This window comes from Castanea sativa, chromosome 5 (assembly GCF_040712315.1).
Source record: "Castanea sativa cultivar Marrone di Chiusa Pesio chromosome 5, ASM4071231v1".
NCBI lineage: Eukaryota > Viridiplantae > Streptophyta > Magnoliopsida > Fagales > Fagaceae > Castanea > Castanea sativa.
The window spans coordinates 74,478,408-74,622,586 of record NC_134017.1 but is presented as its reverse complement, the minus strand read 5'-3'; the positions used below and the strand labels follow the sequence as shown (position 1 = coordinate 74,622,586).

The following is a 144,179-nucleotide window of genomic DNA, read 5'->3' as shown; positions in this document are numbered from 1 at the left end:
AGAGAGAGAGACAGAGAGAGAGAGAGAGAGAGAGAGAGAGAGAGAGGAGTTATAACCTGAATATAAATTAACCCTTTTCCAAATCATTTGATGGATGAGGGTGGACCAACTAATTGCAAATGAAAGGGAAGTCCACCTTTTCCAGTTGCAAGTTATACTGAATATAACGGCTAAAATTATCGGTTTTATTTGGATTCTTTTATGTTCAGATTTCGTTTTTTCAACAAGGTTAATGTTTAACAATTCAAACTTTTTCAGTATAACTTGCTCAATGTTATCTAGGACCCTTATACGCCCCTCTCCCCACGCATTTGTTCTCAATGTTATATCATTTCCAACCACTCTTTGAGGTCATTGATTGTAAATGGTGGATAAAAAGAAATGGGACCATGTGAAATTGATAGGTAATTAGTCAGGATTTACCATGAGATATTATATATATATAATAAAATATGACTTTGTATTACAAGATATGCATAAAACTGAGATCTAGAGTTTGAATCATAATATATCTAAAATAGTAATGACTTTTGAAAAAGGCAATTTTGCCGAGCAAAGCTGTATGTGATAATTAAGTATTGGATATCAATAAATAAAACATCAATAAGAAAGAATGTTCTACACGAATATGACATAATAGAGATTAGAATAGGTGGAGTTGAATAAATTTTTAAATAAAATAGTTATTGTTGTTGATAAGTTTATAAATATGTTTACATTATGGTTATGTCTATAAATATGCTTATTAGACTGTGCTTATGTTTTTGCACAACCTTCCACCCTTCAACAGACGGATAGACATAATGAACTATTTAGATCCTGGAGGATATCTTAAGGCCATGCGTACAAGGTTCTAGGAAAAGTTAGGCTAATTATTTGTTCTTAGTTAGGTTTGCGTATAGTAATATTTACTAGTCTAGCATAAAGATGGCCCTTTAGACGGCTTTATTTGGTAGAGATGTAGGTTTGTTTGTTGGGAGGGTATCATTGGGTGAAAAATCTTGGGGCATATATAAATTATTTAGAGGATTTCTGAGAAAATTGATTAGACTCAAAAGATTAAAAATAACTTATAGTCAACAAAAAAGTTACATTAAAAATAGAAGGAAGCTACGAGATTTGGAATTCCAAATTGGGGATAAAATATTAAGTTGATCCTATGAATGGAGTTACGAGATTTAGTAAAACTAGATGATATCTCGCGTGATGAGCAGACTACTTTATAATTTCATTTGAAATCATTTTTATATATATTAAAATCTACGTATAATACTTAATACTTTTTTTTTGTATAATATTTATGTTTGCCCATAATATTGTTAAATATTTTGAAATTTGATTTTTTTTAATTCATAATTTTTTTAAAAAAATTGTATAACATTGTAGATTATAATATATTATAATATTTACCGTTAAATGTAGATTTTATTTTTCAAACTGATTAAATGATTTTGAAATCTACAAATAAGAATTTAAAATATAAAATATTTTTATATCCTAAAATTACATAAATTTAAGCAACCTACCAAACACTTTTTCAATCACTCTATTCTCACAATCAAATATGGAGACCTTGATCATAAACACCCAATTAATTAAATCAATGGAATTAAGGAAATCATTTGTAAGTATCAATATAAAGAGAACGTGATTAAATAAAAATAAATTTGCTAAAACACATTCATTTATCAAAATTCAATTGACTTTAGTTGGACTTCTGTATCCTTTAATAAAAAAGTGAAAAATACTTTTAAGTCACCATCGATTTTTGTTTTTACCACTATAGCTACATACAAAGAAACCTAGAAATTATAAATTCTAACACAAATTTTTTTAAAAAAAAGCTAACTTCATAAATAATCAATTAGAAGGTTTCCTTTTCTTTTTCTTTAGTTCTAAAATAAAATACATTTATAACTTTTCCAAATCAAAATCTCAACCGTTCAAAGACTCCATGCGAATCATAACATTCACAAAATCTACAATGTTTGACTTCAACATCAAAATTGTAAGCTACCGTCACTGAATAAAAAACGCAAGCTTCTTCCTTGGACCATAGACTACTCATACGGGTTACAATCAAATGATACTGCAACGTTGGTGTTATGTAGGTGTCATTGAAAGGTCGAAGCTAAATGCTATCATTTTTTGTCTAAGTGTATTTGAGATAGGATGATATGAAAGGCTATGGACATGTGTATATAAAGGAGTAAAAGTTAAAAGGATGAATGAAAATGCAAAGAGTTTTTTGCATGTGCGAGAAATGGAAGGTCTTGAAACATTAAACCAAATGAAATAAATAGTAGTTTTAAAACATTGAATACAAAATGTAACAAAAATTAGTCTTGAAACATTGAACGAAAGGAAATAAAGAGTCTCCAATTTTAAATTTGTTCTTATCTCTAATATGGCTTAAGGTATCTCAATTCTTTTTATAGAGTACGTCGCATGACAGAACCTCATGCTCTCTTGCATGAGATCTCTGCTTATATATATTGATTGATAAATATAACCCTAGGTATGTATAACACAACACCGCACCTTAATTCTAGTGTATTTGATTCTAAAAAACAATTAAAAAAAATCTAGTGTATTTGAAGGGTGACTCCGTTTTTTATTCTTTTGCGCCTAGTTTTGGCAAGTGTGGACCTGTTCTTAAACCAGTTAGGGCCACCCTATAAACTTTGTTATGAGTCCGCTACTCATCCCTTCTTGCAAGTAAAAGCCTAGTAGCCTACTTGTCTAAATATGTGGGTTTCACATCATTTGGGTTAAAGAAATTTGTGGCTGAGGAGTGAGGCTCATTACCAAAATGTTCTCTGTTTTTAATTTTTTGACTAAAACATTTCTCTTTAATGCTTGGATAATTGTAAAATTTATCATCTTGAGAAAGAAATTCATTTGTATGTTTGAGATTTTTTTTATTTTATTTATGTGGAATCTATTTTAGGCCTAAAAAAATTAGATGACATCGACCACTTCGCTAAAGAATGAGCTTGCAGCTGTTCGTATGTAGTTTTGGCTTTTCTCTATTAGTAAAAACTTCCACGTGATGAGTGGGAAAGTGTTACATAATTATTTTATAATAGAGTATAATATAAATTTTGTAGGTTAAACCGTTAAATAGTGTATGTGTTTTTTAAAAAAGCATTTTTTATTGGAGTAATTATCTCACCTTTCTTGAGGTTTAGGAGAATGACACTCCACTCCGAACCTAAAGGGGAAAAACACTCCTCCCTTGAAGGGAATGACATTCCATCCTTGAACTCGAACTTGAAGGAAAAAAACACTACTGTATATGTGCTAAATGTTCAACAATCACCTCTTGCTCAAGGTCACGTTTTGTCTTTCCATGGCTGGCTGTTCATTCATCTCCTTAAAGAGAAGTACCAGTTTCATACGACTTTGGAAATTTCAAGTAGAGAAACAGCACACATACTTTTGGAAGTCTGAATTCAATATCTAAAAAGGCTAGTGTTCATTGATCTTTAAAATAGAACTATAAAACCTTATACAAAAAACGTATTAGTCCAACAGCAAATGGCAATATTGCCATTTGATGCAGTGTGAATTCTTCGTATTGCCAAAATAAAATAAACAAGCAGCTACTCAAAGACCAAACCAAGATTGCAAGAGTGTATTTGTTATACTTTTTGTCCACAAAGCCATAAATGAGACAAGTTTTTTGCTTGGATAAAATCGCCCACCTGTAATTTGAATACATACATATCATAACTCACAAGCCCTCTGTTTGTTCTTTGTATAGTACTTTAATAATAAATTTGTAAAATTTGGGAGCTTATCTCCTACAATTGGTGAATATATGAAAAAACTACAACGTAACAACTATTCCAAAAGTGTGAAATGATTAAAAAAATAGACACAAGCTCCAATTGACAATTAACTTGTCAAACCTTAAAAACATTCATGACCCATTTATTGTCAACAACCAAATAACTCCAACTCTTAATAATCGTAATCAGCCATAGACTACCAAATTTGAAAAAAAAAAGTTTTCCCATGTAATTTTTTCATGAGAAACAAAGAAAAGAAAAGTTGTGATCTCTCTTCATAATTTGCTCTCATTTGTTATACCAATGGCATATAGTCAAGCAAAGAAGATGTCTTGAGGGACCTATAGGATCCATGACATGAAGTGGGTAGAGATTGTCTATGGCCTTATCATTTATAGATTGTGCAAATGCTTCTTTAACGATAACAATGTTTTGCTGAGAATTCCACTACAAATATCCATGGCTTAAAACCTGATAATTTCGTGGTGGCTTCTTGATGGGAAGGATTGGATTCTGCATTGGCATATGTTAGGGGATTCAGATCCTCTAGAGTTCCTAGGGTACTCTACCAAGTAGATTTCATTAAATCCTAACCACTCTTTAATGATTTAATGGTCTAGATTCTGCCATATCAGCATTTCATTAACAATCATCTTAATTATTTTGTTTACAACATTATTTTATTATTTTAAGAATATTATTAATGAAATGCTGACATGGCAGAATCTAAACCATTAAATCATTAAAGAGTGGTTAGGATTTAATGAAATCTACTGGTAGAGTACCCTAAGAACTCTAGAAGATCTGAATCCGTTGTTAGGCTAATAGAAACTTTATCTATGGAGGAATAGAAATTGCAGATATATACATATATATAGAAAAAATAATAAGTGGGTGTTTTATTTTCAATAGGCAAAAAATTTAATGTTTTGAAAACCTCTTGATCAGGAATAGGAAGAATCACAAAATAACCAAGAGACACAAATTTGAAAGAATGGCTGAATTAATGATCAATTAGTTTTAATGGAAAGGTAAAAATAAGGAAACGTTTTGTTGGAGTTAATGAGAAACATTATTTGATAGGTTTCTCTCTCTCTCTCTCTCTCTCTCTCTCTCTCTCTCTCTCATTGAAATGGGAAGTTGAAAGAACTCAAAGAAGAGCAAAAGTGCAAAACGTTAAGGGTTTGGCTTACCTTTGAACTTAAATTAAAAAAAAAAAAAAAAAACTGAACATCTCTTTTTATTTTAAATAACAATGGTAAGTAGTAGTGAGTTTCAATCTCTTTCTTTTATTTAGTTAGAGGGTGATGTGAAAGTTTTTCATTAAAACAAAAGAAAATTCCAGTTAAAAAAAAAATGACAAAATTTAGCTACAAAATTTGTTGTAACCTAAGGTTACAACCTTACTCAATATCTTTTTATTGGAGGTGAATTTTAATAAATCCACCATCAGATTACATTTTCTTCTAATATTCTCTATGCTTGTAAAATTTCTAGAAAATTAAAAATCAATAATTATGTCATCAATATATTGTTTAAATTGCAAGTTTTTGTAATTTAAAATTATGCATAAAATATAATCTTATAGATCATATAGTAAATAATATCCGATTAAGAGTGTAAAGTATATGTAATTCAATGGTTAGATTTTTGAAATATGTAATAAAGGTAATGATATTAAATAAGGTTGTAGAGTTGTAGCCTTAGTCTACAACCAATTTTGTAGCTAAATTTGTCCAAAACAAATATTGGAGATAAGTCAAACCCAAACGTTAAATACAAAAGAAAGAAATAAAAAAAGAACAAAAAATAAAAAGAAATGTGTGGATCTTACGTGGATGCTGATGCGGCTCTATTAGAGCACAACAACAATAAATACTACGCTTCAACTTGCAGATATATATAGATTTGTTATTCATTATATAATTATATATATATATATATATATATATGTGTGTGTGTGTGTGTGTGTGTGTATATATATATCAATTAATCAAAAGGAAGTTTTCCTTTTGAAATAACAACATCCGCGGACATCCAACTCAGAAATAAACTTTAATGTCATCTTCTTACAATGGCAGGTTTCTTTGGACTGGGTATTTTCCATACACGTTTAACTTATTGACCAGACTAAGTAGACCTAAGAGCATCTCCAACAAACTCTTCAAATTTTTGTACTGTTTAGAGAGTGAACAATTCATTTTATCTCTTGTCTACCTACTTTTTCAAATACACTTTCTAACAGACTCTCTATCCTTTTTTCTATCCCATTTAAATATTATTTCTTCATTCTTTCTTTAATATTTCTTTTTCAATCTTCTTTCATTCATCTAATTTTAATGAGAAATACTACCTTCTTACAATATTTTCACAATAAATTATATGGGGTAAGTTATTACTAATTTTAATTTGAACACATCACTTAAATATTTATTTTTTCATCAGTATTAGTTAATAACAACCAACTACTTAATATTTATTGTGAAAGTATTGTGAATATATTGTAGTAACATTTCTCTATTTTAATTTCTTATTCTTTATTTTTTTTCCTTATCTTTATTTTTTTTTTCATCCACACGTTTCTTTTCTTTTTCTTTTTCCTCTTTTCCTCCTCCACACCTTTCCTTTATCTCTATCTTCACGTTTGGAGCTCTCTAGTCTCTTAACTTTTTTTTTTTTTCTCTCTCTAGCACTTCCTCTAGAACTTTCTTCAATTTCTTTTTTCTTTTCTTCTCTAGCACTTCGTCTACTCCAGAGCATTGAAGAAGCTCTCTCTCTCTCTTTCTCTCTCTCACATCGTCGGTGGATGAAAAAGGCTAGAGGACAACCTTTTTTTCCCCTCCCACCACCGCAGGTCCTCCTCCCCACTGAGGCTCAGATGGGTCAGCTTTGCTCTTTTTTTTTTTGGTTCTAATTTAATTAGTTTTAAAATTGTGATTTGAGTTTGTATTTTGATTGAGAGCTCCATTGATTTTCTGCTCCACCATTGTTTTATGATGAGAAGCAAATAGAGAGTTTCTTTCTAAAGAGAAGCAAGAGAGAGAGGGAGTGAAGAAGAAAGAGAAAGGGAGGAAAGAGAAAAAAAAAGATTTTTTTTTTAAATTCAACTGGTATTATTTTAAGGGGAAATATTTTTTAGATATGCTATAGTGATTGTTACAGTACTCTCCATGTTAAGAGAGCTACTGTAGCAAATCTTTAAAAAAATGGAGATGGAGAGGCTGTTGGAGGTGTTTTCTTGTGTGTTTGCTCTCCAAATTAGGCTTTAGAGAGTATTGGAGATGCTCTAACTTAACTATCACTAATGTCATCTCAAGTAGTCAAATGAAGAAATGAGTTATCATTTTAATTAGTTCCATTCAATTAGGAATGGCAAAGTCACACGGTAAAGTGGGGACAAATCGTGGGTGTTCTGTCATCGTCTTGTCATTGAAAATTGATTTTTTTTTTCCGGCTAAAAAAAAAAGCCCAAATGTTTGGGAGGTGATGCTTGCTATTGACACGAGTTTGAATTTTTTTTGGAAGACTATATTTTTTCTTCACCTAATGCGGCTTTCCTCCCTCTAATTTTCTTTATGGTTCTTGGTTGGATATTGTACTAGGAAATTTAAATTAGTCAAGCCACACAAATTTGAATAGTGGACAACTTTGAATATTGTCTATTTTGTAGAAGGATATATTATGAAAAAATTAAATCATAGAAAAGGGACCACGTGTTTTGTAATGTTATTGTGCTTCATTTTTGAGTTTGAAAATTTTGTTCTTGACAATAGTCATTGGCAGGCTTATATGGAACACATAGCTCAAGGGCGGGGGTTATTAACAATATTGTATTAACTAGAATTTACCCAAAATTCTAGTTTTGAAATAATATATACCCAAAATACATATATATCTAGAATTTGTTTTAGATAATAATCGAAATGGGGAAAACGAGCTCTATTTCAAAACTAGATTTTTTTGTTTTGCTCAAATTTATTTCATCCTATAAGGTGGAAACCACAATGTTAGAAGTGAGGTTGAAGAAACAAAAATTTGAAATAGCATTTACCCAAAATAACATCAGAGTGGGTGAAGTACTGTTAGGACATATGTGATTCATGTTAGGAACATATGTTAATATTTTAAGTAATTGGCTAATCCTTTGACAAAATGCACTTGTATTTGGGTAGATCTAGGATGTGTTTAATATTTCAAGAAACATGTTGTTCAAACCAAGTATTAAAACCATGAAGATTGGACCAAGAAACAAGCGAAGAAGGGTTGTTCATTAAAGTTGGACAGATTCCTAATAGCTCTCGATAGATAGCTATCTATCGAGGTTTAATGAGTCTCAATAGCTCTCGATAGATTCTATCTATCGAAGTCTCGACAGCTGCTTGACAGATACTATCTATCGAGAATTACGAAAATCAGTTTTCCAGATATGATTTTCGGCCCATGCTTATGTATTTGTATAAGGTTTTTATTCTCACAACTCTAGACATATATAAGGCTTATTTTAAAGGCCATCATATATGAGAATAGAAGGAGAACACATGCAAAGGTGACCGATGCCTTATTCTCTCTAAAAGAAGTTACTGCGTCTTTGCACCTTAGGGTTTTGTAACCAAGTGCTTTTTGATCTTCATTGTTGATCAAGTGAAGAACTTTGCAGCCAACATTCTTCTTCCTCAAGTTGGTGAGTGAGTTACGTACTGGGATTCGTGCAAAGGACTTAGTCACGTACTCGAATTCGTGCATCAAAAGAGGTTCATATATTGAAGAGTTCAAAAATTCTGAAGCAGTAGAAGGTTTCTACTGTAAGTTTATCTACGAGGATTGTAGAATCTAGGGACAAAAGTTTTGTACTAGATCTGAAACTTCTTTTTACTATAGTAAATTGCTTTTCGGGAAGGTTTTCCCCCAAGTTTTTTTTACTGTGAAACTAGTTTGTTTCATTGGTTTTCTTGGGTCATCATATCTTGTCTTATTTATTTTTTCCGTTGCATGATATTGATATTTTTTTTTAAACAAGTTTTATTCATAATAAATCTAATTAACAACTTAGGTTTAAAGCTTGTTAATTTTATCAACTGGGGTCTAAATTTCTCAACAAGTACAATAAATGTTTAAGTAAAATAGTTATTCTACGGGCATCATATATGGGCCCAAACCATTAACTTTTGTTTACTTGAGAACTATGGGCCGTACAGCAGATAGTGGACCATGTCAATCCAAAAATCAACTGCAGATTGGGGCTAGACTGGTCGATAACAATAATGCCTTGGGGGAAATCTCTTGCTGAGCACTGTTTGGTAGACAAACCTCTCCCCAACGACTATTTAGTTCAGACCTAGAGGAGCGAGTTAAGTGGCCAAGTTGCAGATAGTCTCGGTTAGGCGCTCCTTTTGCCCGAGGATATGTAACACTATTCCAGCTACTGGGATGAGGATATTGCCCTTAAACTAAAGTGGCATACCATAGCTGTAAGTACCCTATGATTCCTTTCTAGTCCTATGTATTTGTTGTTATTTTTTTTTTTTTAATTTTTTATTTTAAGTGTTAGTCCTCGGGTCATGTTTAGCCATTCCTCTTTTTTGTCATCGCTCTAGGCCGCCCAATGACCCACATCCTCAAAGGTCGGCTTAAGGTTGCTGTGGAGGAAACGAACAAGGAAAAGGCCTTGAAGCAAATGTCTAAATCCACTCTAAATGATAAGGTCCTTGAGCTGGCCTCAATGGATCAAAGGGCGGTGGCTACCAAGAAGGCCCGGGATTCTGCCGAGTAGAAGGCAGGAGAGCTGTAGGGCAAACTAAGGGATGCCAAGTCCATGTTGGCCTAGGCTGAAAGCGTGGTCATAGGCTGTGATAAGGAGCTTGCTGACCTAAAGGAAACGATGAAGCAGTTCAAGCAAGTGTTCTACAACATGGGCTTCACCGATGCTGATAATTCATGTGGCCTTGTCGTCTTCGAAGCTCTGAGGCTTGGATTTTCTGAAGGCTAGATGGCAGTCGTGGATGCTCTGAACCTCCCTGCAACTTTTCCATTCAGGGATCTCGCCTAAATACCTTTGCCCAATGATTTTCCTGTTCAAGGCCTTATTGACGAGTAGTCTATTGAAGAAGATGATGAGGAAGGGGAAGATAGCACAAGTATAAGGGAGTTGGCCGATCAAATCGACTCTCAAGTGGAGGTGATGGGTCGGAACTTGAGGGCCTTTTTTTTCTCAAGAGGCAATTTCAAGAATCAGCCAACCAACAAATCCGTATCCCAGGTGACTCATAGCCTCCCTCTTGTCCAAATGAAGTCCATAAGCTTTTTGATTGATTCAGGGCGCAACGAAGCCAAATTCAATCAAGACAAGGGGCGACGATCGACGTGGATAACCCAACCTCCAACATTGCTACCGAGGGCCTGGGAAATTCAGAGATTAACTTGGCATTGACCCCCCCCCCCCCCCCCAACTTCTAGAGAAGCTTCCCCTATCCCTTCTGCAGTTGCCCAAGACCTCGTCCCTTGAACGCGTTTAATCATGATTTTATTAATGATGTCTCTCTCTTCTTCTTCTTTTTTAATTGTTAGCATTTATTCTACATTTTGTATTTGTTTTATGGATTAAACAGTGCCTTGGCTATCGAATTTTGGGAAAAAAAATTTATATATAAATGCTCGATTACTCTCTTTCTAGATAACTCCAAGTTTAGTTCTAAAAATTGTCTCAAGTGACCCTTTAATTCGAGCGATACATTATAAAGAATTCTAGATAAAGTTGCAAAATTTTGTTAACAATAACCATGGAAGTTTGGTAAATGTTCATTATATAATCAAAATATTTCATAAAAAATAATACAACACTTAGATTAATTAATCAAGATTTCCACCTAGTCGGTGTCTGAGGCTAGGTTTCTACCTTAGGGTAAATCCTTCAAGATTTCCACCTAGTCAGTGACTGAGCTCAAGCCAAGGCTAGACTTTTTTCATTAGAAAAATCCTTTAAGGCTTCTGCCTAGTCAGTGACCGAGGTCAAGCCAAGGCTGGATTTCTGTGCTTAGAAAAAATCCTTTAAGGGTTCCATCTAGTTGGTGATCGGGATCAAGCCGATGCTTGGCTTCTATCCTTGGTCCCTTCATAGACAAAACATGTAATGCAATTGGAAGAATAACTGCTACAGTTAAGGGAGAAACAATCATCTTTGTTCCTTCTTTTTTTACTCGGTTACAGCACAAGGCATCCATTATAACAATTACAACTAATGGTAATACTTCTTCAAATTGCTCACGTTCCAAGGCCGGGGGAGTGGTCTTTCCTCTATGTTCTTCAAGTAATATGCTCTAGCTCCCATCATTGTAGTGACTTGATATGGGTCCTCCCAATTCAGAGCCAGCCTTCTAAACTTAAATCCTTCATACTTCCCACCACCTTTCGCAGTACTAAATCCCCTGCAAAGAACTCTCTTGGTATTACACCTTGGTCATATCTCTGAGCCAATTTTTGTTTGTAATTCGCAAGTCTGATCAAAGCCATCTCTCGTCGCACTTCCAAGAGGTCCAGCGGCTTAGCCAAGATGGTGTCATTATTCTTCAGGGTGAAATCTAAGACAACAATACTATATAATCCTATTTTCATGGGGATCATTGCCTCGGCTTCATAAGTCATTGAAAAAGGCGTTACTCCTATAAACATTCTGGGCATTGTGTGGTAAGCCCACAACACATTAGGGAGCTCATTAGCCCATCTACCTTTAGCCCCTTCTAATCTCTTATTAAGCCCAGTAACTATCGCTTTATTTGTTGCCTTTGCTTGCCCATTGCTTTGACGATACGCAAGGGTGGAGTATCGGTTTTTGATCCCAAGGTCACTGCAATATTTTTCAGAAAGCCTTGCTGTCAAACTGTATCCCATTATTTGAAATCAGTGTTTCTAGGACCCTAAACCTTGTAATAATGTTCTTCCAAACAAATTTTTTTGCATCTATATCTCAAATATTTGCCAAGGCTTCAGCTTCGACCCATTTCGTAAAATAATTTGTAGCAACTATTGTAAACCTCCTGTTGCTAGTGGCCTGAGGAAAAGGCCTCGTCATGTCTAATCCCCACTAAGCAAAGGGCCACAAGTAAGAGATTGGATTCAGGTATACCCCCAGTTGATGGATATTTAGAGAATGCTTTTGACGTTGATCACACTTCTTTACATACTCGGTAGCATCCCTTTGCATTTTTAGCCACTAGAAAACATGCGTCGTTGCTCAATGCGCCAGTGATCTCCCTCCGATATGACTCCTACAGATTCCTTCATGCAACTCAACTAAGAGACTGTCCACCTTTTCCAGACCGAAACATAAGAGATACGGTCCTCCAAATAACCGTCGGTACAATCTCTTGTCTTTACACAGCCAAAATGAAGCTGAGTTTCTTCGTATATTTTTTGCCTCCTTTGCTTTGTTTGAAAGAATGCCGTTGGACAAAAATACTATAATTGGGTCCATCCAACTCAGACCGGGCACCAAAACTTAATACACATTTAGATGACATTATCCAAGGAACAAAATTGTCCACGAATGAAGCTAGGGTAGCCAAAGAATCTGCATGACTGTTTTTTCCCCTTGATACCTAAAATACCTTCACCTGCTGGAAACTAGCTAATAATGCACCTACCATCTTCAAATACTCGGCCATCCGAGGATCTCTGGCCTTAAAACTTCCTTCCACTTGGCTTACCACTAAGCGAGAATCTGATTCTCAACCACTTGTGGATCGAGCTTCTTAGCTACCAAGAGCCCCGTCATAAGTGCTTCATATTTGGCTTCATTATTGGAAGTCCTGAAGCCCAACCTCACCGAGCGCTCTAACCTTACACCTTCAAGTGATACGAGTATAACATTATTTTGGCCCCTTAGGCATTAGACGCCCCGTCCATGTATACTTACCAGGGCCTTATGGGACTTGAAAACCCGATCCGCACTATTCATCACGGGGTAAACTTGACAACAAAATATGCCAATGCCTGCCCTTTAATTGCATTCCTTGATTTGTACCTCATATCAAATGACCCAAGCCTTGTTCCCTATTTTGCTATCATTCTCGTGAAATAAGATCTCCTTAAAAGTGACTGTAAGGGGTGCTCGGTTAACACATAAACCATGTAAGCTTGAAAGTAGTGGGGTGATTTCCTCATTATGTGGACCAAAGCCAAAGACAACTTTTCCAATGGCAGGTACCATGTTTCTAAATCCACTAGGGTCTTGCTAATATAATACACTGGCCACTGCACACCATCCCAAATTATCAATAACACCGTGCTCACTGCATGATTAAAGACTGCCAGGTACATATATAGATCTTCCCCTAGCTCAGGTCTGGACAAGATAGGCGGGCTCATCAAATACTGCTTCAAATCTTGAAATGCCTCCTCACACTCCTCGGTCCACTGAAACCCTTTCCACTTTTTCAGCACTTGAAAGAATGATCTGCATCTCTCTGTTGACCTTGATACAAATTGATTCAACGGTAAAATCATCCCCGTGAGCCTTTGAACATATTTTGGTTTGCTTAGTAGAACTAGCTATTGTATGGCCTTGATTTGATCTGGATTCACTTCAATGCCCTAATTAATGATCATGTATCCTATGAACTTCCCGACCCCTACATTGAATGCACATTTGCTGGCGTTAAGGCAAAGCTTATGTCACCTAAGGATCTTGAATGTTTTGTTCAAGTCCTTGACATGCCTCTTCTCCTTCCTGCTCTTGACTACCATGTCATTGACATAAACCTCAATCGTGCTCCCAATATTATTCTTGAACATTCTTGTGACCATCCACTAGTAGGTGGCCCCCGCATTTTTCAGCCAAAAAAGCATCACCATGTAGTGATAATTTCCCTGAGGTGTTATGAAAGACGTCTTTTCTTGCTTCTCGGGGTCTAAGGCAATCTGATGGTAACCCTGAAAAATGTCTAATCCTTGGGTGCCCACAAGTGGCATCAACTAACTGGTTGATCTTCGAGACGAGGAAAGGATCCTTCGAACATGCTCAAATCAGATCGGTAAAATCCACACAAATTCTCTACTTCCCGTTCTTCTTCTTTACTACCATCGTATTCGGGAGTCATTCTAGGAAGAACACTTCTTTAATAGCCCCCACCTATTTCAGCTTTTCTACTTCTTCCTTCACAGCTTCGACATGTTTCTTTGCAGACTTTCTCAGCTTCTCTGCTTCAACAAGGGGTCCATATTCAAGTTGTGAGTAATGAAGTTAGGATAAACACCGGGCACCTTATATGGGCTCCACACGAACATGTCCAGATTCTGCACCAAGGTTAGAAGTATGGCAACTCGGTCCTCCGATGGTAGACTTTTCCAACCTGAATATATCTGTCCTTATTCGGTAGGATTCTAATCTGGATAAACTCCTTTGCATTATTAGCCCCAGTGTCCTCTACGGGTTCCATTAATTGCTATAACAGCCCGGGTTCCACTTGCTCTTTCAGTTTGATCTCGTAGTTGGTTGCAGCAACTAAGCATTGCCGTGCAACTTGTTGATCCCCTCTAAACATGGTGATTCCATCCTTAGTAGGGAGCTTGACTTTCATATGCAGTGTGGACAGCACTGCTCCCATGGACTGAATCCATGGTCGACCTAAAATTGTTGTATAATGAAAGAAAGCATTAACCACTATGAAATTTATCATATCTCCTTCCCTTCAGTTATAACATGGAGTGAATTTTGCCCCTCTCGGCCACCACCATTTTTTCATCGAACCCCACCAAAGGTGTATCATATTTGGTCAGATTCTTTAGCTTCAAACCCAGGCCTTTATAAAGGCTTGGATACATTATCTAAGCCTTACTGCCTTGATCTATTAACATCATTTTAATAAGAAAGCCCCCAATCCTCATTGCCACGACCAGAGCATAGTTGTGTGGCTGGAATATCCCCTCTAGGTCATCATGCCCAAAATGATCATCTCTTTGTTCGACCTCAGCCTCTTCTCTGGCCGACAACCGGCCTCCAACTCCTGTTGTGGGGTAATACTCAGAACCCCTTTTTTGCAACTTGCCCTCGTGCTGATGGAGGCTGCATGGATGACTTCAATAATCAACAAAGGTGGAGGGAGTACATTCCCTCGGTTTCCTGATGTTTTCCCTGTTGTACTACCACCTTGTCCGACCATGAACTCTTTTAAGTGTCCTGCCTTGACAAGATGTTCCAAATGATCCTTAAACACTCTACACTATTCGGTGGTGTGCCCCTTCTCTTGGTGATAAGTGCAATATAGGCTTTGGTTCCTTTTTTATGGATCCCCACTCATCTTACCCAGCCAACAAAAGTACGGTTCACTCTTTATCCACTCAAGAATCTTATGAACTAGTTCCTTAAATGCCACATTTACACCTCTAGTTTGAACCTTAGGCTCTGCTGCCTTAGACTCCCTCCTCGTTTTCTGCTGAAATCCCCCGAGCTGTGGGTCCTTGTTATACTGGGAGATTGCCGATGCCTTTCCTTTGCTTTGTTTCTAGTCATCCTCTATTCTTTATGCTCTTTGATCCTCCTCATGAGCTGATGCATGTACTCAGGGGGTCGCATAATCAAGGATTCCATTAATTTTGACTCCTGAGGGAGCCCCCGTCTAAATGTATTTGCTGTGACCTGATGTTTCCCCTGCCTATCTCATTGGATAACTCCCAATACTGGTTGGCATAAGAATACAAGATCTCCCCACTACCCATCTTCATATATAGTAGTGCATTGATGGGTTGAGGGACCCGATTACAGGTAATAAATCAGGCCCCGAACACCTGAATTAGTTCTCCAAAGTTGTGTATGGAGCCTTTCCTAAAATTGTTGAGCCACCTCATCGTTGTGGGCCCAAGGCTAGACGTGAATACTTTGCACATAAACCCATCATTTAGAGAATACAAAGACATCATCTGAATGTAATGGCTCACGTGTTCCACCGAGTTGGTTTCGCCATTATAGCAGGTAAACGGTGGATGATTGAAATGCCTCGGCATCTCAGTACGTTCTATCTCGTCGATGAATAGTGACCGGGCGGCTTTTTGAAGGGCTCAATCCATGGCATCCAAGGCTGCATTGGGGTGCCCGTGCCTGTCCCTGATCGTCGTGATTCACTTTGATGGGAAGATCCAGTTGTGCTGCCCTCGGTATAGTCGAGATCGCTAGACGACCCCTCACATTCCCTTCTACGGTGTTGGCCCTTAATCTCTATCTCCAATTCCCTGACTTGCTTTCGTAGGTTTTCATTCTCCTAGTCCCGTTCACTTTGGTACGAATGCTAAGGAATGTAAGAGACCGATCTTTCCCCATACGAAGATTCCTCATTTGAATTTAGCCTTGTCTCATGCCCATCTTGCATGCGGTCCTGCTCCCTTTTTCATTCCCTCTCTAATCTCCTTTGGCTTTGAGACGAGGCTCTAGAACGATTGCCTTTGGGCCTACCGACCCTTCTCCTACATGCGGCCCATCCATCTTAGGCAATGTTAAACTAGCTCTAAATCTTCACCTGAGTAGGAGTTTCCCACAAACGGCGCCAATTGTATGACCCTAGCCCAAAATCACCAAGTAGGCTTTGAGGTTAGGCCCTCAATTTACTTGTATGATGTGGGTAAAAAATTTCCTATAGTGGGAAGACCTCTTGAGGCCAACCTAACGGCCCAAGTGAAGGAGCTTAAGGCCTAGCCTGTAATCTACTACCTTGTGTATGTTTGCTGAGAAGGCTCGAGCTTAGAAGTGAGCTTCTCCTATTTAGTCGTTCCTCCCAGTTTTTTCGTGTGTGTCTATCTTACCTAGTTTTTCCAACCCCCTCTCTCACTCTTTTAGCCCCTATTTATAGACTTCCCTTAGTGGAGTTGTCATGATGATGGAAACAACTTTTTATGTTGGTGGAGTCCTTGAATATATTCTTAATCAGATAGGGCCCACTTTTTGTGATAGACGTGACTATCTGAAACTTGCACCCATTGCCAAATGGTGCTTGACAAATGATTTCTCCCAAGGCATTATCGTTACCAATCAGTCCGGTCCCCAATTTGTAGTTGATTTCTAGATTGACGTGGCCCACTATCTGCTATAGGGCCCATAGTTCTCGAGTACACATAAGTTAATGGGTTGGGCCCATATATGATGCTTGTACATATATTTTTGTTGTTATGTTTATAACTATGCTAAGGTATATATGTTTATAAGTATTTTTTTTTCAAAAAAAAAAAAAAAAGTTTATTTAAAATTAATATAGTTATATGTCTATAAATATGCTTATTATTTAGTTAATGAGGTTTTTTTATGTTTTCTTATTACGTTATTGTTCGATTTGTTTTAAAATATGAAATTGTTACCTTTATGTGTTTTAAGGTGTGCATTTAAGACACATCTCTCTCTCTCTCTCTCTCATAATTTATGAGATCATATTATTTATTCTTTTATGCTATAATATTATTTTTTATTAACTAATATTTATTTATTGTACTTTTTAATATTGTAATTAATATTTAATAACCATCCATTTATAAATATTACATTTGTAATAATAATTTAGATTAAAACTCAAAATAGAATTAAGTTTTCAATTTCTTCCATTTGCTGGCATGTGTTTCAGGCAACAAAAAATGTAATATAAATAAGACCATAGTTGAAGCAAATGCAATTAGGAAGATGCACTATTCTATCCTAGATTGTTAATAATATCAGACCACTCCTAATGACAGTTTAGACATTGAAAACATAAAGTTTTTCAAAAATTTAAGCTTTATAGTTATTTATGTTTTGAATTTTGGTTGTAAATAGCAATTGAAATAGAGGAAAAGATCTCTATTTTAAACCTAAAATTTGTTTGTTCAAATTTACTTCATTCTATAAGGTGGAGCCAACAATGTTAGAAGTAAAGTTGAAAAAGCAAAAAAAATTGAAATAATTATAATAGTTTAAAATACTTCTATTTAACTTCATCCTTGGTGGCTTCATAAAGAGAATTCTCTTATTAAATAAGTATTAAGGATATTAGTTGGAACTCAACGTCTTAATATATAGAATAGTAATTACTTTTTAAGTATTGGATTTCAATAAATAAAGCATCAACAAGGTAGAATGTTCTTCATAAATATGTCATAATAAACATCAGAATAGATGGAGTTGAATAAATGATTGAATAAAATAATTATTGTTGTTAATATGTTTATAAATATTTTTACGATTTATATGTTATTCAGTACATTTAAAATTAATATGGCTATATTTTGATAAATATGCTTATTATTTTGTAAATTCATTGTGTTATGCACAAACTTTGTGTATGGTTTTTGAACAACGTTACACCCTTCAAAAGACTGATGGGCATAACAAACATAACAATATGTAAAATAGTTAATTTTGTTGCTATGTTTATAACTATGTTAAAGTATATATGTTTATGATTATATCTAAAATTAATATAGTTATATTTCTATAAATATGCTTATTATTTAGTTAATGAGGTTTGTTTATGTTTCCTCATTACGTTATTGTTCAATTTGTTTTAATCTATGTATTTGTTACCTTTATGTGCTCTAAGGTGTGTATTTAAGACATCTCTCTCTCTCTCTCTCTCTCTCTCTCTCTCTCTTAATTATGAGATCATATTATTTATTCTTTTATGCTGTGATATTATTTTTTATTAACTAACATTTGTTTATTATACATTATTATAAATGTAGAATTTCTCATATATTATTGCACGAGTTAGCGGCTAATTTTATTTTATCTTCAATCAATCCATGTTCCCAACTTTTCCTATTATTTATTCTTTTTTATAAAATTCTTAAAACTTTAAATTTTGAAAACAAAATTTAGGAAGAGAGAGAGAGAGAGAGAGAGAGAGAGAGAGAGAGAGAGAGAGAGAGCGAGTCCTTTAATTAGAATCTCCCTTACCATGCTAATAGAAAATGAAATTGGAAGGATTTAAGCTAATTTCTTCTTACACTCCATACAAAATTACTGAACAACCCGTAATGACTGTTTAGTCATTAAAACACAATATTTTTCAAGAATTTAAGCTTTATACTTATTTATGTTTAGAATTTTGTTATAAATAGCAATTGAAAGCGGAGAAAAGATCTCTATTTCAAACCTAAAATTTGTTGGTTCAACTTTACTTCATCTTATAAGGTGGAACCAGCAATGTTGGAAGTGAAGTTAAAAAAAAAAAATGAAATAACATTTACCCAAAATAGTTATAATAGTTTAAAATACTTTTATTAAACTATATCTTTTGTGGCTTAATAAAGAGAATTCTCTTATTAAATAAGTATCAAGGATATTAGCTGGAACTCGGTGTTTAATATATAGCATAGTAATTCTTTTTAAGTATTGGATTTTCAATAAATATGTAAAGTTGTGATTTACTATTATGTTTTTTTTGCCTTTAATTCCATGTCAAATTTGATTGTATTTAGTTCAATTATTTCCCTGTATGTTTGTGGGATTTAATGTAAGGGTTGAATGTGAAAGTTTGGTGAAGAATTGAGAAGACAGTGAAGTTCACGATTGGCTCGCGAGTGGAGAACTTGCAAAAGACCACGTGAGAAGCACATGCTGGAATCTAAACAATTTTTTGCCAAATTGTATTTCACGAGTCACTTCGCAACTTGACCAACCCGCAAGTGACCCGCAAAACTCTCTGCCTGGATGTTTTTAATTAGGCTTTCCTCGTTTCTTTACCCATACTATATAAGCCCACATTACCCATGGAATCGTAAGGAGACTTTTAGGGAGAAAACCTTAGCAATACACTTGAGAGTTAGAGATTGTAAACCCACAATTATCTACACAATTTCTCTTAGTTTTCCTCTACTCCTACCTCTCCAATTACAAATCTTTGAGAGGTTCTTAGCCCAAAAACTTTCCTCACCCAATCTAAGTGTTGAGGGAAGTTTTGGTGTGTGTGGGAAGAATTGGAATAAGTCATTGATTGGCAAATGAAATTTGGAGCTGATTGCGAGATCTGAATAACTAGTGAAGACAAGACTCGATAAAGTTCGTTGGGAGCTGGAACTGAAAGGGTTCAAGTACTTTAGGTTGATAGGCTTGGAGGGTCTTTTTGATATCCACTGCAACTTTATTCACTAATGGATCATTTTGGCTTGGAGGGCAGCAGAGAGGTTTTTCTTTGAGTACTTCGGTTTCCTCTTCGATAACACATCTCGATGTTATCTCGTTGTTTGGATCTCTTTTCCCTTACTTTTTATGCTTTATACTTATTGTCTATTGTATATGCATATGCTTTAGAGTAGTTCCAGCCTTATTGCATTACATTTACTCTTAATCTGCACTTAGTTAAGTAGGGTAAAAACAATCTAGCTATGAGTTCAAAATTAGGAGTCTAAATAAGCAATAGTGTTTTACACTATTTGAGCTTTCAATTGGTATCATAGAGGATACACATATTGAGATTTGATTATCTTTGTGTGATCTAGACCCCGTTTGGGATGGATCGATCTCAATCCCTTAATGCACCTTTGTTCATTGATGGGAACAATTATCCGTTTTGGAAAGTACATATGCGTGCTTTCTTATGTGCTATCGATAAGAGTGGGTGGAACTTCATCTAGATTGGATGGGTTAGACTAGAAAAACCCAAGGCTGAATGGGATAAGGTTGCTATTGCTTTGGCTAATGCAAATAGCAAAGCCATTAATGCTATTTTCTGTAGTGTGTCTATTGATGAATTTCATAGGATATCACATGTAAAGACCACCCAAGAAGCATGAAAGATCCTTGAGATTACCTATGAAGGTACTAAGAAGGTCTAGGACACAAAGCTACAAATTCTCACTACTCAATTCAAGGAAGTGAAGATGAGTGAGGACGAGTCATTTGACTCATTTTATGGTAGACTCAATGAGATTGTCAATGCCAAGCTTAATCTCAGAGAGAAGATAAAGGACCCCAACATTGTGAAGAAGGTCCTAAGGTCTCTACTCGAAAGCTGTCGAGCCAAAGCCACTGCCATTGAAGAGAGTAAGGACTTGGATACCATCAATATTCAGGAACTTGTTGGCTTACTTCAAACTTATGAGCTCGGGCTACCATCTCACAAAAGTAGTAAGTCCCTTGCTCTTAAGACCATAAATGAGAGAGCTGATGAGTCCTAGGATGAGGATGATGTTGAGAAAAAGGTTGCTTACCTTGCATAGAATTTTCGGAAATTTTCGAAAATGAAGAATAATAGGAAGTCGTTTGGCAAGGGGAATTCTTCATCCATTGAGAACGATAAGAAATATTTCAAGAAAAAGGATGCTAAAGAGTCATCACCATCTCAAGGAATTGTTTGCTATGAATGCAACATGCATGGTCATTTGAAAAGGGAGTGCCCAAACTATTTTAGAGGGAAAGGTAAGGTGTTAACAACCACCTTTAATGATTCTGAGAGCTTAAGTTTAGATTCGGAAGATAGTTGTGATGGTGATGGTAATTATTCTGCATTTATGGCAATTACCTGGGTGGACACAAAGGGAGAATTAGAAGAATTGAATAAAATCCAAAACGTTTGATCACTTGTGTTGGAAATAAATTAAGATCAACAACAAACAAACAGTTTGATCAACATAGTTATAAATCACAACAAATAAAGTGAGATCCACAATAAAGTAATTGTTGATGATCAAACTGTGAGTAAAAATTCAAAATTGCATAAACAGTATAAAATCTAAAAAGCTTGATCGCTTGTGTTGTGTCATATCACATGTTGAGTTTGGCCTAGTACCTTCGTACTAATGGTGTGGTGTATTTACGAGCATAGCTTATCATGTATGCATATATATTGAATGTGAGTGAAATCTAAAAATTTATGTTTGATTGTTGTAAATAGATCTTCAAGCTTGTCATTATTAGGGTCATAATTACAAAATTTTATATAATTGGCTAATCTTTTGACAAAATGCACTTGTAATTGGGTAGATCTAAGATGAGTTTAATACATCAAAAAATTTGTTGTTCAAAGCATGTCAAGTGTTCATGTTAAACGTCATGAAGATTGGTCCAAGAAATAAGTGAAGACATTTTTTTCATTAAGTCTCGACACTTAGCTCAACAAATGCCTGCTATTGAGGCATAGTGCAAAACTTGATAGATAGCTCGACAAAAGCTCGATCTATCGAGAACTATGATTTTCAATTTTCTAGATCTGAAATTCGACCCAGACTTGTGTATTTGTTTAGGGTTTCTTTTCTGACAACCCTAGACATATATAAAGCTTATTTTAAGAGCCGTTGCACATAGATATAAAGACCAAGAGATTAAATTTTCTTTGTGAGAAGCTACTGCGTTTGTACATCATAGGGTTTTGTAACTAAGTGCGATCTTCATTGTTAAAGAAGTGAAGAACTTTGCAGCCAACAACATAGTTCAAAGTTGCTGGAGTTAGTCACGTACTGGAATCCATGCAAAGGGTTAGTCACAAATTGGAGATATGTGCATCAAAGGAAAGAAGGCTACTACAAGATCAAGTCCAATTGGGTATTGGAGCAAAGGTTCAACTATATGCTAGTATTTCGGGATCGCCAAGGTAGTTGGTAAGATTCCTTATACTTGTAATTGCTTGATTTTTTTTTAGTGGATTCTTAGGAGTGGTGATTAGACTGTACATTTCTTTTTCTTTTTCTTTTAAAGTTTTTAGAGTGATTGTATATCTTCCTTGACCGTACATCTCCATTAGTTTACACAGAAGGGCTAAATTAAGACTTGGAAATTAGTAGGAACATTGGTTTAGTCAGATGGGAAGATTGAATTCAAACTACAAAGCCGTTGTTTGCAAAGAAGTTGAAGAGTGTATGTTGTCCAAAGGGAAGCTTGTATGGAAGAAGAAAGTTTCTAAGTCAATCAGGGCATTGGCTTTCAACTTTCATCTACACGTGGAGGGGGAGAAGGAGAGTTTGTACGTAGGTTAGAGTCTTGGCTTCCATCTACACATGGAAATGATCATGCTTGAGTCATAATATGTAAGAGAATGAGTCATAATATGTAAAAGTGGGTTTAGGCTTTTTAGAAAGTTTGGCTTGATTTGGTCTAATTTCCAATAGTAGCCCATCTTTTAGATAACAATAAAAATAATTTAACCTGATCTTTTGGGTAATAATGAAAAAAAGTTAATGAGAAGAGGTTGGAGGCTAAATGCAAAATTAGAGCGCCGCATGGCAAGACCTTATACTCTCCTGCATGAGGTCTCTGCTTATATATATATTGATTGATTGGGTTAAATTAAGAGCAATGTTAATACCATAATATTTTAACAAAAAAGTAGTTACAACTTGTTATGTGACGAGTTGTAAGTAGTAGAGATGTAAACCCACATGGACCCATTATTTTCTCTTCACCACCCACAACTCGCCACGTGGTGAGTTGTGACAAATATTTGTATTAAATGGTGTGGAACTAGCATTGATCTTAAACTAAGGTCTTTTTCTGCTGCAATGTATCTAAATTATGATTGATTCTAATAAATAATTTATTCATTGATTCTAATAAATAAAGATTTTTTTTTTGGATTCCTGAACAATTTAGTGCTATAGGATTAGAGAATTTATTCATTGTTACAAGAGAACATCAGACAATCTGATAAATTTGTATGCTGAAACCAAACAGGTGGTTCAAATATTCAAATCAAGCTCATATTTTCAATTTTTAACTATTATCATCTTATGCCAAAGGCCTTGTAGCTGAATTGGCACCTCTCCATGCACAAAGTGCTTGGAGGTCTAGGAGGGAAATGGTTCGAGCTGTGGGGTTAGCATCATGTTGTAATTATGTCTAAAAAAAAAAAAACTACTATCATCTTACATGTGAGGGAAAAAAAACCCATTACCACATTTTGAAAATAGAAAACGTTCTCTGAGATTAAGATAGTTGAATATTAAAAATTAATTCGTATGACTAAGGATTTTATTTATTTATTTGAGAGCTACGTTGGGCCTAAAGCAACTTTTATTCATGAGAAATTAACATGTTATATTAATTTGTTAATTACAAGAGTCCCTACATTGTAGACCCCAATGTCTATTGTAAATCACTAAATTAACGACTTATTTTTACCCTTATTAGTTGTAGGTTCCATTTGAATCCTTTGGGATGAATGTAATCATTTTAAATTATTCCAACTATTTTTTTTAATTTGAAAATTATTTAAATTGAACAGTGATGAATGACCGAATGTGAATGTGTTTTTGAGAGCTACATCAAGAATTATTTAACTTTTATATGCATTTTATATAACTGGATGTTAATGCTAAACGAGTACATCAAGTTTCTATCGATGTCCTTGACCATCTAATAACGTAGGTAGGGAGTTTTCTAGGAAAGTGACTATCCAAGTCATTTAGATCCAAATGGAGAAGTCCATTTGTAGGAACAAACTTTCGCGTACATCCGACTTATGAATCAACTTAATGTCGTGGCATGTTTCTTGGACTGGGTATTTTTCCATACGTACGCTTAACTTATTGACTGAACTAAGTAAACCCAACTTCGCAATCAGTACTGCCGTCGAAAGTAGTACAAGTTGATAAACAAATAGTTTTTTACATCATGCAATAGAGCGGAATAAGGTAGGATTGGGTTATGAATATCCTGTCTCTATTTTGTTATCTCTTTGAAAAGGGAAAAGCCCATGTAGGGTGGGAGTGGAACGTGTTGGGGTGGAGTTGATTGGTTGTATTTTTTTCATTGCTAATGAGGTGACTTCAACAGTAATGAGATAGAGAAAAGAGAGAAAGGAGAGAGACAATTGCAAGAGTGCTGAGAGAAAAAAAAGTGTTTTGGGAATTATAATAGCAGATTTCTAACAAAATTTCACTCAATATTTTTTATGGATGTGAATTATAACAAATCCACCATTGAATTACATTTTCTTCTTATATCATTCATACTTGCAACATTTATAGAAGATCAAAGATCAATAACTATGTTGTCAATCAAATGTTTAAATTTCAAGTTTTTGAAATAAAAGTGCATAATAAATAATTCTATGGATCAAATAATAGATAGCATCTAATTGACACAAAATTTCGCATCGCATGTTAAAAATATAAAGAATATGTAACCTAATAGTCATAGATGGAGAGAGGGGGAGTTGTGGGGGGGGGGGGGGGCATGGCCCCCCTGGATTTTCCAAAAATGCCCCCTTTCCCTTTATTTAATCTTTAAAAAATTTTAATATTGAGTAAATTTTAGATGATGACCCCTTTTCATTTAAAAAAACAAAGTATAAATGCCCTTTAATCTATTGTTGTCTCATTTATTTTCCTTTTTAATATTTACTTTTTTGTCATGTATAAGTCATTAATTTTAGGAGCATTTAAAGTATAAGTTAATAAAAATACATAAGTAAATCTCTTTAGCAAAAGATTTTTATTGTTTTCCAAAAATAAAGTTATACGCATTTATATAGAGAGTTAAAGCTACCTAAATACAATAATACATTTGGCTTGGCACTCTCTGAGAAAACTTTTTGACTCCGCCACTGCCAATAACTAAATTTTTATAATATGTAGCCATGTTAATTTGTTTTTTAGTTGAAGTTGTAGCCAAACTTTATCTTTTTAGAATAAGTATTATAATAAATAACTTATATATATATATATATATATATATATATATATATATATATATATATATATATATATCCCACTTGTAAAATTTTAAATTGTATACACACACATAGAGTGTATTTGGATAGAACTTATTGCCGAAAACTGAAAAACTGTAGCAAAATAATTTTTAAATGTGTAAAAAGTACTGTTCATGCAAAAAATTACTGTTCATTGTCCTAAAATCATTGTTCATGGCCAATGAACTGTGACAGATGCAGTTGAAAAAAGAAAAAAAAAAAAAAAAAAGAGCTCAGACGTGGACGTGGACGTGCAAACGCGCTATCCCAACGTCACCATTTTCGGCGTGGAACAAGCAAAAGTTATCCCTATCCATTCCCCTTTTGGAGCAAGGAAAACCTACATAAAGTAGAGCGAAGAGGGCTGAAATTGTTGTCATCTTTACACTCAATTAAGATTAATAAGCAATTATTAAGTTTTAGACCCAAGTTCATGTTTACTTAGTAAATTAACCAATTATTTTGAATTATGCCAACTAAACAAGTATGTGAAAATTAGTTGAAGCATATGAGCCATATCAAATAAAATGTCACCAATCACATAAGTCAATCACAAGAACGTAACGACATGGTGATAAAGTGAAAAAATAATGGAGAACACTCCAAAAGGAAAACCACTTCCAAAGCAAACCGTCCCTAGCAAAACAATCCACTAGATAAAAATTTTCAAAGTTTCTAAAATCAACTATAAGGCCAAATTTTGGTAATTTCAACTTTCAATAAGAGGAACATAGAAGAAAAGATTTGACAATTAAGCATCTCAAGAATCAAGGGGAAGAAGAAACGTAAATTGAACTCTTTGATGAGAAAGAGAGAGAGAGAGAGGAAATGTCAATTTACTAATTCAATAAGGGGGGAAAAGAGAGAAATATAAGTGGAGGAGGAAGGAGTAAAATTGAAAGTGAGTGAACAAATGACTTTGACGTATTACAATAAGAGACAAGTACAATTAATTATAAATACTTCAATTAATATACTGTATAGATTATATGGTTGCTAATATTGGAAACTTCAATATGAACAAAATTCGTCATGGTTGTCTCAAATTTTATTGTTGTATTTATGTTTACACGTATGTTCTAGATAGTATTTTAAATGGTTTATTTGGAAAAAAGAAAAAAGAAAAAAGAAGAGAAGTCTTCTTGAAAGAAATGTATTAAAATTGAAAACTTTTATAAGATTTATATTTGCATGTGTGTGTGTGCGCGCGTGCACAAAACCCTAAGATGCACAAATGCAGTAACTTCTCATAGAGTATATGAGTTTTAGGTTTATGTTTCCGTGTATGATAACTTTTAAAATAAGCCTATATGACTAGGGCTATAAAAAGAGAAACCCTAATCATTTAAGTCATTATGGGTCGAATTTCAGATTTGAAATTTCTGAAATCATAGATCTGGATAGATCGAGATTGCGTCGAGCTTCTCCATTAATCTTTGATAGCACCATCTGTCAAACTTGTGTTGAGACTTAATGAAACAACTTTTCCTCACTTGTTTCTTGGATCAACCTTCATGTCTTTAATGATATTACTTGTTATGTTTGAACAACATATTTTTTTATACATTAAACCCAATTTAGACCTACCCAATTCCAAGTAAATTGTGTTTTGTCAAAGGATTAACCAATTGCATAGAAAATATGATCCTAACATTCAACATGAACAAAATTCATAGTGATTGTGCCTTAATTCTTATTGTTGTATTTATTGATGTTTAAAATCTTGATTAAAATAGCAACTTAAAAGGGGAAATAGAGCTCTATTTCAACTTTAGAACTTGTTTCCTCAAATGTACTTCCTATTATAATTTGAAACCAATAATGTTAGGACTAAAGGTGAAGAAAAAAAAATGGAAATAACATTTACCAAAAATAACATCAGAGTAAGTGAAGTTGAATAATTGTTTGAGTAAAATAGTTATTGTTGTTGATATGTTCATAAATATGCTTATAAACATACATATTATTTATTTTTATAAGTACGTTTCAAAATTGATATGGTTATATAAATAGTCATAACATACTATTTAGTAAATTCATTGTGTTATGTGTAAAATTTTCTTATGTTTTCTGCACAATCTTCCACCCTTATATTGACAAGTACTCATTAGATATTATTTAGATCCTAGAAAATTCCATAAGAGCTTGTGTACAAGATTCTAGAGAAAGAGAGAGAGAAACCTAAATATAACACTTTTCCAGGTCATTTGATTGTAAATGGTGGATGAAAAGAAATGGGATCATGTGAAATTAACATGTAACCAGTCAGGATTTATCTTGAGATATTAAATATACATAAAATATGATTTTGAATTATAAGATATGCAATCATGTAAAATTGATATGTAACTGGTCAAGATTTATCTTGAGATATTAAATATACATAAAGTATGACTTTGAATTATAAGATATGCATAAAACTAATATCTAGAGTTTGAACCATGATATATATAGAATAGTAATGACTTTTTAAAGAGGCAATTTTTCTGAGCAAAGCCGTATGTGATAATTAATTATTGGATGTCAATAAATAAACATCAATAAGAAAGAATTTTGCATGAATATGACATAATAAACATTAGAATAGGTGGATATTGGTTTTTAAATAAAATAGTTATTGTTGTTGATATGTTTATAAATATGTTTATATTTAACATGGTGATATCTATAAGTGTGCGTTTGGGTTAGGATTAAAAATTAAAATTATTTCACTATTCAACTTATTTTTACTACTATTCATGGCTCCATTGCACTTTTTGGTACTATTCATGGGCCTCACGGCACTATTTCAATTAAATTTTACTTTTATCTATAGTACTTTTAGCAATAATTTTTTAGATTCAGCAAAATAAGCAGTATTCAAACAAACCTTAAATATGCTTATTAAATTTAGCTTATGTTTTCGTACAACCTTCCACCCTTCAACAGGAAGATAGACATAATGGACTACTTAGATCCTAGAGGATATCTTAAGGCTAGGTGTACTAGGTTTCAGGAATGGTAAGGCTAATCTTTTGTTCTTAATGAGGTTTGTCTAAAATAATATTTACTAGTCTAGTATAAAGATGGCCCTTTATACGGCTTTATTTGGTAGATGCACGTAGGTTGGTTTGTTGAGATGGGTATTATTGGGTGAAAATTCTAGGGGCATATATAAATTACAAGCCTCGTCACACATGCTTTGCGTGTGTGATGAGGCTTTCTTTTTGTCTAAATGTAAGGTTTAGTTGTATTTCTGATTCACATAAAAGTCCATTCCAAAGAGAAAAATTATCTTATAAATAGTATAGATTTAAAGGAAGTATGAGAAAATTGATTTGACTCAAAAGATTACAAATAACTTATAGTCAACATAAAAGGTACGCTGAAAATTGAAGGAACAATTTGGAGTTCGAAATTAGGGGTAAGATATTCCTCAAAGTTGATCCTATGAATGGAGTTATGAGATTTAGTAAAATTGATAAATTTAACCCTAGTTATGTATGACACAACACCGCACCTTAATTCTAGTGTATTTGATTCTAAACAAAAAATTAAAACAAAATCTAGTGTATTTGGGGGGCGACTCCGTTTCCTATTCTTTTGCGCTTAGTTTTGGCAAGTGTGGACCAGTTCTTAAACCAGGTTGGGCTACCCTATAAACTTAAATATGTGGGTTTCATATCATTTGGGTTAAAGAAATTTTGGCTGAGGAGTGAGGCTCATTAACAAAATTCTCTTTTTTTATTTTTTTACTCAAAAATTTCTCTCTTTAATGCTTGGATGATTGTAAAATTTATCATCTTGAGAAAGAAATTCATTTGTATGTTTGAGATTTTTTTTTATTATTTTTTTTTTTGTGAAAGCTATTTTAGGCCTAAAAAAATTACATGACAGCGACCACTACTATAAAGAATGAGCTTGCAGCACTTTGTAGTTTTGGCTTTCTCTGTTAATAAAGATTTGTTATTCATCACCAAAAAAATAAAAAATTAAAAAAAAATTAAAAAATTAAAAAAAAAACTTTTATTCATGAGATTTTTCTTTTGTGCTTTTCTATCCCCGATTTGTTATATGAATATGGTTAATTACCAGAGTCCCTACATGGTAGGCCCCAGTGTCTATTGTTAAGCACTAAATGAACTTCTTTTTGCCCTACTTGGTTGTGGGTTTCGTTTGAATCCTTTGGGATGAAAGTAATCATTTTAAATTATTCAAATTATTATCCAACAATCAAGTTGACAATTATAAAGACATATCTATGAATTATTTACGTTTACAATTAACCAGTTAGCTAACATAATTGCCAAATATTAAGAAAAAGAATAAAAATTTCTTGTGATTAACTTCTAAGAGAATGTGTACAATCCTATGTTTCATTAGCTTAACTTCAATGTGAATATTATTTAACCATAAAAATTAAGGGGGGATAAGCATATGAAAGTTTAGGCAATGTTTGAACGGTAAGATAGAAGATGTTAAAATGTTTGAAGATACAGTTTAGAAATCTAAATCAATGAATGTAATTAGTTTAATTTTATTTAAAAAAAAAAAAAGAAAAAAAAAGAACAACTGTAAACGAACTCTCGATTAGTCACGGAGAGTTTGGATTTGACTTTGGCAAGTTTCTCTAGGAATGTTTAATATCACCTTCTTACAATGGCACGTTTCTTTCCATACACATTTCTTTGGGAGGTGATGCTTGCTATTAACACGAGTATTAAAATTTTTTTTTGAAGGACTTCATTTTTGCTTCACTTAATCCGGCCTTCCTCCCTCTCATTTTCTTTATGGTTCTTGGTTGGATATAGTACTAGAAAATTTAAATCAATCAAACTACACAGATTTTAATAGTGGAAAACATTGAATATTGACTATTTTGAAGAGGGACATATTATGACAAAATTAAGTCATAGAAAAGGCACGGTGTGTTTTGTAATGTTATTGTGCTTAGTTTTTGAGTTTGAAAATTTTGTTCTTAACAATAATCCTTGGCAGGCTATATGGAACACATAGCTTAAGGACAGGGATTATTAACAATATTACATAAACTAGAATTTAGCCAAAATTCTAATTTTGAAATAACATTTACCCAAAATACATATAATCTTAGAGTTTTGTTTTAGATAAAAATCGAAATGGGGAAAAAGAGATCTATTTCAGAATTAGATTTTTTTTTTTTTGCTCAAATTCAATTCATCCTATAAGGTGGAAACCACAATGTTAAAAGTGAGGATGAAAAAACCAAAATTTGAAATAACATTTACCCAAAAAAACATAAGAGTGGGTGAAGTACAATAAATGTTTGATTAAAATAGTTATTGTTATTGTTATGTTTCTAACTATGTTAAGGTATATATGTTTATAAGTATATTTAAAATTAATATAGTTATATTTCTAGAAATATGATTATTATTTAGTTAATGAGGTTTGATGATGTTTTCTTATTACATTATTATTGGATTTATTTTAATCTATGTAATTTTTTCCTTTATGTGTTGTAAGGTGTGTAATTAAGACACCTCTCTCTCTCTCTCTCTCTCAATTTATGAGTTATCAGATTATTTATTATTTTATGCTATAATATTATTTTGTATTAACTAACATTGATTTATTATACAATTTATATATGTAGAATTGTCTCATATATTATTGCATGAGTTAGCAGCTAGTTTTATTTTATCTTCAATCAATCCACGTTCCCTACTTATTCTATTATTTATTCCTTTTTTTTTTTGTTAATTCTTAAAAGTTTAAAATTTTGAAATCAAAATTTAGAGAGAGAGAGAGAGAGAGAGAGAGAGAGAGAAGGTAAGGAGGGAGGCAAAATTCTGCTTATCTCTCTAATGAAGCCTGAATGTGGTAGGTATTAAGCTAATATGTTCTTACACTCAATACAATATTATCAAACAATCCCTAATGGCTGTTTAGACATAAAAACATAATTTTTTTTTCAAGGATTTAAGCTTAATAGTTATTTATGTTTAGAATTTGTTATAAATAGCAATTGGAAGGGAAGAAAAGATCTCTATTTCAAACCTAAAATTTGTTAGTTCAACTTCACTTCATCCTATAAGGTGGAACCAACAATGTTGAAAAATAAAAAAATTGAAATAACATTTACCCAAAATAGTTGTAACAGTTTAGAATACCTTTATTAAACTTCATCCTTTGTGTCTTTATAAAGAATATTCTCTTATTATATAAGTATTAAGGATATTAGTTGGAACTCAGCATCTTAATATATAGAATAGTAATTACTTTTTAAGTATCGTATGTCAGTAAATAAAACGTCAACAAGAAAGAATGTTCTACATGAATATGGTATAATAAACATTAGGATGAGTGAAGTTGAATAAAATAGTTGTTGTTGCTAATATGTTTATAAATATGCTTAAGATATATACGTTTATAAGTATGTTCAAAATATCTATGGTTATATTTCTATGAATAATTAAATATACTTAGTTTTATTTAGTAAATTAATTCTATATGTTATGCATAAAATTCACTTATGGTTTTTGCACAACCTTTCACCCTTCAATAAATAGATAGACATAATAGACTATATAGATCCTAGAAGATATTTTAAGGGCAGGTGTACATAATTCTAGGAATTGTTAGGCTAATCATTTGTATATAGTGAGATTCGCCTATAATAATATTTACTAGTCTAGTATTGAGATGACCCTTTACTAGCCTTTATGTGGTAGAGATGTAGATCGATTTGTTGGGATGGTGTTGTGAGAAAAATCTTGGGTGGAAGTTTGCAAATAGGTTCTATTCAATCAAATAATTACGCTAGCAATAGAAGGAAGGAACCCTATGTATGCATAATACGACACAGCAACTTAATTCTAGTGTATTCGATTCTCATATAGTCGCTAACTTGTGCAATGTACGAAAAAACTATTAAGTTTGAGACTTTGAAGAATATATATATATATATATATATATATATATATATATATATATATTTACGTTGTTTACTACATGTAGCAATTATTCAAGATACTATTCAATCATTAAAAAATAGCAATAATGAATAACAATGTTCTATACCATCCAATAGACATTGCAACTTTAAATGAACAATATGTAATAAATTGAAAACAATAAACCTTCAGTCTCGATGTGGCGTAAATGAGTTAGCAATAAAACACTACCACGTCAGTCTTGTATTAAAAGAGTAATACACACAAGCACACACAATCACATCTCAATTAAACTCAAAATCCTTCCCATTCGATTCAAACCTGAAGTGGTCCTTGGGTTTAGGCGTTGGAGGAGTTGTCCTTCAAGTCTGAATCATATGGGGAGGATTTTGAGTTTATTTGAGATGTGATTGTGCGTGCTAGTATGCATTACTCTTTAAATACAGGACTGATGTGGCAATGTTTTATTGGCAGCGTAAATTAACTTGTTTACGTCACATCCAAACCAAAGGTTTACTCAATTGAAAAACACTATTATTTTTAAGTCTCCACAATTGCAGATAGTGGTGCAAGTTCCGCATTACAGTTTCTGCATAATTAGAGGAAAACTGATGCACTTTGATGAAGTCTACATAAATCTTTTCCGAATAAACATTTTTATATGTGGCTTTGCCAATTGTAGCGCCTTCACTTGTAGTGGGTCCAAAAGATGAGCAAGAATTCCACATCAACATGCCTCTTTTTTCAGTCCATCCACGTGGTTAAAGACCATTCACTTCTTTAGTTCCTTATCTCTTCATCTGACCCTTGCTTTTCCTTTTCACGGGCCTTATTAACTCACTTTTGAAACGAACCATGGCATACACTTTACTAATCATAGCACCATCGCAACAGTGTGTCTAATATTGCTTCGATGGGCTGATAAGTTCGAATGGCTATTGAGTTCGAATCACTGAGGTCAAACTTTTTGGGTCTACGGTCTCGAATTAAGCTTCGTGTGTGAGGAGACTTCATAGCTCGCATGCAATGAGATTTCATGGTGTGAGCTCGAACCAATTTTTGCCGGCTTGAGAGGTCAAACTTTCTGGGTTTACGGTCTCAAATTAAGCTTCGTATATGAGGAGGCTTTATGGCTCGCTAGAGGAGATTTTGTTGTTCACAGAGGCTTCGCAGTTTGCACTCGAAGTGGATTACTTTGTGTTCGAGCTTGCAGAGATTTCGTAAGGTTTTCACCATGTACAGTGGGTCTTTATTAGGTTTTCACTTTTGGGAATAACATACCTCTCATCTTCCTCCTTCTCTAAGGGGGTTGTCTAAGATAATTTTCTGAATTGGGTGAGAAGCTAGGTAGCAAGGAGAAATGTTTCACACAAAAAAAGTAGGGTAGCAAATTGAAGGAATTAAAATGCTGATTTTTTTTTTTTTTTTTTAAAAGGGATGATATCGGTTATATAATATTTATATTTATTTATTTTAGTATTGCTGACCTGAAAAACGATAGAGAGGTCAACTAAAAGTCAAATATTTCGGTTTTATATATACTAGTCACTAACTTGTGATTGCACGGGAACCTACCTATTTGTGAAGTAAACTAAAATAATTTTATAAAATCCTAAATTGATTTAAAAACTACACCATTACATAATTTGCTTTTGTATGACTTCAATTTGTGTTACAGTTTGATGAAGAAGCTATTACCTGAACGTGCAATAGATTATAAAAAATTTGTCAAACAATTTCAAATACTACAAAAAATAAATTTAAAATTCAGATTTGAAAACGTTGAAAAGACTAAAAAATATTAATGAATCAAATGGATCATGGCTCAGAAATAATTGAAACAAAACAAAATATATATAACTAAAAAATAAAAAATATATAAGAAAAATATTAGGTTTCATTCAAACGAATAGTCCATGATTATAAGTTTGCACCATATCATAAAATATCACGTTAGTGAAGTAGAGAGATGATAATAATAATAATAATAATAATAATAATAATAATATCAACATTTGAGTTTGAGTTTAAGTTTAAGTTTGACTTGTTAGAGAGATAAAGTTTCTCTCCTTGTTAAGTTTTGATTAAACAAAAATAATTTCGTTTTAAAAAAAAAAATGAGTTTGAGTTTAAATTGGCCGGACTTGTTAGAGAGATAAAGCTTCACTCTTGTTAAGTTTGGACTAAACAAAAATAATTTTATTTAAATAAAATTATAATGTTATTTAAATATTGTGTTGACGTAAAAAGTTGTGAGAACTTCAGAGATTTCGGTTTTATATATATATATATATATATATAGAGAGAGAGAGAGAGAGAGAGAGAGAGAGAGAGAGAGAAAGAGTTTTACTCTTTGTTAAGTTTGGATTAAACAAAAATAATTTTGTTTAAAAAAAATGATGAGTTTGAGTTTAAGTTGAATTTGTTAGAGAGATAGAGTTTTACTCCTTGTTAAGTTTAGACTAAACAAAAATAATTTTATTTAAATATTATGCTGACGTGAAAAATTGTAAGAGTTTTAAAAACTTTGGTTTTATATATATATATATATATATATATATATATATAGAATATTAATAAATTCTAGTGTAGTTGGAGGGCGTAAATCCTTTTCGGCTTTTTTTGCGCCTAGTTTTATCAAGTATGGACCGGTTCTTAAACTAGGTTGGGCCAACCCATAAACTTATGAGTCCATTACTGTAAAGCCTTTTAGCCTAGTCTAAATATATGAGTCTCACATCATTTGAGTTTAAGAAATTCGTAACTGAGGGCTGAGGCCCATTACTAAAATTCTCTCTCGCTCTCTTTATTTTTGGATTAAAAAAATTCTCTCTCTTTTGAACCTTGGATAATTCTAAAATTCATTATCGGGAGAAAGAAATTCATTTGTATGCCGGAGAATTTTTTTTTTTTTTAATGTGAAAGCTATTTTTGGGCCTAAAGCAACTTTTATTAATGAGAATTTTCTTTTGTAAGATGAGCCATGTTAACATGTTTGAAGATACAATTTAGAATCCAATAAAAAAATATATACAAATTAGAAATTTAAATGATTTTTTTAGAAATATAAATGAATGGATTTAATTAGTTTAATAACAAAATAAAGTAAAAGAATTCTCGATTTAAAATTATTAGAAAAAGTTTTACATGTAAACCTTTGTCTTTTTTGCCATATCATAGTGATGAAAGATGAATAGTTTGGCAGAAGAGATATTTTAGCAATCAAAAGAAATCAATGACTGATAAAACACTGCCGAAGTATCTAAGATTAAAACTAACGGCTAGATAAGAAATTAATCGTTAACCGGTGTGATATTTGGGATAATCACATAAAATTGGATATGTTTATATATCTTATGGTGGGAATTCGATTTTATTGTTCAATACTCACCACTGATTCCGTCATTCTTGAGCATTCCATTACAACCATCACAAACTAACAAATACACAACAACAAAAACTAACATAAATTTGTGTCAAACAAATTGCTTTTCAGCATAAATTATCAACCCCCACCATTATATGTATTCCAATTGCATTTTTGTAATCATAATCTCATGATATATGTATAGATAAGATCGAAGAATTAAATAAATAAATAAAATCATTTGACAATGCAAAAAAGCAAGTCAGTATCAGATACTCACAAAAAGATATCCAAATTTTAACTTTAGTGTGCATAAAATAGTTGTTTTGCAGTGTAAATTATTAAATCCACCAGTGTATTAGTACTCCAATGGCATTGTCACACTTGGAGTCCACTAATATGAAAGATCTGTGAGGGCATTCCACCTGATAATCTTGATCCAAGCATCCTCAGTGCAAAATTTTCTGCCAATGATTTTGAGTAAAAATCACACCCACCAGCTAGCCAAAATGTCAAGTCTTCAAAATTGGCTTAACTTAACTGTTTCTTCCCTCATGTTTCCAAACAAAGAATCAAATAAAAACTTGTAGCATCACACTTTTAACATAAATAAGTTATAACATATCATATCCAGATTATCTCAGTGACTCAGTCTCTGCAAATTTAAAGTCTTAACTAGTTAGTTATATGCATAAAGCATAATTCCGAACGCATTAAATATTCTAATGTTGCAAGTTGCAACTATTCACTAAACATACTGTGTATGCTAAGAAGAATGCATGAATGCATGCCTAAAAATAGATAGCCTCTAATTAAAGAGTGAGAGAGAGAGAGAGAGAGAACCAACTACAAGTCAGAAAGAACCAGTACAACACAACAAAAGAAAGGCAAACAATAAGAAAAAAAAAAAATCCATTATTCACTATTAACTTCCCAAACACAAAAGAAATTAATAAAAACTTTTAACAATATATATATATATATATATATATATATATATATATATATATTTGCATGCTTAACACTTAACAGCGTTCTTCATGGTGCCACGACGTCAAACAAACCACATGGTAGAAGAGAGTTTGAAGGTCAAGGTTTGAATTGGTAAAGTTATAGAGAGGGGAATTCAAATTTCTTCAGGAAGAAAGATGTAGCCCGAGTTTCTTGGTGAGGTTAGAAGCTAAAATATTGTTGTAATTAGTATAAAGCCATGCTAGAAAGGAGTCCAAATCTTTCTTCTCATATTTCCTACTCCACCCCATGCTCCACCAATAAATATTTGCCATATATATACTTATTTAAGTTAAATCTAATTTTCAGCCTTTCATTGTTTCACTTTCCTAATATACATCAAAAACCAAAAAAGTAAAAAACAAAAACTCAAATAATCCCCACCATCCACCACTACCGTTCCTCCACCACCACCAACTTCGCCGGTGCTACCTGGAGAAGATCACCAGTGACATCAACGGCTATCCACCACCGCTCCTTGTCTTCTAAATCCATGTCTAATATTAGTTTTATGACATCTTGTTGGTGGGTATCCACGACCACCATTCTTCAAATCCATGGCTGGTACCCAGACATGGCAGCTTTGATGGTGTCGCCATCTCTTCCTAGAGGCGCCTAATAAGAGTGGTGGACCAGTGGTGATTGATGGGGGATGTGTTGGTTTTTTTTTTTAATTCATTTTTGGTAACTGACAACCGGTGGTAGTGGGTGGCTGGCTGGCCGGCGGGGGTGGCTGGCCATTGACGATGTTGAATCTCCTCTTGATGGTGCCAACGAAGGTTGTTGGTGGTGGTGGGGTGGAGGAATAGTAATGGTGGCCGTGGGGAGGGTTTGGGTTTTTTGATTTATTTTAGGAAACTAAATAACAAAAAATCTGAAAATTAAATTTGACTTAAATAGGTGTACATATGACAAATATTTATTGGTGGAGCATGGAGTGGAGCAGGAAAGATGAGACAGAAGATTTGTACTCGCTAGAAAGCTACTGAATATATCTCTTTTTCCTTATTAATTTCTTCTGAATAATAGAATTGGCTGATAAGAATGCATAATATTCTATCTTTTTTGTGGACTTAATTGAAGATGCAATGGAGCACAAAATTCAAACTAGGAACACTATTAAGCTTCTAACTACTTAACGAGCAATTTAACTTACATAGGGCTTAAATTGTTGTCATCTCTACACTCAATTAAGATTAATAAGCGATTATTATGCTTTAGAGTGTGTTTGTTTAGAGGTAAAATAGGGCAGATGGAAAATTTTAGAAAAAAAATGGGAAAATAACTTTTTGGAGTGTGTTTGATTGGGTGGAGAGGAAGGAAAATAATTGGTGGAGTCCACGAGTTTTCTCCTCAGGCTGACCAAAAAGTTTTCTCCTCAAAATGAAAAGTGATGATGCCGAAAAAATCACCAGTAAGCTGTAAGCACTCCCAAATTGAAACAACACCTGCAAAAAAGAAAAGAGAAAACCTAACAGAGAGCACCGGTGTGATGCCGGCCAAAAATCCTCCAAAGGTCAAGTTAGAGTCCTTTACAACCCTAGAGTGCCAGAGTTGAGTTAATTATGCGTACCTTGATTTATGAGGGTTTTGGTGTATTTATAGTGGTGTAGGGTTAGCATCCACGCCTTGATTATGAAGTCCTTTCCTTCTAAGATTAGAACTCTTTCCTTTTGGATATCTTCTATTAGGGCTAAACGTGCGATGCAAGAATTCTTCTTATGCATGTTCACATGGAGATCAAGTAAGGCCACATCAGCCCTAATTATATAGCATGAATCCTTATTTAAGGTTTCTTGGAGATAATCCCGGAAGGATGATCCCTGCATCATACTCGTCCGTCCACTGTGGATCCGTCCTCCTTGGCCATGTTGTGGACCGTCATCCTTATGTCGTCATATCAACTAGATAAATTCGTCAAGCTCACTTTTATTCCCCTTCAAAAAGAAATCTGAATAAATAAAATTGGGCTGCTTAATAGAAAAAAAATGCCCTTATGCACTTACACATAGGCTTTGCACATACATTGCTGCTCTTCTCCACTTTTTTTTTTTTTGGATGTTGCCTGGCTTTTCTTTTTTTCTTTTTTTGTGGACATTTCCTCTTCTTTTATGTTTCTTGCCTATACATTGCCTCTTATTCTTCTTTTTTTTTTTTTTGTTCTTTTTTATCTTTTGATTTATTGGCTTCATCCCGTGTACGTTGCTCTTTTTTTTTCTTCTTCTTCTTCTTTTTGTTTTTTATTTTTTTGTGTTTTTTTTGGTTGTTTGTAACTTTTTTTTGTTTTAATTGGGTATCATTTTTAAAAGGGTACATGAGTAAATTTATACAAACTCATTTTTTCTATCCCTCTCCTTTTTCACTTCCAACCAAACAAAAATGAGTGAAATTAGAATATTTTCTATTCTCTACTTTTTTTATCTTCCTACCATTTTCTATCCTTCTATTTTTTCACTCTTCCAACCAAACAGACCTTAGACCCGTATTGATATACTTAGTAATTTAACTAGTTATTCCGAATTATGTGATAATTAGTTGAAGCATGCAAAGCATATCAAATAAGATGTCATTAATCACATAATTCAATTACAATAAGTCTTGTCACTTCACACTAAAGCCTTTAATAATCAAACCAACGGCTCATGATACCTCTTCTTAGACCAAACCCATTTCCTACATCTACTATTTCCTTTACTTTCTTTTTCTTCAGCTCCCAAGCACACCGATCTGCTATCTCGCATTCCAATCTGCCAGTACTCCAGCTGACTAAGAAGCACGGTGTTTTCACGTTCTCCATCTGAACACACACCTTTTGCTTAAAGCTCATAACCGAAGTCCTTGCCGTGACAACATTCCAAAGGCAATAGCAAAAAACAACAGAGAAGCTAAAAAGACCCATCAAGTTACACAATCAGAGAACAATTTTTTTTTCTGAAGGAAAAAAACAAAATAGATAGAGAGAGCGAGAGAGGTTTCCTTTACTTTTTAGCAAAGCTATACTGAAATCGTTGATGGGTATTTAGAACTTGCTTTTTGTTCAGAAGATTTTTTCGCTATTCTGGTTTTACAATCTTTGAAATCTGTCAAAAACAAATTTTTTTTTTTTTGTTTTTTTTTTTGGTTTCAAAGAAAAGAAAGAAATAAAGGGGACCAAAATCTGAAAACATGGACGCCAAAAAACATACTTGGAAACTGAGTCGGAAATTCCACGTGTCTCTTTGATCTAAGAAGCGGTAACTAACGAGGATAGTGTGGCCACCGATCTGGCTGAAAAGGGGTTGCCCAGTGCCCACCGATTTGATCAAGAAGCACAACACCGAAGACTAAGGTGGAGGAAGGAGGTGATCAGAGAATTCTGGGTTTGGTGAGTGGATGAGGATGTAGGCGAAGAACGGTGCTTTTGTGATCATTGACTTTAGGAATTGGGGGCTTAAAAAAAAAAAAAAAAAAAAAAAAAAAAAAAGCTCATACACCCCCTAAATTTTAATTACTGGCCAAAAGATCCCTTCAACTTTTTTATTGGCCAATTTACTCCTTAAACTATTCACAATTGCCAAATTAATACTTCAGTTAGTCACACGTTAAAACACTAACAGAATAAGCACATATCACTTACGTGACTTTAAAATGCAAACTTAAGAAAAACCCAAACGTCCAAAACGCAACGGAAAGAGGAGAAGAGAACTAGTTCCGGCAGAGAGAGAGAGAGAGAGAGAATCCACGCCATTCAGAGCCACTGCCGAGCTTCTCTTTGCCGTCTCGCCGTCCTTGTCCCGGTGGCGCCTTGGTAGTTCCGCCGCACTATTCAATCTGGGTATGTTTTCTTCTTCTTCTTCTTCTTTTTTTATTATTTTTTTTCCTTCTTATGTATTGCTATTGAAATCTTCTAAGAGCTTTAATTTTTTTTTAATCTTCATGTGCGAATAACCACCAAGGCGCCACCGGGACAAGGGCAGCAAAACGGCAGAGAGAAGCTCAACAGTGGCTCTGAACGGTGTGAATTCTCTCTCTCTTTGTCGGACATGGTTCTCTTCTCCTCTTTCCGTTGCATTTTGGACGTTTGGTTTTTTTTTTTTTTAAGTTTGCATTTTAAAGTCACGTGAGTGACATGTGCTTATTCCGTTAGTGTTTTAATGTGTGACTAACTGAAGTATTGATTTGGTAGTTGTGAATAGTTTAAGGAGTAAATTGGCCAACAAAAAAGTTGAGGGGGGTTTTTTGGCCAGTAATTGAAAGTTTATGGGGTGTATGAGCATTTTTCCCAAATAAGAAGTACGTAGAACTTTAGGAATAAGAAGTAATATTGGGTTTGGTGAGTTTGGTCAAGCAGGTAGCTATTCTGTAAAAGCTGCCCAAGTTAGGCCATGCGTCACATAAAAAGTTGACAATCTTGAATTTTTAGAATGAAAATGCAAGATTGAGATCTAGTGCAATTAACTATGCTGCGTGGGAGAGAGATGAAAAAATAAAGTATAAAAATAAAATGGTAAAAAGTTGAGGTTTAAGATAAAATTATTTAAGGGTTGAGATTAAAAGTGACTTTTACAACTTTTAATTTCAATCGTTAATGTCCTATTGTAAGGTATAATAGCCCCAACTATTGCACCGGATTCCAATCCAAAAATGCAACCGAATTTAAAGGCCAAACAGCCATGAGTATAAGTTAGGGATTTTCATGTGACAAAAATTGAGATATAGGATGATGAGTTTTAAGTAATGATATTTGAGTGATGAGTAATGAGATACCACTCACTCACCATCCAAATAGATCTTAAGCATCTCAAGTATCAAGGGGCAAAAGAAACATAAATTGAGTTTTTCTATGAGGTAAAAAAAAAAAAAAGAAAAAAAAAAAAGAGGGAATGTGAGGCTACAATTAAGTGGAGAGAGAGAGAGAGAGAGGAAATGTCAAGTTAGATATTCAATTAGGGGGGAAAGAGAGAAGATTAAGAGGGAGAGAGAGAGTAATGGAGGAGGAAGAAATGAAATGGAAAGTGAGTGAAAGAAATGACTAGCATATTACAATAAGAGACAAGCATTTCAATTATTATATAGCAAATATTTTATGGTTGCTCATATTGGAAACTTCAATATTAAAATAATTCGTTGTGGTTGTGTCTCAACTCTTGTTGTTGTATTTATGTTTAAATGTATGTTTCACATAATATTTGAAACGGTTTATTCTAAACAAAAAAGAAAAAAAAGAAAAAAGAAAAAAAAGAGAAGACTTCTTATGAATGAAATTTATTAGAAATTGAAAAAATTTGTAAGATTTATAGTTGTATATAAAAGTTTAGAATTTTATTTTAAATAGCAACTGAAATGGGAAAAAATATCTCTATTTAAATGCTTGAATTTGTTTGCTCAAATTTACTTAATCTTATAAGATGGGACCCACAATGTTAGTAATGAAGTTGAAATAACATTAACCCAAAATAACATAAGAGTGGGTGAAGTTAGTAAGTGATTAAGTAAAATAATTATTGTTGTTGATATGTTTATAAATATGCTTAAGATATATATGTTTATAAGTATGTTTACAACTATGGTTATATGTTTATAAATACTTTTATTAGCTAGTAAATTCTTTGTGTTGTGCATAAGTTTTGTAAATTCACCTTAAAGCGCATGAAAATCAGATAGTTTTGGAATTCTCCAAAGGGAATACATAACTTATAAATGGATATCACCACACTCAAGATACTTTGGGGAATTGATTCATAAAGATAGAGTGGAGTCATTACGTTAGACATTCTAATTCTGATTTAAGTTAGTTTTCACCGATTCAAAAAAAAAAAGAAAAAGTACTTTGGTATAGGAGATCTATATCGTTCCAATCATGTAGAAGGAATTGATGATCAAAAGCATTTTGTTCCTTCCAACCATATCATTCAAATAAACTGCCACTCCCAAACCCACAATAGTTATAATCAATTTGTATTTGATATTCCTTTCTCCATCACCATTAAAATTGTTTATCAGATAGCTTTGATGAAAGATAGATAGCAAAAAGGAATTAAGTTGTTCATGACCTCCAATGTCAGGAAGACGACAATGATGTTATATATTACATCTGAAGCTACCATCTTAAAGTAAAAGAGTATATGTATATACATTATGGCAAATTTTAGGAAAAGAAAAACTTGTTGAGTTTACAGTTATTGTTTTCTTACAATTTCTAGATTTCATCTGTTGGGTTAAAATCATTGTTATTGATTCCGTTCCGTTCCGGCCGGAACGGCCGGAATTTTTCGTTCCGGTATGCAAACCGGTACTGAGATACTTAACGTTCCACCTCGGGCCAAATTTCGGGCCATTCCGGCCAATTCCGGCCGAGATGTGAATTCCGGCCGGTACATGATTTGGCCTATGGAAAAAAAAAAAAAAAAATTATTATTTGATGGCTAATATTATGTTATAAATTTTGTTGGCTTATTAGTGATTAATTATTATGGGCTTATGTAATGAGTAATGACTTGTTATAAATCTTCTTATTATTTGATGTTGTATTGAAGTTTAAGACATAAGAGTTAAAACTAAATGTTTTGTATTATTTGATATTTAGTTATTGTCTTCTAAATCTTTTTATTGTGTGATGTTAAATAGATGTTATATTGATGTTTAAGACTTCAGAGTTAAGACTAAATGATTTGTATTATTTGAAATTTAGTTATTTATTTATTAGAATTGACAATTTTATGTTTTACAAGAATATATATAATTTAATTTTTAGGAACCCGAAACACCTTAAAACGGTACGCCGAAATCGGCCGGTAACGAAATATTCCATTCCACTAGACAAACCGAAACGGGGTCCGAAATGGTATTAATAACAATGGTTAAAATTGCTAAATTGGGATGCTTTATTTTTACTTAATGTTAATTTAATTCTATTTCAAGGCTAGAACATTTTGTTCAACTTTACTTCATCCTTTAAGTTGGGAACCAACAATGTTATAAGTAAAGCTGAAGAAACAAAATTTTAAAATACAGTTACCCAAAAAAAAAAAAAAAAAAAAATCAGAGTGGGTGAATTTGAAGAATTGTTTTGAGTAAAATACTTATTATAGTTGATGTGTTTATAAATAAGCTTAATATATATATTTATATATATGATTATAAGCATGTTTAAAATTAATATGGTTATGCGTTTATGAATATGTTTATAAATATGCTTTTTATTTACAATTGATATTACTCAAAAAATTGATAGGCACATTCAAATACGTTTCCATTTAGATTTTATTTTGATATAAACTCAAATTCTCACTTCCAAAATATCTAAGAATTAAAAGGAGAATAGAGTACATGTGATGGGGAACTCAAAAAACACACCACGAAAATGTATCAACTCAAAGTAGAGATACAAAAACAAAAACAAGAAAACAAAATTCATCAATCTAAAGTAGAGTTGCAAGAGAGAAGATGAAGTTTTTTTATATTGATGATTATTGGCCTAATTCTTACCACGCTAAGAGAGAACATTAAGTTCGTTCATAATGAAGATTATTGGCCTAATCCTTTTAGGATTCCATGCAACTTATAAGAGAGCTCATAATGACTACTTAGACATTGAATGCAAAATTGTTTTCCTAACGATTTAAGCTTTATAGTTATATAGTCGCACACCCACGAATTGCACAGGAATATATAATTATTTTGAGATTTGATATTATATATAATTTATTTTCTAAATTTTATTGTAAATAACTTGTTGTCCCTAAAAATTAAATAATTTTAAAAAATATTTTCCATCACTCTTTTTTACAAATATATAATTTAATAATTTTTATGTTTTTATTAATATTATTCTTTTTTGAATTGGTCTATATTCTTCTAACTATTGTTATTATGCATTATATTTTATAATTTCTTTTGGTACAACTAAAATTTTTAAGTGTTAAAATTATTATTTAAATTCTCATTATCTAAAGAAGATTATTATGATAACTAAAACTTATCATATAATTACAATAGATGGAAGGAACCCTATGTATGTATAACACAACACTACACCTTAATTCCACTGTATTTGATAATAATAATAATAATAATAATAACTAGTGTATTTGGAGGGCAAAAATCCTTTTTTGCTTTTTTTGCGCTTGGTTTTAGCAAGTGTAGACCGGTTCTTAAACTAGGTTGGGCCACCCTAGCTATAAATTTATGAGTCCATTACTCAACCCTTCTTGCAAGTTTGGGTACTGATGAAAGGGACGCATTTTGTGTTTCACTTTTTTTTTTTTCTTTCTTTTTTGAATAGCATTAACTAAGTTGTAGTGGGTTTTGTACACTGTTTACAGAACCTATAAACTTTTTTTCCAACAAAATTTTCATTAAAAATAGATCTTACGGTACTATTTACATATTTAAAAAGTTATTTTGATACAGTGTTTTCAGTTTTTAGCAAAATAAGCGTTATCCAAATACACCCTAAATATATGGGTCTCAAATCATTTGAGTTTAAGAAATTCATGGCTGAGGGCTGAGGCCCAATACCAAACTTGTCTCTTTTTATTTTTGGATTAAAAAACATTGTGTCCTGTTAAAGGGTGTTGTACAGCACCCGTTAAGAATGAATTTTATAATAGATAAATTACACGTGGCTATTTTTACTAAGGAAAGAGAAACGTTTTTGAAAAGTTAAATTTTCTATTTATAAGACAATAATACCCTTCTTCATTTTTAACTTTTCTCAACTTTTACACTCTACTATGTCTGAAGCTGCTCACTTCACTTTCTCCTTCTTGTCTCACTACTTCTCTCTCAGTCTTTCTCATGCTTCAATCCAAGAAAAAAAAAAAAAACACCACCACCAGATTTGTAACCCACCACAACCAATCCGTCTCACTCCCTCTCTCTGCTATTTTGGATTCTCTCTCTCATCTCAGCCATGGCTGAACCCTTGAGCTCCATCACCGTTTTTGGTAGTGGTGCTCACCTACGCACTGCGCCACCACCACCACTAGTAATCGTTGACCTCTCCTTTCTTTCTCTTCCTTTATTTCTACTTTTCCTTCCTCTCTATTTTTGGTTGTATCTGGGTTGTTTTGGTGACTGGGTTCAATTTGGGATGTGAAGAAGCTTGACAATATGGCTTGGGTTTGAAATTTGGGGGTGGATGTTTTGTAGATTTGGGGAAAAAAGAGAGTACAAAACCAAGTTGAAAATGTTAATAAAGGAATGGAGGAGGGAAGAACTTTCAAAGGGTATTTTGGCCATGTTGTAAAATGTGCGATTTTGTATGCTCTACTGACACTTTAATTGCTGCTTTACCATACTTTTTTCTACTCCCGAAAAGCAACAATACTTTATTAATAAAAAAAATCAATTTTAACTGGTGCTGAACAGCACCCATTAACAAAAGCCAAAAACATTATCTATCTTTGAAGCTTGGATATTTCTAAAATTCATTATTTTGAGAAAGAAATTTATTTTTTGTGTGAAGTTGTGGCGTGCCTTTGTGGTAAAACTCCTTTCCTTTTCCCTTGTGTGTGTATGTGTGTGTTTGTTTCTTAAGAGAGAGAGAGAGAGAGAGAGAGAGAGTTCATTTGTATGCCTAAGAATTTTTTTTTATTATTATTATTTTTTTATGTGAAAGCTATATTAGGCTTAAAGCAACTTTTTTTAATGAGAATTTTCTTTTGTAAGATGAACGATGTTAAAATGTTTGAAGATACAAATTAGAATCAATCAAATAAAAAAATATATGCAAATTAGATATCTAAATGATTTTTTTACTTGAGAAATATGAATGAATGAATTTAATTAGTTTAATAATTCAATACGGTAAAAGAATTCTTGGCTTAAAACTAGTAGAAAAAGTTTTACATGTAAAACTTTGTCATTTTTTCCATACCTTAGTGACGAAAGATGAATTGTTTGGCAGAAGAGAAATTTTTGCAATCAAAAGAAATAAATGACTGATAAAACACTGCGGAAGTATTTTAGATAATAAAACTAACTACTAGATAAGAAATTAATCGTTAACCTGTGCAATATTTGGGATAATCACATAAAATTAGATATATTTATATCTCTTGTGGTGGGAATTCGACTCTACTGTTCAATATTCACCACTGATTCCATCATTCTTGAGCATTCCATTACAACCATCACAAACTAACAAATACACAACAACAAATAAACTTACATAATTTGTGTCAAACAAATTGCTTTTCAGCATACATTAGCAACCCCCACCATTATATGTATTCCAATTGCATTTTTGTAATCATAGTCTCATGATCTGTTATGATCCTAGTATCCCACATGAATTAAATATAAGTTAACCATGTGTTTATTAGTTCTTGGACACCCTCCTCTTGCAAGCTAAGTTTCAAGTGTGAGTTTTGCCCATTAGTTTGTAACATGCATTGCGAGGGCATGCTTAACAGCGTTCTTCATGGTGCCGCAATGTCAAACATACCTCATGGTAGAAGAGAGTTTGAGGTTGAGGGTTGAATTGGTAAAAGTTATAAAGAGAGGAATTCACTTTTTTTTAAGGAAGAGAGATGTAGTCTGATTTCTCGGTGAGCTTAGAAGCTGTAATATTGTTGAGATTAGTATAAAGCAATGCTAGAAAGTTATTGAATAGATCTCTTTTCCCCTATTAATTTCTTTGAGTAATAGAAATGGCTGATAAGAATGAACAAAATTTTCATCTAAGATATCATTTTTGTGAACTTAAATTGCAGATGCATTGGAGCGCAGAATTTAAATTAGGAACACTGTTTAAGTATTAAGTTACTATGTGCTGAAGTTGGATACAAAGTCAATGATACAACATAAAGGCTTCCTGTGAATAAGGCAAAATGCTCAAGCTTGCTCTGTATCTGCTGCATTCCATATCCCCTCTCCATTGTCATCACATGGGAAGGAACTCAATTGAGGGCAGTCTACTTTCTCCACATAATTCAATTTTGGAAACAATTCTCGCAGTTTTGGCCACTCCATCTCTAATTTACTCAAGGACTTCAAGCGTAGACATTCAACGGCCCATGAGCGATCCACTTGATTCCCCGGAAGCGGCAGGTCAGATAGTTTTCCTCCCCTTATGTAGAGCTTCTTTAGGTTCTTCAGGTTTAAGCGCCTAAGCCAGTCAGGCATCTCCGAACCATGGAAATACTGGAGGCCTAGTTTGTGTAAATCAACAGGTTGTGATGTAGAACCTGGAGTAGTGGGCATTGATTTTTTCCGGCTAAAAAGTCTATGGATTTTTGCCAATGTTTTCAATGAGTTTTCCCTGCTCACGATTCTCTGGAATTTTGCCAATCCCACATTTGTAGTCGTGGAAGTGGCTGCATTGTAGATAGATGACCAGGCAACTGATAAAGACTGGAGCTTTCTAAATTGTGGTAATGAATTCAGCTCTTCCTCAGCTTCAGGACGTGTTCTATCTACGTGAATGCTCAACTTCCTCAAATGTTGCAATCTTGCCAAATCAGCTAGCTTACAATAGAGGCCAATGGGACTCTCTTTACCAATCACAAACCCTTTTAGGATTTGAAGTGCTAAGAGAGAAGCAAGTCCCTTGGGCATGTGACTAATCAGGAAACACTCAGACATGTCTAAGTGTGTCAGCTGCTTGAGTGAGCCTATTCCATCAGGAAGTTTCTCTAAATTATCACAGCCACTAAGGTTCAATATCCTTAGATTACTGAGCTTGCAAATTGAATTTGGAAGCTCAGTAATTCCAGAGATTCCCCTAAGGCTAAAGTACCTAAGCTCTTTCATTTTCTTCAAACCTTTCAAGAACTCAGTGTTCTCTACTTCAACAAGTTGCTTAGCAGAGGCCTTCCACCTTCCCAGCTGTAGAACTTTTAACTTCTTCATCTTTGAAAATCTGTCCACCCTGAAACTAAGATAAGGCTCGTTTACATTAAACAATGTTTCAATCTCTTCTCGCGGCAAATAATGATAAATATAAGTCAAATTGTGAAGCGAAGACCCTTCTTCAGTTTTCACTAGGCACACCCTCGGACAGGAAGAGAAATCAGCATTGGGATTTCCCTTTGAATCAAAACTGGCAAATTCATTTTTCTCCGCTAGCTTAATTATGGCAGCACGAATTGAAGGATGCATCTCGCAATTTTCTGAGTTCTGTCTGAGCTTTTGTTGAACAGGCTCAATGATGCCGTTCTTGATGAAGTTTTTGAAGTAGTCATTACCAGTCTCCTCTGCAGTCTTACCATCGCTATTCGGTGAGTCTATAAATCCCTCGCCAACCCACCAATGGATCAAAACTTTCTTCTTTATGGTTGCCATTTCAGGGAACACAGAGAAACAATGCAAACACTTCTTTTGTGTATCATCTAGACAATCGTACTCCTCCTAAATTCTTATCAAAGTTGAGCTCTTGGTGATCTTTTGATTATCGATGTTTACCTCTGGCTGCTTGTCTGGTCTAATGGACGAGCCGGAACGTTGAAGGCTCAAACTATCTGAAGAGAGTTGTGGGGATGACCAAATTTGGTTCTTTAACATTGAAACAACATCCTTGGTTCTCTTCAGTTTCTTGATTCTGGGGGAATTTGCTAGCGCTTCTTCCGTTCTTTCTCTGAAGGCATCGTCCAGACGTTGGAGAATCAATCTTTGAATTTCTTTATCAACGCGGTCTGCTGAATCCCTTAGTTTATGACAGGCTTTGTTGATGTAGTCGAGCTCCTTCTGGATCTCCTCAACCATTAAACGCGAACCATTGCAATTGGAGTCGTCCTCCTCCTCATCTCTTTCGGTCCTGCTGGTGTTGTCTCGGGTTCCATTCATATCTTCTGGAGGAAGGAGTTGCTTCAACTTTGATAAATGGCATTGAAATTCCGGCATGACCACATCGTTGAACACATGGAAGGGTGTCTTTTTACCAGAGTTTAAGTATGCAAGAAGATCAAGTGATACGTAAGGCGACTCAAATGAAGAAGTAGAAGAGATGTGTCTTGACATGGTTAATGTTGACAAATAGGTATGGCAATTTGAGTAGATAAGCAAAATAGCGAGCTAACAAACTCTTATGGATAATGAGCTAAGAAGAGATGGAACAATCAAATCAGGTAAATGAAGAGAAAATAAATGAGCCAAGAGCCTTTCACTTCATTGGGAGGAAAGATGGACGACACTATATATAAGCCAGCAAGTTTGACTGAATGGCAATTATGAAGACAAAAATGACCCAGGATCATTTGACTGAAGAGAAGAAATGACGTGGAAAGAGACTAAGAGATGTTTGGTGGAATAGTTCGAAATGAGATTTTTGTAATTTTTTTAAATACATATGGGTGAAAAAGTGTATAAAAATATGTGTAATGTTGTTTAAAATGTAAAAATATGAGTTTGAAATGGGAAAACAAACAAACCCTAAGAGTAGGTTTGTTTGGAAGTGAAAATAGGGTGGATGGAAAATTTTGGAAAGAAAATAAGATAAATTTTTTTTTGAGTATGCTTGGTTAGGTGAGGGGAAAGAAAATAAATAATGGGGTCCAAGTGTTTTCTTCCCAGACCCACCAAAAACTGAATAAGGATAAATTTTTTCTTAATTAACAAAAATACCCGATTGCACATTGTTTAAGTTGTATTTATTTTTTATTCTTTTTAGCTGGGTAGGACGTTGCCCTTTTTTTTTCTTCTTCTTCTTTTTCTTTTTTTCCTAGCAGCAACATTGTTTCTTCTTTTTTTGAGATATTATTTTTATTTTTTAATAAATTTGGATGATTGCTCTTCTTTTGTGGTTATTTGTCACTTTTTTGTTTTAATTAAGCATCATTCTTTAATAAGGGTATATGAGTAAATTTATTTAAATTCATTTTTTCTATCTTTCTACTTTTTTACCCTCAATCAAACAAAATAAATAAATAAATAAATTTTTTCTATTATCTTATTTTTCTATTTTTCCACTATTTTCTATCTTCTTACTTTTTCATCTTTCCAACCATGAATATGAAGAATAAGGGTTTCTATTCAATATCATTATTGACCAACCACGAAAGGACAAGGGTAGTAGAAGTAAAACTAGCCTATTAGATCAAGAAAAGTTGAATAATGCTAGTACCACATATGCAACAATTATCGTGGCAACCTGGGATTTATAGGGAAAAAAAGGAAGTGATACTGACAAACATCAAATCACAGTAGAATAACAGTAATAAAGTGTGTGTTTGTGCGTAATATTTTTATAATATTTTCACAATAAATTACAAGTGGTTAATTATTATTAGTTCAAATTTAAATCTAACACAAAAATGACTTTTTTACCCCAACAATAACAACCAGTACCAACTTATCACTTAAAATTTATTATAAAAATGTTATGGACGTATCATTTCTCAATTTAAAATCTCTAAAGAAATGAGTCACCTCATATCGACATGTTGAAATGGCAGGTCAAAATCAACCCTTTTTTCATTCAGCCAAAAAAAAAAAATCAACCCTTTTCTCGAAGAGATATTTTTTTCTCCTTATGTTTTGTACCCTTTTATTTTTCTTTTTTCTTTTTCTCTTTTCAATTCTTCTTCTCAAATACACTAATAAATTCTTTTTTTCATGAGGTCAAGGCTTGAAAGTTTTAGTTTAGTGAACCTTAGACGGTCTATACTTAAGAATTTTTTTATTATTTATTTTTGAGTATTACTGTTTATTAATTTCTTTCCTTATTTGTATTGAAGGGAAGAAAAAAGAAATTGTTAACAAGTTTTTCAATGTTTTTTTGGTATGTGAAAAAGAAAATAAGTGTCATTTGGGTTTGACCAAACCCCAAACGAGGTAAGGATCATAAGCTCTGCAACACATTTAGGAAGACACGTTCTTGACCTGAATTCAATCAACCTAACCTGTTTGTCGAGCAAAAATAAATTAAAAGTAGAATGTCCATAAGGAAAACTCAGAGAAATTTTTTGAAAAAATGGGTTTTGGCAAATGTTTAGTTGGCTATTTTTTAATTAAAATTAATGTGAGACCCACACGTCCTTTGAGGAGGGTCCAAATTGGAACACATTTTTTTTTTTTTTTGTGAAGAGATAAACATCATGTAGTTACTTGGCCAAAACCATTTAAGGAGTGAATGAGAAATTTACTTCTATAATGCTCACTTGAACATTTTTTTTATTATTGTTTTGAGAATCACTGAACAGGGCTTAAAGTGGTAAAATCTATGAGTCCAGATGGGAAAGAAATTAGACATTTTATAAATTATATACTTATGGGCATGGGTTCATGTGTGCTATGCAATATTAAATAATTAATATTTATTATATTTTTAAGTGTCTATTTAGTGAGTAATATTTATTTTATAAAGTTGTGATTTATAACTATTTTGTGTTGGCTTTAATTCCGTGCCAAATTTAATTGTAATTTTATTCAATTTTTTATACCCAGTATTTATTGTGGGATTAAATTGTAAGGGTTGTGTGATAAAGAGAGAGTGTGAAGATTCAAGCATTTGAAGACAGAAGAGTTTTTGCGGGTAGCTCGTGACTAAGAATCCCGCGAAGTGAAGCATGTGTCTTGCACATGACTGGAATGCGAAGAGTCATGACAGATAGTGACAGCTGGTTTTTCCGAGTGTCTCGCGGGTAAGGTATTCCTACAAGATACTCGCAAAGTAGTCTGTTTTGCTATTTTGTTCTATCTGCTCCACTACATCCTTTTACACACTATATATATCATCATTATCCACATATTAAGTAGAAAGCTTTTTAGAAAAGAAAACCCTAGCCTCAAACCCTTGAGAGTATGAGATTGTCATACCCACAATTCTATACACTATTCATTGTGGTTTTCCTCTACTCCTACTTCTCCATTTCTAAATCTTTGAGAGGTTGATAACCCAAATACTTACCACATCCATACTGAGTGTCCAATGAGTTTTTTGGTGCTACTGGGAATCATTGGAAGAAGCCAAGTTTTGGCGGATGCAATTGGGTGCCCATTGCGAGATCCGGAAAGTTAGACAAGACACGGTTCCGAGAAACCTTGTTAGAGTAGGAATTTGGAGGGCTTAGATGCATTGGGTAAACTAAGCTTGGAGGGTTTTTTGCTATTCGTGTATCCCAACTTATTGCCTAGTGGATCGATTTACCACTTGGAGGGCGGTGGAGAGGTTTTTCGCCGAGTTCTTTAGTTTCCTCTTCGATAACACATCGGTGTGTTATCTTGTGTTTGCATCTCTCTTCCCTACTCTTTTAGCTTTCATTTTATTGTTGTGTTTTAATGAATATGGCTTAGAGTAGTTTTTTTGTTTGTTCGCTCGCATTTACTCTATTCTGCACTTAGTTTAAGTTAGAGTAAAATCAACCAAGCCATAATCTTTTAATTTAGGGTCTAAATAGCTCTTGTGTTTTTAACACAAATCGGAGCTTTCATATTTATTATTATAGAACAATGTGTCTATTTATGTGGCACTATAATAAATAGTAGTGAGCCCCTCATTTATCATATATGTTAGTTTTAGTTTTTGCACTTCACATTTGTAGTCAAAGAGATAAAAAGAGACACAATTTTGGTCATCATAGAATTTAGATTGTTGTGCTTATTTTGTTTGTTATAATCATTGTATCTAAGGAGAAAGATGTCCAAGAGTCTCAAAGTACCGATTATGATAGGTAAAATTTGTGTTAAGAAGATTATGTCAAGCACAAACCTTGATCAGAATTGCATAATTTATTCTTTATGCATCCTATATGTGAGTAATTTATTTTATAGATTTCTTTATATTGGTTTATGTACAGATTCCTTTATTTCTTGTTTACATCATTTGCTTGTGTGTTTTATGATAAATTTGTTTGTATTTTTGTTTACTAATCACAAAAATAAATACTATTTTGCCATATGACCAACAAAAATAATTTGCTTAAAATTTTATTGATAATTGATTTCAATTTCATTTCACTACTTGGAGTTGGAGACCAATTTTAAATGCTCCATTAATTTAAGTTCTTACACTTGGAAATCTCCTTTTTCGCCAAAATTCACATGGCTCATTTTAATACATGTGGCCATGTGTGTTCATGAAGCTTTTTTTTTTTTTAATATATATAATAAATCCATGATTTATGGGAAAATACTTAGATAGTCCCTGAATATTGCTTTAAACTTCAAAAAATAAAAGGAATTTGGTATCAAATGATACCATGTCAATGATATCAAAATTCAATAAATGTGAGAAATATCTGCAATTGAAAAATATATGTTAATAGGTAGTTAGTTTGCAAACATATTTCTTGTTTATTCAATTTTGATACGAATGTTATGGTATCATTTGATACAAAATACTTTTTCCTCACGAATGAAATCGGTTCATAATGGGTCCCACATGTGGGGCACACACTCATTATGCGAGCTCGAGCAATACTCCGAGGCTATTCAAATAGGGAAATGCTAACGAATGCTCTTAGGGTATTGGTTAATAATCTATTTTAAAAAAGTTTTTATGGGAAAAGAAAATAAAGCAATTAATGTATTGACAACTTTTTTCATTTCCCATAAAAGTGATGTCAAAATTTTTCTAAAATGGATTGTTAATCAATGCCCTAAGGGCATTTATTATCATGACCCATCTAAATATATATTGACATTTATGGCATAAGTGTTGGTCATATACTTTTTATTTTTTTGTATTTACCATCAAGCTAGATGTCGAAGTAGAATAATAGATTAGGGTTGGAGTAGATTAGAAATCTAGAGCCCATTTGTTTAGAGATATTTAGGGCATGTTTGATACATGTGTTTAAATACATGTTTTTAATTTTTAAACAAAATTACATGTATTTTCACACATTTTTTTATTAACACGTATTTCTAAAAAAATTAAAAAATTTTATTTAAACACATGTACCAAACAGACCTTTAATATTGTTGTTTAAATATTGTGAAAATATATATAAGTTAAAATATATTATAAAAATATATATTTCAGTGTTCAAATATTGACTATTCCTATACCAAACACCTCCTATTTTTCGTTGAGAGGTGAGCATTTTTACCATGCTTTTGATTGTCCATGCGGAGGGTTTTGTCTTTTTATGAATCTCCATATTAAGGTTTGAGGATAAAATCGTGAAAAAACATTATCGAGTATGAATACTCGAGTTTCGATGCGATTCAAGAAAGGTGAAGTTACTCTCTGTCCTTCCTATTTATGAGGGGAGCCCGCCACCAAGAAACATTCAAAGTCTTTCTTAAAGAACAGTGATTACTTTCTTATTATTATTAGCTGGAGCTAGTGATTGTGAACCCACTTGGCAATTACCAATAAATAATTGTCTTTGGGGTTGGGGGCTGACTATTCTTGTCGCAGACATAATCATATTCAAATCGTATTAAACAAATACTGTATTGATATGTGGATCGTCAAACTAAAGACGACAGAGTTACTAGCTGTTTAGTAAACAAATTAATATGAACGAGACTGCATAACCCAACCAGTTTTGTATACTCTTGAGTCAATCGTGCTCGGTTAACTAAACGTGTTTTGACTAAGGCAAGAGAGAGAGAGAGAGAGAGAGAGAGAGAGAGAGAGAGGGGGAAGTTCAAAAAGAGTTGACAGAAATATTTGACTGGAATTTTTAGCTCAACTAGTCCCAAAATTTGATTTTTGATTTTTTTTAATGAAAAATGAAAGTAATAGATAAGACTTAGTTAGTCTTAACTTATTTCTAAAAGAGAAATGATATATTCATAACATTTTTACAATATTTTTTACAACAAATTTTAAGTGGCAGGTTATTACTGGTTGTTTTTGTTAGGGCAAAAAAAGTAATTTTAGTGTTAAGTTAAAATTTGAACCAATAACAACTAATCACTTGTGATTTATTATAAAAATGTTGTGAAAATGTTATGGACATAGCATCTCTCTTTCTAAAATGATGTGATTATTTTCTACAAAATATAGTTAATACAATATATTAGATTTTCTAAATTATGTGTTTTTTAAATTTTGTAAGTTTTTTTTTGGCATAAATGTACTTTTAGTCCCTAGATTTTGCATTTTTTCCATTTTGGTCCCTGCATTTTCATTTCACCACTTTTAGTCCCTAAATCAATTAACGCATTCTATTTTGGTCTTACTCACTTAACAAAAATTGTTGATGTAGTAAATTGAGTGCACTGTTGGCACATTAAATGCTAACGTGACCAATAAAATAATATTAAAAATGTAACGTCAGCATAAAATAATGATTAAAAAGACACAAGCATCCACATCAACTTTTGATTTTGAAAATTAATTTATATATTTTAACAAAATAAAAAAATGAAAAAAAAAAAAACAAAATTAGAACCTAAAATACATGAAGTTAGATTTGCCATCCTCTTCATCAAAAGGACAGAAGAGCACAAACCCAAAAAAAATCATACAAACCCAGAAAATCAAACATAAGAACACAAAAAAATCAAACCCAGAAAAATCATAAATGAATATTGTACAAACAAAACCAATCCGTTTATGTATATATACATAAACCAAATTATCCAAAACAAAATCAATCCACGTATACCAACACAAACCCAACTCAACCATACCAAAACAAAGTAAAATTAAAATTAAAATAAGAACACAAAACCTGATTAAACATAAGAACACAAACTCAGATTTTCTAGGATTTTCTTACCCTTTCTTGTCAACCAAACACAAACACAAACTGATCTCCAACAAGAACACCAAAACATCTCAAACCTAGCAATCAACGATCAATAAACCCACCCCACGACCCACTCCAACAACAAACCCACCCTTCGACCCACCACTGGACCTAATCGACCACTGCTTCACAACCATCAACCACCACCACTGATTTTTGTTTCACAACTACCACTACACCGATCACAGCCTCTCTTTAAACCCAAATCAAAACTATGGAAGGTTGTGAAGAGGGGAGGAAACAAGGAGGGGCGAGCAGAAAGAGGAATCGGGGAGGGAAAGACACTAGTCTAAGACAAAGAGACCCACTGAGAGAGAAAGACATCGATTTGAGCCACACACAGAGAGAGCAAAGCACCGATCTCAGTGAGGAGCTTGAGGCATTTAGGTTTGGGTTTGGGTTTGAGCAAAATCTAGAGATAAAGAAAATGGGTCAGTCAGAGAAAGAAAAAAAAGCACCACAACCAGTTGTGGTGGTGGCGATGGCGATGAGCAAGGAGGTAGAGCTCGAAGTTTTTGGCCATGAACATGTTTTGGAAGAGAGAGATCTCCGTTTTTTAGAAGAGAGAGAGGAAGCTTTGAATTTTGGAAGAGAGAGGAAGCTTGGAGAATGTTTTAGAAGGGTTAGGGGAACCGATTTTGATAAGGAAGTTTTGGGTTGAAGTTTTTTCTGGATTTGTGTTCATGTGATTGAATATTTTGGTTTTGTTTTCTTTCTTGTTTATGTTTAAGATGAGACCAGATTTGAATTCATGTGTATTTTAGGTTCTAATTTTTTTTTCATTTTTTATTTTGTTAAAATAGATAAATTAATTATCAAAATCATAAGTTGATGTGGATGCTTATGTCTCTTTTTTCATCATTATTTTGTGTTGACCTAGCATTTTTAATATTATTTTATCGGCCACGTCAGCATTTAATGTGCCAACAGTGTATTCCGTTTGCCACATCAGCAATTTCTGTTAAGTGAGTAACGATAAGGACCAAAATGGAATGCATTAATTGATTTAGAGACTAAAAGTGATGAAATGAAAATGTAGGGACCAAAATGGAAAAGATGCAAAATGTAGGGACTAAAAGTGCATTTACACCTTTTTTTATTCTTTTTTTTTTTAGGAAACATAATAAATTTTACATTCAATTATTATATAAGCCTATAAGGTAATATGTATTGACATTTATGCGAGTCCCTACACTCATTATGCGAGTCCGAGCAATATTCCAGGCTATCTAAATATATATTGACATTTATGGCGTAAGTGTTGGTTGTGTACTCTTTTTTTTTTTTTTTGTACTTACCCTTGAGCTAGATGTTGAAGTAGAATAATATATTTGGGTCTAATAAGGATAATGTAGCACACCATCATGATAATGATAAGGCTCATCATTTAGATAGAGATAAAGGCAAATTGTATAATGATAAGGCTCATCATTCAGATAGAGATAAAGGCAAATTGTAATCCGCTATGTAAACTATCTCTTATGTGTTTGTAATTATCAATTGTAACAAACCATTCTATATATACTACCACTTCTTCCCTTTCCTCTTCTACCTCACTATCAGCCACTCCCGCTACTCCCAATTTTTCTCTAGTCAACTTTCAATCCTTGGTGATTGTCAAACTCACCAAAGATAATTATATTCTCTGGCGTGCCCAAGTTACTCCTTATGTACGTGGTCAGCAACTATTTGGCCATGTTGATGGCACCATTATTACTCCCTCAAAATTCATTACTGCAATTGCACCATCTTCCACTACTCCAGTGCAGATTGAGAATCCAGCTTATAGTCAATGGTTTCAAAAGGATCAAGTCATCCTTAGCATTCTAATGTCTTCTCTGTCTGAAGGCATTTTAAGTCAAGTCATCAATTGCACCACCTTTTAAAAGGTCTGGTCTAGATTAGAGAGAATGTTCTCATCCACGTCCACTGCTCGAATGATGCATCTACACTCCCAATTGTCTTCCATAACAAAAGGCAACTCCTCTATCACGGAGTATTTTCAAAAGGTCAAGACACTTGGTAATAACCTTGCTGCAATTGGGCAACCACTTCCAGCCTATGAGATAGCCTCCTCCCTGTTCAATGGTCTTAATTCTTCCTATGATCCACTCATGGCCTCTATCTCAACTCACGTGGATCCCCAGACCTTGGAAGACATTTATAGTCACCTACTTAGTTTTGAACTTCGTCTTGAGCAACACATTACTACTGTTGAATTTACAGTGGGCTCAGCCAACATGGCCACTCGCAATGACAGTTCTCGCGGCTGTAATAATGGTCACAATTCCAATTAGCAGCTCAGCAAGCTGCTTCAGGTCGAGGTAAAAGCCGTAATCGTGGTTGTGGCTCATCTTTCTCCTCTGACCCTCATCTAACTTGTCAATTATGCAGCAAAACAAGTCATATTGCGACCAAATGTATTCATCGCTTGACATCTCCTACCAAGGTTTGTCTCCTAATATGTCAGCTTACTTTAGAGCTCCTCAAAATGCTATCGATATGAATTGGTACCCCCACACCAGCTCTAAAAATCACTTGACCAATGATCTTCAGAACCTCAATCTTCATTCTAAACCTTATAATGGTCATGATAACATTTTAGTTAGTGATGGGACAGGTTTGCGTATCTCTAACATTGGTTCTTCTACCATTACTTATCATACATCCTCTTTTTATTTACGCAATTTACTTCATGTCCTTGCCATTAAGAAGAACTTAATTTCAGTGAGCCAATTCACTCTTGATAATGATGTATTTATTGAATTTCATGCTGGTTATTTTGTTGTGAAGGACAAGGCAATGGGGACCATCCTTCTCCAAGGCAAGACTACAGATGGGCTATACTATTTTCCCTTTGCTAAACAACTTTCCAGATCTCTTCAAAGCTTCCTTTGCTACCGTGTCCCTTTTGAAGGATAACACTATTGTCTTGGCCATCCATCATATCACACTGTTCAACAAATTCTATCCAAGCACAACCTTCGAGTCTCCTCCGACAAGGAACCTACTTCTTGCATCGCTTGTCAACAAGGCAAAAGCCATAGACTTCCATTTAATTCATCTGAGTCTAAGTCTACTTTTCCCTTAGAATTAATTTTTTCCGATGTATAGGACCATCTCTTGTACTCTCAACTAGGGGAAATAAATATTATGTTTCTTTTATTGATCATTATAGTCGTTATGTTTGGTTGTTTCCTATCTCAAATAAATTTGACGTGCCTTCCATTTTTTGCGCTTTTCAAAATATGGTTGAACAAATATTTGATAGAAAAATAATAGTTGTCCAAACTGATTGGGGTGGTGAGTTTCGTTCTCTCCATAAATTCTTTGCCACAAAAGGAATCCAACATCGTGTGACTTGCCCCCACACATCTCAACAAAATGGTATTGTTGAAAGGTGACATCACAACATAGTTGAGATCGGTTTTTCCTTGTTATCTCATAGTTCTGTCCCTCTCAAACATTGGGATAATGCTTTTCTTAGCTACTTATCTTCTCAATCATCTTCCTACACAACCTTTAGTATCCCTCTCTCCATTTGAACAACTTTTTGGCAAAGCTCTAATTACTCCCTATTACGCATTTTTGGTTTTGCTTGCTATCCGTTTCTTTGACCTTTTAACCAACATAAACTTGATTACCAATCCAAACTTGTGTATTTCTTGGCATCAATAACCTTCATCGTGGATATAAATGTCTTGACCCTACCACTAGCAGAATCTTCATCTCTCATCATGTAGTCTTTGATGAAACTGTCTTTCCATTCTCCTTACAAAATTTGTCTCCTAATCAGTCTCCCTGAAACACTGTTCCTCTTCCACTTCCACTACATGTATCAAATCCTTCTTAACCCTCTTCTTCAACACCCCATCCATCCTTTCCCCCAACTATATCTCCCTCCACTTCTCAATCCTCTCAAATACCTCTATCTCATACTAATCCTTGCCCATCTTCAAGTCTGCCACAAAGGGGTATTCCATTGCTGCCTTGCCAACATCAAATGACTACTCGCTCACAAAAACAACATCTTCAATAAAGATGCTAAGTGGTGACATGCTATGGATGTTGAGTTCTCCGCCCTCATGAAAAATGATACCTGGTCTCTTGTTCCTAGGCGGGTAAACATGAACATTGTAGGTTGCCACCGGGTTTATAAGATCAAAAGAAAAGTTGACGGTACCTTGGAACGTTACAAAGCTCGGCTTGTTGCCAAAGGATACCACCAACAACAAGGTATTAATTTTGCAGACACTTTTAGTCCTGTAATCAAGCCCACTACCATTTGATTGGTACTCAGCCATGCTATTTCTCAAGGTTGGACCTCACGGCAAATTGACATCCAAAATGCGTTCTTTCATGGAAAGCTTCCAGAAGTTATTTACATGAGCCAACCACAAGGCTACATCCATCCACAGTACCCAAATAATGTGTATCAGCTCCATAAAGAATTGTATGGCCTCAAGCAAGCCCCTCGTGCTTGGTATTCTAGACTTAGTGAAAAACTCATGTCTCTTGGTTTCAAACACTCAAACACAAACACTTTACTCTTACATTTTTCAATGTAATGCCATCACCATATTTATCCTTATATATGTTGACGACATCATTATCATTGGTTCATTCAACTTAGTCATTGACTCTATTATTCAATCTCTCAGCCATGAATTTGCTGTTAAAGACCTTGGGTCACTTAGCTACTTTCTTGACATTGAGCTCTTGCTGCACAAAGATGGTCTTTTCCTAACTCAGCACTAATAAATCTAAACCTTCTCAAACGCACCAAAATGGCCAATGAGTCATTCACAATCAACAAAGTATGTCAATTCATGCATCATCCCACTAATATTCATTGGAGTACATAATCCGATACCTCAAAGACACCATTAACTATGGTCTTTATCTTCAACCCAGTTATTCCACTCAATTGTGGATATGCTTTGACGTAGATTGGGCTGGTTGCACAAATGATTGCAAGTCCACTAGTGGCTATTGCATCTACTTTGGTCACAATCTGGTTTAATGAAACTCAAGAAAGCAAAAAACTGTCACAAGGTCGAGTATGGAGGCAGAGTATTGGGCGGTTGCAAATGCTACTACAAAAGTCCTATGGGTTAAGCTACTTCTCAATGAATTGGGCATCTACGTCAGAATGGGTCTAGTGTTGTGGTGTGACAATGTGGGTGCTACCTACTTGATTGCGAATCCTATCTTTCATGCATGAACAAAGCACATTGAAATTGATTTTCATTTTGTTAGAGAACAAATTCAAAATGGGTTTCTACAAGTGCAATTTCTATCAAGCAAGGATCAAATTGCAGACATTCTGACGAAACCTCTTGTCTCCACCAGGTTTCATACACTACAAACCAAGCTCAACGTTCTATTACTGCGATTTCACTTGTGGGGGGATGATAAAGATAATGCAACACACCATCATGATAATGATGAGGCTCATCATTCAAATAGAGATAAAGGAAAATTATATAATGATAAGGCTCATCATTCAAATAGAGATAAAGGCAAATTGTATAATGACAAGGCTCATCATTCAGATAGAGATATAGGAAAATTATAATCTACTATGTAAAATGTAGGATTAAGATAGCTTGACTCTAGTTAATTAATTTAATTACCCAAGTTGATTATTTAAGTTCAATTGCATGCAAAATGTGAAAGCACTAACAAATCACCAAAAATATTGGGATCCGTGCAAAGGGTTAGTCACAAATTGGAGGTTTATGCATCAAAAGAAAGAAGGCTGCTACAAGGTCAAGTCCAATTGGGTATTGAAGCAAAGGTTCAACTGTAGGTTAGTATTTCAAGATAGGCTAGGGTAGTTGGCAAGATTCCTTATACTTGTAACCACATGATTGTTGATTAATAGAATCTTGGGAGTGGTAACCTTAAAATCACCTGGTAGAGTTTTTTCCTTGCAAGGTTTTCCCCATTTGTCAACAAATCACCTTGTCTAATTTATTTTCTATTGCACTCCAACAACTTGAAGAGATGTTGTTGGCTGCAAAGTTCTTCACTTTATCAACAATGAAGATTTGGAAGCACTCGGTTACAAAGCCCTATGACATACAAACGTAGTAGCTTCACATAGAGAAAATAAGTTTCTAGGGTTGTGAGAAAAGAAACTCTAAACAAATACACAAAACTAGGCCAAATTTCAGATTTGGAAATTCTAAAATCATAATTCTCGGATAGATCAAACTTCTATCGAGCTTCACATTAAGTCTTGATAATAGACATCTGTCGAGCTATCTGTCGAGACTTGATAAACAACTTTTCTTCACTTTTTTCTTGGACCAATCTTCATGTCTTTAATACTTGACTTCAACAGCATGTTTCTTGAAATACTAAACCCATCTTAGATCTACCCAATTACAAGTAAAGTGCATTTTGTCAAAGGATTAACCAATTACAAAAAATATGACCTAACAATCTCCCCCTTTGGCAATTCTTGACAAAGCCACAAAAAGCAATTATGAGAGAAGTTTAACACAACTATCCCATAATATACAAAAGTACATGAGTCTAACCCTAACACGAACACTTGAAAAACTTTGCAAGAAGAAAGATCATGGTATGGTAGACTTGTAACTTGTATTAATTGAAACACTTAAACAAGATTCATCAAGGTATCAAGTGTGAAACATAGTCAAGTTGTATACAAGAAGAAACATGTGTATAAAAATAGAAAAGAAACAACACATGTGAGACAAAGGTGAAGAAAAACATACATCATCTTATATATATATATATATATATATATATATATATATATATATATATATCAAAGAAGTACAATGTATGTAATAAAAGTGGTTACAAGACCATGGTACATGTAATGAAAAATATATCAAAACCTCACTACATCTCTCAAAAACACTCTCCCCATGTCTAATATATCCTAGCTAGTTCTCCCTCAACATCGAAACTACTCTCATCTACCAAACTATTCTCCCTTTTTGTCACGAGTGACAAAGGGTGTATCACTGAGAGGTCATCATCTCATCATCACACTCAGAGCCAGAAGTATTATCATCATCATCATCTCCACCATTCAAAGAAGAAGACTCCTTAGCATGCACCGTTAAAGGTAAGGGCGCAAAACCACCAAGATGAGTGATGCGATCGATTCTAGTGTTTGTCTAACACATCTCATCGAATAGCTAGTCTAGACGACTATCAAAATCAGCACGCATGTGTTAAAACTGCTCCATGATGTCAGCAAGGGTGACAGCAGCCCGAGATGAGGAAGAAGGGGTAGAAGAGGAAGAGGGTTGAGAGAAAGGGGCTGTAGGATCTGCTAGGGCTGCATCTGTAGGCTCCACATGCAGCCGCTTTATAGCAAGCTGCGCTGCACTCTACTGAATAGAATCCTTACTAATGGCACCCATGACATAGAAGCGAGGAGTGGGAGGGATAGTAACGTGCATGTGGATGAGGATACGCGTGGTAGTCGAAGGAAAGATGAGCTTATCACGTGTAGCTATGTCGCCATAGCAATCTATAATAGACTCTATCATGTGTGATGGAATGTCTATAGAGAGACTTTCCATGAAGGAAAGAAGGAAATGAGCACGAGGCCCGGTGATAGTGTTATAGTGAGACCGCGGAGTTAGTACAAAGGTCATCATCATATTAAAGATCCGTGGACCCTTAGTGAACTTGGTTGTGGAGAAATTAAGGGTACCTCCCAACAACATGACCTTCTCACAGAAGATTGAGACCAACTCGTCTCTAGAGATGGAAGAGAGATGAGTATGACTAGGGTAATCCGTGGAGTTAGTACAAAGGTCATCACCATATGTAGTACCTCAGAAATGAAGTCCGGGGTGACTACAATACGTGAACCGCGGAATATCGTAGTAAATCGAGGTACAAAGGTGTCGATGGCGTGCATATTGGAGTAAAACTCCTATATGAACACGTCGGGACAACTTGAGAGTTTCTCACATAGAAAAGCCCATCCCCGAGAGCTAATAGCATTGAGTAGAGGAATGTTTGGGAAATCAAATAGAAGGACTTGGCGTTCCAAGTGAATCACCTGGTTAGACCAAGGTTGATAGAATTAACAAGTTCTTAAACCCAAGTTGTTAATTAGATTTATTATGAATAAACCTTATTAAAACAAATAAACATCAATATCATGCACAACGGAAAAATAAGTAAGACAAGATATGATGACCCAGGAAAACCAATGAAATAAACTAGTTTCACAGTAAAAAACTTAGGGGAAAACCTTCCTCAAAAGCAATCCACTATAGTAAATATAAGTTTTAGATCTAGTACAAAACCTTGTCCATAGACACCACAATTCTCATAGATGAACTTAGAGCAGAAACTTTTTACCGCTTCAAAAAACCTTTGAACTCTTCAATATATGAACGCCACCCTTTTGCACAAATCTTAGTACGTGACTAACCACTGATGCACGGATCCTAGTACGTGACTAACTCCAGCAACTTAAAGAAGATGTTGTTTGCTGCAAAATTCTTCACTTCATCAACAATGAAGATCAAGAAATACGTGGTTACAAAACCCTAAGGCGCAAAAAATGCAGTAACTTCTTAAAGAGAGAATAAGACACTTAGTCACTTTGAATATGTTCTCTATGTTTTTTATTTTGTAACTGCCTCTAAAATAAGCCTTATATATGTTTAGGGTTGTGAGAAAAGAAGCCCTTCACATATACATCAGCTTGGGCCGAAAATCAGATCTAGAAATTATGATTTCGTAAGTCTCGATAGATTTTCGATCTGTCAAGCTTCTGTCGAGCTTCGTTCATTAAATCTTGATAGATACGTTCCTGTCGAGCTTCTGTTGAGCTTCCATCCAACTTTAATGAACATCTTTTCTTTACTTGTTTATTGGTTCAATCTTCATGGCTTTAACACTTGACTTAAACAACATGTTTCTTGAAATCTTAAACCATCCTAGATCTACCCAATTACAATAAAAGTGTGTTTTGTCAAAGGATTAGCCAATATACAATAACATATGTCTCTAACAATATCCATATATGTCCTGGCAATCTCCCCCTTTGACAATCCGTGACAAAACCACAACAAATAAATGAAGTATGAGAGAAGTCTTAAATTACTAAACTTATAAACACTTGTTAAATACAATAAAATCTAATCCTAACACAAACTCTTGAAAAACTTTGCAAAAAGAGAGTTCAAGACATGATAGATTTTGACAACCTATATTTCTGAAACACTTCAAACAAAACTCATCAAGGTATTTTAGTGTGAAACAAAAATAAAAGATTGCATACATAAAAAAAAACATGTGTATAAGGAGAGAAAAGAAACAACACATGGAGAGATTAGTGAAGAAGACATCCATCATCATATAAATATCAAAGATAAGCACAATGTATGTAAAAATAGTTACAAGACCGGTGTACAAGAAGTTAAAAGAATCTCTTAAAATAAAAAGGAGGTAAATACTCCCCCTAATAAGATGAAACACAACTCCCTCTTACAGAGGCATGTATTTCTCCACCTAACATGTAGAATCTTAAAAAGAAACCACATATTCTCCCCCTTGTCATGATTAACAAAGGGTACAGGAAGCTATAAAGCTTCATCTGAGAAATATAAGGATGATCATGGGGGCACAAGGAATTCATATAAATGCATGAATGTAATAAAATAAGATGTTATGGATGACAAGATAATAGAAAGATGCAAAATATGTGAAAAACAATGCATGCAAGAGGATCTTGATAGATCGAGCAGCTATCGAGTAGAAGCCAACCTCAATGGATCGAGAATTTGTCAAGAATTTATTAGTCAAATAGAAAGTTTCTCGATGGATCGAGACGCTGTTGAGAAGCTATCAAGACAAAGTCCAGAAAGCTCGATGGATCCAGATTGCGTTGACTTCTGTTGAGAAAAGAAGAAAGAAGGGCTCAATAGAAGAGAATCTATCGAGGATCTGTCAAGAAGTTATCGAGTTTGATAAAAAACAGTTTTTCAAAGAAGGGAAAAACACATAAAAATGAATGTAACAAGCAAGCTACTCAACCAAATATCCAAACAACATATTAAGCTCTCAAAACATCTCTTCAACAAAAATGCAAAGCATTAGAAATCTAAAAACGCACACACACATTAAACAAGTCTAACCAATTTTATATTTTAAAAACAAGTCAAGACCGTTTAGTGAGCATACATTAACACATGTATCCCTTGTGATGGCCAAATCACATTGTACCTGCACATGTATCAAAAGTATAAAAGAATTTGCGTGTTGTGTGTGAAAACATCGCAAAATTATGACAATCAATTTAACTCACATTATGACAATTTGAGATATGAGAAAATCAATTTAACTCACATACAATCAAAACTGCTTGATGGGGGACTATCACCTTCGAGATACATCCTATAACTCTCACATCTCCTAGAAACACGCTTGCAACCATGTTTAAAAGCATTTTGATTTTTTTTGCTTTTGATTTTCTTTGCATATTTTTTTCATTTGAGCATATCATGCATGGACCTATAAGAGAGAGAAGAAATACCCAATTATGTTAAGCTTTAAACATCATAATTTTGCTATGCAAAAGCACATAGATGTTATAGATGATTGGCGGACTTTAGTGGTGAGATGGTTATTTATGTCTTTCTCTTAGGATATTTTTAGTCATTCTTGTCAAAAAGAGTGATATGAGTGTTAAGTATAAGAGATTACTTAATCTTACTCATCACAAACATGAGCCACAAAGCTCACTTGCTTAGTTGTGCATTGAGATGCTCATCTAAGCTACAAAATATACAAAGTTTAGAAATTTTTTTTTCAATGGCCATCCAAGGTACATAAGTACCTATGTACACAAACCACACACTATTTTTGTATTTTTCTAATTTTTTTTCCTTTTTTTTTAAACAAAACAAAATAAAAATTAAACAATCAAACAAAAATAAACAAACAACATGAAAGAATGAAGATAGATGCAAATGCATGAAAACATAAATCCAAAAGCAGATAAAAAATCAAGTAAGAAAGTCCTACTTTAGATTAAAAAAAAAAAATTAAAGTAGAGGACAGATAGAAAAAACGATTAAGTGTTAGGTTCCTTTCTCACCCACACAGCATGAGTTTTTAGCCGTAAAGCTAAAAAGGCACGTGTCCTAGTATGTCTACTAAAGGACATAGAAGAATTACAATTCTCTTGAAATTGAGTTAAAAAGTTCAAGTCTTTTAATAACTCTCCAAACAACAGTGTAGGTCCTTGAGAAGAAACTTGTGACCATTTGGACATTTGCTTTTGAGGATACAACTCAAAGCAATTATGATGAATGTGTCCAAAAACACCACAATGGTGACAAACATGAGTAGTTTTAGAGCTACTCGGCTTCCTAGAGTGAGGTCTATCAAAGGATTTAGAATTAGACAAATCAATTATGGATTTCATAGATTCATCACCTTTCTTAGATTGGGGCACAAAGGCAGTCCTTGATCCAGAAGCCATGGAAGAGGAGGTGTCGGAGGAAATAGCATATCCTAAGCCAGTCTTATCAAAACTAGGCTTTTAAGCACTCAATACCTCAGCAAGCTTTGCACTAGACATCCTTTCCATTTAAGCTCTAGCTTAACTAAGCCCAACCTCGAGATTCTTGACATTCTCTTTTAATGAGATGCTCTCCACAACAAGAGTCTCAACTAACCTTGTAGTCTCATCTAGTTTGACTCACAGTTCAACTTTTTCAGTTTTTATCTTATTAAGCTCTTTTTTATAAAGATGAGAAGTCTTTTCAGATTTTATAAATTCATTGAATAGCTTATCATAGGATTCTTGAAGGGTCAACTTCTTGGGTACTTCATCATCAAAAAAATCCTCAATGTCACTAGCACTCTCCACAATCACCTCATCGGCTTTGGCAACAAAAACCATAAAGTGACCACATTCATCGACATACTCATCAGAAGAGTCATTCTTAGTATCACTCCAAGTAGCAATCAACTCTTTATCTTTTGACTTCTTGTTCCTTTCCTTCATAAGATAGTTTGGGCACTCTATCCTCGTATAACCAAAACCTTTGCACTCATGGCATTGGATGAGGAGTTTCTCATTTTTGCCCTTCCTAGAGGATTTAGATTTCATAGGAGGTTTGTCCTTATCTTTTTTCCTATATTGAAGAAGCTTGATAATATCATCAGCTATGGAGGTTAGATCCTCATCCTTATTATCATCTTTATCTTCATCTCCAGAGTTATCAATCTCTTCCTTTATACCTTTAAGAGCCAAGTTTCTACTCTTTCCACCTTTTCGCATTAAACCTAATCCCATCTCACTGGTTTGAAGGCTCCTTACAAGCTCAGTCAAAGGAATTTGATCAATGTCCTTCACTTCTTCAATGGTAGTGACCTTGGCATGGAATCTTTCAAGTATGGATCTAAGGATTTTCCTAAAAATTTTGGATTCTGCTATAGATTCTCCAAGGTTGAAGGTAAAATTCACAATATCCTTGAGTTTAGCATATAACTCATCAAAGGTCTTATTCTCCTCCATCCTTATTTCTTCAAAACTACTAGTGAGTTTTTGAAGCTTCACAGTCTTTATTGCCTTGGTACCTTCATAGGTGGTCTTAAGAATGGTCTCTGCTTCCTTGACAACTTTCGTGGATGATATTTTCTAGAATTCCTCATTGGTCACCCCACAAAACAAAAGCATTCAAGACCCTACTGTTGAAATTTGCCGCTTTGATTGTTGCTTCATCCCAACCCACCAACGTTTTCTTTGGCTAAATCCAGCCAACTTCAATAGCTTGCCATACTTTTTCACTTAGAGCTTGCAAAAAAACTTTCATACGAACTTTCCAGTACGCATAATTAGTGCAATCAAATAAAGGAAGAATAAAAAGAGATTTTCCATGATCCATGACAACAGGGGTCAAGGATCACACTCAGGAAATTAATCCAATCAAAGTATACTCACTCTGATACCAATTGTTGGAAAATTTAGACCCCGATCGATAGAATTAACAAGTTTTAAACCCATGTTATTAATTAGATTTATTATGAATAAATCTTGTTAAAAAAAACAAACATCAATATCATATCAATATCATGCACAATAGAAAAGTAAATAAGATAAGATATGATGACCTAGCAAAACCAATGACACAAACTAGTTTCACAGTAAAAAACCTAGGGGAAACCTTCCTGAAAAGCAATCCACTATGGTAAAGAGAAGTTTCAGATCTAATACAAAACCTTTGTCTCTAGACTCTACAATCCTCGTAGATGAACTTACAGTGAAAACCTTCTACCGCTTCAGAACCTCTGAACTCTTTAATTTATGAACGCCACCCTTTTGCACAAATCCTAGTACGTGACTAACCCATGATGCACAGATCCAATACGTGACTAACTCCAGTAACATAAAGAAGATATTGTTGGCTGCAAAGTTCTTCACTTCATCAACAATGAAGATCAAGAAGTACTTGGTTACAAAACCCTAAAGCACAAAAGACGCAGTAACTTCTTATAAAGAGAATAAGGCACTCGGTCACTTTTTTATATGTTTTCTATGAATTCTCTTATGTGACGGCCTCTAAAATAAGTCTTATATATGTTTAGAGTTGTGAGAAAAGAAACCATACACATATACATCAGCTTGGGCTAAAAATCAAATCTGGAAATTCTGATTTCGTAAGTCTCGATAGATTCTTGATCTATCAAGCTTCTATTAAGCTTCGTTCATTAAATCTCGATAGATATATTTCTGTCTAGCTTTTGTCCAGCTTCTATCTTGCTTCTATGAACAATCTTTCTTTACTTGTTTTTTGATCCAATCTTTATGGCTTTAACACTTGACTTGAACAACATGTTTCTTGAAGGCTTAAACCATCCTGGATCTACCCAATTACAAGTAAAGTGTGATTTGTCAAAGGATTAGCCAATATACAATAACATATGTCTTTAACAATATCCACATATGTCCTAACAGAACCGAACAGAATCAGGGGGGAAAAGAAGATGAAAAGGAACCACGACTAATCGGGTTTTAAGATGGAATAGACTTTTTGGGTGCCATGATGAGGAGACTAAATGAGAAAGAGAGAGAGAGAGAGAAGAAGAAAAAACACAATAGAAACTATAAGGCAAAGGAAAGAAGGAAAAAAAAAACATGTAGTGCATGAAAATGCATGAACATGTGACATGCAAAAATGAATTGCATCATGGGCAAAAACCCAATCCAACCTAACAACACTCACGAGATATAATCAGTTACACAATCCTAGAATGCATGAAACAGAATTATAACGAACTTAGTATGCAATGCATGATCATATGAGTTCATTTTAACAAAAACCAACCCAAAATTTTTGACAAAAACACAAACCCCCCCCCCCCCCCAAAATTCCCAAAAACATGAAAACCTGAGTCTAAATGCATGAAAGTGCATGAGGAATGAGAAAAAGAAAGATTGAGAGCACATACCAAGGAATTTGAACTTGGATTAGCCCGAAAAAGAAGGGGGAAGAAGGATTTTGGAGAGAAAAGGGTTTTTGGGTCGAGAGAAAAGAAAGCAAGATTGAAATATTTGATTTTGCACAAAACTAGATTAGACCTCAAAGTATATATAGAAAATGTAGCTTGATAGATTGAAGAGGAATCAAGCTTCTATTGAGAACAAAAGCTCGATAGATTGAGAGGTATCGATGAGGTATCTATGGCAAAATGTCTTGATGGATCGAGGAAGGTATCGAGAAGCTATCGAGCAGACAAATACCACAAAGAATTTGGCTCGATGGATCAGGTTATCTATTGAGAGGTATCAAGAGAAACCTAGAAATCTCAATAAAATAGGCTTGTATTGAGGATTTATCGAGCAGGATCGATGAGGTATCAAGCTATCTGTTGAGAGTCTTAAAGAAGATATTTCAAGGAAGAGAAACAACAAAAGATGAATGCAAACAAGAAAACCATCAAAGCAAGCATTCAAAGTGATGGAAATATGCATATACGTAGCAGAAAAATAATGGATCTACTTTATTCATAAATGTTAACATGCACTATGTAAGTTTCAGAATTTGAGAACAAGAGAGTGTACCTTGGAGCAGTGAATTCCAAAACCGAAGATCAGAAGCACTTAAAAACACTTTCAATCTTCACTCCAATTCCACTAACGCCTAAGATATGTGGTCTCTCAATCAGTTTTCCAAGGAAGAATGTCAAAGTGTCGAATACTTACATTCACCACTTTACAATTGTGTTCTTGCAATTCTCTACGGAAAATTTTGTATGTTTCTCCCTTTGTATTTGATTATCTAATTGGGCTAGCCTTTTGGACCTTTCCAATTGGGCTTAAGTGTGTGGCTTGGAGTGGGACCAAAAGGGACCAATAAGACACTAGCTCCAATGGGCCTTAGGCTTTTCTGTCAACTCTTGACAAGTCTAAAATTACCATTAACTATATTTAATACCACTATATAATATAGTTGCACTCTATGCCTTATTTATAAATTATATCCCATGACTTTATTGTACATGCATTCCCTTCATAAAATATTCGTAGTAACATAAAGTCATGAATGTAGACTGCCACTTTGTAAATTACTACATCTTATCCTTGAGTACCCAGTTTAATCCTTTAAGTTATTCATCATATATTTATGAAATCCAATTTCATAAATATATACTCTAGTAACTATTTACTAAAATAGTTAGGCCTAACATTCTGAATAACAAACCCATTAAATTTATCTCAATGGAACATTTTGTATTTCTGTTAAGAGAATATGAATTCCATTTTGAGAATATATGTTTCATCAACACTAAATGTGGTTACCCAACATATTGAGGTTTTGACTGTAACTTTAGATCTTACTCTTGATATATCAAAACAACCTACACGTTATGACTAGGTTCATTACTCTCTCAAGATTAAGAGTTCATGTAAATATAAGTCGTGAGATTTATTATTCATTTGATAGTCGTTAGGAGAATAATAAATCTCACACCGATCTAGTTCAATATGTTTTAACTCTTAAAACATATCAACATATCAACTAGAAATCTCCATTTTTATGATCAAGACAAATCATCTTAGTTGATATGTTATAGTCTTCGTAGATGAAATGCCTAATTTCATCACTGACTACGAACTAAAATTCTGAGTTTACAAAGAACTTGTGATTTATATCTTCTGTGACTAAATCACATAAATCACATAGTATGCATCTCATGGACTATATGATAATGACCCAATATTCATGTTACCATTATTTTAAATAATAATAAAACAACTTTATTAAACACAACATTAAGTCATACATAATGACATACATAATAACATACATAGCATCATACAATAGGATTTAAGGGTACCAATCCTAACACAAAGAGCATGTTAAACATAAAAACACAACCTCAACTCTAAATGCAAAGCATTCCTAGATCAAAACACACTAAACAAGTCTAACCAAATTTTATTTCAAAAACATGTTTAGACAAATCAGAGAGCATATAATACCACATGTATTCTTTATGATGGCCAAATCAAATTGTACTTGTACAAACTGTATCAAAGGTGGCAAAGATTATACGTGTTGTGTATGAAACTTTTGCACGAGAGTAAGTACATCATTATATGACAAATAATGATATAGGAGGATCAAATACAATCACACACAATAATAACTGTTTAATGGGGACCATCACCTTCAAGATACATCATATAACTCTCACATCTCCTAGAAACATGCTTGCAACCATATTAAAAACATTTTGATTCTTTTTTGCTTTTCATGTTCTTTGCATATTTTTTCTATTAAGCATACCTGGGCATATAGGAGAGAAAATAAAGTACCCAGTTATGTAAGCTTGAACATCCTAATTTTGCTGTACAAGCGTTACACCTTACTGAGCACAGCATTTATAAATTGCACACAGATGTTATATGATTGACGAGTTTTAGTGGTGATTGGTTATTTATGTCTTTTTCTCAGGATTTTCTAGTCTTTCCCATCAAAAAGAGTGATTTAAGATATGAAAGATAAGAGATCAAGCAAATCATATAAATCACATAAAAGAGCCACAAAGATCACATTGCTTAGTTGTGCATGAAGGTGCTCATCTAAGCTACAAGAGATACAAAGTTGAGAAACCTTGTTTCAAAGGCCATCCAAGGTACACAAGGACCAGTATACCTAAGCATACACTATTTTTGTATTTTTCTGATTTTTCCATCTTTTTATTAAAAAAAAACTTAAAACTTAAAACAAACAAAACATCAAAACTAGACTAACTCAAACAATACCACAAACCATGCAAGAGATTAGAAAAGAGGAGAGATCACATAGAATCTTTTTCCTTCTAGATGGGAGACCTGGATGGAGATACTTTCTTTTGCATGAACTTTTGTCCAAATAGATAAGGAGGAAAGTTGAAACCATTAAAGTTTGAAAGAAGCATGACCACCATAAGAAGTTCTCCAAGAGGTGATAAAGAGAGTTGGAGTTGGTTTTGGTTCCCTAGAGATGACACACTATTACTTTGTTGAGTGGCTAACTACTTATAGCAATTTGGACGAGAGTGCCTAGATGCTCCACAATAGTGACAAAAATGAGGCTTCTTTGGTGTAGACTTCTTGTTGGTGGAGCGATGATTATTCTGCTTAGTCTATTTCTTACCAACCTTAGGGAGTGCTCCTAAAATGGATTTTCTCTTATCACTCCTATTTTTACACACATTTTCAGTTTTAATCTCAGTTACCTCAAGGTTGTCAGAGTTATCATTATTAGCAAGAGGAACAAAAATAACTCTATTTAAAACATTAGAAGAGGTACTACAAGAGGAGAGAGAGTGATCATACCTGAGACCTGTACTGTCCTATGCAGACTTCTGAACATTCAACATTTCATCCAGCTTGGCACTTGAAATCCTTTCTAGTAGTGCTCTAACCTGAAACAATTCAGCATCCAGTTTCTTGGCCTTTTCAACAAGAGAGTTGTTCTCAAACCTCAGTGCTCCAATGGTCTGAAAAGCTTCATCAACCTTGGTAAATAGTTCCTCACGTTCTAGCTCCACTTCATTAAGCTTTCTCGTGGCCAACCTGTAGAGCTTCTCATGCTTCTTAAAGACCTTGTATAGCTTAGCATAGGTAGTGTGGATATCATCTTGATCATCCATATTCTCAAACTTTGATTCCATCAACTCTTCTTCATTATTAATTACGTCTACTACTTCCTCAGTAGACTCAATAGTGGCTTTAAAAGCACTTACTATCCCTTCTTGGTCACTTTCATCAAAATCTGCTACTGGTTCTAAGTCACTTAAGGTGGCAGCTAAGACTTTACTTTTGCCAATGGATTTGAGATATATGGGACACTCTTACTTCATGTGTCCAAATCCATAGCACTTTGGTCCAGCGGGAATATTGTTGCCTTGACTAGCATCCTTGGATTCTTTCTTTCCTTTGTCTTGGGACTTATATTAAGAGAAAGCAATTTGTTTGCTATCCGTATCACCAGTTTTGACATTCTTATTTTTAATGACTTTTTGAATTTTTTGGTGATATATGACTTCAACTTGGTATCCTCATTATTAGATGACTTATCATTGTCATCATTTTTGGTCTTCAAGGCCACGTTCTTGGTTTTGCCCCTTTTGTCAACCTTTGCTAACCCTAGTTCATAGGTTTGCAAGTTCCCAATCAATTCCGTCAAAGGAATAGAGTCAAGATTATTTGATTCTTCAATGGAAGTAATCTTGGCATGGAATCTCTCTGGGAGAGATCTCAAAATCTTCCTAACAATCATAGGCTCCGGAATCTGTTCTCCAAGATTGAATGCTGAATTCACTATGTCCTTGAGCTTGGAATAGAATTCATCAAACAATTCATCCTTATCCATCTTAATTTCCTCAAAGCTAGTAGTGAGCCTTTGGAGCTTAGAGTTTTTAACAACTTTAGTGTCCTCGTAGATATCTTGAAGAATAGTCCAAGCTTCTTTGGCATTGTCGGTGGAAGAGATCTTCTTGAATTCTTCATTTGTCACAACACTAAACAGAGCATTTAGTGCTCTACTGTTAAAGTTGGCTACTTTGATCTTGGCATCATCCCATGTTGCGAGAGACTCTTTAGGTTTCTGCCAACCTACTTCAATTGCCAGCTAGACTCTCTCAAATAAGGACTGCAAAAAAGCTCTCATGCGTGCTTTCTAGTATGCATAGTTAGTACCATCAAATAAAGGAGGAATAATAAAAAATTGTCCACGATCCATAACAACATGGGTCAATGGATCACACAACAAAGATTAAAACCTAATCAGAGTGTGCCCGCTCTAATACCACTTGTTGGGTTAAGATAGCTTAATCCCGGTTGATTAATTCAATTACCCAAGTTGATTAATGAAGTTCAATTGCATGCAAAATGTGAAGTCACCAATGAATCACCAAAAATACTAAGTGCAGTAGAAAATAAATTAGACACGGTGATTTGTTGACAAATGGGGAAAACCTCTCAAGGTAAAAACCCCACCAGGTGATTTTAAGGTCATCATTCCCAAGAATCTACTAATCAACAATCAAGCGATTGTAAGTATAAGGAATCTTACCAATTACCCTGGCCTATCCCGAAATACCAACCTACAGCTGAATTTTTGCTCCAATTCTCAATTGGATTTGATCTTGTAGTAGCCTTCTTTCCTTTGATGCACAAACCTTCAATTTGTGACTAACCTTTTGCACGAATTCCAAGTATGTGTCTAACTCCAACAACTTGAACAGATGTTGACTGCAAAGTTTTTCACTTTATCAACAATGAAGATCTAGAAACACTCAGTTAAAAAACCCTATGGCATACAAATGTAGTAGCTTCACACAGAGAAAAAAAGTCTCTTAGTATCTGTATTCGTGTGTGACGGCCTTTGAAATAAGTCTTATATATGTCTAGCGTTGTGAGAAAAGAAACCCTAAACAAATACACAAGACTAGGCCGAATTTCAAATCTGAAAATTCTGAAATCGTAATTCTCAATAGATTGAGTTTCTGTCGAGCTATGTATTGAGCTTCACATTAAATCTCGATAGCAAGCATCTGTTGAGCTATCTGTCGAGACTTATTGAACAACTTTTCTTCCCTTGTTTTTTGGACCAATCTTCATGTCTTTAATACTTGACTTAAACAACATGTTTCTTAGATCTACCCAATTACAAGTAAAATGCATCTTATCAAAGTATTAATCAATTACAAAAAATATGACCCTAACATAAACTATCCCTTAAAAGTGTAATTATCAATTGTAATAAACCATTCTATTGATCAGAAATCAGTTTTTTCTTGAGAGGTGAGCATTTTACCAAGCTGTTGCTTGTCCATATCAAGGTTTTTGTCTTTTTACGAACGTCCATATTAAAGGTTGAGGATAAAATTGGGAAAAAACATAATCGAGTATGAATACTCGAGTTCCGATGTGATTCAAGAAAGGTAAAGTTACCCTCTGTCCTTCCTATTTATGAGGGGATCCCGCCACTAAGTAACATTCAAAGTCTTTCTTAGAAAAACAGTGATTACTATCTTATTATTATTAGCTACAGCTTGTGATTGTGAACCCACTTGGCAATTACCAAAGAATAATAGTCTTTGGGGTTGGGGGTGACTATTTGTGTCGCGGACATAATCATATTCAAATCGCATCAAACAAAGACTGTATTGATATGTGGACCATCAAACTAAAGACGACATAGTTACCAGTTGTTTAATAAACAATTAATATGAACAAGACTGCATAACCCAACCCATTTTATATACTCTAAGTTAATCGTGTTCGGTTAACTAAACGAGTTTTGACTAAGGAGAGAGAGAGGGAGAGAGAGAGAAGCTTCAAAAAGAGTTGAAAGAAATATTTGACTAGAATTTTTAGCTCAACTGGTCCCAAAATTTGGTATTTTGATTTTCTTAGTAAAAAAATGAATGTAGTAAATTAGACTTATAATTGTTAACCTTAAATCATTTTTAAAATGTTATGATTATTTTTATAAAATATAGCTAATACAATATATTAGATTTTCTAAATTACGTGTTCTAAATTTTGTAAGTTTTTTTTAAATGAAACATAATAAATTTTAAATTCAATTATTATATAAGCCTATAAGGTAATATAATTTGTAAATAATGTAATATGTGGTTAAAATTTTTTTTAGAGCTACTTACAAACGGTTTATCTTCTATACATTTTGAATGACTTAATGAAAAAATAGATATAAGTAAATCTATCACTAGGAAAAAAAATACAATATTTTAATAACATAAAAAATGTAATTTTATTAATAACTTACTAATATTAAGCTAAAAATGTGACATAATTGTCAATGAAGTAGCTTATCTTTTTTATACAAACTTCTCCTCTCAAACTATCACTGAAGTGTACTAAAGTGAATCAAAATGAACCAAAATACTACACTGATGTGGCTCAAAGTGATGTGCTGCATGTGCTGAAAGTAATATTGTAGAAGTTCCCTCCTACGACATTGGTTTTGCCAGGCGAGCTGTGATATGAAAACATAAGTTGAAAAACATTTGACAAAAAGTTTGTGCAATAATTTGTACGATATTTTGCCCCTCTCTCTGTCCTATGAAAATGGCTAAATTTAAGAAAATTCTGTTGTGATTTTTTTTATTAATGTTCCAGCCTTACCCTCACTATATAATTCTCATTCCCCATGAATTTCAGCAAGAAAATACCCATATTGAAGAGCTAGAGAGAACCCGAAAACCCTAAAGCGAAAACCTTCTTATCTCTCTACCTTCTTCCTCTATAATTGCTAAATTTTCATGAGAGAAGATTAAAACCATTACTTCCATAACAACCTCAAAGTTTTGTGTGTTATTTGGAGCTTAAGAACCATTGGAGCTACCTAAAATTACCTAGGAGACTTGGAGATTGCAATTGAAGTTCAATTGCAAATCCGATGACTAGAGGAAGGAAAGGACTCAGAGACAGTTGTGAGCAATTTGGTAGGCTTGAGAACATTGTTACCTCATAACTCAAAGGGTTTTGTATGCAAGATGTACTGCAACTATGCAACTATTTTCTTTAGTGGATCGTTTTGGTGGTTACACATTATGGAGAAGTTTCCCTGCTTGGTACTCGGAGTTTCCTCTTTGTAAACACTTCAATGTGCTATGGGTTCTTTATTTTCTATGGTTGTTATTAATTATATGTGTATCCATGCATGCTTGTGTTAATTGGCCAATCATATAAACAATTAGGCTAAAATTTGGTAATTAGCATAAAACTGACATTAGCAGTTAAATTTGGAGTCAAAATAACAAGAGTTTATGCAAATCAAATCTTTCATTATTGAATTTATTTGGGACCAAAGGAAAGGAATTGTAAGCACATCAGAAAAAACAAAAAGATGCTGCAAAACAGACATAAAAGAATATAAGAACATGAGAAACTTTGGGTCCTTGGGAGGTAATAATGATGTGAAATCCGGATCTGGATCCTCTCCATGTCCCTTTGAAATGGAGAGGCTCTAGTACACGGTGGGGATTTCGTCCAAAATGATCCACACTCAAAAACTAGACAAGTCATTTAAAATGCTAACACCACACTTAACTGGAGTTCAATGCACTTAATTGGGGTTTAACTCAACCAAACAAAAAAAAACCTTTTTGGAGGGAAATGGAGAAACAGAGGTAGATACATTGGAAAAAAAAAATTTAGAGGGAAAAGTGAAACAGAGTTAGCCCATAGCTTCACAGATTTTAACCCAAAAAAAAAAAAAAAAAAAAGCTTCACCGGATCCTCACAGAAGTATATCCGTGCACTAGAAATGGAGAAACAGAGGTAGATACATCAGTGCACTGAAAAAAAAAAAAAAAAAAAAAAAAACCCTTTTAAAGGGAAAAGTGAAACAGAGTTAGCCCACGTTCAAAGCTTCACAAATTTTAACCAAAAAACAAAAGCTTCACTAGATCCTCACAGAAGTATATCCGTGCACTGGAAAAAAACAAAAAAAAAACAAAAAAAAACAAAACAAAACAAAACCTTTTAGAGGGAAAAGTGAAACAGAGGTAGCCCACGTTCAAAGCTTCACAGATTTTAACCAAAAAAAAAAAAAAAAGCTTCACAGAAGGTTTAGAGAAGACATCTCTATTTCTATCTTGCCAAACAGAGGTATATCAGTAAAACTTGTTTATGCTTATCTTATTTGATGTTTGATAATTTTTTTGCATTTATATTGTTGTCTTGGTGAGTTTATATGGTTGTTTTGGTGGCTGGATGCAAGTTAGAGTCTATCTGAATTTTTAATTTTAATTTTTTGACATAATGATTGAATCTTTATAATGGCTGGATGATTCTATGAGTATTTTTAATTTTTTGAGATAAAGATTGAATCTTTTTTTTTTTTTTGTTGAGATAAAGATTGAATCTTTTTTTTTTTTTTTTGTTGAGATAAAGATTGAATCTTTATTAGTACATACAAAGAAGCAAGCTTACGTGGGCCTAACATAAGAAAATGAACATTGAAAATTTCTTGAACATATTGTTGTTTTGATGGCCACCAATAAAAGCTACACACAGAGAAACAAGCTCAGGAGTTTATATTGTTGTTTTGATGGTTGGACGCAAGTTAGAGTCTTCCTTAAAAATTTCATATAATTAAATAAGATTGAACATTGAAATTTTTGTTTAGACCCAAGTGTGAATTAATGAGCAAAATTATCAAATTATATTGGTGAAGTGATCCACTTAGACAATTAATTTTTCACTATAGTTAAGCAATTAACAAATCAATAAGTAACATAAAAAGCACAATTAAGCATGACATAACATTTGGTGATGAAGTGGAAAATCAAAGAAGAATATCTTTAATGGAGAAACCACTTCGGAAAGTAGATTAGGAAAGTATAAACTAAAAAACTAACTAGATTTTCAAACGGATAAAATTACATCAATAAATTTGATTTTATTACCATTAAATGTTATGGAATGGATCGACACTAAAATCCTTACACACATGATCCTAATTCATAGTGTAATCAATAAGTTTAGTGGCACAATTTAAAAAAAAATATATATATATATTTCCACAGCTGTTAATATAGTCTATTATAATCGGTTCATAAGAAAATAGTATCAATGATGAGTTTATGTGAAATTAAAAAATGATTACTTGTACGCTTAATGTGGATTATGGACATATATAGAGAGGTGATCAAAAGGATACTGTTGTGGTGTTGATCACAAGGTTTAGATATTTCAATTAACAAGTTTCTCTTTTGAAAAAAAAAAAATCTCATAATAAATAAGTTCTTTAATCATAATAAGAAGATTGCTTTATAATGATTCTTGATGGCATATTATGGACGCAAGATTTTAAAGAACATGTTTATTACTGTCATGTTTAAATTGACTGGCCTTTGAGTGAGTTGAGTTGAAATCATGCTTGGTCATCTTCAATTTTTATGTTTAGTAACAAAGATATATAACATTTCTCTCATATGAGGTACATCCTCATTAGTATGTTGATCATTCATTACATCCTCATTTTTTTTTTACATCATCTCTGTTTTGAAAACAAATGATAGGTGAAAGTTATAATAAATTTATGTTCAATTTTTTTAGGGATAATGATGGGAATACATGTTCCTTCTAATGTGCCCATGGAATCTACCCCATTTAAAGGGATGGAGTTTGAAGCGGATGAGATTGCATATGGTTTTTATAATGAATTTGGTAGAAAGGCTGGTTTTAGTATTAGAAAAGAGTATGTAAATAAATGTAAAAAGACTGGAGTGGTTACTTCAAGGAGATTTGTGTGTGTGAAGGAGAGAGTTTGAGGCAAAGACAAGAGAGATCAGAATGTAAAGAATCCACAAGCAGAAATGAGATGTGGTTATGAAGCACGTTTGGTTATTGTACTTAATTGAGATAGTAAAAAATATGTGGTGAGTGAATTTATTGCTAAGCATAACCACTATCTCCACCTTCCATCAACTGTGCACATGATGCCATCACAACGGAAAGTGGCTGCAACTCATGCTATTGAAATTGATTTGGCACATGAATCGGGATTTATATTAAAGCAATCTTATGAGCTTCTTAGTAAGCAAGTTGGTGGATATGATAATCTTGGTTTTACCAAGCAAGATCATAAAAACTACTTACGCACTAAGCAACAGAGAGACATGGAGCATGGGGCAGCTGCTAGCTTGGGAAGATATTTTAGTCATCAACTTATCCTTCATATTATTTTGCTACTCAATTGGACTGTGAAGAGTTGATTACTAATATCTTTTGGGCTGATGCAAGAATGATCATTGACTATAGCCACTTCGGTGATGTAATAATGTTTGATACAACGTATAGCACAAATAGAGATGCAAGGCCACTTGGAGTATTTTTGGGTCTCAATCACCATAGAAAAACTGTTGTATTTGGAGGTACACTTTTATATGATGAAACAATTGAATCTTTTGTATGGTTATTTGAGACCTTCTTAGAAGCAATGTCTGAAAAGAAGCCAATCACTATTTTCACAACTTAAGATGCAGCAATGTTAGCTGCAATAAAAGTAGTCATGCCTAAGACATATCATGCATTGTGTAGTTGGCATATGTGACAGAATGCTGATTTCTTAGCATGTATCTATGAGTATGATGGTGAAGATGAGTTTCTTACAGCTTGGAATGAAATGCTAGATAAGTACGATGTTCATGAAAATAAATGGCTAATTGATCTATTTAAATTGAAGGAAAAATGGGTTCAAGCATATGTTAAGAGAACTTTCACTGCAGGAATGAAGACAACCCAGCTTAGTGAGAGTTTCAATGCTGACTTGAAGGATTGCTTGCGTACTAATCTCAATATAGTAGAGTTTTTCACTTATTTTGAAACAGTTGTCAATCAAAAGCGGGATAAGGAGTTAGAAGCAGAATACAACTCTAGACAGAAATTTCCAAGATTAAAGCTCAAAAGCTCTCCTGTGCTTAACCAAGTAGCAACAGTGTACACGCCTAAGTTGTTTGATTTATTTCAGATAGAAGTTGAAGAGGTAATGGCACTTTCCATCCTAAAACGCAATGTGAGTCAAACACATAGTTCTGTGGTTGGAGTTTTCAGTCAAAATGGAAAATATGAGGTCATGTGGAATCCATTAGATGAGACTCTATCTTGAACTTGCAAAAAGTTTGAGTTATTTGGTATTTTATGTAGGCATGGTTTGAAAGTTTTTGATATATTGGATATCAAGTTGATTCCTAATAGATATATCATGAAGAGGTGGAGAAGAGATGCAAAAGATGGAAGCGGAAAAAATTGCACAACACATAACATTAAGCCTAATACTCGACTGGAATATGTAGATCGGTATCGAGATTTATGTCCAAAATATATTCAATTGGTGAATGAGGCATATGAAACTAAAGAAGGCCATAATATTCTAAGCTTAGCAATTGCAGATTTGGAAAAAAAAAACAAAAAACTTTGTGACCTTAGGAATTGCAAAGCTAATGTAGAAGAAGACATCATTATGCCTTCCACCAATTTTGCAGACAAAGAAGATCAATTATGTGCTTCGATTACGATTGTACCAAAAGGGATAAAGAAAAGAGAGGTTTATCGTAATAAAAAGCATAGGATAAAATCATGAATAGAAAAGATGAGGAAACCAAAGGAAGGCACATCAAAGAAGCAAACAAAGAAAAGAAAAGTGCAGGAGGTAATCTTCAATTATCCTTATTTTCACCATTCTATTTTATTTTTACACATTAATATAGTATACTATTATTGTTGCTAAACTAGTACAATTTTTACAGGAAATATATGCACATGACGTCATGGCACAAAAGAAAACTGAGGATATATCTTCTGGAAATATTACTAGTTTTACACAAATTTTAATGGTAAAGATATTTACAATTATATATTTTATTTTGATATTAATAATAGTTTAGATGCATGATTTAATAATTTTAATGTTAAGCTTGTGATATGTGTAATGTGTAATTGGATTTTTTGTAGTCGGCTTCTACAAGTTCTGCAGCACATCAGGGAGGCTCATCAGCAAGTGTTGCATTAGCATCACATTTAGAGAATACATCAAGTGTTGTAGGCTCCAATGACAAAATTAATGGTGCAGGAGTTCTCTTGACTCAAGGAAGTGTTCCAAGTGGAGGTTCCTTGACTCAAGAACGTATTACAAGTGGATGGAATCCGATGGTTCATAAAGTCAAGCCATTTTTCTAGTTTAGGATCATGTTTTATAATCTATGACACATGTTGAGATTAAGTGCTCTTGTTTTGTAATTTTCCTAGTTTAGGACTGGAGTTTTGATGGTCCAAAACTTAGTCACATTCAAATGTTTATATTTTTTATTATTTGGATAGAATACTTAATCTGCATGTCTGATGTATCTCTGCAAGGTATTAATTTCTGCATAATGATTTGTTGTTGCAGAAATTGTTACTGTTTCTGCATTATTACTGCATAATTATTGTTACTGTTACTGCAAAATTACTGTTACCGTTACTGCATAATTACTGTTACTGCATAGGTTTGATATTGCACATTCTGCATAATTATGTTTTTCTGCATAATTGTTATGCTAGGCAAGAGTTGTTTTTATATATAAGTGTTGTTGTTTGGGGAAAATATTTATAGCTAAGTTTTGAGCTATATGCATGTTAATTAGTGTGTCAATTTTTCTTTTGCATGAGTTTTACAATCCTTATTTGCATGAGTTTTACAATCCTTTTCCTCTCCTTATAAGCACTCCACGTAACCAACTAGCTACACACCTTGGCCCAACCAACTAACAACCTATAATAGCAGTACAATTTATCTAGACTGTACACTCCCACGTACCCACATGCAGGCACACATGCACACCCCAGCAGCTATACTCACATCACCTATGCACACCCACACACAGAGTCCCCTACACACCCTTACACACACAGCAGCTTTACCCGCACCACCTATGCACACCCTTACACACACAGTTGTCACACCTACATACACACCCCAGCAGCTTTACCTGCACCACTTGTGCAGTACACCCTTACACCTACTTAAAAATATCTACAAATATCAATAGCCCACAACTGTCACAATCCTTATTTACAAATATCTGTAAATATCCACATTCCACCTGTCACAATCCTTACAATCAAAATTCAATCCTTACAATAACAATTGTCACAATCCTTACAATCAAAATTCAATCCTTACAATCCTTACAATCAAAATTCAATCCAACAAAGTAGACAATAAGAGAATTTAATAAAAAAAAATGAACAGATTTTATTAAAATGTACACTTTGATCACATAACAAAAATTCCATTAAAATAAACACTTCGATTGTGGTTGACTGGGCCTAGGAACGACCATCGGTCGAGGCCCGCGAGCTTTTAAGGCAAATTCATCGTTTTTCGCCCGTCTTTCATGCATGCCTGTATGAATTGCATAATCATTGTGTTTTGGCGGTGGAGAAGTACAGAAGTCAATAGTGTGTTAGTATTTAGTTGTGCGAAGCATTGTTGACAAGACTTACTCAACTCACTACTTTCACCTGCTTCCGGTGACAACTACCACACTCTTATGAATGGGAGGGTAGAGTACCAAGATATAGGGGTTGGCTAGCAATAACATGAAACTTCTACAATTGGTGTGCTTATTGCTTGACTATACATTCCACCTCTTGCTTCTTGATTAGTGGTGGGTACTTATGGTGAGGCCATAAGAAAGTTGAAGTGCATGTCACAGGGGAGAACTTGAGTTTACCAGCCAACCCAAACATGTATTTTCCTTTGGCTTTGGACTTAAATACTACTTTTGAAGACTCTAGGCCATTATGTGCAGGGCATGGTGCAGCTAATGCACTGTGAAGCTGTGCATAGCATTCTTCATTCAGTTTTCCATCTTTTACAATCTTACGATGAATAGACACTTTGAACTTTCCTTCTTCATCGAGTTTCCCTACCCCTCTTGTCTTTAAGTGTCCATTTTCTAGCTTGCAATCAATTGTTACTCGAAGCCCTGCACCATGATACACAAAATTATTGTTACTTGTTTTTCAATATTGTTTGTAAATGGCATCATTAATCATATGCAAGAAAAAAGAACAATGCACCCATCACTTTGTCCATATTGTCCATAATTTTTACCCTAAACAGAATATGAGACCAAGATTAGCAAATAGTAGCATTTCAAGTCAAAGCATGCCAACATTGCACTTTTACAAGGCAAACTTGACATTGACATTTAAAAGAACAATGCACCCATCACGAGTAGAATAAAAAAGAAACAATGCATCAACCATGAACAATTCAGTATTTATGACAGTTCCAAAAAAGAAAACCATACTTGTAAAGGCATGTTTAGTCTTAATGTTACTTTGCTCACAGTCTGCACAAGCAGCTAGACTATAAACACTTAAACTCATCATACTGTCATACACAAGAAAAAAAAAAAAAACAGATCAAGAAATACTCCAATTTGGACAAAACAAAATTCCTAACTTTTGAGGAATTTATTTCAAAGGTCTGCTAGAGCAAATACTCGCTCACTATTAAGCAATTAAAAAAATCATTATTTGAAGTAATTTTCGGTTTATAGCTAATCAAGAAAAACATGGAACATGAATTAGAAAAATTCATGAATTAGTTTGACAATGGTAAAACACATTCATCAACTTAAAGATTATGATGAATATATAACAACTTTAAATCAGCAAAGCGAAACTTCGTAAAAGTTTGGGATTTAGTCCTCTCATGGTGAAAAATGACAAAAGATAAATGCTTGTTTATTTAAAAGGAAAACAAGTAGGTAAACCACCATTTATACATACAGATTATGTTATTTTTGTTGTCTTTTCACTTGAACACAATCTGTATCCAATAACACAAATTCCACATTATTTTTTTTCCAAGTACAACAAGGAATTCAATTTCTTTATCAAAAGAAAACGAAATCCTAATACAATACTAAAAATTAAAAAATCTTTTTTTTTGCTGAGAAAATTAAAAGAAGGAAAAATCAAAGAAGGAGACAGAGGAACTTTACCGGAACCACGGCCGGAATTGGTGGAGTGAAACACGGTTGCTGCTAGCGGTAGCCATGGAGATTGAGCATCGACTTCTCTCTTTCCTAATTTTCCCCAAACCCAAACCCTAACCTTCGCTGATTTGGGTTTGAACCAAATCGGCAAGGCTGGCTCACCGCAACCACCACCTCCGATGGTGGCTTCTTCTCTCCTTCAACCAAAATCTCTTTCTCTGTCTCTCAATCTCATTTCCCTCCATAGATCAAACCTGAAAGATCATCAACTTCTCTCTTTCCCGATTTTCTCCAAACCCAAACCCTAACCTTCTCTGATTTGGGTCTGAAAAGCATCAATGTCTCTCTCTACACCTGATTCTCTCCAAACCCCAACCCTTACTCTCTCTCTGATCTGGGTCTAAAAAGGATGCGTGTATGGGTGTCGGGATCTCTAGTGAGCTAAGGTTTTTTCTTTGTTTTTGCTGATGGTTTGAGTTGAGTATGCTAGAAGTGGAGGTTGAGAGAGTTTGAACTTTGAAATTTGAGAGAGAGTTTGAACGGCTGGTGAGAGTTAAGAGTTTAACTTGAGTTTTTTTTGTCCAGTTGAGTTAAACCCCAGTTAAGTGCGTTGAACTCCAGTTAAGTGTGGTGTTAACATTTTAAATGACGTGTCCAGTTTTTGAGCGTGGATCATTTTGGACGAAATCCCCACCGTGTATTGGAGCCTCTCCATTTCAAAGAAAAATGGAGAGGATCCGAATCCGTGAAATCCTACCCCCTTAGTCTGAACAAAAATTGTCTGTCCACTCCTAACCTGTTACGCCTCCATCTTCTTTTTTTTTTTTTTTTTTTTTTGGGCTCCTTTAGTCCTTGTGGCCTTACTTTCTCGGGACCATTTTGGCTTTGGCTTGGCGTCCCTGCTCGTAGAACTGTGTTCCAAAGCCCAGATGATTCATCAATAACCATATGAACGTCAATAGCTCTCCACCTCTACTAGGTTGCTGTGCGTGTACAATTGGTCTACAATTAATGGCAACATAAGACATCAATTCCATCCAAACTCTGCTCATTAGCATCCATTTATCTGTCTTCAACTCCTTGAGCTGTTTCGCCAGGGGACTTCCATCAAAGAACACAGATTTGCTTACACTTCCCTTCACATCAACTGATCTGTATTTTGTTTTCACTGCAAGGATTCGTTTACAGGCTTCAACTTTTTCCAATCTGGGGGGCTTGTTTGACTCTTTGTGAAAGAATCGCTTAGCTTCTGCACTAGTGTCCTGGAAGACTATTTGCCAATTGCCCAACACTGGAGCCATCATTTTAGGCTTCATGACAAGCAGATAAAACATATAATCTGAAAGTAATTTGCATGTTTCTCTATTAGTATTGCTATTATTACCAATACTTAGTTGAGTGTCCTCAATGTAGAGTAGCTCGGAAGCCATGTGCCAAAGAAGAAGGCTTTCCGCGTACTGTTACTCCCCAATGCTTCATTTTAGTTCAAAACAGCTAGAAGTATGTAGAAGAGCCCAATAACCCCTTTGTGAAGAGGCATCCCTGGCTGCTTTTATATTCTTTGCATTCGAAGCTTTCGATCTCAGCTCGTTAAAAATAAAGATCTCAAGAGCTTCACCAACCCTCTTTGAATGCGAAGAAAACAATATAGTCATTTTCTCTAGCACTCCCCCGGCACCAACATAACTAGCTAATGTGGACGCCCATGTTGGAGCATCTTTCAAGCAATAGTTTATCATATCGTACTGGGAGACTGACTTAGACCACCTTCTTTGCAAGAATATTTTTTCAATGAAGTTGCTCCGGCTACTCTTCACAGCAAGGAGGGTCCGGTCAGATAGTACGAGTATTAGCACTGATATGGCCTCAAGAGCTAATGCCCCACCAAGCAAGACATAAGTAAGGATGATATCAAACTTACTAGCATGATGAAAATTATGCTGGTGCTCAATTGAAAAGAGTCCCAATGCCACAATGATTAAAGTAAAGCTAATAAAGCGTAGAAAGTACCCAAATGGGCAGCGAACCACAACCACCTTGGCGTGGAGATACTCATACATGAAATTGAGCTCACACTCTATTAGTCTGAATGCTTCAGCTGGAGTTCTAGTAAGAAATAAATCTCGGCTCCATTCTCGGTCCTTGGAACTGAAAAGAAGGCCTACAATAAGACCCTTGAATGTTTCAAAGAGACGGTGTGCTTCCTGCAGTAATTGCATGTCATCTAATTCAGGACCATTTGCAGAAGTGGAAGTTTTGTGTACCGAGTTCATCCTGTTAAGATTTTCATCCTCCAAGCTAGGCATCACATCTACTTGTGTTTCAACCTTCTCCAACGTCTCTGTAGAGTGCATCTTCATGACCTCTTCATAATCAGGCCCAGGGTTTGGCTTTGGCAATATTGAACATCCGAACTGATTCAAGCTTGCAAGAAAGAGAGCACGTGTTCGCTCTACATATTTGATAAATCCCACAAAAAACACCATGACAGTGGGAACCCAAAGATTGTTAGGAAGTGATTCATAGAAGATATAAACAGTTGCCAGAACCTGTAATATGAGTCCAACCAAGTGCCTAAGCCAGAACTCATTATCCTCAAGAGCAAAAGAAGTGATGGTATCAGGGCCACCAAGATGCAACAAAAGAAACGAAGCCCAGAATGCCATTATGTCAATATTCCCCTTTGCTTCACAACCAACACCTTCGCTTTCGGAGATTAGACCAATGGCAACAGGCGCAATCCAGTCTACAAGCAAGTATGCAAACCATATGAGCCCGTGTAACAGTTTGCTTCTGGTTCGTTTTCTTAGGAATGCCAACAGAAATAAAATTGCCTGCAGACAGAGGCTTAAGAGAATACAGCTCCGGAGATTCCAAGCATACCATATCTTCTTCAAAATTTTGGGGATAGGTACTTGCATATTCTCTACCTCTCTCTGTCTCCCTTTCTGAATTGTTTCCTCACACTTTTGCCTTTGTTATTATGGTAAATCAAAACTAAGGCTTAGTCTTTCTTCTTTTACTAATCTTTTTTCTTTTCTTTTTTTCATCTAAATGAGACAAGGAACCAGTCAACTATGACAACCGGAAATTGGAAAGCAAAACATTTACAATTTTTTTTTTTCTTTTGGTGAATATTTATTAATAAATAAAAAGTGATGTTTGTAATAAATGTAGAGAACAACCAGTAAAGATTTATCAGTTTAACAGCTTGTAATAAAGTCTATGTTTGTAGTATCACGTATAATTTTTTTGAAGAATCACACTTGGATGTTACCATGAAGTCAATATATGGACTTGTACCATTACTCAGAAAAATATCTTTCTAGAGTTAGGCTAGTACCATATAATTAGGCATAATTTTGTACTCACATGATAAGTTGTAACTAAAAAAGGTGTGTTCTCTACTGACATATCTTTATCAATCATAACTTATTGTGACACAAAATTGTACTCAATTATATGGTATTAACGTAATTCTTCAAGATATGATATTAATTTTATGGGGTCCAAAAAGATGGGACTGTCATGTCATGGTTGAAATTTCTTAACAAAAAATAAAAAAAAAAAAAAAAAAGAAGAAAGAAAGAAAGAAAGGAAGAAAGAAAGAAATTTCTTAACAGTAGAAAAGTACGAATTGCATTGTACGAAATAACCAAGAAGATGCTTGGTAACCCGGCCAATAAAATATTTGCAACAACTCATGCGAAAATTCTTATATATTGTAGTGTAATAATAATCTTTTTTTTCTTTTTTTATATACTCACTTTTCAAAATATCTCACATCAAATTATTTATTTTACTTTATATTTTATTAAATATCAAATTTTTTTGATTCTTTTAATTATTCCTTTTTCTTCGTATATAACAACTATTATTCACTCTCTTCATTCATTCTTGAGATACGTAAAAAAAATTAAAAATTAAATGCAAAATAAATAGTGTCAGTATAAATTTACTTAATTACTATAGCGTATTTTAACAAAACTTTGCATAGTTTGATATGGGTAAATTTTGGGGTTATAAGTTAGCTAAACTATGTTATTTTTCTACTATACAAGCACTAATACAAGTGCTCTAAAAGTCCTTTGATTAGAAAATTTTGCACTTCTATTCAATAGGCTTTTCAACTTATATAGTAACTAGTAAGTTTTCCGTGCGATGCAAGGATACTGTTGTAATGTTTTATGTAAATTTGTTTTTGAAAAATATTAGACATATATTATAACATATTTATTATAAAACTTTATTAGTAATGAGTTCATCATAAAAAATAACAATTATAAATTGCTCACATATATCTATTATAATTATTTTTTTCAAGTAATGAGTAATAATTAAAACAACTTGGAGTAATACTGTATAATAAAAGTTGATAAAAGTATATTAATTCATTCTATATTATTGATTTTTATTATATGATGTAATAAAAAACTTCATTACGAAATCTTTTTTTTTTTTTTTGTTTCTTCAATCTTTGTTATTAAGGTATGGTGATGCTTGTTATCATCATTAGTTTCTCTATCTTCAACATTTGAAGTTTAATCCATCCATATTTGTTCAATTTTTGAGCTTTTATCATTTTTTTTCCTTTTATTGCATCATTTGTTTTAATCAATAATGAATTGGCATCGAGAGATTCTTCATTGGATATTACAAAGTTTGGAATTTATCGCTAAGATTTTTCATAGTATTTGCATTTATATTAAATTTTAATGATGTTACAGTTTTTTGTAAATATTTTTATTTTTTATTTTTGTTAATTTTGGAATAGTGCAGCGAAAAGAAACAATATAGCATATTGAATTGTGTTTTTTTTTTTTTTTCTTCCATACCTTTTTATCATTTGAAGGTGCATCAAATATTTCAATTCTTTTTGCATAGAATGCACTACTTGGCAAAAATTAATAGATAACTTGTTCTCCCTAAAAATTAAACAATTTCAAAAAATATTTTCCATCATTCTATTTTTCAAAATATATAATTTAATAATTTTTTATGTTTTTTTTAATTAATATTATACTTTTTTGAAATGGTGAATATTCTTCAAACTACTGTTATTATGCATTATATTTTCTAATTTCTTTTAGTACAACTAAATTTTTTAAGTAATTATTCAAATTCTCATTCTCTTAAAGAGATTATTATGATAAGTAAAACTTATCATATAATTACAATTGATATTACTCAAATAATTGATAGTATTCTCAACCCAAACTTGTCTTTTCCCATTCTTACATAAGCACATCAACTTAAACGGATTGGACCAAATTAGCAATTGGACTGAAATAGACATAATTGACCAAATTGGATTGAATAAGACTGATGTGGACCAAATGGACTGACGTAGAATAAATAGATTAGCATGGACCAAATTGCACTGAATAGACCAAATGGACCAAATTAGACAGGAATTTACTACTTTGGACTGAAGTACACTGAAAAGGACTAAACTAGACTGAAGAGGACCAAAGTAGACAAAACAGGAACGAAGTAGATTGAACATGATCGAGTTGACCAAAGTAGTCCAATGGGACTGAATTGGACTAAAATTGATCGAGGCGAATTGAAAGACTGTAGTGGACCTAATTGGATCAAATAGACTAAAGTCGATTGAATTGGGCCAATATGGACCAAAGTGGATCGAAATTGACCAAAATAGACCAAATGGACCTAATGCAAATTTGTAAGTAGCATAGCCAAGATTGTGTTTTGATATAAATTCAAATTCTAACTACCAAAATAACTAAATATTAACTCAAATAAAAATAAAGCCAAAGCTATAAGCGAGAGAGAGAAAGAGAAGAAATAACAAATTTTCCAAGTAATGTTATATAATAAAATAACATTATATTCGTATATACTATCTTTATAATGCAATAGGATAACATCTATGTAATCAAAGAAAAGGAAAAATATAACAACTTAAAAACACAAAACTTAATCACATTTACTCAAAGTAGAGTTCCAAATAATACCAAAAAAAAAATCATCAACATAAAATAGAGATGCAAGAAAAAAAAAACCCACCAAAAAAATGAAAAAACTAATTGAGAGAGAGAAAGATAGAGAGAAATAACATTTTGTGTGTGAGAAAACTATGCATAGAATGAAAGAGAAAATTGTAATTTTATAGTAGAATGATAAGAATAAGAAAAGTCAAAAATAAAAGAAGATAAATGGATAGAGTAAAGGTGATATTAAGGTAGATACTAGACAGTAGTGGTGAGATTAAAAGATAAAAGGGAGGGGAAAAGTTGGAGAAAGTGTAACAATAAGTTAGGACACTAATAAGAAGAAAAAAGAGTTAAAAGTAAGAGAAAGGGGGATGGAAATAAGTCTATGATGTGGCTTAATAGAAGTGTAGCAACAATATATACTATGTTTCAAAATTATATATATATGTATATATATATATATATATATAATGGGCTATTTCCCTTAATTTTTAAACTATGCAGTAATTTTTCCTTGTTTTCAAACTATTTAGATGTATGTTCTTGTTTTGGATAACAAGATTTTGGAAAATCAAGTTCCCCTTATAACTCGATTTTCTAAAAATTGAGTTCTCCTTATAACTCGAGTTTTCTTATTACCGATCCAATTATTACCGATCGGCATTTTGAGTTTTCTTATTAGTACCAAACGGTATTAATTGAGAAATTATTAGTATTGATTGGTACAAATTGAAATCTAATTAGTACCGACCGGTATTAACATGATTTCCCTTTAGAAAATGCTAAAAAGACGTAACGATTTTTCAGCAGTGACTTTAATCACATTTATGGCCCTATAAACATTGAAATTTGCTTTTCTCTATTTCTAGAAAGGTTGTGGAGAATTAAATTTCCATTCAAAAGAAACCAATCCTGAATCAATCAGACAGGTAAAGAATATACCTTGGAAATGGTAAAACTGATTTATAAGGGGAACTCAATTTTTTAAAAATTGAGTTCCAATAGGGACACACTGCTATTTTAGTTTAAAACAGGTTTAAATTGTTGCGTAGATTAAAAATTAATGGAAAAAGCCCATTTTTCCTCTAATAACAGGATTCCCTATTTGAGTTTCATCATTTTGCATACAAAAATATTCTCACAAAAATTCTTAATGTCTCTAAAATACTCTTATCTTTTAGTTAAATAATTTCAATTTTAAAAACGCAAATAGGTTAAAAGAGTAATTTACTATATTTAAAAAGTTTTATTTTCTCTTCTCCAATCTAAATTATCACTATTTATTTTAAATTCAAACTTTTATCAACTCTCACATAGAGAAAGATCTTAAAAATTATGACACTATCTCTATTCTCTCTTTTGAATATTTTTCCGCATTACCTTATCTCTTTCTTAAATAATAAAAAAATACTGACAATTATTTTATATATATTTTTTAGACAAATGACTTTTCCTATTTGAATTCGAATGCCTCTACATGAGAGTTGGAAAAAAATATCAAGAGTTTCGGTTTCAAATAGTTTCTTCCATTCATATTAGCCACTTAGAGAAAAATCACGTAGAGAAAAATCCTAAGAATTAAGACACTATCTATTTCTCACCTTTAAATATTATGACATTAAACCCAAAATAAATAAATAAAAAGAGCCTCTTCGCACGGCTTTTGCACATGTGATGAGGCTAGTGTGTTTGTGTGTTTAAAATTAATATGGCTATTTTTTTGTAAATATACTTATTATTTAGTAAATTCTTTGTGTTATGTATAAACTTTGCTTGTGTTTTTTACACAATCTTCCGCACTTCAAAAGATGGATAGACGTAGCAGACTATTTAGATCCTAGAAAATATCTTAAGGGCATGTGTACAAGATTGTAGGGATATTTAGGCCAATTGGTTGTACTTTGTGAGGTTTGCCTACAATAATATTTATCAGTCTGCTATCAAGATGGCCCTTTATGAGGATATAGGTGGTGGAGACATAGATTGGTCAATTAAAAAAAAAAAAAAAAAAGGAGACATAGATTGGTTTGTTGGGATGGGTGTTTCTGGGTGAAAAATCTTAGGCCATAATTCTTTTGGAGAACTTTCATTTGGAGAACTTTGAGAAAATTGATTTGATTCATAAAACATTGCAAATAGGTTATAGTCATAGAAAAGTTACGCTAATAATAGAAGAAAGAATTTGGAGTCCGAAGTTGGGATAAGATATTCCTCGAAGTTGAACCTATGAACGGAGTTATGAAATTTGGTAAAACTGATAAATTTAAAGAGAGAGAGATAGGAATTCGAATTTCTCTAGGAAGAAAGGTGTAGCCGAGTTTCTTGGTGAGCTTAGAACCTGTAATATTGTTGTAATTAGTATAAAGGAATGCCAGAGAGCTCCTGAATATATCTCTTTCCTTATTAATTTTTCTTAGTAATAGAAATAGCTGATTAGAATGAACAAAATCTTCATCTAATTTTTGTGGACTTGTGTTGTTTGTTTCAATGATAATGTTTTATTGAAAATGAGTCATTTTTCAAAAGATATTTTCTATTAAAATTATCTCATTTTTTTATGTTTAGTAGCAAGTTTAAATGAGTTGAAAAATAATTTCTTAATTTTTCTTATTTAGTTTGAGGTGAGATAGAGTTTTTTTTAAATAAATAAAAATAAAAAACAACTCCTAAAAATAAACCATACTTTTTATATTATCTAAAAATAATTTTCCTTTAACTCATTTTTATAATGCTACCAAAACATTAAAAAATGAAAAAAAAAAAAAAAAAAAAACTCTTTACACAATATTATCCATTGAAATAAACATAACATTAATTGAAGATGCATTGGAGCACAAAATTCAAACTAGAAACCCTATTAAGTCATTAAGAGATTTAGAATTCTATCTTTGCATATATCAAAAAAACTAATTGACGTCTTAGAATGATTATTAAGAACAATCATCACATCAAAGGTTGAAAATCTACCTCCCAAAAAAAAAGAAAAAAAGAAAAGGGCTGAATAATTGGATACAAAGATACAACAGAAACAACTTCTTGTGAATGTGGCAAAATGCTTAAGCCTGCTCCGTATCTGATTCAGGGCGAATCCACTCTCCATTCTCATCACATGGGAAGGAACTGAGTTCAGGACATTCTACCTTTTCCACATAAGTCAAGTTTGGAAACAAAGGTTGCAGTTCTTGCCAATCCATCCTCAATTGACGCAAGGACTTCAAACGTAGACATTTCACGGTCCATTTGTGATCCTTCGTAAGGCTCAGGTCAGATAATACTCCTCCCCTAATGTAGAGCTTCTTTAGGTTCTTCAGGTTTAAGCGCTTAAGCCAATCAGGCATCTTGAAATCAGGGAAATTCTGGAGGCCTAATTTGTCTAAAGCAACACGTTGTGATGAAGATCCCGGTGTTTTGATTGACTTTTCCCTGCTCACAATTCTATGGATTGTTGCCAGTGCCACATCTGTTGTTGTGGGAATGGGTGCATTGTGTATACTTGACCAGCCTACTGATAAAGACCGGAGGTTTCTAAATTGTGGAAAAGAATCCAGCTCTTTCTTAGCTTCATCACTTGTTCTATCTACATGAATGCTCAACTTCTTCAAATGTTGCAGTACCGCCAAATCAGCAAGCTTGCAGTAGTGGCCTCTGGACCTTTGTTTACCAATCACAAACCCTTTAAGGACTCGGAGTTCCGAGAGAAAAGTGAGTCCCTTGGGCATGTGACTAATCAAGTAACACTCGGACATGTCCAAGTGTGTCAGCTGTTTGAGTGAGCCTATTCCATCAGGAAGTTTCTCTAAGTTATCACAGCCATTAAGGTTCAGTATCCTTAGATTACTGAGTTCGCAAATTGAGTTTGGAAGCTCAGTAATTCTAGAGATTCCCCGAAGGCTAAAGTACCTAAGCTGTTTCATTTTCTTCATACCTTGCAAGAACTCAGTGCCCTCTACTTCAACAAGTTGCCTTGCAGAGGCCCTCCACCTTCCCAGCTGAAGAACTTTTAAGTTCTTCATCTTTGAAAACCTGCCCACCCTGAAATTAAGCTGAGGCTCATTTACATTAAACAAAGTTTGAATTTTTTCATGCTCCAAATAATGATAAATATAAGTGAAATCGCGAAGCGAAGAATCATCTTCGGTTTTCACTAGACACACTCTGGGACAGGAAGAGAAATTAGCAGTGGGATTTCCCTTTGAATCAAAACTGACAAACCTATCTTTCCCCGCAAGCTTAATTATGGCGTCACGAATTGAAGGTTTCATCTTGCAATTTTCTGAGTTTTTTCTGCGCTTGTTGTTTTTTTGTACGCGCTCAATGATGCCGTTGTCGATAAAGTCGTTGAAGTACTTATTACCAGTCTCCTCCGCAGCCTCACCATCTATAAATCCCTCACCAACCCACCAATGGATCAAAACTTTCTTCTTTATGGTTTCATTTTCAGGGAAAACAGAGAAACATAGCAAACATTTCTGTTGTCTATCACCTAGATCTTTGTATTTCTTCTTAAATTCTGTCAAAGTTGGACTATTGGTCAACAAATTGATGTTTTCCTCTGGCTTCCGGCCCGGCGATTCTGGTAAGGAGTCAGTTCTCATAGAAAACCTGGACTGAGGAAGGCTTTCAGATTGCAAACTATCTGGAGAGAGTTGTGGGGATGAACAAATTTGCTTCTTTAACGATGAGACAACTTTCCTGGTTCTCTCAAGCTGCTCGATTCTGAGGGAAATTTCTAGTGCTTCTGTTCTTTCTTTGAAGGCATCTTCCAAGCCCTGTAGAATCAATGTTTGGATTTCTTGGTTGACACGGTCTGCCCAAAGCTTTAGTTCACGACAGGCCTTGTTGATGGAGTTGAGGTCATTCTGTATCTCGCCAAATATAACATGCGGATCATCATTGCAGTTAGAATTGTCCTTCTCAACCTCGTCGTTAATGGTGTCTTCATCTTTGATTTGGGGATTAGGAAGTGATTTCTTTACCTTGGATAAATGGCATTGAAGTTCTGGTATGACCACGTCTTTGAATGTATGGAATGGTGTTATTTTGCCAGAGTTCAAGTATGCAAGAAGACCAAGAGACACATAAGGTGACCCAAAAGAGGAAGTAGAAGGGGTGTATCTCGATGTGGTTGACATTGATAATGAGCTTAAAAAAGAAACTCTGATGTATAAGAAGAGATGAAGCAATTAACACAGCTAAATGAAGAGAAATTATAAGCCAAGAGCCTTTGTTTGGGAGAAAAGATGGCAGGAAAATAATGAGCCAGCAAGTCTGATTGACTGGCAATTGTAAGGACAAGAAAGACCCAGGATCCTTTCACTAAGGAGAAAAAATGGCACAGTAGAGAGACTAAAAAGTCTAAAAATGTGGAGGAATCAAGAGGGCTGCTAAAACTATCCCTTGTCAATTGTCATTATTGACCCACCACGAGGTAGCTGTCCCATATCAACTGTTACACACTTTTTCCTTTTTTTTTTTTCTTTTTTAAAGGAGATTCTAACTTATTACGCAGGTTGTTTAGATAACTTTTTATTATCAAACTAAAACATTAATAAATTTTTGATATAAACAGAGATTAAACTTTAAATCTCTTATTTAATTATAAATTTTTTACCAATTGAGTTAATTAAAACTCACTTTTTTTTTTTCTTTTAAATGCTTCTTCTCGTTGGTACTAGTTTATGAGCTCAAGGTAGGTTCTAGTTTAGTAAATCTCAGACCACGTAAACTTAAAGAGTGTGTATTATTTAACTTTTATTTTTAGCATATTTGTTTACTTGTTCTCTTATTTGTATTGAAGAAGAAAAAGAAAATATTATAAAGTTATTTATTTATTTATTTTTATTTTCTTTTGGTATGTGAACAAGAAAATATGCTTCATATTGGATTCACCCAATCCTCACAACATTGAGTAAAGGTCATAAGTTTATACAACATTTAAAAAGACTTAATTCTTATACGAAGCGGACCAATCTGACCTGTTTGTCGAGTCTAGGTAGATTAAAAATATATGATTAAATCCAAAAAAAAATGTAGAATTTTCATAAGGAAAACTATAATAGAAAATAATTTGTTTAAAATTTTATTGATAATTGATTTCAATTTCATTTCACTGCTTGGACTTGGATGCCAATCTAAATGCTCAATAAAATTTAAAGTTCTTACACTTGGCAATCTTAGGGAGTGTTCGGTATATGTTTTCAAAGAATAATTTTCAGTTTTTAAACAACATTACACATATTTTAATATACTTTTTTACTCACACGTATTTCTACAAATATTTTCAAATAATAATTTTTAATTTTTAAACAAATGTATCATACCCTCATTTTCGTCAAAAGTTAATTACATGGCTCTGGTCAGCATGTTCTTCTTACCATTGAGCCACCTACATTGGGGTCCAAGTGTTGGTCAAATCGTCAAAACATTTCTGAGTGGAAGTTTCCCTCTAGACTATGATCTAGCCCGCCACTAACTACCATTCAAAGTCTTCCAGCCATTAAATAATAGTATTGACGACCATCTTAGCTAAGAGCTTGTGAACCCACTTGGCAATTATCAAATATTTGTCTTTGAAATTAACCACTAATTCTATGCTAATTAGTAGGGAATTGCTTGGTGCATGGTATAAAACTATGAAGATTAGTACCGCGCGGGGGGCTGGAAATAAAAGAAACGAAGACTCTTACGTCAGCGCCAGTTTCGCAATCTACTACGACATGGAACCGGTGGGTGATAAGTTATTGCGTCACCGCTGGCTCGACAAATTCGAATTAGCTACTAGCACCACGTCCAATCAGCTTTAATTATTAATTTATTATTTTTACAAAACGAGACAAGATTCAAAAAGCATCTGCCGTGTGTTCCTCCTATTCCATCGGCTTTATTAATGCCTCTAATTTGCATTATTACCGTGTATGTTAAAAGGGAAATTGAATGTGTACTTATAATAATTTTATAATAAATCTTATGAAATAAATTATTATCAATCATTATTAGTATGAAAAAAATTTAATGATGGGTATAAATTACATAGCACTTCTCATGTTAGGGAGATTCCAAAAAAAGTTACAGCTACAATAAATTTTAAAATATTTTTTCACAATAATATAGTAAATTTTTATTAGTTTTTATCTTAATCAACTACTTATGTAACTTAGATAGTCAATGAAACAATTAAGCTAAATTTGGGTAATTACTAATTAGCATAAAATTGAAATTAACCTAAAATTTTGGGTTAAAATAACTTGAGTTTATGCAGATTAAAAGAGTGTTTAGTAAGAGTATTTAAATAATAATTTTTATTGTTTAAACAACATAACACGTATTTTTATAATATTTTTTCACTGGCTAGTATTTTTTAAAAATTTAAATAACATTATTAAAACAACATTTCAATCTTAACTCTCTCGATATTGGATTTATTTAAGACCAAAGTACAGGAACTGTAAGCAAATTAAGCTAAAACAAAAAGATGTGGCTAATCAGACACTAACGAGGTGCATTCCTACCCCTTTATTTAATCCGAACAAAAATTCTGTCCACTCAGCAACCTGTCACACCCCCATTTTTGGTCCTTGTGACCTTACTTTCGTGGGACCATTTTGGCTCTAGCTTGGCGTTCCTGCTCGTAGAACTGTGTTCCAAAGCCCAGATGATTCATCAGTAACCAAATGAATGTCAACAGCTCTCCACCCTTACTAGGTTGCTCTGCATGTACATTTGGTCTACAATTAATGGCAGCATAAGACATCAATTCCACCCAAACTCGGCTCATTAGCTTCCATTTGTCTGTCTTCAACTCCGAGAGATCTTTTGCTAGGGTACTTCCATCAAGAAACACAGATTTGCTTACATTTCCCTTCAGATTAGCTGATCTGTATTTTGTATTCACTTCAAGGATTCGTTTACAGGCATCAGCTTTCTTCGATATGGGGGGCTTTTTTGACTTTTTGTGAAAGAATCGCTTAGCTTCTGCACAAGTGTCCTGGAAGACTATTTGCCAATTGCCTAACACAGGGGCCATCATTTTAGGCTTCATGACAAGAAGATAAAACATATAATCTGAAAGTGATTTGCAAGTTTCTCGATTACTTTCATTATCATTATCAGTACTTGATTTGGTTTCCTGAGCGTAAAGTATCTCAGTAGCCATGTGCCAAATGAGAAGGCTTTCCGCGTACTAATACTCCCCAATCCTCCAATTTAGTTTGAAATAGCTTGAAGTCTGTAGAAGAGCCCAATCACCTCTTTGTGAAGATGCATCCCAGGCAGCTCTTATAGATTTTACATTCCCAGATTTCAAGCTCAGCTCGGTGAAAATAAAGCTCTCAAGATCTTCATCAACCCTCTTTGAATGCGAAAACCACAATATAGTCATCTTCGCTAGTACTTCCCCAGCAGCAACTTTAGTAGCTAATGTATACGTCCATGGTGGAGAATCATTCAACCAATAGCTTATCATGTCATACTGGGAGACTGACTTAGACCACCTTCTTCTTTTCAAGAATTTTTCCTCAATGAGTTTGCTCCAGTTACTCTTCACAGCAAGGAGGGTCCGGTCAGATAATATAAGCATTAGGACTGATATGGCCTCCAGGCCTAATGCCCCAACAAGCAAGACATAAGTAAGGATGATATCAAAGTTACAAACATGATGAAACTCATGGTGGTTCTCAATTGAAAATAATGCCAATGCTCCAACGATTAAAGTAAAGCTAATAAAGCGTAGAAAGTACCCAAATGTGCAGCGAACCACAACCACCTTGGTGTGGAGATACTCATACATGAAATTGAGCTCAAACTCAACGAGTCTAAATGCTTCAGCTGGACTTATAGTAAGAAAGATATCTCGGCTCTCTTCTCGGTTCTTGGAACTGAAAAGAAGGCCTACAATAAGACCCTTGAATGTTTCAAAGAGACGATGTGCTTCCTGTATTAATTGCCTGGCATCTAATTCACCTTTGGATTCAGGACCATTTGCAGAAATGAGAGCTTTGTGTACTGATCTTTTAGGATTTTCAACCTCCGAGCTTGGCATCACAACTACTTGTGTTTCAACCTGTTCCAACGTATTTGAAAAGTGCATCTCCATGATTTCTTCATAATCAGGCCCAGCAACTGGCTTTGGCAACACTGAACATCCAAACTGGTTCATGCTTGCAAGAAAGAGAGCACGTGTTCGCTCTACATACTTGATAGTTCCCACAAGAAACACCATGATAGTGGGAACACAAAGCTTGTTAGGAAGCGATTGATAGAAGATATAAGCAGTTGCCAAAACCTGTAACATCAGTCCAGCCAAGTGCCTAAGCCAGAACTCATTGTCCTCAAGAGCAAAAGAAGTGATGGTATCAGGGCCACCAAGATGCAACAAAAGAAACGAAGCCCACAATGCCATTAAGTCATTATTCCCCTTTCCATCACAACCAACACCTTCGCTTTTGGAGATTAGTCCAATGGCAACAGGTGCAATCCAGTCTGCAAGCAAATATGCAAACCATATGATCCCGTGTAACAGTTTTCTTCTGGTCCGTTTTCTGAGGAATGCAAATAGAACTAAAATTGTTTGCAGCCAGAGGCTTATGAGAATACAGCTCCGGAGATTCCAAGCATTCCATAGCTCCTTGACAATTTTGGGGATAGGTAATTGCATACTCTCTCTCTCTCTGGGTATTAGGCCAAAGCACGTCTAAGGCTTAAGTCTATCTTCTTTTTACTAACCTTTATTTTGGCTAAGCATTTAAGTCTTTTTTTGAAGTCTTGGTATTTACTTTTTTTTTTTTTTGGTTTGAGAAGGCGCCTTGGTCTTTACTTATTCAAGTAAATGGATGAAATATATAATATTGATGTAATAAACATGTTTAGACTTTTTGATCCTTTTTTGGGTCAACAATAACACCTTTGACTGAAAAGAAAGACAAAGATCACAATATTAGGCACTTTTGGAGTATATGTCTGACATGGAGTATATATCTGACATGGTATTTTTCGGCCAAAATGGGCCAAAGTCCTTTTCGCCCAAAAATAAAAGTATTATTTCAAAAGTGCCCAAATAATTTTGAAAATGAGGTATTTGTCTATTTTTTTTGCGCCCTATTGCCCATTTTCGCCAATATTTTTTAATACCAAAACAAGCCATTTAATATAAATATTAATATTTTTTTCACATGATTTTTTGAGTTTATATTATATTATATTATTTTACTAGTTAATTTGTTTTTATTTGTACTAAAACCTATTTCATCTGAATGAGAAAAGGAATCGATCAACTACAACTGCTGGAAACAAATAAAATTTGAAGAATCATACTTGGAGTTGGATGTCACTATGAAGATCTTTTTTTTTTCTTTTTCTTTTTTAAAATGAGAAAACACACTTCATTCAAGCAGAAGAAAACTGGAATATATCATAGGCACACACGTGCTCAATAAAGCTAGGGTATTCCTCTAGCTACGCGAAATAGCCCACCACATGCGAAGCATGATGGGCAAGTAAATGGGCAGGGGCATTCCCCTGCCTTTTAACAGGTGACACTTCTACAACTCTAAAAGTCTGAAGTTTCTGTATAATGCAGCAGACAATGAAGATCATTTTGCATATGATACTATTTGAGCGTTTGGATAAGTTCACGTTGAGCGTTTTTTGTTTTTTTTTTTTTTTTTTTTTTTTTTTTTTTTTTTTTTTTTTTTTTTTTCAGCTGAGCGCCTCGTTATTGTTCATAAACAGTGCATTTTGCCTGGGAACAGTAAAATTTTTGTGAATAGTAATTTTTTAATTATTTTTTAATTATTTTCAGTTTTCAGCAAAATAAGCAATATCTAAACAGACCCTAAATACCGTTTATTACTGGAAATTGAAAATACTGTAATAAAATAATTTTTAAATGTGTGAATAGTACCGTGAGACCCACTTTGAAAGTTATTTTTTGCTAAAAAAATACTTGCGGGTCCTGTGAACAATGCACAGGACCCATACAAAAAGGTCAAATGCCAGTCATAAGCTGACGCAGACGCTATCCAAATGAAGGCTAAGTGAACTTTATCTTCTTAATTTTATGGGGTCCAAGATGAGACTTTGATGGTTGAAATTTCTTCTTGATAGCATATAAATACAAATTGCATTGTACTTTTTTTTTTTTAATCAATTGCATTGTACTAAATTTGGAAGAAAATGCATGGCAACCCAGCCGATGGTAAAGTTCTTTGATAAACTTGCAACCTTTAGTTCGAGAGACTTTTAAACTTGTATAGGAATTGGAGGATCCACTTTAATTTTAATTGTGTTTAAACAGTTTGAAATTTCAACTTAATTCAATTTTTAGGTATTCTATGTCTTAATTAAAAAGATTAATTATATATATAGTTTTTTTCTTCGTGAGCAAAGGTTGCATTTGTTTCAGCATAAAATACTTTTCGACTGAAATTGTTTTCAATTAAAAACATCTATAGGGAAGTTTTTGGTTGCATTCCTAAAAACCATCTGAAGAACATTTTCAAATATTTTATGGAAAAAGCTCCCAAAATTTTCTATTGGAAATATTCACTGCCTATCTAAATTCCACCATCAACCCCACCACCATAAGCAATCAAGATTTCCTCATTCACAACCAGAATAGAGGGAAAATATAAAAGAAAATTCAATTAATTGAACCAACTGAACCAAATTCAAGTATCAAACATACAGATGAAAAAAGAAAATCATAGTCGGTGATTCGGTAGCCATGGTTGTGCATGTGCCTCCCACAATTCAAATATCCATCCCCCAATCACCGATGGGTGGCTTTAAGGGAGAGTGCCATTCAGTCATTCTTTGCGGCTTCCTAGTCAAACTAAAGTATTTACGATTTGATCAGTATTTTACTTCATGTAAAACAACGAAAAACACTAATTAAATATGTCTTCCAAAAAAATGTTTTCCCCATATATGACACGTGTAACGTACGGATAACATAATTGTTAGTAATAAGTCCATCATTAGAAGAAAAAATTATAAATTACATACATATATTTATTATAATTATTTAATTCAAATAATTAGCAATTAAAAAACAACTTTAGAGAAATATTGTAGAGTAAAAGTTGATATAAAATGTTTTTTTTTTTCCTTCTTTCTCCTAGTTCTAAAACAAAATACACTTATGGCTTTCCCTTATTTTCAACATCTCAAATATTCAAAGTCAATCACAACCTTTGCAAAACCCACAAGTCCACAACGTTGAACCACAACATAAATTGCAAGCCACCTTCCATGGTTCTAGCCAACTCTTTAAAGGTAGAATTAGATGGGACAATAATGTTAGAGGTAGGTAAATGTTGTCAAAAAATTAAAGGTAAATGACATTATTTTTGGTCTATGTGTATTTGACATGGGATAGCATGAAGAGCTATGTATAGGTATATATAAAGGAGTAGAAGTGCAAGGGGTGAAAATGATGAATTTGAATGCAAAGAATTTTGTGTGTATATGTGAGGGAGGAAAAATCTTGAAATATTGAATAAAAAGAAAACAAAGAATCTTTATTTTTTTTAATTAGAAAAGTCTTCAAACATTAAACCAAATAAAACAAAAAATCAATATTTAATTCGTTATTATCTTTGACGAGGTACTTGAGAGTATTTCAATTCTTTTTACAAAAAATGTGTCACATGATAGAAACTCATGCTTTACCACATGAGGTCTATCCCTATATATATATATATATATATATAGACATGCATATTTCATATGCTTTCTCTTAGGCAAGGAACTTATCCAAAATGTAAGAGTCATATTTGTAAATTGGCAAATCTCAATACAAAATGCACTTTATTTATAATTGAGTTTTAGTTTCTAGTGTGTTCAAGAAAACATTTAAATGATTGAATAGACACAAGAACACCCAAGGAACTGCTCAAGAAAAGATGGAATTGCAAATCCTGACACTGCTAAATACCTATCATTCTATCGAGATTTAATAAACCTCAATACCTAGCTTGACATCTCTCAATCCATCAAGCTTTAGGTTTTTATTTTTTATTTTTTTTATTATATATTTCATTTAAGTTTTGGTTCATGTGGTGCTAGTCATGTACTAGGATCAATGCAAAGGAGACTTCTTTACAAGAACAAGTCTAATAGGTATTGGAGTTAATACTGATATAGGTCAACAGGTTCTACTGTAGATAGATACTTTAGGACATGGCAGTTAAGGTAAGATTTATTTTACTTGTAACCGCTCGATTCTTTATTAGTAGATTCTTCGGAAGTAGTAACTTGAAATTCACTCAGTGGGGTTTTGCTTGCAAGGGTTTTCTCCATTGTGATCAAATCATCGTGTCAAACTTATTTTCCGCTACATTTAATTTAAGTTGGTGATTTAATTGTGCCTTCACTACAAGGGTCGGCCAATGCGAGGAAGGTGAAGGGTCGCCGGTGCTAGGAAGGCGAACGGTCGGCCAGTGTGCGAAGGGGGTCCAAGGGTCAGCGGCTGCGAGGGAGAGAGTGAGGGAAAGAGAGAAAAAAACTAGAAAAAGAGAAAAGTGAAAAAAAAAGGGTTGAAGCTCATATTAGTATAAAACTTTTAGTGATGAACTCGGATTCATTGCTATTGGCTACCTTTAGCGACAAACTCGGATTCGTTGCTGATAATGTACTAATATTTATGATTTTATTTTTAGCGACAACTTATTTTCGTCACTATTTGTCACATTCAACGATGAAAGTTTTTGTTGCAAAAAACTTAAACTTTTAGCGACGAAATAATTCGTCGCTATAGATGAATTTAGTTTGGCGCCAACATTTTTCGCTTGGCGCCTTAGTTCAACACAACATATAGCGATGAAATCTAATTTTCATCGCTAAATATTAATAATTTTTTTATAAATAGCGACAAAATTTATTTCGTCGCTATATAGTACTTTTTTGTGAGGAAAAAATTTTCCTCACTAAAATTCATCACTTAAAATATACTTTTTTGTAGTGACATGATTTTCATGTAATTTGACTAATTAATCAACTTGGATAATTGAATTAATCAACTAGGGTCAATATATAACCCAACGTAAATTATTGATCTTGCTTTATATTGTTATTAAAATTTATTTTGATGATATTCTTTAAATGAAAACATAGAGTATCTTTGATATACTTCTTTTGTATAATGTATATAAAATTTGTACAAAAAAATGCTTTATAATATGCATTTCATGCTTGTAAAGTTGTGATTTACAACTATGATTTTTTGTTGGCTTTAATTCCGTGTCAAATTCGATTGTAATTTTGTTCAATCATTTCTCAATAGTTTTGTAGGATTTAATGTAAGGGTTATGTGTGAGAGTTTGGTGAAGAATCTGTGAAGAAGTGGTTTTTGCGACACTCGTGATTGATGACCCACAAAACAAGTCACGTGAGAAGCACTTGATGTGAGCATTTACAACTGTTAAAGAGCACCTTTGGAATTTATGAGCATTTATAATAAAGATTTAATGTAGGCTGGAAGTATGCTAAGATAGTAGTTGTGTAAAGAAGAAAAGAGAAGGAAATTGCAAGGGACAATTGAAGTGTCTGAAATTATGAATAGCCTGTTGAATTAATGGGGAAGTGGAAGAGAGAGAGAGAGAGAGAGAGAGAAGTTTTAAACAAGGAGGCGGAAGTTGAAAATAATTCAAGAGAAATGATATGTTTTAATATTTTCATAAAATTTTTATAACAAATTTTAAGCGGTAAGGTTGTTATTAATTATTATTGTTAGAACAAAAAAGTAATTTTTGTGTTAAATTCAAATTTGAACCAATAACAACTAACTATCTAAGATTTGTTAAAAAAATATTGTGGATATAACATTTCTCAAAATACAATAACTAAATAGGCTGAGTTATCAAAGAAGGACGCCTCTTCGTAAAACCTTTTCCTCTCCCACATAAAATTTTTACTTATATATATACTTTAAAGTATATAAAATATACTTTATGTTTTCATTTAAAAAACAACATCAAAACCTTTCAAAAAAAAATCAAAATAAATTTTAATAACAATATAAAGCAAGATCAATATTTTGGACGAGTTCCTCGCTTAAGAGAAATCAAATGAAAATCGTATAAAATATGCATGTATGTTATATATAAAAAATTTGATTAACATTTTTTTTCAAGTTGTTAAGAAACTTAATTATAAATGATTATTCGACACAGTCATAGCAATTTTTTTTTGGTGAAACATTTTAGAATAAATTGAGCTGGATTTCTATCAACAAAATATTTTGGGAGCCCTCTCTCGAAGGTGGGGGAAAGAATACAAATTGCCTCTAAATTTTTTTTCTTGAAAAAAAAATCAATTATTATGCTACAATTTTCGGAATTTTTTACAATTCTAGAAAGCTTTATTTATTGGGTTATGCTAACGAATACTTCAGGGTATTGTTTAATGAAGGGGAATAAAAATGATCTTGACAGATCTACCTGGTAGATATAACGACATAAGGATGACGGTATTTAACATGGCCAAGGAGGATGGATCCACAGTGGACGGACGGGTACAATGCAGGGCTCAACCTTCCAAGATTATTTCCAAGAAATCTTAAATAAGGGTTCACACTATATAATTAGGGCTGATGTGACCTTAGTTAATCTCCACATAAAACATGCATAAGAGGAATTCTTGCATCGCACGTTTAGCCTTGATAAAAGGTATTCGAAAAGAAAGAGTTCTAATCCTAGAAGGAATGGACTTTATAATCAAGGCGAGGATGCTAACCCTACATCATTATAAATACACCGAAACCCTCACAAATCAAGGTACGCATAATTAACTCGACTCTGGCACTCTAGAATTAAGAAAAAGACTTTAATTTGACCTTCGGAGAATTTTTGGCCGACACCACACCGGTGCTCTCTGTTAAGTCCTTTATTTTCTTTTTGCAGGTGTTACATCGGTTTGAGAATGCTTACAGTTTATTAGTGATTTTTTCGACATCATCATTTAATAATCCATTTTAAAAAAGTTTTAATACCATTTTATAAGAAATGAAAATTATTAAAATATTAATTATTTTATTTTATTTTTTCATATTTTTTTAAATAAATTATCAACCAAGACATTCATTCAGATTTTTCTTATTTATATAATGGGATGCCATTGGGACATGTGAAACATCTCGATTGTTGAACTCTGGAGCATCCAAGAACTTGGCCAAGCCAGAATTCTTGTCGTGGTTCATATTCTTAAATCCGCACACCTATCAATGTTAATGTTATAAACTTTGTGCCGTTACATTGCTGTAAGACATGTAGGAAAATGAGATTCAAATCAGATGCAATACTTAGGATATTGCATTTGGTGCAATTGTAATCGGAGGTTGAAATTGAAGGTTGAAAAAATAACTTTTAATCTTAATTATTAAATAAAATATATTAAAAAAGAGCTAAAGAGTTAAAGTTAAGAAGTAAAAATAAAATAAAATAAAATAAAATTGTGAGAGAAAATGGGTGAATTACACCGAAGGTTCATAACTGCTCGGGTCTTGGGTCCCAATATTCAATAGGCATAAAAAGAAGAAATAGTGGGTCCCAATATTTAAGCATAAAAAGAAGAGATTCATAACTCCTCCGGCACTTAGGTCCCAATATTCAATAATGCTAGCCATAAAAAGAAGATATAGCAAATTTGGGTCCCAATATTCAATAATTCTAAGCATAAAAAGAAGAGATAACAGACTTAATTGGGACCCTCGTTTGGAGAAATGATACGGTTTTTATGGGAACAAGGGGTGTGATCTGTAATATTATTAAAAGATCTTTATATGTTTAAAATTGTTAAATTAAAAGAAATTTAAATAAAAATTAATTATTAATTAAATAATTTTAAACAAATAAATATTTTTTTAGTAAAATAATAGATAAATGATGTAGTACAATATAAGACGGCATAATTTCTTCCAAATCCTCTGGAGATGTTATTAAAGAATATGCTTTTTTTTTTTTTTAATCAAAGAATATGCTTTTGAAAGAATTAAATGTTTCTCTTCTCTTACTACTATCTTTCATGCTTGATTGCTTCACTGCTCTTTATCTACTTACCAACACTATAACAGCAACTTTTATCAATGTTGCTGGCAAAAAAATCCAGCTTTGAATTCTTCTTATAACGTGAATATATCTCATATGAAACCAAAGGGCTTGTCTCTATGAAGTGGTCGTACAAACTTTTCCAAATAGTCTCTGCACCCCTCAGCTTTTTATATTTTTTATAAAGTGTTTGTCTATTTTCATTTTGATCGGCCCCTCTCAGCTGAACTAGAGATTCAGATATTAGTTTTTTACTTATTATAAAAGGGTTGTGTTAACGGGCATCTTAACAATAAATTTTGGGTAATTATTTGTGTAATTTTTTTAACTTTTGACACTTTTTCAGTTTTTGACAAATTTTTTATTTTTTTATTTTCTTTGATAATTTTTTTAACAGCTTTTTTTCCTCTCTTTAAATGAAACACAAAAAAAGAAATGTTAACAAACACCCGCACGATGCTTGTTAACATTTCCCATTATAAAAACATGTTGTTGTAATGGCCAATGAACTGATTAAAAAATAAGACAGTGAGCATGGGATGAGAAATACAGTAAAAGTATAATGACAAAAAAAATTTCAGTACTTTTTTCACTTCTGATGTAGTTAAGGCTGCGATTGATGCTTAATAAAATAGTGTTTGTGGAAGTGATGTTACTCCACAAATTTAATCTTTGACAAAAGTCCATTTTCCGAAATACAGTTTATCTTAGTGTTACTAGTAAGGTTGCATTCTCTCTCTCAACTTGGTTATTAGGCTTTCTCAAAAAAAAAAAAAAACTTGGTTATTAGGCTTTCTCAAAAAAAAAAACTTGGTTATTAGGCCAACGCACAGTCTAAGGCTTAAGTCTATCTATCTTTTACTAATCTTTATTTTGGCTAAGCATTCTTCTTGGTCTTTACTTATTCGTGAAAATAGATGAATATATAATATTGATGTAACAACTAACAAGCATGCATGTTTAGACTTTTAGACTTTTTGTTTCTTTTTTGAATAACCACACCTTTAACTGAAAAAGAAAGACAAGGGTCACAATATTGATTATCGCTACATATTAAGAACTTTCAGAGTATATATGATATAATCACCACGCACCTTTGGTGCGGTGGTCACTCCATAAGAATAAATGCTTGTGGGGTGTGGGGGCAAGGGTCGGGATTTAAGTCTCAAGAAGGGAGCTTCACATACATATACACTTAGATTACACTAGATTAGAAATTCTATCTTGTATAAAAATAATAATAATAATAAAAGAATACATATGATATAACACATCTGAAATGTTATTTTACACTAATTAAACAAGTTTTTTTTTTAGAGAAATATTTTTTGAGAGAAAATAAGTCATCTAATATAAACATTTTTTTTTCACATGATTTTTTGAGTTTACATCATATTATTTTACTAGTTAATTTTTTTTTTCTACTAAAATCTCTTTCAGTTAAATCAGAAAAGGAATCAGTCAACTACAATAACCGGAAGAATCACACTTGGATGTCACTATGAAGTCAAACTATGGAGTTGTATGAGCTCTAGGAATTTTGCATATAATATTAGGAGAACTTTGTCTTCTTAATTTTATGGGGTCCAAGATGGGACTTTCATGGTTGAAATTTCTTCTTGATAGCAGATAGATACAAATTGCATTGTACTTTTACTTTTATTTTTTTTTTATAATCAAGTGCATGATGGGAAGAAGATGCATGGCAAAACAGCTGATAGTAAAATTCTTCAATAAACTGCAAACGTCTGTTCAAGAGAGTTTTCAACTTGTATAGGAAAAGGAGGATCCACTTTAATTTTTTGTTTAAACAGATTGAAATGTAAACTTAATTCAATTTTTAGGTATTCTATGTGATGGGACTGACGAACTCAACTACCGACGAGACTAAGGCATCTGATGGGACTGACGAGACCGCTCTCTGAAACGAGCCTAAACAAGTATACACATCACTGACGAGGATAGCAGGATCATTCAATGCCACCAATAACACCTCGGACGGTTACAGAACCAGCTGGACGAACCGTTAAAGGCATATTAAAACCTCATTACTCAGCAAGAAGCGTTACTAAAAGAGGCATTAAAGCCACAATAACTGCCACAACGGCTAGAATCTAGAACAACATATATAAAGCTCACGCATTGCCAACAGAAGGTACGAACACAGTTACAAGATATCCATAATCATTCTTATAGTCTATTATTATAAACTCCCTTGTACTAACTTTGGCATTAGAGGCATTGTGGCAGGCACCACACCGATGACCATTCCGGAGAATTTCTTCTTCCATTGCGACACAAGCAGACCTCTAGTCCTGTCTGAATGACCTCACTACAACTGACGAACCCGTGATTCATCAGTCTGGTCCCGTCTGGACGACCTCACTACAATTGACGAGCTTGTGCTCCATCACTATGTTTTAATTGAAAAGATTAATTGTATAGTTTTTTTTCCCCTAGAGCAAAGGTTGCATTCGTTCCCAGCATAAAATTCTTTTCAATGGAAAAGTACTTCTCAGTGGAAAACATTTTTAGCTAAAAACATTTATAGGGAGAACAATTTGTTTTCTAGTCTTGGTTTGCATTTTTAAAAGAGTAAACATTAGGTCCGGAGGTGGCGTAAAAGCAGTGTTTTACGCCACCCACTAACATTAGGACACGTGGACAATTTAATTAAGAGCAACAAAATCCTCTCCAGGTCACCCAAACCCACGCTATTCACCTCAGAAAAAACAGATAAAACAGAGGAAAGCTCACCACGCTATTCACCCAAACCCACGCTTCCTTCCACCACGGCCGATCGCCGAGCCCGATCGCCGGAGCCGCCCTCGGACAAAAGCTCACGCCTTCACCTCTGCTTCCTTCACGCAAAAATTTCTGGTTTCCTCTCGCTTCCGGCGACTTCCATCTTCTACTTCCTCTTGCCCAAATCTCCACCACACCACACACCGAAGCATACCGCCACACAAGTCACCGGATTCTTTCCTAGAGCTTGTGAACATGCCGGAGCCACACAAAGGTTTGTTTTTCTGTTTTCCCTTTTCCCCAATTTGGAATTCGAATTTTTGATGGGTTTTTCTGTTTTCTCTGTTTATGGGTTTTTTCTGGAGCCTCATGAAATATTTGTGGGTTTTTTTTCTTGTATTTTGGTATCTTTATGGGTTTTGATTAGATTCCTAAGTGTTAGGGTTCAACCCGTATATTGATGGGTTTTGATTAGATTTTTTTTGCTTAGCTTTTGTTATTTTTGTTTGTTATTCCTAAGTGTATGGGTTACTTTTGTTTGCCTTTGAAATTGTAAAAATTAGTGATTTTTTTACAAAGCCCAATGATAAAACATCACTGAATTTGGATGTGTTTATAAATTTTTGCCTAATTCTAATATAATAATACTGTTGCCTAATTTGGATGTGTTTTATTTTTGCCTAATTCTAATATAAATCCTGAACATCCAACTAAAGTGCCTCAGTTTCAAGAATTATGCAAAAGAGAGCTGGACTCAATTGGAGGGTCATATAATTGACATAAATGAATATACACAGGTGTTCAAACATGCCCTAACATAATTGACATTTTAGCATAATATTACAAAGATGCTCATCTTATCATTTAATTTCCATATTCTTTAACATTTAGATTTACACTAACACGATTTTCCCAAAACAATTCAAAATAGAACCCAACAAAATCCTGTTAGAGTAATTTGCACAAGTTACTTAACCTTCTCCCCTTCAATCTCATTGCTAGCCTCAATTTTAATTAGAACCTCCTGCCTTTCACCACATTCATCTTCTATCATGCTTGGCAAATTTGCCTGTTTCTCATTTGCACTATGATTCTCATAGTTCACCTCAGGGGCAGATTGATTTTCACCTCTAACTGGTGATTCTCATAGAACTTCAATCTTGTCATTACTTAAATCAAAAACTAGTGTTTAAAGGAAGGTGAACTGTTCAATACTTTCTTTTTTGACCTTCCAAAGAACAGAATGAATTTCTTTTTTTTCTTCCCATCTTTTCTTTCAATCGATTGGTAACTGAACTATATGATTGCACCCATAGCAAATACCTGAAATACTTGGCTCTTTTTCCCTCATTGGGTCTCTTATTCAATATGCTTTATAATAATACAAAGACTGCTTTGGATAACCTGCCGTCCTTTATCCATGGAGGTCCACCTACCCCAAAACTGAACCAGTGTATAGTGTAGGTGACAAGTAATCAAAAGTTAGTAAACTGTTTTTTCTTCGTTGGTTGAAGACGGTTTCAAGTTCTCTGTGGTGATAATGCTAGTAATCCCTGCTTATGAAATCATTTAGGTACTTAACTCTTTACCCACTTCCAAAACTGGATATAGTTGCTGTCCCTGAACTTTCTGGTGAGGCTATGGAGGGTTATGGTACGATCACAGTTGTGAAAATGAGCTACTTTATGATGGTTTGCTTTCTCCAGTTAATAAGAAGCAGATTGTAAGTTACACATCTAATTACCCTGTTAGCTGCTGCTTCTTTTTTTGCTCCCAAAACTTTAGGAATATTATCTTTATGGGTTTTGATTAGATTCCTAAGTGTTAGGGTTCAACCCGTATATTGATGGGTTTTGATTAGATTTTTTTTGCTTAGCTTTTGTTATTTTTGTTTGTTATTCCTAAGTGTATGGGTTACTTTTGTTTGCCTTTGAAATTGTAAAAATTAGTGATTTTTTTACAAAGCCCAATGATAAAACATCACTGAATTTGGATGTGTTTATAAATTTTTGCCTAATTCTAATATAATAATACTGTTGCCTAATTTGACAAGTGGCATGTATTCTATTGTCCCTATTAGAGTTTATTTATGATTTTTTTTCCAGTTCTATTTGTTATTCTGCTTGACTTATTCCTAAAAGTTCTCATTTCAATTTCTTAGGATGTGGAAGACCAAAAGCAGCTGGCAAATGTTTGGCAAAGGACTAGAGATCTTGGTGTCTACAGCTATTAAATAGTTCTCTCTTTTGAAATTTATAATCATTTTGGCTAAGATTACTGCCTGGTTTGGAACAAGGTCTCAGATTGGTTTCTAAAACAGTCGTGGCCTCGTCTTAAGCTTTGAGACAATTTCACATCTGATTATGTAGTAATAGTAATAAAAAGCTGCTCTAATCTTTTGTCATGTGTGTGATTAATGTATGTATGTTGGAGGTAATTTTGTTACCTTGGCTGGGCTGTTAAAAAGTTATAGAGAACTGTTGGAATAATTTTCAAATTGGGATTTGGAAATGAATGGATTACTTTGAGAAATATTTTATGTATAAAGTTTATTTTAGTTTTTAAAATAGAGTTACAAATGCAAGATTTTAGATTTCAATTTTTCAAGTTCTAATACGGGAAAAAGGGAAGCTGATTTTTGTTTGCTCAAATAGAGTGATGACCGACGTCCTGTGCAAGTAGAGCTAATGCTATTTTGTGGGCGGGCTGTACATTTATCTTTACTGCAAGGCTTATAAACTTAAAGAGTAAAAATAACATCTTAGGCTCTATAGACAGTCATGAATTTTCAAATAATTCAAGTCAACTAATGCTCCTCTACCATACAAACTAAAATACATCTAAAATAAAACCTGTCACAATTTTTTCTATAAAAGTTTCTAATTGAGAATACATTTAGCTGAAATAAAACCTGTTACAATTTTTTCTATAAGAGTTTCTAATTAAGAATACATTCAACTGAATAAAACTTGTCACAATTTTTTCTATAACAGTTTCTAATCGAGAATACATTCACCTGGATAAAACCTGTCACAATTTTTTCTATAACAGTTTCTAATGGAAAATACATTCACCTGAAATAAAACTTGTCACAATTTTTTCTATAAGAGTTTCTAATTGAGAATACATTCACTTGAAATAAAAACCTGTCACAATTCAATTCATAAAAGATCATATGATTGACCATACATCTTGAAATAAAATTTGTCACAATTCTTTTGAGAAATTTCTAATTGAGAATACATTCATCTAGAATAAAACCTGTCATAGTTCAATATACAAAAAAGAGGACCGTACGTTGGAAATACAAAAAAGAAGATAGTTCTATGTCTATCCACCACAATTTAAATATTATATAACCAAAAAATATTTGCTTTACAATCCACTCTCTTGGACACAAAACTTGTTTGTACGTCAACTTTCTTGGAATTGTTGTAATGGATCCTGCATAAAAGAATGTACAACAAAATACAAAAAAAAAAATTAGAATGAACACAGTTAAAAAAAATTCAATTTATTTTAATTAAACGCTAAGTGATCATACCATAAATGATGACGGATTGGGATATATATGCATAGTAGATGATGATGTAGAAGGATATGTCACAGTTGGCAAAAAGTCCTAAAGATGATTGATAAATAAATAAAATGAATAAATAACAAAAACGTCTATTACAGAACAATTTATACTAAGTAAAAAAATCAAATACATCATATACCTGTACAAAACTTGTGGAGCACAATGTATTTGCTATGACTAACGGGTTCAACCTTGCCATCGAAGACTCCTAATTTAAAAAAGTAAAGGTTTATTTTTGAAAATATCAGCAAATGTATGTATTATCTTGAAACTGAATATATTGTAATTACATAACCTCAGTTTGACTTTGTTGTTGATGCACTGACTCCGAATGTGGTGTCAAGCTTGTATTTGCAACATCCCTACAAGAAGTAAGTTTATAAACCACAAAATTTAAATACTAAATTAATAATACAACTCAATAAAGTCATGTAATTACCTGGAATGTTTATGTGTTGGACAATTGGATCTCACATGACCCGTTTCTTTGCAAATGCTACATTTTCTCTTCTTCATCAATTGTTTTTCTTTTGGATGCTTTTGTCTCAAAGCTTTAGGCCTTCCCTTTGATGGAACATGTGGAGGGTCTCGCAAAGTCATTGGAAGATTTGATAATACTTGACTATTTAATATAGTATTATCAGGACTTCCTAAATCATCAACATCCTGAACATCTTGCATGGCTAGAAGCTCCTCATGAACTTTTCGTAAAGTTTGTCCAAGATGCTTGTATTGCTTCTCTGATTGTGACCCTACCTCTGCAACTTCCAAAAATTGAAGCATCAAACTATTTCTCATCATGGTAGAAGAAACTTGAGGCTCCACCTGTACTACATCACTAGATATGTCATGCAATCTTTTTATTTTTTTTATTTTTAATGCCTGAATATGGTGTATGCAGAAATAAAGAAAGAAATACTTAACCTATGATTATATTGAATTCTTATTCTTTGGTGCCATAAATATAATACATTCCCTGAGTGGGATTAAACTTGTCATCTCATATTTAAAATGTCAATTTTTGTGAATTGAGACTTATGATGGTTTGCCTTTTCTTTTTGGGATTTTTTAGATATGTGAATATTTTTTGCCTTCATCTTTAAATGATTTACATGCTACTAGAGTATCTCAAAGGAAAAAAAAAAACTACTATAGTAACACATTTTCTAACCTTTACTTAATAACCAAAAAATAAAATTATATAAAAGAAAAATAAAATCTCTGGTGCCATACATTTATGCACAGCAGTGAAGTCCACTGCATGGATGGTTCAAATATGCGCAATTGATTCTCACCTTAAAGATTCTATGTTTATAAAGAACCCCTTTAGTAGATAGATTAGGATTACAATGAAGTTAACCTGTTATTTGGCATTTACTGTTAGTGTAAGTAGATAGATAGATTAGGGCATGTTTGAACACCTGTGTATATTCATTTATGTCAATTATATGACCCTCCAATTGAGTCCAGCTCTCTTTTGCATAATTCTTGAAACTGAGGCACTTTAGTTGGATGTTCAGGATTTATATTAGAATTAGGCAAAAATAAAACACATCCAAATTAGGCAACAGTATTATTATATTAGAATTAGGCAAAAATTTATAAACACATCCAAATTCAGTGATGTTTTATCATTGGGCTTTGTAAAAAAATCACTAATTTTTACAATTTCAAAGGCAAACAAAAGTAACCCATACACTTAGGAATAACAAACAAAAATAACAAAAGCTAAGCAAAAAAAATCTAATCAAAACCCATCAATATACGGGTTGAACCCTAATACTTAGGAATCTAATCAAAACCCATAAAGATACCAAAATACAAGAAAAAAAACCCACAAATATTTCATGAGGCTCCAGAAAAAACCCATAAACAGAGAAAACAGAAAAACCCATCAAAAATTCGAAATCCAAATTGGGGAAAAGGGAAAACAGAAAAACAAACCTTTGTGTGGCTCCGGCATGTTCACAAGCTCTAGGAAAGAATCCGGTGACTTGTGTGGCGGTATGCTTCGGTGTGTGGTGTGGTGGAGATTTGGGCAAGAGGAAGTAGAAGATGGAAGTCGCCGGAAGCAGAGGAAACCAGAAATTTTTGCGTGAAGGAAGCAGAGGTGAAGGCGTGAGCTTTTGTCTGAGGGCGGCTCCGGCGATCAGGCTCCGGCGATCAGGCTGTGGTGGAAGGAAGCGTGGGTTTGGGTGAATAGCGTGGTGAGCTTTCCTCTGTTTTCTCTGTTTTTTCTGAGGTGAATAGCGTGGGTTTGGGTGACCTGGAGAGGATTTTGTTGCTCTTAATTAAATTGTCCACGTGTCCTAATGTTAGTGGGTGGCGTAAAACACTGCTTTTACGCCACCTCCGGACCTAATGTTTACTCTTTTTAAAAATCCTATTAAAAACAGTTTCAAACATTTGACTTGTATGGAAAAAGCTCCCAAAAATTTCTATTGGCAATCCCTACCTACCTAAATGCCACCATCAACCACAACATCCACCGCCATAGGCAATAAAGATTTCCAAATTCACAACCAGAATAGAGGGAAAAAATAAAGAATATACAATGAATTAAACCAAATTCAAGTATCAAACATACTGGAGAAAAACGAAAATCATAGTTGGTAGCCATAGTTGTGCCTCCCACTTCAATGACTCATCCCAAATCACCAGTCGGTGGCTTTAAGGAGAGTAGTGTTTGCTCATTCTTTGCGGCTTCCTAGTCAACCTAAAATATTTACGATTTGATCAGGATTTTACATCATGCAAAACACCCAAAAACACTAAATGTGTCTTCCAAAAATGTTTTCACCATGCCAAACCCAGTCTAAATTTATGTCTTATACATAGTTCATGGTTGTGCAATTTGATACACTAGCCTATAACCGGCACGATGCGCGGTGCATTTTTAAAATTTTTGTAAGAAATTATCTTATAACTCATTGGGTTCATCAATACTATTATTCTTGTTTCTCAAAAAAAAAAACCATTATTCTAAGTCACGATAGTCACGGCTAATTTCTAAAGTTTACTAGTAGAAGCATAAATAATAGACATACCAAATCCTATTATCATTAAAAACCAAATCTACGAAGTTTGCTAGTAAAAGAGTAAAAATATACAAAGTTTGTAGAGATTTATAAATCCCAAACGCATTCCATTCGGTCCTAATGTGGCTCCGCCACTGGAAACACTCTTCTTATCGTTGGCAAACCAAATCCTAACCAAACCACCAAAAGCATGTTGGTCACAGCCATAGCAATTTTTTTTTGGTGAAACAGTTTAGAATAAATTGAGCTGGATTTCTATCAACAAAATATTTTGGGAGCCCTCTCTCGAAGGTGGGAGAAAGAATACAAATTGCACCTAAATTTTTTTTCTTGAAAAAAAAAAACAATAACAGTATTACGCTACAATTTTAGGAATTTTTTACAATTCTAGAGAGCTTTATTTATGTAATGGGATGCCTTTGGGACATGTGAAACGGAAACCTCTCGATTGTTGAACTCTAGAGCATCCAAGAACTTGACTAAGCCAGAATTCTTGTCATGGTTCATATTTTTAAATTCGCACACCTACCAGTGTTGGATTGAGATCACGTGCAATTCTGAAATACCTTCGGTATTGCACCTGATGTAATTCACCCACTTTTTCTTATAATTTTTTTTTTTTTTACATTTTTTACATTTTAACTTTCCTTTAATATATTTTATTTAATGATTTTTCAACTTCAAATCTTAGTCATTGATTACAATTACATCAAGTGCAATACTTAGTATTGTACCTTATCTAAATCCGCCAGTTTTAATGTCAAGACTTTGTGCTGTTACATTGTTGTCAGACATGTAGGAAAATGAAGGTCCATAACTCCTAGCAAAATTTGCCAAATAGTATGTTTTTAAAAAAAAATTTAGGAAAGCAGCATACGAAAGAAGTTATTTAGTTTGTTAAACTGTTTTTGGAAATTGAGTTTGGTAAACTCGAGTTTGGGCTGGAAGTCGAGTTTGTCAAACTCGACTTCCAAGCAAGACCAAGCAGGATGCATTAATATTGCTTGGAAGATAAGTTTGTCAAACTCGACTTCCAGCCCAAACTCGAGTTTGTCAAACTCGACTTTTAGAAACAATCTAACTAACTAAAAAACTTCAAACATGTACTATTCACACAATTTTTTCCTAAAAAAATATTGTTGAGCAAATTTTGCCATAACTCCTCCAGCAAACTTGGGTCCCAATATTCAATAATTCTAGGCATAAAAAGAAGAGATATTGAAGAATATGCTTTTTAAAAAAAATAAAATAAAATAAAGAATATGCTTTTGAAAGAAACAAAATTTTCTCTTCTTTTACTACCATCTTTCATGCTTGATTGCTTCACTCCTTTTCGTCTACTTACCAATACTAACAGCAACTTTTATGTACAAAGATGTATCAACGTTGCTGGCAAAAAAGCTCTCAGCTGTGAATTCTTATTATAACGTGAATATATCTCATATGAATCCCAAGTGTTTGTCTATATGAAGTGCTCGTACAAACTTTTCCAAATGGTCCCTGCATCTCTCAGCTTTTATACTCTTTCTATCCCAATTTGTTTGTTCTGTTTGAAAAGTCATATTTTTTAAGGGAACGTCATTTATTGTCTTATCTGCCTTATAAAAATGTATAGGTTTACAAAATTATTTTTAAATAAATTTATCAGCTTTTTTTAAAAAAGAGTTATTTTTAATGAGGCAATTAAAAAAGTACCTCAATTAGATTGATTTTTTAAATATTTGTTAATTTTCTTTTCAAATATTTTTGAAAATATAGTAGGGGTATAATATGAACATTAGTAAATTAATAACTTTTATTTTTAGAAACGGGACAACATTTTAGAACATCCCAAAATGGAATAGAGAACAAACAAACTGGGATCAGGGGCAGAGCCAAGGGGGGGGGGGGCGAGAGGGGGCCGCTGCCCCCCTTGACCTGCCCCAGAATTTGTATATAATTTTTTTTTTTTGAGAAGCTTATATAATAGTATAATAATAGAGTTTGATGTTAGAAAGCCTAAATTGTCCCTACACATATAAGAAAGCATGTTACTATAAGAGAAAAAAAACAACCACCATACTAGTTTTCGTCTTTTCTTAGTGGGCCATTTAAATAGTTAAATTCACTTTTATAGAATTTATTTGCTTCTCACAAGGTCACAGTATATAATACAAACTACAAATTACAAACTGGTATTTTTTAGACGTAAAAAAGGTCAATGATGAAAAAATTAAAATCGCCTTCTTTTTGTGTATAGAGCATTAAAAAAAATCTATTTTGTGTTCTTTCCATTCAGGATTTAAATCACAATATATGATTTATTTTTTTTTTCTAATGACCCACATGTATGAAATGATGTGCTAAGTTGAGGAATGTTGTGAAATTGCTGTGAATTTTTATTGTATCCTTGACATGACTTATATTTTCTTTTAATTTTTTCACAGTTTCATACTCTTTCTATAAAACTTAATTTTAACTACTTAAACAAATAAAGAAACATATGCTTAATTCTACAATTTTTTTTTAAAAGAATGCAAGGCACTGAAACATTAATACAACTTTATAGGTATATTATTATATTTCTAACACTCCTACATTCATTTATTTTCTCAATTTATTTTAATTTCAACATTATGTATTTAGATTTTTTTTTTATTTACTATAATTTGATTATTTTTGTTTTCTTTATTTTAATGATATGAAATATATACACACACATGTAGTTAATTGAGCTTATGAAGAAACATGATCATAATAATGAGTATCGAAGTGTCATTTAATCTTGCCCCCCCTGAGTTGAAATCCTGGCTCCGCCACTGACTGGGATGGATGGAGTTTTTTTTTTATGAAGTGCCTGTCTATTTTCATTTTGATTGGCTCCTCTTAGATGAACTAGAGATTCAGATATTAGATATTTACTTATTATAAAAACATGTCGTTGTTGTTGTTGTAGTTGTAGTAATAGTCAATGAACTGATCTAAAAAATAAGACAGTGAGCATGGGATGACAAATACCGTAAAAGTATAATGACAAAAAAAATTTCAATACTTTTTTCACATCTGATGAAGTTTAAGGTTGTGATTGATGCTTAATAAAATAGTGTAAGTGGAAGTGATGTTACTCCATAATTTGTCATCTCACACTTAGAAAAAAAAAACATAAAGCGTCCCTGAAATCACTTTGAAAAATAATTCATGTCAGGTCCATAAGTGTAAGAAGAGATAAATCAAGGCCCAGAGGCAGAGTAGGTGGTCTATTTAAAATTAGGTTTGTGATGTAGTAATAGTTGGTAAGCAAGAGATCAATCATTTAAGGATGGGAAAATATGCGATCGTGAGGTTTAATTGAGCTGGAAAAGCAGCTAAGCAAAGGAGGATAAGACCTCGAACCAGCAATATTATGATCTTCTCCATTTGGATGAATTCATTTTACAATTTAGATTAGATATTACAAATCCAAAGCAAGACAATTATGTATTAAAAATCTAACTAAATGAAGAATTCTTTTTTAGCAAGTTTTTCTTTCATTAATTAAAGTTTAAATTGGTAGATGTGAGGCAACTGTAACTTCACATATAGTTGTTCGTTTTAATCATTCAAGACGATGTCTTATAGGATATAAAATTGAACCATTGGTTAATCAATCTCCACAATAATTATCTTATACATATGGCATATGTATCACTTCTCTCACAATATGTGAACACCACAATTCTGTGAGATTCACACATTGTGAGAGAGTACATGTATATGTCTAGTTATAATGCCCACATGTCAAAGAGAAGATGCAAATGTCGGAAAGATATCTTCTCCTGTTCCCGGCTCAAGTCCTAATGAATTGGAGGTTGCAAAATACTTCCGGCAGCAGAACTCCTTCTCTTTTAGTTTTCTTTTGTGTGTACATGAAAGGGCGTGAAATAAAATATGCATTTCAGGTTCCCTAGCTCTATTAAAAAAAATTCCGTGCAAACCACTACTGTCAGCCAATAAATTCATGACAATGAAGAGAGACATTCTTGAGATAAAATTAGCAGCAAGAACACAAGAAGTGGTAGTGTTTTCATACAACATTACAAACATCTCCATTCCTATGGAAGTAAACAAAAGTGAAATAAAATCTTATGCTCATCCCCCATATTGAAAAGAACAGAGTTTTACATAGAAAGTTTCATTCCTACAAACATTGAATTCACCAATTTATTCAGTTCACTTACCCACAATTAGTTTTGCCCTTGCATGGCCCTCATTTATTTGAAACTGCTCCCCAATGCCAAGATGTGCCATCAATAACCAGACAAAAGTGATAAGCTCACCTCCTTTACTAAGTTGAGCAGCATGCGTATTGGCCCGGCAATGACCTGCTGCATATGACAGCAATTCCACCCACACTTGACTCATTAGCTCCCATCTATTCGGCAACTTTTGCAGCTCTTTGGCCAGAATACATGCATCAAACAAGACAGATTTGCTTCTATCTCCCTTCACAGCAACAGGTGGAACATCTGTATTTATATCAAGGAGTCTTCTACAGGCCTCCATATGTTCCGGTGTTTTACGGGCCAGTTCCTGTGCTTTACGGGCCTCCATATGTTCCTGTGTTTGTTCCTGTGTTTTACTGGTCTCTTTAGGTCCCCCACCTTTTAGGTCCCTTCCGCTAAAGAACTTTTTGGCCTCCGCACAGCTATCTCGGAATCTAATTTGTCCAATACCTGCCACAGCAGACATCATGGTAGGCTGCATAACTAGAAGATATAACATGTAATCCGAGAGGGTCTTACTGATTTCACGACAAACTTCAGAATTTCGTGACTCACGACTACCATCAGGATTGTTGACCGGTTGACTGTTTTTATTACTACTTTTTGGAGTACGTTTGTCAACTTCTTCCATCGTATCGCAGAGTTCAGTAGCAATATGCCACAACATAAGGCTCTGATCATAATCAACATCCACAACATAAGACATTAAGTTAGTGCTATCACTGTTCCAATTACTATCCTGAAGAATCCAATCACCTCTAGCTGCACATATCCTCTTGGCAGTTTCAGGATCATCTGCAAGCTTGGATTTCTCTTTCAGCTGTTCAAAGATGAAATTCCATAGCTTTTTGGTACATGGCTTCTTTGACACATATCTCATCCTATCATAGAAATCCTTAAGGCCAAAAGTTTCAATGACACAAATCAAAACACACCACAAGTAATCAAAGACATTAAGGGACGTGGTTTTTGGACGTTCTTTCAGGCTATATTCTATGAAGTCTAATGTATAGAGATATTCAGACCACCTCCTGAATAGGATTCTTCTAACCCACTCCAAGCAATTTATTGACTCTGGAGTCTCTGGACTCTGTTGATGCGCTTGAGGAGGCCAGTTTATCCTCTTAAAAGATAGATAGTACCTGAGGGGAATGCATACGTAGTTGGCAATAGGGCGTATGAAGCTAATATCCATAGACTTCTTGACGCTAGCAACAGTCCAATCAGAGAAGATAAGCATAAAGAGAGCAATTGTATCCAAGCCTATAGCACCAAACAGCAGGGTATAGGTAATTCTAACATCGATCTTATGGAAACCTTTCTTATCAATTGAATAGAAGGTCAAAAGGGCTGCCACAACCACGCTCCAGGATATAAATCGGACTACAAATCCTAAAATTGAATGCACCACAACAACCTTAGTATAGAGAACTTCATAGATGAAGTTGAGTTCAACTGCTATTACTTTAAATGCCTCTTCTGACTTTATTTTCTGGAAAAATAGACGGCTGTCATGGCGCTCACGGAAGCTGAAGATGAGATCCACGATGAGACCCTTGAAGATGTTAAAGAAGCGATAAGCATGCCCCACAACCTCAACAGCATCCTCCAGTTTAGTTACATCTTCAGCAAAAAGTTCAGCCTTCGATTCTTTATTGGGTTCTCCAATCATTTCTATATGAGTTGGAAGTTTGGCTTCTTTCTTTGAAGCATATTCCTCCATGAGCTTTGCATAGTTAGGCCCCGGGTCAGGTGGTTTAAGCATCGACTCACGGAATTTATTCAGGTTTGCAAGATACAAAGCACGCGTTCTCTCACCATATTTAATGATTCCAGCAATAAACAGGAGGACAGTAGGAACCCATAGTTTGTTTACGGGAAGTGATTGCCCAAAGACAATAAAAGCAGCAGCAACCTGAGTTGCAAGCCCAACAAAGTGCCTCAGCCAGAGGGCATTATCCTCCAGAGCAAAAGCAGTTATGGTATCTGGACCTCCAAGGTGTAACAAAAGAAAGGGAGCCCAAAATGCCAGAATGTCATAACGATCTTCATGGCCTCCAGCTTTGCCTGAAGTGTCATCTTGCCTGTTGGAAATAAGTCCAACTGCAAAGTTAGCAGCCCAGTCAGCAAGCAAGTAAGCTGACCAGATCAACCAGATTACTATTACATTTCCTGTTCGCTTTCTTGACGGTGCACACAGAATTAGAATGGTCTGTAGTGAAAGGCTAAACAGAATAAAGGTTTGGACATTCCATGTATCATAAAACTTCTTGAACTTGCGAGGGATGATGTAAACCATACTCTTCCCTCTGGTTTCTTACTTTCTATATCTGGCGAAGAAAACTTCGATGATTAATTTCCAAGTAGCTACAAATATAAGCAGAAGTTAAATAGAATTTGATTATAAAACACAAAAACAAAAAGAAGAACAAGAATTTGCAAAAAAAATATCTATTTCCATCAATCAAGTGTGAATGGATGACCAGCATAATGGTAAATCAATTCATAGTCCTTCCGAATTTTGAAACTTTTTTTCTTTTTTGATTGAATGAAATTTTGAAACATTATTATCAATATATGGACTACATACCTTTTAAGGTTTTCACTTATGGAATCACCAGTATAAATTTCTCAAAAATATATTGAGGCTAAGAATAATGCTATGCATACAAAGACTATAATACTATTTGACAGCAATGAAGATCATGAAACTGTGTACACTAACCTCTTGTTGGTTGCTGAGAAAACTGATGCAAAGATTAGGGAAAAAAATTTTAAAATCTCATGCTTTGTCGTATAAGATTTGGAAGTTTAAGAAACTTCCCTCAACTTAACCACATTATAGAGGCTCAATTCATCAGCATAACAGTCATCTCAGGTTCCAAAGTTCAGCTCTCTTCTTTTCCTATCTTCACTATCATTCCACAAGCAAACGGAGAACTTTGTCAAAAGACAAAACCAGGCGACGACGACCAAGACCAAGACTTTATTGGTCTTTCACACTGTTACAAATAAACGCCCAAAAAATATTTGAAACACATTATAAAAAAAATAAAAAAAAAATAAAAAAGAAATTGAAATTGAAACACATTTCTTTTATGCAAATTGGAAAATTTTTATGCTTTTCCTTTTTTCGCTGAATATTTTTATGCTTTTCCTAATTGACGTGACCTTTAGAATATAGCTAGTGGATGTGTCGGACCTTATGTCACTTGCTGTAGAAGGTAATAAAAATAATATTATAAAAATTATATGTAAGTAAAGGAAAAAATAGTTGCTCCTACTTATTAGGAAAAAAAAAAAAAAAAAAAAAGAAGGAATTTCCAGTTCTCACTTCCCAAGGAGTACCTTCTCAAAAAAAAAAAAGAGGTAAGGAACCAAGCACATGGATGGACCACCCAAGTCAACTTTCTCACATTTCTTCCACCAAAATTAAGAGGACTTTATCCAAGTCTTTACAAAACTACAAAGACTGATTAAAAACTCATTTTTACCAGTCCAATTATTGAGAAAAGTCCAGATAAAAATTTATCAGCAAGGCATAGTTTTAAACTTCTCTGCAGCCTTGGAGAGGACAGTGCTTAGTGGTGGAGGCCGTAAAGAGTGTAGAAATACATGGCACAGGAGATTGATCAGTATCTAAAGGAGCAATTTTGCAATGGCCTCAAGGTGGGAGAGAGTGGCTCAAAAATTCCCCTGCACACCCACTTTGAGGAAATTCGTAAATTGCTTGAACAGATTTTTCAATCATCCTGGCTTGCAGAAACAGACAGAGACTCATCAAACAGGGAAAAGGTGAGAGAAAAGCTATACTACCTCAACAATGTTTTAACTGAGTGCCAGATGCTATCTTGGAGAGACCAACTAACCGTGTGTAAGATAAGGAGGAAGTTAAACGACACCACAGAAGAACTCAGAGGCTGGGTTCAAAAAGGAACGACTGCTGCACAGCCTAATGATGAAGTAAGTTTATCATATGAGAGACAAGTTACCCAGTGGAGCACTCGGGTAGTTGATGCATCTCGGGTTCATGGGTTTGATAATGAAGTGACATTACTTGAAAAGTTGGTTCTTAGGCAAGAAAGTGATGATCAATTCAAGGCAATAGGCATTGTTGGTAAGGCTGGTGTAGGAAAAACAACACTATGTCAAGTAATTTTCAATAAGCCGGAGGTTCAGAAGTACTTCCTTCCAAGGATTTGGGTATGCATGTCAAGAAAACCAAATGAAGATAATGACACAAGGGTTGCAATTGTCAAGAGAATGTTGGATTGCCTTGGAGTTGACGAGGAGATCATCAATAAGGTTCACGAGGATCATAGCCTCAAGGGGCTCCTCTATGCTCTTCACCAGCAATTGTATAGGAAGAGGTATTTGATTGTGCTTGATGATGCCAGGGACAATGATGCAGGGGACACACAGGCATTTTATGGTAAGTTGGATTCTTTGTTAACCCGTGATGGAGAATGGGATTGTCTTGCTTATGGACTTCCGAAAGGGTATGGTGGAGCTGTTATTGTGACAAGTAGGAATGAGGAATTAGCGAAGAACATGGTTGGGGAGGAAAATCTACTTCGTCTTCTACCACGTTCAGACCCAGAGAGCTTCTGGAAAATATTCAAAGATGCAGTTGAGAAAGGCTCAGATAAGGACAGCACACGGTTACAGTTCAAACCTTCAAATGTGGAAGATCTGAAAAAACAAATTTTACAAAAGTGTGATGGCTTTCCAATAACTGCAAAAATGCTTGGTGAGATCATGCATGACCAAGTAAAATAACTACAGGATCAAGCCGCTCCAAATGATACACAACAAGCAGCATAGCATTATTTGAATTGCACATGTTATTTAACTAGCTATTTTCTTGGTTTTGGTTTCTCCTATTTAAGTTTTTAGCTTTATATGTAGTCATTTCATATGAAATCTGCTAAAAGTTGTCTGATGATTGGTGTTGCTTATTTTTGTGCTCTAGTTGTATGATAGTATTGAAGTTTATGCATCTTTGAATGATACAACTGTTTCAACAAAAGTTGAATGGTGGATAATTTATGCGTTTAGTTAAACAACATTTAGTTTTCTGCAGTTAGTATGCACAGATGATGTTTAATTTTCCCAGGACATGATGAGACAGGTTGTTCATCTCATCCCACCTAAAAGAAATTAAGCAAACCGTCAATGTTCTCTCTTTGGAACGCACCATTTGAAGCATTTCCAAAATTGTCATCCCCGTTTGATATGTGCATGATGATCAGGGACTAGATTTAAATACCCAGTTAAGCTGCAGCAAAATTGGAACATATATTGGAGATTTTACAAACCAACCAAACCAATACAAAAACACCCTTAATTATTTGGTGTTATGGTTGATCCACCGAAGTGTAATACTATATATATGTCTTATGTGACTCCCAAGATATGTGTATACTTGGAGAATTTATATGGTTGACGACTGTTAGGTTGATGATATATGTGACTCAGCCAAAGTGTATACGACATCAAGAATTTATATGCCTTGCAACAGCTTCCGATAATATTTGGAGATTTTGCAAGCCTCCAATCATGGTTGATGGCTGTTGGGTAATCCAAATATGGTTGCTTCAAGTCCATCATTTAGTAAGAAGATCCAGTCAAATTTGACTGTGTAACTTGATGCACATGATAAAATCGATTGTTCAGTATTATCAAAAAAATCAACCACGGGAAAGAAAATAAATCCACTATCCAGGGCAGGGACAGCATGTTCAGGCTGTTTTGTCTTGGTTATGAGTTTGCACAGTTCCACCCACTGTTCACTCTTCCTAAACATAATTTGGATTCTAGAAAAAAAAAAAAAGGCTCAAAGAACAAAAACCACACCAAGGTAATGGAAATGAGACTGGAAAAGACACTGAATAAATAGCCACTTGAAGCAAGTTAATCATTTTCTTACCCTAACATTATTTCAGAACTTGATCTATTAAGTTTATATTCTATATCTTGGAACAGGCAGTGCTGCAATATAGGCCTGATAAAGCAACAATCATTATTCCACAATTTTCTCAATAAGGTAATCTATCCTCTTCATTATAAGCAATTTCTTTTTTTAATTTTTTTTTTTTTAAATCACATGCTCCACTACAACAAAAACCTTCGCAGCTTGTTCCAAATAAGGAGAAGAAAATGTACAAGAAGCAATTGAAAGTTTGCACTTAGTAAATATATTAAATAATAGGCATTGAACACAACTAAATTCGAAATAGGCCAGAAACATTACATACTTTTGATGTGTGATTCATCTTGACAAGAACAATTGGATGAATACATAAAATTCATTTGGCAGGAAAAGAACCATAACCGACAAAATGAGTCAACTGGAGGAAAGACAGCATTTTTGGCATAAAGCAGAAGTCCCCCGGTGGAGTGGGATCAGAAAGATCTGATTTAAGACTTTCTGACCTGGGTGACCATAATGGGTGATCCTTTGCTTCAGTCCAACCAGGCTGATTCAAGTTTCAGTGAAGTGGAAGTGAAGCTCCATCTCACCACTCAGATTAAGCCTTGGACTTTCAATGTCTTGCAACTGCTCTTATTTCATTTATCATTTAATGGCTTCAACCATAACCCATTTTCATCACATGGAAACAGACTGAGTTTAGGGCAATTGAATTTTTCCAAGTAAAATAAGTCAGGAAACGATGCTCGGATTTCACTCCAATCCATCTTCAAGTTACTCAAGAACTTCAGACGTAGTATTTCTACTTTCCACGTATCATTCTTTTTAAATTGACCCAGATTTTGGAGTTCTCCTCCTCTAATGTACAGTTTCTTTAACTTGGCAAGTTTGTCAGGAATCAACCAGCTGGGTGCAGTCATCTGAGGGTAACACTGGAGATCCAGTTTCTCTAGTTCCTCAAATTCTTCTGGGATTCCTGGCCTTGGTCCTTGCTTAAAGGTAGCAGCTTTTAATCATTTTCTAGTGAAGCGTTTATGTGCCCTCAGATGGCAGCACCCAGCTGGGTGCTGGCCCTCAGAAAATGTATTCTTGGTGAGTTGCTTAGCATGGCCATCTACTCCACCTCCCCCACACAATTGTCAGCTTCTGAAGCTTCTTAAACTGTCGAAGAGTGCCTTCCTCTTCATCTTTGGGAAAAACCTTCGCGTTTGTGTAGATGCTCAATTTCCTCAACTTACTCAATTTCAACAACACACCAAAAGTATGCGAATCAGCACTTATGCGATCACCAACTACAAAACCTTTAAGGACTAGGAGTTCTGAGAGCAAGGCAATCCCTTTGGGTAAGTATTCAAGCAAGTAGCACTCAGATATATCCAAGTGTGTCAGCCGCTTCAGTGAGCCTATCCCATCAGGAAGCATCTCTAGATTGTGACATGCTCTAAGATCCAAGATTCTCAAACTTGAGAGCTTACACACAGAATCCGGAAGCTTTGTGATCCTAGAGATTCCTTGAAGACTAAAAAACCTTAAAAAGTTCATATTTCTCAACCCTTTCAAGAATTCACCACTCTCTACTTCAATGTGATGACTAGCTGATTTCTTCCACCTCCCCAGATAAAGAACCTTGACATTCTTCAACTTTGAGAACCACTCCAACTTTGGCAAACTCAATCATGGCGGAACGAATAAAAGGATTCATCTTATAAGTATCCGCAACCAACCTATGCTTCTTATTCACAGCCTGTCTTCTCTAACTTTGGGAATATTTCGTCCCCCATTTTCTCATACGTCTTTTCTTCACCACCCTGTAATGGGCTACTACTACTAGTACTACTAATAAAGCCTTCTCCAACCCACCAATACACAAAAAGCCTCTTCTTCACAACCTCATTCTCCGGAATCAAAGCAAAACACAACAAACACAACTTTGATCTATCATCAAGACTACTATAAATGTCCCTAAAATCTTGAAAAGCATAGCTTTGATTAAAGAGTGTGAGGTAGTGCAAGTCAGGCAATTCATCAACCACCTGGAGGTCATCTAAACCGAAGCGGACATCGACCCGGTTGATTGTACCAGCGGCGGATGCAATGGTGGAGAGATTAGGGATGTGAAGCTTTAACTTGATGACAATGTCACTGAGTACACGAATCCTGGATTGTAGTTGAGTCTTTTGCTTGGCTTGTAAGTTGTAAAGCCGGAGTGTGAGCATTGGCTCTTAATTCGTCTAAGTACTTGTCGAGTGTGTGTTGTAAGAGAGCCCTGGAGCCAGCAGCCACTTTGTCCGCAGATTTCTCGAATTTGGAGAAGTTGAGGTCTATTTATGCGAGATCTTTCCTTAATTTTTCCGGTTGGATCTCCATGGTACGATAATCTTGCTCGTCCTCCTCGTTTGAATCGCCACCGCCGTTACTGTTGCCATTGTTGGGGTTGGTGGTGTTGTGGGAGAGATCAAACGAAGACATGGCTTTGGAAAGATTAGTGTGGGTTGCACGTGGTAACCTTAAGTAAAAAAATTAGTATAATTATTTTTTTTGTTGAAGAAGTTCGAAATCATGTACTTAAATTTAAAATAACTATTTGAATGTCTATGAAGTCAAGGAGACCTTCTTTCCATGTACTTATTTATGTTGTATGCATAGGGTTTTTCACATCTTTATTGGCAAAAACAGAGAATGATGGTAAAATCCATAGAGCTTCTATTTGTAGAGGAGCACTAAAAGTCTTTAACTTATTGTTTGCAGATAATTCCCTTTTGTTTTGCAGGGAAACACAAAATGAAATGGAGGTAATTTTTGAGGTGCTTCAGACCTATGCTAATGCTTCGGGACAATGCATAAACTTGGAGAAGTCTTCAGTCTTTCTTAGTAGTAACACTTCAGCTAGTCAGAAGCAAGATACTCTGAAGGTCTTGGGAGTTCAGGAGGTAAACCAATTTGATTCATATTTGGGGCTATCTACCTTAGTAGGGAGAACTAAATATCATACGTTCTCATATTTGTAGGATAGGAATTGGAAGAAATTGCAGGGTTGGGAAGGAAAGATGTTGTTTAGGGCTGGCAAGGAGATACTTATTAAAGTAGTTGCTTAGTCTTTTCTCACATATACCATGAATGTATTTCAACTCCCTTTAAAGCTATGTGATGAACTAGATGCAATATGTGCTAAATTTTGGTGGGGGCAAGTGAGGGATGAATGAAAAATTCATTGCAAAGGTGGGAAAAGCTAACAAGATCAAAGAGCAATGGAGGAATGGGTTTTAGGAATTTAAGGGCATTTAATTTAGCTAAGTTAGCTAAACAAGGGTGGAGGTTGCTGCATGATGATAATTCTTTAGTATATCAATGCCTTAAAGCTAGATACTTTCTTAGAACTCATTTATTTGATGCTAAGGAGTTCCCAAATTGTTCCTTTGTATGGAAGAGTATTGTAGCTGCTTTGCCTATTTTGAAGTTGGGACGTTGTTGGAGAGTTGGGAATGGCCTTTCCATTCAAGTTTTAGGAGATAAATGAATACCAAATTATCCAACAAATGTGCCTTTGTTTCCAGTCAAGGATGTATGGGCTAGTAACTTGAAAATTCTGTAGAAAGGGGTCTCAGGTTTGGCTGATTTAATTTACCTAATAGAATACTTGCTCGATCGGGTTGAGTTACATGACATGGAGGAGGTGTTGGTCCAAGCTTGGCTAATTTGGAATCAAAGAAACCGAGTTGTACATGGAGGGAAGTTCCATGATCTGGGATGGTTGATCAATCGAGCAAGAGAGCTGTTAGAGGAGTTTTAGACTGCCCAAGACCAGATGAGAACTGAACAAGTGATGCAGCCTGCTCGGGATACCTGGCAGCCTCCTCCACAGTCGCTCTTCAAGCTTAGTTTTGATGCAGCGGTGTTCTCAGGCCTCAACAAATCAGGATATGGTGCAATTATACGCAATGAGAAAGGTGAGGTTATGGCAGCCATGGTAGCTAAAGGTCCGGAAGTTTTTTGCAGTGAGGAAGCTGAACTACTTGCATGTAGAAAGGCTATTGAGTTTGCGGTGGATGGGGGCTTCTCTGAATTAGTTATTGAAGGAGATAACAGTTCTGCCATGAAAGTTGTTTCAACTCTGGAGATTCATCAATCAATGCTTGGGAATGTGGTTGGGGATATTCAACACTTGATTAGAAATTTACATGGGGTAAGGATTTATTGTATTACGAGAGGGGGGAATCGGTTAGCTCATGTATTAGCTCAATTTGCTAGGAATATTACTGAGGATATGTATTGGATGGAAGATGTTCCTCCAATAGCTAGAGAAGCTCTGTACCAAGATGCTAATTTTTTTTTCTGATTAATTGAATGATATGCTTCTACTTCAAAAAAAATATCTATGTACTATGACAATTTCTTGGAACTTATTTACTGAATGTAATATCTACTCACCAAAAAATGTTACAAAGAATGAGAATGAATGTCATTATATTTCTACAATATTTAAATTTTCTCAATGAATGATAATATATGCTACAATTTTTTTGAAGATCTTCATTAAATTAAATATTTTGTAATCATTTACAATGAAGATTTTGTTATTCATATTTCATTCTTTATTATCTTATTTTATAAGTCTAACTACGATGTTTAGCTTACTTATTTTTAATGAATACCATTTCAAGCAGGAAAATAAATTAAAAAAAGAACAAAATAACAAAAGACATATGTCATCAAAGTTTCTATTAGATAAAATTATAAGTGTAGAAAATTTAAACCTAATAAATTAGTGTTCTCTAGGTAACAAATAGAACATCATATATTATCATTCTAAGTTTCGAAGCATGACTACCAATCTACCACATAAAATTCAAAATACACAAAGAAATTTTTTGGGACATTAAAAATTTAGTAGGAGTATATTAGACATTACACAATGGAATATTTTAGGAATTATAAGATTTTTTTTGGGGTTTAACTAAGAGAGAAACAATAGGGATATATGCTCATTTACAAAATATAAATGATGACATTATTCAACTTTAGTTTAGGGGGGAATGCAACTACCCCAAACATAAAGGAGGAAAGTGTTACTTTGTTAATTTGTGTGTGTGTTATGTGTGTGTAAAACAATATGTGTGTGTGTGTGTGTGTGTGTGTGTGTGTGTGTGTGTGTGTTTATTATTATTTTTAAAAAAAACTTGAAACAATGTGTAAAAAAAAAAAATCAACCTAAAAAAATTATGCATTAAACAATGAATTTTAGTTCAACAAATTGAATAAACCAAAAAAGAAGTCTAGAAACACAACAAAAAGTCACGATATTTTTACCTTTATTTTTAGCTACGGTGGGTCCTAGTCTGATATTTTATTATTTTATTTCAGAGTAATATTATGTCCACAATATTTTCATAATAAATCTTAGGTGATAAATTGCTATTGGTTTTAAATTGGGCTAACCACTTTTAACCGTGCATTTAAAAATAAGATAAAAGGCTAACTAAAGAAAATTGTGCCTAAAACAATTTTTGGCTTACTAAATTTGACTAAACAAAAAAAGAAGTCTAGGAATATAACAAAATGTCACACAAAAAAAAAGTTTAGGAATATAACAAAACGTCACAACGTTTTCGTAATATTTTTTATTTCTAGCTGTGGTAGAACTCAGTTTGATATTTTATTATTTAATTTTTACGTCCACAACATTTTCACAACAAATCTTAGGTAAAAAATTATTAATGGTTTTAAAATTATGCATTAAAAAAAAAAAAAGACAATACAAGAAAATTTTGCGTGAAACATACAGTGAATTTTGGCTCACCCAATTTGACTATATATACTAAAAAAGAAGTCTAAGAATACAACAAAATATTAAAACATTTTCACAATACTTTTATTTTTATGATCCTAATAGATATATTTTTATTTTATTTGAGAGAAATGCTACATCCATAACATTTTTAGAATAGATTATAAATGACAACTTGTTATTGGTTTTAAATTGAACCCACTACTGATATCACATTTTTATTCTTTAAAAATACCTTGCCACATAAAATTTGTTACAAAATTATTGTACAAATGTTGTGGACATAATATTTCTTTTTATTTTATTTTATTTTGATTTATAAGGAGCTGGGATTTCGCGATTGTGAAAATATTGTGAGAAAAAGAAGATGTTATAATATTTTCATAATATATTTATTTTTAGTTGTGATTGGTCTCAGTCTCTTATTTTATTATTTTATTTTGACCTTTAAAAAATTGACACCTTAATAATTATGAAAATATTGTAAAAATTTGTTGCGTTAGTGTAATTATGTATGCATATATAATATTTAAAAGTACAAGAAAAAAAAGCGTATTGTGAAAAAAAAAAAAAAAAAAAAGGGCCAATGAACCGTGCAAATTGTCAATAATTGTGAAAATATTGTAAGAATTTGTTAAGTCAGTGTAACTATACATACTATTTAAAAGAAAAGACAAAAACAGCACAACCAAAATTAGCATACTGTGGTTTATGGGGAAAAAAAAAAAAAGCCTAATGAACAATGTTGTGAAAGTGTTGCGAAAAATGTTGTGAATGTAGAACTTCTTTTTTCATAATACTTTTAGTTTTTTTTTTTTTTTTTGGGAGAAACCATCTTTAGTTTTAGTTATGGATGATTCTAGTATGATATTTTATTTTAACCTATAAGGAATTAACATATCAACAATTACAAAAATATTGTGACAATTTATTGTGTTAACTAATTGCTTTATATATATATAAAGAGTAGAGAAGACTATATTGCCCGGAAAAAAAAAAAATAAATAAAAAAAAAAAAAAAAAAAAAGCAATATTGCAAAGGTTGAAACCAAAGCACTGTAGCTACAGTGCCCATTGAATAAACCAAATTGGTACTATAGCAACTTTTCAAAACTTGGAAAATAAAAAGTAAAACCTCAATAAACCAAACGTGTAATGTAGGGTCATTGGTGCTTTTTATATAGCTAATAGAATAGAAAGCAGAAAATGGAACAACAACAAAGAGTTTGGGGCTAATAAGAATAACGTTATAACTATGTTTCAACATTATTAATAGAGTTCATGATGTGTCGTATAAGATTTGGAAGTTTGAAAAAACATACCTTAACTCCAAAGTTCAGTTCTTTTCTTTTCCTACCTTAATTATCATTCCACAAACAAATGGAGCACTTGGTCAAAAGACATAGGTGGAAAATTCTTAGGTAGTCCCGGAGCATAGTGAAATTGTGCTCCCTCTTCTCACATTCATGGTGGGTCCCACCATAAATTTAATGAGCGGGTTCCACCATGAATGTGAGAGGAGAGAGTACCATTCTCCGTACTCCGAGAGTACCTAAGAATTACTCCTACCAGGTGACCAAGACTAAGACATTTTTTGGCCTTTTGCAATGTCTTGGTCTTGGTCATCTATTAAAAATAAATAAATAATTGAAAACCATTTTTCTTTTATGCAAGTTAAAAACTTTTTTTTTATCCTATTGAGGCGATCTTTACTATGTAGCAAGGGGAAGTGTAAAAGACTTCTCTGTAGCAATGTGCTTAAAAAAGAGAAAGTTCACATGGGCCACCTAAGTCAACTTTTTCTTTTTGAAATTTTTTAGCTTTAGGCAAAAATATTTTTTTGGTTTTATATTTTAGGCCGATTCTCGATACAGTCTCTAAATTGATTTTGCTCTTAGGTCAGTCCTTTTTTTTTTAGACTACTAAGTATTTTTAACACACACACACGGAGAGAAAGGTGAAGGTCTTTTAAAGAAATTGATAGTGGTGTATATCCAAAAGAGTCTACTTTTGGATACACATCACAGGCTTTAAACCTCTTAAAATCACACTCATTTTCTAATGTGAGATTAACCCACTGTTTTTTTTTGCTCATAGGTCAGTCCTTGATTTCAAATAATCGATTCTATTTTGGTCCATACCGTCAACCCAGTAATAGAAAAATCAGATGTGACAGACGAAGCGCATTGTTGGCATGTTAGATGCTGATGTGACCATTAACAAAATATTTTAAAATGCCACGTTAACATATAAATTATTAAAAATAAAAGAAAAAATTTTAATTTCTCAATTTTAATTTTAATTGTAAAAAAAATACAATAAATAAAATAAAGTGCTGTGGGTGCCCGAGGACTGATGATGAAATTGAAGAGTTGCAATACTGATGTGGGGATATCATGTGCCTGAAGAGGAAGTTTGCTTGAGGAGAGGAGGGGATGAGACAAAGGACTTTGAGGTGTTCCAGGGGAGAAGAGTGGTCTAAAGAGAGAGAATCAGTGAAAATAGGGGAAGTTTCCAGTTTAGAGTAGCATGTTTCCTCTGTATTAAATGGTAGGCAACAGTTTTATTAGCTACATTGATGAGGAAATGGCCTGAACGGTGCAAGTCACAGCTAAGCAAACTCCTTCTACCACCTTCTTTAGATTTAAAAAGAGACAAGTGTCATGAGAAGAGATTTGTTAGGTAAAGATGGGAGGTCAAGATGTGAAGGAGGGGGAGTATATAAGAAAAAGAGAGTATTTTCAGAGAAAAGGGGGACACAAGTATTAAAAAAAAAAAAAAAAGAGCAAGAAACAAGAAGAACATTAATAGAAGAGAGTGAACAGACCAACTTTTTGTATAACATTAGCCTTCTCGGGTAGGCATGAGTGGAGGCATTTGCTCATATTTTGTATAACATCAGCCATTTCTTCCTTATTTTTATCCTCAAGCAGAGCCCCCTCTTGTTGTTTGTTTTCTTTTCTTACAAGTTTTATTGATTTGGGTCAACGTTAAACTGTACCACTCACTGTTTTAAGTGGGTTTGGGCCGCCAGTTTATTTGGTCGTTACAAGTACAATCTAATTAAAAATAGTAATTAATTTTTTTTTCTTTTTTTTCTTTTCATTATTTTCAGAAGAACAAAGTAACATGTTCTTTGGGAAAGAACGTGAAGAACATGTATAGTTGCCCAGAAAATTAAAATAATCAATATTTTCTTTTCTTTTATTGCATTTTCTTAGCAAATAAGCATGCGAAAATTCATTCAAAATCCCTATCCTCTACCGAAACCTCCAACAAATCAAACACATAAACCTTGAAAAATAATCAAATCCACATGAAAAAAACAAACCCAGAAATTTAAAATAAACACAGCAACAACAACCTGAAACCCAACCCCAACCCACATGGTTGTGCTCTGCATTTTTGGTCAATCACATCCTCAAATCCAACGGATTTGACCAACCAAAACATTGAAACCCAGAAAATACCTTGCAATCTGAAGCCCAAACCAACAACAAACCCAACCAATGATCACTAATTAGACCAACCAACCAATCCTGCAATCCGAAATCCACATGAACAAATTAGGCCACTAATCACCACCACTACTACCAATCAGTGCATTAAGCCATCGCAACCCATGCCAAAAACAAACCCATCCAACAATCCACCACCGGACCAACCACCACTTCACAACCATTGATACGAGAGAGAGCTTTAGAGATTTTCCCAAATCTACAATCTGAGAGAGAGACTTCAGAGCTTTAGAAAGATGAAAGAGATAGAGGGAGATTTTGATCTAAGAGAGAGAGCTTTAGAGATTTTCATTTGGGTAAGCAAAACACTAGCTCTCATACTTGAACCATTATGATCTGGGAACTTTTTCTGTCGTTGTTGTGCTTGTTATGAAGGCCACACAGACTAAGGCAAACCCAGATTTACGATCACTCTCTTCCTCCAACCTCCAACCCAATCGGCTCCCTCCAATGTAGACTGAGGTCCAGTCCGTCAACTACAACTCCGTCCACTGCTACTCCTTCATCTCCTCATCGTGGGATGACTCCACCACCACTACCAGTAAGAGAAGAAAAGAGAGAGGGTGAGTTAGAGAGAGAGATCTAAACTTGCTTTTGAAGAGAGAGAGAGAGAGAGCTTAAGAGAATTATGAATCATTTGTGAGTTTGGATTTTGTTTTAGGTTTGTGGGGTTTTCAAATTTTTTTTATTTAATTTTGTGTCTAAAAATTGATATATTTAAATTTTGTGGTGTATTTGCTAAGAAAATTCAAGAATATTTGAGAAAGTTGCTATAAATTTTTTACTCAATCTTTAAAATAGAAAAATAATTTTTTATTTTTATTTTTTATTTTTTTGAATTAAATTAAAATTGAAAAATAAAAATTATTTTTATTTTTTAATTTAGAAAATACTGACATGGCTTTTTTTAATTCAGAAAATGCTAATGTAGGATTTAAAAATATAAAATAAAATATTTTATTAGCCATGTTAGCATCTAACATGCCAACAATGTGTTTCGTCTGATTTTTTCTGTTACTAGGTTGACGGCAGGAATCAAAATAGAATCAATTTTCTGAAATTAGGAACTGACCTAAGAGCAAAATCAATTTAAGGACCAAATTGATAATCAGGCCAAAATGTAGGAATCAAAAGTGTATCTTCGCCTTAGCTTTATATGTTGTGATTTCGATATATAATTATATGAAATTAGCTAACATGTTGTGTGTCTGGACTGTGGTGTAGCTTAGATTTTTTACACTAGTTGTATGAGAGAATTAGCTTGACTTTTGGCAAAGCATCACTTGTTAATTAAACAATTATAAGCATTAGCAATTGGGGGGTATTATAAAAAGTGGGCATCATAAAAAGTGGGCATCATCCGGGATGATAGTTCTAAATTTTTTTACAATCAAGCTATAGTAAGGTTGTACAATCAACCTTACTATAGCAGGTTGTATAATTTTAGATTAATTTCTTCTCTTTCTTATTTTTATTCTCTCTCTCTCACACACTCTTTGTCTCTATCCGCCTCCTACTGATCCTTCTCTCTCTCTCTCTCTCTCTCTCTCTGGTGGTGCTTTTTCTACCAAAGTCATGGCATGGAGAGATTGGCATGTTTTCTCATTACTTGTCATCAGCATGGGTCGTTTTTCATGGAGATCAAAGTGGGTCGTTTGTAGTCCGGCGGGGGTTGTTCCATTGAGATTGGCTGAGGTTGTAGTAAGTTGCTTGGTTTTGGTCTAGTGGTGGTTTGTGGGTTGTGGGTGGTTTGGGGGGTTGTGGGTTGCTGGGTTTTGTGTGCTGTGGAGCGATGGTGTTGGTGTGGGATGTGTAGTGGTGGCAGCATTGGTCTAGTGGTAGTGGCAGCATTGGTCTAGCGGTGGTGGCATGAGTCATTGAGATTGATTTATTAGTGTTTGTTGGTTATGTGTGTTGGTGGCTGTTTGTGGCAGTGGCAGTGGCTAGATGTGGCAATGGCTGGTGGCTAGATGTGGCGGTGGTAATAACATCTAATCAATATTTCAAAAGCGAAAGTTGCAAAAGCTAAAATGCAGAGAACTTGAAGACACCTCATCTGTAATGAATTTCCTAATTGTCGACCACATCTATATAGCCAAATCTGAGAGAAAATCTAGTTAAATTCTAAATTGGAGTCTAATTTTGTGCCAAGTGTCTCATCTAATTTTTAAATTTATTTGTCAAGTGAATTATTAGGAAAAAAATCAAAGAGTCTAAATTCAATTGGATTCTAAAATTTAATTTTAATTGGAGTTCAATTTTACACCATATGTCCCATCTAATTTTTTAATTTTTGTAGCTAGTGAATTATTCAGTGCAAAAACCGAAGAGTCCAGATCTAATTAAATTTATATATATATATATATATATGTGTGTGTGTGTGTGTGTGTGTGTGTGTGTGTGTGTGTGTGTGTATAAAATGAAAAAAATATACATATGTTAGAAATCCATGGCTTAAAAAATGTGTAAGTTGTAATTCTTACATCAAGTTTAATCTGAACTCATATATATTATGTAATTGTAATTATTTTTAAATGTACCCATGCATATGTACGAGGTTACACACTAGTATATATAAGCAGAAACCTCATGTAGAAGAGCATGAGGTTCTACCAAGTGACACTTTAATAGAGTTATTTTGCAAAAAAAAAATATGGGCTGACATTTAAAATAAACAAAAGGTTTTGTCCAAGACTAAATTTTCTTTTTTTTTAGGAAACAGTAATACTTATTGGAACACACAACTAAAGTTGATAGCAAACCCAAGCCCAAGCCCATTTTTATAACTTACATTAACCCCAGCCAAACTCTAATAAATAATAACTCCTACAATAAACCCGGGACCATTTGGAAAAGTTTGTACGAGCCCTTCATTGAGACAAACACTTTGGATTCATATGAGGGAAAAAACTTAGGTGCTCCGAGAGCAATGCTCCCTCCTCTCACATAAGGGGTGGGCACCATAGTGGGACCCTCATATGGGGCCCACCTCTCATGTGAGAGGAGGGAGCAATGCTCCCAGAGCATGTAAGAATTACCCTCATATGAGATATATTCACGTTATAATAAGAATTCAAAGCTGAGATTTTTTGCCAGCAACGTTGATACATCTTTGCACATAAAAGTTGCTGTTAGTATTGGTAAGTAGATAAAGAGGAGTGAAGCAATCAAGCATGAAAGATAGTAGTAAAAGAAGAGAAACATTTGTTTCTTTCAAAAGCATATTCTTTGATTTTTTTTTTTTTCAAGCATATTCTTTGATTTCTCTTGTTTTTATGCCTAGAATTATTGAATATTGGGACCAAGTTTGCTGGAGGAGTTATGGACCTTCATTTTCGTACATGTGACAGCAATGTAACACCACAGAGTTTATAACACTAACACTAGTAGGAATGGGGATTTCAGAATATGAACCATGACAAGAATTCTGGCTTGGATTGAGATCAGGTGCAATAAGTATTGCATCTTATGTAATTAGTATGGATGGTTGAGATTCAATTTTATATCCTATAAGGCATAGTCTTAGATGATTAAAAAGCACAACTATATATGAAGTTACAGTCGCCTCACATCTACCAATTTAAACTTTAATGAATAAAAAACTTACTCAAAAAGAATTCTTAATTTAGTTATATTTTTAATACTTATTTGTCTTGCTTTAGATCTGTAATATCTAATCTATACCATAAAATGATTTCATACAAATGGAGAAGATCATAACATTGCTCATTCGAGGCCTTATCCTCCTTTGCTTAGCTGCTTTTCCACCTCAATTAAACCTCTTGTTTGCATCTTTTCCATCCTTAAGTGTGCGTTTGGATAAAAATGAAAAATTAAAATTATTTCACTATTCAGCTTATTTTTGCTACTATTCATAGGCCACACTACACTTTTTGGCACTATTCGTGGGCCACACTATACTATTTCAACTAACTTTTACTTTATCTATGGTACTTTTAGCAAAAAAATTTCAGTTTCAGCAAAATAAGCGGTATCTAAAGACACCCTAAATGACTCATCTCTTGTTTACCAACTATTACTTCATCACAAACCTAATCTTAAATAGACCACCTACTCTGTCTCTGGGCCTTGGTTTATCATTTCTTGCACTTATGGGCCAGACATGAATTATTTTTTAAAGTGGTTTCATGGAAGTTTCTTCTTCTTCTTCTTCTTCCCTAAATGTGAGTTGACAAGTTGTGGAGTAACGTCACTTTCTCTAAGTAAGCCCATTTAGTAATGTTGTTCTAATAATGTTATTTATATTTTTTGGAAATATATGTGAGTGAAAAAGTATGTGAAATACGTATAATATTGTTTAAACACTGAAAACTGTTGTTTAAAATACCTTACCAAACTATATTATTAGGCATCAATCACAACCTCAAACTTAATTAGATGTGAAAAGAGTTTTGAAATTTTTTGTGTCATTTATTCTTACTGTATTTCTCATCCCATGCTCACAGTCTTATTTTTTAGATTAGTTCATTCACCATTACAATAGCAACAGTATATATATATATATATATATATATATATATATATATATATATATATATATATATATATATAAACTGAAGTATAGCATTTATTGTTGCTATGCTCCTGTTAAACCATCTCATCCTCCACGTTATTATGTTTTTTCATATTTATTTTTTACATTTAATTTTTTTAACAATATAAATATATAAATGCATTGGCTTTACAAATTCATCTTAGGCGGTTTTAACTTTACATATTCATTTACTTTGATTTAAATGTTATAACTAAGTATTATCTATACATATTCCTCTTAGACAGTTTTAACTTTACATATAATTTTGATCATTTGTCTTCTTTATTTTGGCTCTTCTTATTCTCATCTTCTTACTATAAATATGTCACTCTCTCCTATGTTATGCATATTTTATTTTCCCACACAAAAAAGGTAATCTCTCTCTCTCTCTCTCTCTCTCTCAAATTTTTTTTTTTTTTGGATTTTTAATGAAGCTTGTATTCACATTGCCTTTTTATTGACTAGCTAATATGTTTTCCTTGATGCAAGCATTTTTTTTAATCATTTTATTTACAACACTAAATACTTTTAATGTTGCCGACCAGATTTAGGGAAAAATCATATTATAATATATTCATATTTTGTGATGTTGTCAAATTTTAGTTTATTTGGAAAACAGCAAAATAGTCTAGACAATATGTTGAAGAACAGTTAGTGCAGTTGAAGAAGATGTCTTTATTATATGATGTTTTTAGATGCTTGATTAATTATTTTTAAGCATTTACGGATATTTTGTATTACTCATCTTTCTTATGTCATTAGTGTATTCTTTGAAATTTTAAAGAAATCAAATTCAATTTGGAATTTAAAATTTTTATTTATCTATTCATTTTTCGTATGCTGGATTAGATGTTAGATTAGATTATGACAGTATTGACACAATACTTCTCCTTTTTTCAAAAAAAAAAAAAAAAAACTCTACTTTTTTCCCCTTTTGTACTCTTGGTTTTTTTTTTTTTTTTTTAAATTAAGAAAATTGAGTTACAATTATTATGTATAAAGCAATGACCAACATTTTTGCTTGGGAATTGTGACATATTTCTATTACATTACTTTAAAACCTTATTAAAAATTTTGAATTTAATTATGCATTGGATCTTTGGCTTGATCACATTACGTTTGAAATGTTTCACATATTCGGGAGAATGAGTTTGAATTTGATGTGATTTTTATTTTTCCATTTCTTTTTTATTTGAATGGTAGTTTTGGTGAATTTTTTTATTATTTTATTTGATATGTTTCTTGGTGTTTTTGATTGTACAGTAGAAAAAAATTGGGTTTGAAAAAGTTTTTTTAAAACTAAAAATAATAATTTCCAAATTTAATATACTTTTTAATGATACATAAAATTTTATAAATAATATTTATTAAAACATTAAAAATTTTACAACATTTTGA

The 144,179-nt window shown here is 33.7% G+C and overlaps 10 protein-coding genes and 1 long non-coding RNA gene across 12 annotated transcripts; 3 read left to right on the top strand and 8 right to left on the bottom strand.

Moving 5' to 3' along the window:
• Positions 1-11,150: 11,150 nt before the first annotated feature.
• On the bottom strand, positions 11,151-11,678 carry LOC142635802 (uncharacterized). The gene has a single exon (XM_075809884.1). The coding sequence runs from the start codon at positions 11,676-11,678 to the stop codon at positions 11,151-11,153; it is 528 nt and encodes a 175-aa protein (XP_075665999.1).
• A 35,858-nt stretch (positions 11,679-47,536) lies between these two features.
• On the bottom strand, positions 47,537-48,985 carry LOC142635801 (disease resistance RPP13-like protein 4). The gene has a single exon (XM_075809883.1). It carries the CDS (start codon positions 48,983-48,985, stop codon positions 47,537-47,539), a length of 1,449 nt encoding a protein of 482 aa, XP_075665998.1.
• Positions 48,986-87,866: 38,881 nt separating this feature from the next.
• Positions 87,867-89,277, bottom strand: LOC142635800 (uncharacterized). The gene is made up of 2 exons (XM_075809882.1): positions 89,226-89,277; positions 87,867-89,137 (listed from the first exon to the last, which is right to left on the bottom strand). The coding sequence occupies exons 1-2, from the start codon at positions 89,275-89,277 to the stop codon at positions 87,867-87,869; spliced, it is 1,323 nt and encodes a 440-aa protein (XP_075665997.1).
• A 6,127-nt stretch (positions 89,278-95,404) lies between these two features.
• Positions 95,405-97,480, bottom strand: LOC142635799 (disease resistance RPP13-like protein 4). Its single transcript, XM_075809881.1, has one exon. The coding sequence runs from the start codon at positions 97,478-97,480 to the stop codon at positions 95,405-95,407; it is 2,076 nt and encodes a 691-aa protein (XP_075665996.1).
• A 2,450-nt stretch (positions 97,481-99,930) lies between these two features.
• Positions 99,931-100,500, bottom strand: LOC142635798 (uncharacterized). The gene has a single exon (XM_075809880.1). The coding sequence runs from the start codon at positions 100,498-100,500 to the stop codon at positions 99,931-99,933; it is 570 nt and encodes a 189-aa protein (XP_075665995.1).
• A 27-nt stretch (positions 100,501-100,527) lies between these two features.
• LOC142635797 (uncharacterized) lies at positions 100,528-102,000 on the bottom strand. Its single transcript, XM_075809879.1, has one exon. The coding sequence runs from the start codon at positions 101,998-102,000 to the stop codon at positions 100,528-100,530; it is 1,473 nt and encodes a 490-aa protein (XP_075665994.1).
• Positions 102,001-112,277: 10,277 nt separating this feature from the next.
• Positions 112,278-114,664, top strand: LOC142633300 (uncharacterized). Its single transcript, XR_012843865.1, has 2 exons — positions 112,278-112,406; positions 114,294-114,664. It is a non-coding gene; the product is annotated as an uncharacterized LOC142633300 (long non-coding RNA).
• Positions 114,665-122,727: 8,063 nt separating this feature from the next.
• LOC142637366 (uncharacterized) lies at positions 122,728-125,945 on the bottom strand. 2 transcript variants are annotated; one of them, XM_075811646.1, is made up of 2 exons: positions 125,717-125,945; positions 122,728-125,358 (listed from the first exon to the last, which is right to left on the bottom strand). In XM_075811646.1, exon 2 carries the CDS (start codon positions 125,288-125,290, stop codon positions 122,939-122,941), a length of 2,352 nt encoding a protein of 783 aa, XP_075667761.1. In that variant the 5' UTR covers positions 125,291-125,358; positions 125,717-125,945; the 3' UTR covers positions 122,728-122,938. The 2 variants fall into 2 exon arrangements, with proteins under 2 accessions (XP_075667761.1, XP_075667763.1); XM_075811648.1 differs by having other exon boundaries at positions 122,728-125,321; positions 125,717-125,938.
• Positions 125,946-126,606: 661 nt separating this feature from the next.
• LOC142635796 (disease resistance RPP13-like protein 4) lies at positions 126,607-129,370 on the top strand. Its single transcript, XM_075809878.1, has 5 exons — positions 126,607-127,761; positions 127,964-128,028; positions 128,470-128,568; positions 128,977-129,037; positions 129,311-129,370. Exons 1-5 carry the CDS (start codon positions 126,607-126,609, stop codon positions 129,368-129,370), a joined length of 1,440 nt encoding a protein of 479 aa, XP_075665993.1.
• Positions 129,106-131,511, bottom strand: LOC142635795 (disease resistance RPP13-like protein 4). The gene is made up of 4 exons (XM_075809877.1): positions 130,660-131,511; positions 130,035-130,597; positions 129,980-129,990; positions 129,106-129,938 (listed from the first exon to the last, which is right to left on the bottom strand). Exons 1-4 carry the CDS (start codon positions 131,137-131,139, stop codon positions 129,562-129,564), a joined length of 1,431 nt encoding a protein of 476 aa, XP_075665992.1. The 5' UTR covers positions 131,140-131,511; the 3' UTR covers positions 129,106-129,561.
• A 1,217-nt stretch (positions 131,512-132,728) lies between these two features.
• On the top strand, positions 132,729-133,259 carry LOC142635794 (uncharacterized). The gene has a single exon (XM_075809876.1). The coding sequence runs from the start codon at positions 132,729-132,731 to the stop codon at positions 133,257-133,259; it is 531 nt and encodes a 176-aa protein (XP_075665991.1).
• The last annotated feature ends 10,920 nt before the right edge of the window (positions 133,260-144,179 follow it).

What these genes read in the sequence shown, in the direction of transcription:
- LOC142635802 (XM_075809884.1), bottom strand. Translation starts at nt 11,678, where the DNA reads ATGGGATACAGTTTGACAGCAAGGCTTTCTGAAAAATATTGCAGTGAC.
- LOC142635801 (XM_075809883.1), bottom strand. Translation starts at nt 48,985, where the DNA reads ATGGCAACCATAAAGAAGAAAGTTTTGATCCATTGGTGGGTTGGCGAG.
- LOC142635800 (XM_075809882.1), bottom strand. Translation starts at nt 89,277, where the DNA reads ATGGTATGCTTGGAATCTCCGGAGCTGTATTCTCTTAAGCCTCTGTCT. An exon ending in TCTTAAGCCTCTGTCTGCAG is followed by an intron (nt 89,138 to 89,225) that starts GCAATTTTATTT and finishes ACTTGCTTGTAG; the next exon opens with ACTGGATTGCGCCTGTTGCC.
- LOC142635799 (XM_075809881.1), bottom strand. Translation starts at nt 97,480, where the DNA reads ATGTCAACCACATCGAGATACACCCCTTCTACTTCCTCTTTTGGGTCA.
- LOC142635798 (XM_075809880.1), bottom strand. Translation starts at nt 100,500, where the DNA reads ATGGCTACTGAGATACTTTACGCTCAGGAAACCAAATCAAGTACTGAT.
- LOC142635797 (XM_075809879.1), bottom strand. Translation starts at nt 102,000, where the DNA reads ATGCAATTACCTATCCCCAAAATTGTCAAGGAGCTATGGAATGCTTGG.
- LOC142637366 (XM_075811646.1), bottom strand. Translation starts at nt 125,290, where the DNA reads ATGGTTTACATCATCCCTCGCAAGTTCAAGAAGTTTTATGATACATGG.
- LOC142635796 (XM_075809878.1), top strand. Translation starts at nt 126,607, where the DNA reads ATGGCACAGGAGATTGATCAGTATCTAAAGGAGCAATTTTGCAATGGC. An exon ending in GTTTCAACAAAAGTTGAATG is followed by an intron (nt 128,029 to 128,469) that starts GTGGATAATTTA and finishes TATGTGACTCAG; the next exon opens with CCAAAGTGTATACGACATCA. An exon ending in TCATGGTTGATGGCTGTTGG is followed by an intron (nt 128,569 to 128,976) that starts GTAATCCAAATA and finishes ATCTTGGAACAG; the next exon opens with GCAGTGCTGCAATATAGGCC.
- LOC142635795 (XM_075809877.1), bottom strand. Translation starts at nt 131,139, where the DNA reads ATGCTCACACTCCGGCTTTACAACTTACAAGCCAAGCAAAAGACTCAA. An exon ending in TAGAGAAGACAGGCTGTGAA is followed by an intron (nt 130,598 to 130,659) that starts TAAGAAGCATAG and finishes GTTCCGCCATGA; the next exon opens with TTGAGTTTGCCAAAGTTGGA.
- LOC142635794 (XM_075809876.1), top strand. Translation starts at nt 132,729, where the DNA reads ATGAGAACTGAACAAGTGATGCAGCCTGCTCGGGATACCTGGCAGCCT.